This window comes from Neolamprologus multifasciatus, chromosome 5 (genome assembly GCF_963576455.1).
Source record: "Neolamprologus multifasciatus chromosome 5, fNeoMul1.2, whole genome shotgun sequence".
Taxonomy (NCBI): domain Eukaryota; kingdom Metazoa; phylum Chordata; class Actinopteri; order Cichliformes; family Cichlidae; genus Neolamprologus; species Neolamprologus multifasciatus.
In genome coordinates this window covers 18,705,357-18,814,621 of record NC_140443.1, presented here as the reverse complement: position 1 = coordinate 18,814,621, position 109,265 = coordinate 18,705,357, and the positions used below count along the sequence as shown (strand labels likewise).

Here is a 109,265-nt window from a genome sequence, read left to right as displayed (position 1 = left end):
TTAAATGCTCTGCAAGGTTTTTTTGGACTTCATAACATGCTCTGTGTTCTGAAAACTGGCTTTAAGTGACTATAATTGTAGCTGTAACACAGCAAAGTATACAAGTGACACTGTCACGATCCTGGGTCTTTTAACCCAGCGTTTTGAGTTTTAGTTTATTTTGATGTTTATGGTTTGTTTAAGTTCATTATCTAAGTTCATTTGTTTATTCAGATTCCCTTTGTTTTTTCTACCCCTGTATTTAAGTTCCCCTCACTATTTATGTGTTTCATGCTGCGTGTCTTTTGTTGTCAAGTTCATGTTGTCATGTCGGCGTCCCATTATGTTTCCTGCTTTATTTTGAAGAGGTCTTGTGTTTCTATGTTCAATGTGTTTAGTTTTACACTTCCCCTGTGACTTCGTTGTGTTCATGTATGTCAGCTGTTTCCCCATGTGTTCCCACTTCCCTCCTTAGCCTCTTGTGTGTATTTAGTCCGTGTGTTTTCAGTCATTCCTTGTGAGGTCGACTGCTAGTCCACATTGTGTCGCCGGGTATCCACACCAGTTCTCCATGTTTAAGGGTTTTTCATGTTTCATTTCAGTTCACCCAGTTTAGGTTATTATTTAGTTCACCCATGCCCTTTGTTTGTATTTATTTTGCCAGCGATAATAAACTGCTCGTTTTCTGTTAATCCACGTCATGTTTCACATTGTGTTTCAGTCTGCATTTATGTCCTTTTTCACAACATATACAGTGTGCCTCAGCCAGACTGTGACAGATACAAAGTTACTGTACAGGCTATACGCTGTGAAAGTGGGTTTAACAAGAATGGCAGGTGGTCGTTTTTTGTAGTAATTTTTTTCTATGGAAAATAAAAGCAAAGAAGCAAAATTACCCCCAAAATTATTTTATTACACAAATTTAAAGTCACATGTTGAATAAAAACCCTTAATTAGTACAAAAATACTTTAGAAAAAAGGAAAACTCTGAATTAAAGTGTTAAAAAAAATTGTGTTACAGATTCAAGCAAGTCCTAATACCTTTGTGGAGGATATACATATTTGGTGTATTATATTTAATAAAAATACATGAATTAGACCCTGAATAAATGTTAGCCACAGAAATTCACCTGTCATGCTGTCATGGTGCACATAGCCAGTGACCCAAACACTGCTGAGGGAGTAGATTTGTTTGGTTTTTGGGTATTTGAAACCTACAAATATTACTGCTCAGTACAACATGTTATACATCCAGTCTCTTTAAGGATTTCAGATGTGCTTCTTTTGGACATATAAATGCCACAGACAGATCTCCTAAAACAAACTCTGATAAATTTATCCCAACCCATTATGTTTATAGCTGTTCTAGAGTTCTTAATAGAAATGTAAATCCATGCGTAAATACAGAAGTAAAATAAAAAAGCTCTTAATACTCTCTCTTAATGCTCTTCTTTAATCCAAGAAAATACTTACCCCTAAAATATAACAAAGTAAAACTAGCTTATAAGATGTAGAATTATTGTATAAATTCAAGCAGGAAGCATCTTTACGCCTATGACAACTGTAAAAGAGGTACTGTATATTCATTTAGATTTATATGTAGTAAAAAAAATGCTATTTTTTCCTCCCAGTGAAAAACACAAATGAGAATTTGGAATGCCGATAATATGATGATAATCTTTATGGATAAAAGTACTTCACCACCTACACATTACACTTACAGGAAAGCCATGCCACGTAGCTCCTAGGACACAGCTTTTGTGCTGATGTTAATGCCAGAGGAACTGTCGTTCTGTACCACTTTGTCCTTTTAGCTTAGAGTTGAATATAGCAATGATGGCAGTGAATTTCAGTGAATTTCAACACAATTTAATAAAAAAAAACAACAAAGAAGCTTATTTTAGATCTTTGATCTGTCAAGCTGGTCTTTTTGTGTTAAAACAATTTGCTGTACTAAAAATGACCCACCATATGAAAACCATGCAGTAAACAAGCTACTCTACATATTTTTGAAATTAAAAAAAATTTAAGTTGCTCTTAAAGTTTGGATTTTTTAAAAATATGGTCATTTGCTCCATTATCGTGGACATGCAGTGAAGCTCGCCCTTTCTTTTGCTGTCACCTCTGCCATCACTGGAAGATCATCTGCTGGGCGGGAGCTGGTCTTAAGACGCTGGAAAAAGGCATTAAAATTGTCAATGAATATCACCAGGGGCATAATTTTCAGGGGGGTTAGGGGGGTTATTACCCTCCAATAATCAGACCCGACCAATATAACCTCTCCAATACAATTATGAATTACCTTGCATAGATAGGCTGTTGATTTTCTTTACTCATTTCAGGTATTACCAGCAAAATAGTTGCATGTTTAATCATCTGGAAATTTACCCAGATTTATTTATTTATTTAGAGAGAGATCTTGACCCCTCCAATGTCCAGAACAAAGTTACGCCGATGAACATCACAGTTAGTTATTCAAATACAAAGCTGCCACTAGTAACATCACTGACCTGCCAGAGAGTCCCTCTACCTTTGGCCAGTTTGTAGATCATAGTGACTGGGATCATAGAAAGAGACGACATGGCGAGGAACCAGCCAATCCAGTAAGCCCACCAAGGATACACGTAGGTGTTGTTGAATTTCAGTGGTGTGTAACTTATCAGCAAAAACACAAGGGTTCCCTTTAAAGGAAATCATCGTCAATAATAAACAGTGAAAGATGGAAATTATACAATATCGATAAACTATTTAGTCAGACTGCTTCAGATGCTTACACTGCAAATAAGAGGAGTGGCATACAGCCAGCAGTACTTGATTAGTGACAAAGGTTTGTAACCAATCATGTCCTCAATGTTGTCACAGAAGCGTTGAGCACCTAGGACAGAAGTATTTATTTAATTATTGTAAACAAAAAAGAAGCTAGGGCGATTTTTACCTGGGTTAGCATGCTCACAGTTGCTGCTAATTTCCAATTTGCAGCAACTATAAGCGCATATGTTGCAACAAAGCGTACTCTTTCCCGTACAAGGATCTTGCTGTTGCTGCCTCCTCCACTTACATGTCTTTCCATGTCTGCACATTGAAGGGTGTGAACCTCCGTTTCTCTTTGGTTTCCATATATATATAAACAATTGTACCACTGACATTTATAACATACCATAGATCCATCCAATAATCACTGACTGGAAAATTGCCATCAGTAGAAGAGTGGGCCCACTGCATACATAGTGATCAAAGATCTGCAGAATGTATGCACCAGCCTAAAATGAAAGCAGCAAATACAGTGGATTTGATTTATTTAAAAAAAAGTATTACTGCAAACAACTCAAAATCCTGTTGATTTAATGGAAACAAAAACACATTTTAGGAGTGTACCTACTGTGTATTTTGTGTCAATTGACCATGCCGCAAAAAGATTTTACACAGTAAACTGATTACTTTTGACCAACAATAAATGTGCTTCTGACAGCTCACCTCTGACACTAATAACAGGCCAAACATATAGCAGAGCGCACAGATCAGCATCAGATAAAGCTCTCTGCGGTATCCTTTTCGTATCTGGGCTGGGTACACATCTGTTAACGAGGTCATGATGCTCTCGAGACCTGCAAACTGCAGAGCAACACAAAGACAGGTTAGTGTCAAGATAAGTTAAGCAAGAGAAAAACAATAACACTGCATTACATTTTTTTTTTACAAGACATAAGAAAGACTGAAGCTGACCTGGCCATCTATTCCCAGTAAGATGATCATGGTGAAAAAGCACACAGACCAGACCTGAGGCCATGGCAGCAGGGTCACAGCTTGTGGGTAAACTATGAAGACAAGTCCTGGACCTACAGAGTGAAACCAAGAACAAGTGTCACGGATTCAAATATTGGGGATGGATACAAGAGGAAAAACCAAAATAACAACACTGGTCCGGCCGGGTTGAGTCAAACGATGATTTTAATGATCACACGCGTGGGAGATGGACGCCGTACGCAGACAGCATCAGATCTCAATATGGTGGAGCACTGATCAAACTCTTATAGCCTCTAGTGGCCCCCACCTAATCATAAAAGCCTAAACATTCGCATTCTTTCTCTCACACGGCGCCTAAGCTACGACCATGGCTCCCTGTTTATCTGCTCCTGCTGAGATGGGGCAGAAAACCTCTCCGGTATGTTCTGTTCTCTTCTAATCAGACAAATAAGGCGATGACTTTCTGCGAACAGTATTTCTTATAACTCAGCAGTATAATGCATCATAAAACAATATCATTCATTCACAATAAATCAGCAGTCTAATGTAATGCAAATCAGTTTAACAAATGTAATAGTTATCACCTTCTTCTAATTCAGGAGAATAATGCAAACTAAAACTACATAATAATTCACAATCTTTAATTAGGGGTCTAACATGGCATAAAATAATATTATAATACCACACAAGTAAATCATGTCAGAGTGCCACAGTGTCTTTAGTTTACGGAAAAATGTTTAATGCATTTTAAAATTTAGAAGGTTCCAGGCTTAATAATTGTCATGAGGAAAAAGATTATTTCTCAATTTACAATCCGTAACTTTAGAGAAAAAAAAACAAAACACATGCCAGTCTGAAATCTAACCAAGCAGGTGTGCAGCCTCACCTGATTCAGCAACTGTAGCAATGTCCATACCCTGTTTTTGTGACATGTAGCCCAAAACTGAGAATATCGCAAAGCCCGATACGAAGCTGGTCCCACTGTTCAACAAGCAAAGATAGAAGGAGTCTCTGCAAATCAGAAACAAAGCTTGCTGTCTTTATTTGTGAATCGGTAACGTACAACAAGGATTGACACTGTGACAACAAGAAATTACTAAAACTTCTAAATATGTCTGTGTGTGTGTGTGTCTGTGTGTCTTCTGTTCTTCACCTATCCTGATGCACACTTAAGTTTGGGTTTTTTTGTGTGTGTGTGTTTGGGGTGTGTGTCATATTTATGGAAGTTGTGCTGATGTGAATTTAATTCTTCTTCGTGCTGTATCTCACATTTTGTGTTGTTCCTGCATTATCATAACAGTGTTGGTCAGTGCTATTAAATTCTTTTGTTTGGGTGCAGGCTAAAGTTACATTGACTCATAGTAAGGGTTCAACACTTGTAATGAAAAAATTTAATTAAGATTTTGAATCTTTTACACCAGTCTTATTAACTGATAATTCTTTAGCATTAGGAATTAGCAGCTATAGTAGGAAATAATTGCAAATTGTGATTTAAACCATCAAATTAGATCTTCATCAGGTAGTCACCTATAACAGTTATTGTTGTACTTGTTGTAGCTTCCAAGTGTAGTCAGGCATCCCAAACATATGGCATAAGAATAAAATATTTGTGTTCCAGCATCCATCCAGACCTGTAAACCAACAAAAGATTATTTTTCCAAAAATGCTGCTACTAAATGCTGTTATCGTGGCACAAACATCAAAAGAAAATAGACTAAATCATACCTGTGGGTCTGCAAGCCGTGCCGGATTGGGATACAAGTAGTATTTGATCCCATGGAAAGCTCCGGGAAGAGTTATTCCTCTGACAAACAGCACAGCTAATGTGATGAAGGGGAATGTGGCTGTGAAATATGTAGCCTGTAAAAAAATAAAACGGGAAATACAAAAAGTACACCATAACTGACAATAGAGGGCATGGTAACATTTGCAAGGGGATATGTTGTGACAATGCTGTGATTTTTTTTTAAATTTCACCAATCCATCAATGTTACTTAATAAGACAATCTTTATTTATTGTTTTTTACAATCTTGAATTTTCTAACCACAATTTCTTGTCACAAACACAAACTGTATCACTTCAGGAAAAAAGGCACCAGTGGATTAATTCAATTAACTCCAGTGATTTAGGAAGAAAAGAAGTTACTACACGCTACAGTAGGTAATTATATGGCAGAGGCAGCTGGGATCTATTGCACACGTCTCTCCCACAGAGAGATTTCGCAGTCAGCACTTCCAATTCACTTTCTCACAAATCACAAGCCTCACATGAGTCATGCCTATCCACTGAACGAGGCACACGAGAGTCTTAGTGTGTTTCGTAACGTTTCGTCAAACTGTTGCTTTCTATATGAAATTAAACTCGCAACCGTATTTGACATTAGCTTGCTCGTGGCTGCTTTAAGTTTATGTTTGAAAGATTCAAATTGTTCAGTTACTTTTTTTATCGGTCTAGACAAAAAAACCCTTTGGGTTATATAGACTGAATATGTTACATCACAACATGTGGTTTATCTATCTATCTATCTATCTATCTATCTATCTGTCTGTCTGTCTGTCTGTCTAACTATCTATCTAACTATATGAACATATAAGAAGAGATGACGGAAATACAATCTTAAGATTGCTTAGGTCTATTAAAAATGTCACTGTGTAAAATTTCTAATTTTGTAACCCTCATGTGCAGTACCGTAGGCTGTTATGTGTTGTGGTCTGCTTTGAAAGCTAAGCACACGTAACACTGAACTATTGGCTTGGCAGCAGCCCAAGAAAAAAAAACTGTGGCTGTCTGGGAGTTCTGGTCTGTTTTTTTCCATGCCACACCTTAGTCACTCAACCATTCTCAGTGAGGAAAAGTTGTTGTGGGTGATTTTAGAACAGGAGGGAAAGTGTTTCAGATTATTTATGACCCCTTCATCATCAAGTAACCACTGATTATAACGTTTTGTGAACTAGACATCCTGTACTATGTCCGTCATTGAATTTAAGTGCCAAACATTAAAAAGGATCTCCTTTGTTATCTTCTTTGTTAAGCATGCGGTGTGTGCTAAGTGGAACACAAGTCTCCTAAAGGGGTTTTTAGTACTCAGCTGTAAAAGGCTGATGGGGTTTTTTCATCACCCTGCCGCGTGGGCTGGTAAGCGGGTGGGCTGGTAGGCAGGTGGGCGGGCATTGTGGTCACCCAAGTTTCTGAATGCAATAACTCAATAATAAAGCGACGTAGGAGCTTCAAATTGACAATACTGGTGTATCTACTACAAATCTCGGACACACATTTGTCATTTTAGTGTTACCTTTCCTGTGGATTTAACTCCCTTCCAGACACAAAAGTAGCAGATGACCCAGGCTAGAAGAAGACACAGAGAAAGTTCCCACTGAATGTTTCCCAAGGCCTCTATGCCAGAAGATATGTTCAACACCCGACGCCTGAAAGATGATGCAGTGTTAGTTAGATGAATGGCCTTTTAAAGCAGTATGTGTTGTTGTGTAAAACTTCATCTTTGGACTACAGTTACTAGTTAAGATTTTAAAAAAAAAATTACTGTCATTACCTACACATATGTGTGAGTTTGGAGAGGGCTACAAAAATGGGCAACATGTGAGCATGCGTGAGTTTGCATGTTGAAAATCCAATACCCAGGAACATTTATATCAGAAAGGAATGTGTTAAAAAAATATTATTAGTTACATATTTGATTGACAAGTCACTGGGGCCAACATGAAAGACCTGATGAAGTTGAAGTTCATTAAACTATTCAGAATGATACATGCTTGAATGTGCAATTAAAATCACTTCACACCTTTAGTACACAGGTGTTTTCAATTATTCTGGTTGATTGATCCCATCTCAGTGCTGAGGGGGAGCTATGCTGACAGATGTTACAGCATATGCTGTTACACGTGAACTGTCTTGCTCAGGAAATATGAGTTTCTCAGATAAAGCAGAAGATCTGAATAAAACTTCATAATAGTGCAGATTAGGTAATTTCTTTGTTTTCACGTTGTGTTTGAAGGTGTTTTCAGTTAGGAGCAATCAGACATCTGTGTGGCGCTAAAGGGACTCACCAAACTACCTGATAAAACTGGCAAATTTGTCATAGCACATGCAAAGAAACACACGAAAGCAGTGTGGAAAAACAAAGAGCTGATGTGGCTGTGGCATCGAAATGCAGAGCTTTTATCTTTAGTATAGTCAGTGTTGGGAAGGTTACTTTTAAAATGTATTCCATTACAGAATACAGAATACATGTCGCAAAATGTATTCCGTTACGTTACTCGATGAGAGTAACATATTCTGAATACTTTGGATTACTTAATATATTATCATGCTGTTTACAACTACATGAATGTACTATTGCTGTGATTTATTACTGCTACGAAGGTCCGCGGCCCCGAAGTAAAGGGACCTCTGGCTAATACGGCGGGTTCTGTGTCGGGCTCCTAGCCGAAAAATAGCTTTACTTTGTTGTCTGGGTCAACTTTGCTACGAGAGACAGAGAGAGGCATTGAAAGGCTGCTCCAACGGAACTTATTGTTTCGGAGGAAAACACGAACACAGCGTACAGTCGAGTCTTAATAGCTTACTTACAACTGGGCTCGTCAGGCACTCTTCTTGGCTGCAGTGGTTATTATTATATTTGCATGCTTCCAGCTCCCGTTTTTGCTCATGACAGCTCGTACTTTTCCTTTTTCTCCCTCCCTCGCTCACAGACACATAACGTGTATGGCAGTCCATTCTCCCTGCAGCACGGACTACACAGCCTATGATGCTACATTCTTTAGAGCTATACCAGTAGCATTCTGCCTATTAGCTTAGCACAACAACAACAAAAAGGCCTCTCTCACCCAGGAAACACAGAGAGAGAGAGCGTCACCCTGTAACCATGGCAACCGTAGCGCTGCCACCTGGAACAACAGAACGTAGCTGTCAAACAAAACCCTATGAATCCTGACCCGCCACAATATGAAACAGGGAAGTACCGCTGTGTAATCCATTTATTTCAACAAAGTAACTGTATTCTAAATACCACCTTTTTAAACGGTAACTGTAACGGAATACAGTTACTCATATTTTGTATTTTAAATACGTAACGGCGGTACATGTATTCCGTTACTCCCCAACACTGAGTATAGTATACCTATAGCTGAGCTTTCAAATGAAGTTTTATTTAAAAAAAATCATGATAACTCACTGCCAAAATTCTACAACAGAAGATGATGAATTTACAGGTAATGTCCAGTTGAGGGTGGCATTGTAGTTGTTTATTACCACACAACGATCTGAAATAGATTAAAACACAGTCAAATATGACAAATCTTCAAATGCTTGAATTTTATTTATGTCAGTTAAATTGCTTAAGCGAGATGTCACATTTAGAAACACAATGAAGTGACATTAACATTATGCATACTATTTTAAGACCACTGATTTTTTGGTGTATGCAAAGGCAGAGAAAAGTATAATAGCAACATGTGTATTTACTTGTATTCCAGGTGTTATTACAGGTGGCCCATGGCAACTCTCCAGAGAAGGAAGAGAACAAGTAGAGAAAAGCCCAGGCTAAAATCACAATATAGCTGATGCTTCCGTAGAAAATTATCATTTGGCTTGCATATCCCATGCCTGGAAACAACAACTGTTAGCATTGTATTCCCTCAGTTTTTCTTCATTGATCTGCTTCACCACAATTCCAGTGGTTAGCTCACCTTCAAACAAGGGGCAGACCTTCCTCCAGCACATGATTCCTCCCTGACTAGTGTACTGGCCCAGTGCCGTCTCCAGCACAAATAGAGGTATGCCACATGTGAGAAGGAATAGGATGTAAGGGATGAAGAATGCGCCTGCAGGTGACAACAAACTACATTAGCACATGACTGGTATACTATATAGCAAAAATATTCATGTTCATCTTTCAAGACAATAAGTACTTACTTGGGCAATGCTAGGATATACTTTTGAATCATGAGAGAAAAATCTAGCTGCAGAAACATGTCATATCTGTAGTTAGTAGACTATAAAGGTATTATGAGTGGACTGAAAAGAACTGGGCCCAGGAGGGAACCTTGGGGTACACCACAAATGGTTTGTTTTTTGTTAATGGAATTAGACTTTTCTGATTGGCTAGAATGGATGTCTCACTAGTATCTGCAGTGACACACAGTTACACACAAGTGAATATTACTGGAACTATCTCTGACTGAATTTTCACACAAAGGACACAGTTGAAGGCAATTTGTCTGAATATAAATATATTTTATAGTCTATGTACTTTAGGAAAGGTTCAAAGCCTAAGGTGTAAAATACGGTGGTGCAGCGGCCCAGCTTTAAGCCGGACCTGCTGCCCTTGGCTTCATGTCTTCCCTTTCTCTCTCCTCATTTTGTTATCTATCTTCATTGTTTTATTAAATAAAGTCCAAAAGGCCCCCAAAACAATCTTTTTTTAAAAAAGAAATTTGCATCTAGTTAATTAAAACACCTAGAGGATCTATCTTGAGATATCTTTTTGCAATGCACTTTTAATGAGATGACTATAAATTATATGTTTTTTTCTGCACAATCTGACATCATTTTGTGTTGCTTTTATGCAAAGTATTTACATTTCCAATCTTCTTACATTGAGCAATGTTACAGTAAACAATATGACTAAATCAGTAGTGGTGCTTAACTTAACTATCAAAAGCTATACCCAGCCACTTACAGTGTCCTGTCCATGACACATCAAGATAAAGGAACTGTTCATGTGGATTAGGAACACTGACAAATGACTGAAGCCAGCAGAATGTAAAAGAATATACACGGTTACAGAATCTGCTGCAGCATCAGTCTTTACATTATTATTTCTGAGATTCCGATTTTTTATAACTGCAGGGAGATGTTTATAAGTACAACAGTAGAAACCAGGTCAGGTTTCAGGATGATGCTGTTATAGTATGTAATAGTGTGTGGTCTAAAATAGGATGATTTAGAAAAAGACAGAAACCTTTGAGATATCTCTGTTAGCTGATAGTTTAGATACATTCATATTTACATAATTCAATTGTTCAGCTATTTTTTATGAGGTAAGCTAATAAAGCCACAAGTATTTTTTATTGCTGTTGCCAAGCAGGATGCAGGATGATTCTTTCTGGGGCAGTTCACTTTCTTCCATTGTCAAATAAGTGCTACCTTGAGCGACTGTGTGTGATTCTTCTGTGACACATGGCTTTTCTCAGTAAGAAAAAAAAAAAGGATGGGAAATAAGAACCCTGAATTTATCACTTGTTATGGGGACACTTGATCAAATTGAAACAACGGCTGATAACGTCTATGAGCAGATTGTCAATTTCTCAAGGATAAAAGCTAGAACATTTATATAATGTCATCATTTTGCTATGGCTGAAAATAGTCGTAAGGCCTGAAGTTTATTTGTTTGAAATGCCTCTGACATATCTGTCCTCATTTAAGGTCAAAGAAGGGGCAAATCACCAACTTTCAAATGAACATTTCCATCCCTAAGAGGTAAGTCAATAATATTTCATCTGTCTTTTGTTCGTTTGATTTCATTCATTCATTTTTGGAACGTTATCATCAAAATCTGCCACGTGAAATGTTTACGATGTCCAGTTTGTTTCCAGTTTAGCACCATCACAGCTGGATATTTTTTCATTCAAGTGGAGCAATGCTGAACTTAAAGGGCTTCAGCAAAGAATCTGATTGTGTTTTTTGGCATGGACCCAGACTGAATGTTATTTTTTATAGCCTTTGTAACCTGTCAAATCCTTAATCAACAGGCAGACAGAGACACAGATGGATAGCAGATACACTTCACATTGGACAGTTTTAATCATTTGCAGCTTTTAACAAAACTTTGAATGAAAGTATTTGGCAGTGAAAATAAATATCTAATTAAAGCCCATAATTGTGCTTTGGTGAATAATAAAAACATATCTTCTCAATTCCTTAAGAGAAAAAAAACACTGTGATCAACCATAATACTACACTTTTAATAATTAAGGATAATGAATAGAAATACTTACCTCCACCATTCTTGTAGCAAAGATATGGAAATCTCCACACATTGCCTAGTCCAATAATAGCACCGGCCACAGACAGGATGAACTCCTTTTTGCTGCCCCACTTGCCACGCTCTTCAACAGTTTTTGAAGTGCTCTTTGTGGGGAGATGAAACAGCCTGCACAGAGAGTCTGTCATACTGCTGAGCAAGTGGTCTGATGGTAGTACTGGCAAAGACTCTTGAGTGTCTGGATTGACTGGCTGGGGACTGTCTGGGGACTGTCTGATTTGTATTGGGTTACCCAATGCTTATCTAATTGATGACCTGCACGGCCACAAGGGGGACCTCTAGATTTATACCCAAAAGTAATTTCCCAGCATATAGCCGACAAACAGGAGAGAGAAGCACGTGTGACTAATCTCTTTTTGAGCATGGTATTGAAGGCTTAGAAAGCAGGGTTCACTGTCTCAAACCACCTATAATGACTAACAACTACAGTAAGAGTGATAGTTTAACCAAGTTAAAAACAGAGATTAGTCTCATCTCAGTCTTCTTGCATTCATGTATATTGTTATACATTATTACAGTTTTGTGTAATAAAACATACAAGGATCATGCAGGAAATTTCCAATACTTAATACTGAAGCCCCCAAGAGAGTCTTTGCCAGGAGGCCAGGAATTTCTAAAGCCTCATTAGATGCCATTTTCTGTGTGCTGTGTACATTTTGTTCCATCAGAAGAAGTTCAGCTAAACACCTTAGCACCATGTTGCCTTCTTAATAATGAAGACTTATAGATATTTTGTTTATTTTTAGAGGGAAAATTTGGGACTCTTCTACTGTGAAGCTATACTGTAGTGTACACACTGCAGCGTGCGGTTTAGCATTGTCTTAAAGAAATATGCAAGGCCTACTTCAAAAAAGATTGTTGAGGGCAGCATATGTTGCTCTAAATAATGTACAGACCTTTCAGCTCTGTGCCTTTCCAGATGTGCAGTTTGTAATTAAGTAATTTGCATCTTATTTCCTGTGCAAGCAGTAAAGACACACTCGCTTTTTCACAGGGCTACATAAAGTCTGGTGAAAACTTTATTTTCACGTGACCATATGTGACAAAAGCTTTGAAGATGGTAACCACCTTCCTTGCAAGTGGGTAGAAGCAACCTTAGTGGGATTCAGTTTCACACTGGTCATGTCATGTAAAAGATTTTTTTTTTAAAGCAGGCCTCAGGTTTTCCCCACTAAATGACCCACAATGCCCTTTAAGATGAAGTTTCTATAGTCTCAGTGTAGTCTTTATTATCTGAATCTGGAGAGAGTTGCTTTAGCCTCATCTGGATAGATGAGCTGACATAGAAACAGAAATATGTCCAGTAAGAAAATTAACTTCAAAACTAGGTAGCAGAGCATCTTTACACAGTCATTCAGAGTTGTTCTCAGGGTTCTCCTGGCTGCCTGAAACATTTCTGCTCATTCTTGATAAAGTGAACCTTGAGCTCACATTATTTATAAACACTCTAAACATCACTCTCACATCAGAATATGTGCCCATAATTATGTGCTAGAAAAGTTTCCAGTGCACAGTTGAATCCAAATGGTACACAGGTGTGTAGAAAGTTGTGGGGAACATAAGTTCGTGTTCTATCTAGAGAAATCAATCTTTAGTAAGGATTTGTAGAAGTAATATAGGTTGGTGAACTTTAACCTCCTAAGACCCGAACTCTTCCACAGCATGCATTTTTAATTTCTCTTTGATATTTGGGCATATTGGGGACCGGTGAATGTAAAAACAAAGGATTACCAGATATTTTTTTAACCTTATTTTTGTTTTTATGAAAAATAAGAGCCACATATGAGGATATTCGTCTAAAATTTCGATAGAACAGTATCCCACTCCATTATACTCGTAAGTATCCACTTACGAGTATAATGTCCTCGTAAGTGGATATCAGGCCCTTGTAGAGCAAAATTGAGTATGTGATGTCCACATATGTGGACGCCAGGTCCTAGGAGGTTAATGGTGTAGCTGTTATTCCTCACAGTGTGTTTGTGCTCAGGATGCACAACACTTTTTGCATTTGGCTCTATTTTGATGATGTCCTTTTGCAGTTTCTGCAACAGGTAGCAGACCTCTTTAACAGGACTGGTTTTCTCAGTTTCAGATTAATTGATGGATATGTATTCTATTGTGATAATCAAGTTAAACTCAACCATTTGTCACCATATCTGCAGGAGTAGGGATGGGTATCGTTTAGGTTTTATCCGATACCGGTGCCAAACCGGTACTTTTGAAACGGTGCCGGTGCTTAAACGGTGCCCAAACCGGTGCTTAAAGAATGGAAAACACAAAATTGGTCCAAAAACCTCTCATGTTCAGCTGTTTTTTTGTAAAATGATAACAATGTTAGTCTTTTCTGCAGGTATAGGGCATATATGGTATCACTCTGGGCTGGAAGCAGTGCTTAAACAATGGAAAAAACACAAACTTTGTCCAAAAACCTCTCATGTTTAGCTGTTTTCCACTTTTTCTTCGGTCATTTTAGCCTTTTTGGCCAGGGTGAAGGGGGTATCTGACATCAAACAAGAAGACAGCCGCATGTAGCTATGATGGTGTTTGCTAGTTCACGTTACATGCATTAATTTAATAACGCGGTTAGCTTACTCAACGTAAATTACACACGAACAACATTAAGCTACTCACGCAGAGAAGAACGGCTGCTGCTGCCATCATCATTTCTGCTACACTGGCAGGGCTAGGTTCATCGGATTTAAAGTGTGACCTCCTTTGACAGTATCAGCTTAAAGCACTTGTTGCAGGCTGCTGAGTTTGCATCTTTTGCTGTGAAGTACAGCCAGACTTTTGACCGCTTTGCCTTGGACATTTTAATCTGTAGCTCTGCTCTAAAAGAACTTACGTACCTGGACCCGCCTACTATCCTCGAAACGTAAAATGATTGGCTAGAATCTAAAGTGTATCATTCCATACCAGTTGGTGGCGGTAATGCACCTTTCAGTTGTTTGCCAACCGCCAATAGAAATGTAAGGAAGAAGAAAGTGTATCACAGCTCAGGAAAAAAAAGCACCGAAATAAAGCACCGAAATGCGCGCTGCTTTTCGGTCTGGTTACTACCGTTTATGTCAGAACCGGTGCCATGATGGCACCGGATACCGGTACCCATCCCTATGCAGGAGTTGATTTTGATGAGGTTAATGTTAAAAAGTTCCTGTTCTTCTTACTGTGACACATGCTGAGCAAACACAACAAAAATAAAAAACTTTTTATTTACTTTTAACTTTCTGGATAAACTAAATTGTCTATGTTTAGGAAACTAAATATATGACTTTGATTTTTCAGCTGTTAATGTTTTCTATTTCATGTATCACTTTATATCTATGTTTTCTTCTACTTCCCTTATAACTTGTCCTAGTATTATGTTGCCTCCAAGTATCTAGTAACTAAATTACTCGTATTCATTTCCATCATTTCTTCTCATCAAGGACTATTTATGAGCATCTCACTATTTCAAAGTCACAGCAGGGGGCACCTCAGGATCTTTGATACCGCTCTCTGAGTGGAGACTGATACTTTCCTCCTTTGCTGCCAGTGTTGGCATTCACACAAGTGCTTTGCTCCTTTTGGCAAATTCTCTTTGATTAAGCAGTGAAACAACTATTCAGAAAATAAAATTAAGTTTTGATACCACAAAGTTAAAATATTCCTTTACAAATAAAAATCCTGCATGCATAATTTAAATTCAGTTCAATTCAATTGTATTTATATAGCGCTAAATCAAAACAACAGTCACCTCAAGGTGACTGTTGTATCGATTTGATGCTTAGTTAATGCTTAGTTAACCAAAAGAACAATTAGAACTCTTAATATTAACAATATCAAATAGAAATCAAAAAAATAGTATGTATCATATGAAAAACAAGTACAGTGTGGTGCAAAAGTCTTGAGCTGCTCCTCATCTCTTTATGTTTTGCTAGGGAATTGGTAATAGGTGTAGCAGTTAATTTAAAACATGCAAACATGTGAGGCAAAAACAGGGTTTGAGCTGAAAATCAATATTTTCAGCTTCATTCTTCAACACGGGTCTGAATTCTCTTAGGCAGACCTTCTTATAATTTCTTTAAGTAGTCTTTAGGAATAGTTCTCCGGGCTTCTAAAAGACATTCAAGCTCTTCTTGAATGTTGGCTGCCTTTTGTTCTGTTATCTGTCAACATGATCCCATACTGCTTCAATATTGTTGAAGTCCAAGCTCTGGGAGGTCAACGTGTGATTCGTCACTCCAGAGATCACATCTCCACTGCTCTAGAGTGCAGAGACATTCCTTCTTGTCCCACTTTGTTATAATACCACTAACAGCTGACTGTAGAATATTTAGTAATGAGGAACTTTCACGACTGGACTTGTTGAATTTTGCTTTCTACCAGAAAATCTTGAAAGAGAATGTCTATCAATTCATCCCCTGAAACTCAAGTGCAGTTTGGCTATGCAAGCCCACATGTGAATTCCTTACAAAAATGAATATTTTGGAGTGTCTTAGTCAAATTCTTTACTTAATTCAGGGTGAGATGCATCATCTGAACCTTAAACGGGACTGTTCATGCTGATGAATTAATACAACTCAGCTCACTCAAAAGGAGAAGAGTGGGTCAATATTCCTTTGCAGTCATGTAAAAGCTTGATTGGAGTTCTTGATGCCAAACCTTTAAAATAAACCTTTTCTGTACATATTTGTGGATAGATGTGTTCACATATCTGGGTCGATTCCAAAAGTTAATCTTTCTGATTAATTGAAACTCGGGTAAAAATTTTATTCCAAATCTGTCCATAATGTTTTTCAGCAATCTTTTGTAACTAACAAACCAAGAAACAAGCAAGCAGTCAAAGTGAACCAATCACATGACTACTTCAGTGGAGGTAATACGTTTGAGAGCTAATAGATATTTGTGACCACTGACAAAAACTAGCATAAATTGAAGGAGCCTATAGCATTAACACTGAAGGATGTTGTGGGTCCAAAGACGTCCAGTTGTGAGAAACTGTTTTCTTTGGAGAGACTTTAAAGATGGGAAGGAGAAGACACACAGGGAACAATGGCCAGACATGAGAAGCAAACACAAGATGCACTGAGAGTATTTTTAAGTAAAGTGAGCCAGTTGACTGGAGGAAGTAAAGGAGTGGAGCTTACTCCTTTATAAGGGTTTCACTGACTCCAAGGGTGATGTTTGACAGTTGTGCACAGGCCTTGACTTGGTCAGTAAGGCCTTTTACTACTGAAAAAAGGCTATGTGAAGGTGTACTGAAGTGCCAGGATAACACCCTATAATATACTTGACATATTCATACCAGAAATAATTGTTTCTGAACTGGAGACAAATATTTTCCTGTATTGGATATCGGTACATTGATAATAAGTTTACCTCTTTTCATCAGTCCCACATTAGATACCACTTTCCTTTGCCCCATTTTCTTTACTTCCTTCAAGTCAGTATATCCTACCTGTCACCATTTACTTCTGGAGAGGTTTTATAGCCCTGGCGACCTCTAAAGCAGGAGACACAGAGAATGTGCTGTGGATGTTTCACAGGCAAAGGGAATATCTTTGAATGACACTGTTGTAGAGCGGTTAGATATGTAAACCAGACTGGACATGTTCTCTGATTTACAAGAAGCACATCGAGATAAAGGGTAAGTCACATGGAAAACAAAGCTAGCTACACTAGAGAGCCTGAACGATACTCCAATTGACAAAAGATCTGATGGAGAGCAAGTAAAAGAGAGATCCTTAAATAGTCCAAGTGAGTGAACAGTGGGTTACAATCAGATGTGCCAGCCAGGGAACCAGGGGAAACCTGCAGGTAGTGACACCTCTAGGGAACACAGGAAATTAATGAGAGATAGAGGAGGCAGAGAGAGAGCCTTGGAAGGGGGGAAACAGATGGAAAAGATGGGCAAGCAGATACCATGACAACTTCTCTCACAGCCACATTCGAAGTATTTGATCTCTTGCTCTTTAGCACTGCTTTTATGGTGCCAGTAAATACCAGTCATCACAGAGAGGCTTGGGTGGAAGAACTGAGCAGTCCAGTATCAAATGAACGGTGGGAAGAAGGTCTGGAGCGTGGATAAGGCTTCTCTATCAGTTCTAGGTGTGGATTAATACTATTTGAAGTCTTACATTCTCTTATATGAAATCAAAATCAGCAAGATTGTAATTTAATATTTCTTTCTGACAGGGCCTTTACTTCCCAACAATGAAGCTGTTTGAAACCAAACCACGATTCATGAATTATGGTGCTATGTTGACATTTTTTTCTGTGCAAGTAGTAACTTTTCTCCCTTTGTTTGTGTTCTTGACCTTCCTGGCAGAGCGGGCAGCCTAACTTTTATGATTATTTTGTATTTTCTCCTGTTGAGGAGCAGTTTTAGACAGGGTCAACAAGGGGTGCTAGAATCACCCAGTGACCATCATCAACAAGCCTGGGATGAATGGGAGAGTAAACTCAAAGCTGGTTAAGGAAGACCTTCAATACATGTCCTGCTTTGACATCATGAACCAGAACATGTATTACAATGCTTTTAAGAATACTTCCAGAAATAAAAATGCACTGAAGGACATAAGATGTTGATTCAGAGGCAGAGATTTCTTCAGAAAAGAGGCAGGACAGACTGTCCACACGTCTGTCCATGTGTCTGTCCTCTCACCTCCATAAAGCTTAAAAGCTTAAACAGGAGAGATGATGGCATCAAATCTGAGTTTAAAAGACAACATTTTATTAAAGTGAAACAAGTCATAACTACAAACGCAGAGTAATGTCAGTATAATTTTTGGACAATGATGTAATTTGGTAATTTTTATCTATCAAGACATTTAAGTTAAATTAATATGACATATACGACAAATAAAATCTTTTCAGCTTCAACTAAAGTCATTAAACAAAAATCTGGTATTCATATGTAAGCAGCTTATGCTGTGGCTAAACAGTGTAGACTTGCTGTAGACATGCTGTGCTGTCACGTCTGTCTAGCACCTGCAGCTCACTTCTCATGTTGCCACTACATTTTCCAGCTGCTTATTTAGCATTACGAGCTGTAAGCTGCAAACTAGGAGAGTGGGTCCAGCAGATTCCAGGCGCAACATCAGAGGTCTCTGTCCAGTTAAGATACTACGTAGCAATACTCCAAGCAGAGCAATGGACACACACATCACACATACCCACTCCCCCAGTTTTTAAATGATGTCTTTGTTCTTTTCCCTTTTCAGGCTCGGTTGGATCAGCCCCCCCTGAGGCTGGCTCTGTGTCTCTTCTTACAATCTTACCAGGGAGCCTTCAGATGCATAAGATACGTGTGTTACTGCACCTTGGAAGCACTTTATTAGTAATGACATAAACTACTGCTGCTATTATTACTACTACTGGCAATGATAATGATATGAATTTCTTTTGTTAAATGTATTTACTATATCATACATATTTAGAAATCTCTTTAACTACATTATCAAGACAAAATGTATTTCCAGATAACCAAACTTTAAGACAGGGTCCTTTTTCTTTCTTACAAAGTAAAGCCTAAATGACAATGAAATGTGGTTTGTAATGTAGTTTTTCAGTTTATTCTTAGTAACAACACTGTTAAAAAGTCGTCTGTTAATCTGAACTTCTGAGAAGCTGATGCTGGTAAAGAATGCTAAACGTAAGCAACACAATAAAAAAGGGGGGTTTCATGTTAGTTCGTCCAGCAGATGGCAGCCTTTCTCCAACATTCAAAGGAAATGCTCGGCAAACCACAGAAGAAGAAACTCATTTTGAAATGTGTTGAATGAATTCGCTGGGCTAAGAAATTCCTGGCTACTTATTAGAACTTAAGTTTAACTAAACATTTTTTCACAACTGTTGTAGCTTACGGTTTGAGGTGATAATGTCGGGGATTCCTCCGGACACATGGCAGCCTCCCACAGTGGCTTTGGAGACGACGTAAGTCCCCAATGAAACACTGGATGCTAACTCAGCTAGCTTTGAGGAACCTGAAGTGTTGGTGTCTGTTGCGTTAATAAATTTTGCATATTTTATTTTTTCACAATCTTTTTAACAAACCGCATGAAGCATAGCACGTTTCTGCTAAAAACTAGTTGAAGAGACAGCCTTTGTTATTCAGAGCCGCTAAAGACATGCTAACTGGCCGTGCGTTGCAGGATGGGGACTGTTGTGGTGGAGCTGTACTGGAACCATGCACCAAAGACATGCAAGAACTTCGCAGAGCTGTCCAGAAGAGGCTACTACAACAACACCAAGTTTCACCGGATCATCAAAGACTTCATGGTGCAGGGAGGAGACCCCACAGGAACAGGTGGGTTCGTCACAGATAAGTGTTTGAATACCACTGTCCACATGTTAGGTAACAGGTTCATGATTTGAGTAGGCTAAATGCTACTTAAGGGTGTCTAGATTACTAAACATGTCAGTCACTTTAACATGAAGCTAAGTAAATGTAGATGTCTTTCGTATTGTTCCAATTTACAATGTATTGTGTTTTTTTCCCCCTCCCCTAATACACTGACATGACTGTTTTATGACTGTGCACAAAGCAAACTCTGTAAATGAAGTTTTGGTGTTGATGCTGCCCAATATTACATTCCCGCTCATTTGGCTGTAAACCAGCCAGGTTCCAAAATTCTTATATGGAATCATGAGGGCTGTTGAAGCAGCATATTAATGCTCGTAGTTTTATAATCAGTCAGAACTCTTAATATAGATCCAGTGTTCAGGTGATTAACATTACTTTTAACCAGATGCTTTGTTTGTTAATACAGAACTTCATTAAACGGTGTGTTTGCATATGCAAATAATATTTACAGATGCTTATAATACTGTATATTATACAGTTGCTCTTTTTCTTTGCCATCAAAAGCATGTCTGTATTTTTCCCAGAAAAATATGTAATTTTCTTAATATTGAATCCTCTTTTATACATACTAATCAGCCACTTTATTAGGTACACCTTGCTAATATTGGTTGGAGCCCCTTTTGCCTAAAGAACTACCTTAATTCTTCATGGCACACCTTGAACAAGGTGTTGGAAACATTCAGCTTTGTCCGCTGGACATCTCCTATTTAATCTCAACTTTCATCAAAGATGCTCTATTGCAGGGGTCTCAAACTTGAATGAGCTGTGGGCCACTGTCATCTCATGTGAGGGCCACTTTAGTGTTGAAGTAGTACAAAAAAACAAACAAGAAAAACCCACAAATATTTCTGAAAATATAGTGGGTTTTTTTTTGTTTGTTATGTTAATTTCAAATATTGTATAACAAGGTGCTGTATTTGAGTACAGCAATCTCGTTGTAATGTAAATCAAACCAATTTCAGGCTATCTGAGTTTTGTGATAAGGTGCATTATCCTACTGGAAGCAGCCATCAGAATATGGGTAACACTGTGGCTATAAAGCGATGGGCATGGTCAGCAATAATAATCAGGCAGGCTTTGACTTTTGAAAGATGTTCACCTGGTACTAAGGGGCCCAACGTGTGCCAAGAAAATATCTCCCACACCATTAACACCAGCTGTGTGAATTGTAGCCTCAGTTTCATGTTTTTAACTAACAGGAGTGGCACGCAGTGTGATCTGCTGTATCCCGTCTGCTTCATGCTTCAATACGCTGTGTTCTGCATACCTTGGTTGTTGTTATTTGAATTACTGTTGGCTTCATATCACTTAAAGAGGTCTGTCCATCCTTATCTGACCTCTGGCATCAACGAGGCATTTTTGCCCAGAGAATTTTCTCTTTTACAGACTGTAAACCCTGGAGATGGTTGTGTGATCAGCAATTTTGAAGTACTCCTGCTAAGTTCAAAGTCACTTAAATCACCTTTCTTCTGCATTCTGATGCTCAGTTTAAACTTTATTGTCGTCTTGAACACGTCTACATGCAGAGTTACTGCTATGTGATTAGGTTTTTAGATTAATGAGTAGTTATATGTATATCTAATAAAGTGGCCCTGTCACTACTGTCTGATTAATTTCACATGTTCATGGTCTTCAGAAAACTCATCCAATGCGCCACTTGTAATGTTTGTTTTCCAAACAGGTCGAGGTGGTGCCTCCATTTTTGGCAAACAGTTTGAGGATGAACTACACCCAGAACTAAAATTCACAGGTAATGCACGTAGAAGAACAACACTGGAATAGATGTGCAGGTGAAAGGCTTTTATAGGCTTATAAAGACAGGCTCTGGAGCAAATCCTTCAAATCATTTGTGTGTCAGTACTGATGTCTTAATCTGGTATTTGTATGCACATGTTCACATATGGAGGCTTTATTTTTAGATTCAAATCTTCAGTAGAGTTCATGTATACCAATAATTTGTAAAGATTTCTGGTGTTTTTGAAACATTTCTTTAGTTCACAGCTGAATAAACTGAGTCCAGTGATCCTGATAAATACCTGTGTGATAATTGATAGTGAGGACATTCATAATTTCTCATTATGTCTCTGTGCCTGTTAGGTGCCGGTATTCTAGCGATGGCCAACGCGGGGCCGGACACCAATGGCAGTCAGTTCTTCCTCACCCTCGCACCCACTCAGTGGTTAGATGGAAAGCACAGTATTTTTGGAAGAGTGTGTCAGGGGATGGGAGTGCTGAACCGGATTGGGATGGTGGAGACGAACAGCCAAGATCGTCCAGCTGATGATATCAAAATTCTCAGAGCAAATGTATCCAGTTAAATGAAACTTTTGTTTGTTTGTTTGCTTTTTTTTAAATAAATATCTTTTTAATGTAAGTAAAATGTGTTTTCTTCAGCTGTGCAAATAACCTGTAGACAATATTAACCCACTGAACTGTTAGACATTCCTACTTAGTTATCACTATCAAAACAAATTACGTTTTAACGCCAAATTGATTATTACAATGTGTATTGGTTATAAGTTTTAACTCCGCAAGGAACAGAAATAAAACCATGAGAGCAATTAAATGACGAGCAGCATCAATCAAATATTGATTACTGCATATCTGTAAAATGAAAGCTCCGGAGAGACACAACGAGTGTCTACAAACATCTGTAAAACACGTTGGAGGAGCTGAATTTCAGCCAGTTGTTTGGGATTTTTTCAAATTAATGTAATTATGAACAGAGAAAAGTGCCATCAGATTGTCATCCACCATGCAATGCCATCTGGAAAGCATGTGATTGGCAACAGTTTTATTTTCTAGGATGACAACAAGCCCAAACAAACTGTCAATGCTCCAAAGACAATAGAAACTGATCCGTCATGGATTGGCCCGCACCATAGAGTCTGTATCTGTCACACTCTCTCAACATATTCACTTAAATTACAGAAAAGCTTTCAAAGTGAAAGTGAAAGTATTTTATTATACAAATTCAAGGTCAAATATCAAGACATATTTAAAAAGTCTTGTAACCAATACAGTAATCCAAGAAAATACAATGCACCTTAAAGTAAAAGTAATGTTTAAGGCATCGGAGTTCAGTTATAAATGTAAGGAGCAAACAACCACTTTTTGGCAGACTTGAGCAGTATTTATTTGGTTTATTATACATGTTAATTAAAAAAAAAGAATATCATGAAATATACTCTGAATGCCTAAAATACATAGGGATCGTTAGGCCTAGTGTTTCCTGATATGTGTGTGTAGCACAAGCAACATGAAATACATACCAGAAAACGTCAAGGAGAAATCTTTCCATAGGACACAAGTTACTCCTCGGTTCCAGGTAATTAAAAAAGGAGGGGGCACTAAAGGAGTCTGAAGTAAAAAACAAAACTGACCTCTGTTGCTTACATTCAGTGCCAAAAAACTATAGGAATATAAACATAAAAAAGGTTCAGAACACTGAAAACTTGATGTGCGATCCTTGACATTACTTAGCATGTCAGCATGTAGCAATGTTCCTTGACCTTTGTTCTATAAAATGTAAGTTTTTATTTTTCATGCGTATGTTATAAAGCATTTTGTATCTTGTATGTTGTAGCTGTAACCAAAATAAAGCTACAGACTTAGTGAAGCTAATCTTTTTCATTTTAAATGTTATGAAGGTGTTTCTACACATGTTATTTAAGTATTTAGAACTTGTGAGAATGGAAAAAAATGTTTTAAGAATATTTAGATTTCATAAAAAAATAGATATAATTTTTAAAACAGGTTCTGACTGAGAGAGGAACAGAAAAACAGCCTTTTACTTTTCAATTTGTATGAATATATAAAAATGTTGTATTAAAATAACCCAGATTTCCATGAAACATCACAAAAACACAGTTGATGTAATGTTGGAAATCATTAAAAAAGTAAATACTTTCATCATAAAAACTTGTTAAACTGTGAATATGTGTTTTCAGCTCAATACTTTTAAACACTAAAAGACCTCGCTTTTATGTTTCTAAAAAATAAAAAAAAACTTGTTTATGCTGTAATGGTGCAAGGGGCTGCACGGCGCGTTGACGCCATGCAGCATGAGGCGATCCGCGTTAACGGAAATTTGCCGCGTTAATGCGGTTATGGCGTTAAAGTCATTTTAACGAGATTTAACGCTGACGGCACTAGTTTTAAAATCTCTATTCACTGTGTTGGTCTATAAATAATAATTGTAAGTTTCTTTTCAATCTCAACGTCTGTGTGTTTGTAGCAGAGATGGGCAGTAACGCGTTACTTGTAAAGCATTACTGTAATCCGATTACTTTTTTCAAGTAACGAGTAAAGTAAGGGATTACTATTGCAAAAACGGTAATTAGATTACCGTTACTTTCCCGTAGGAACGCTGCGTTACTGCGTTACTAAAGTGATTTTTTGCAAGAATGTCTCATGACAGTGACGTTTGTGACAACAGCTGTGTGCAGATCAACAATGGATCATATATCGAGTGCAGAGAGAGTATGAGCGTGCAGCGTTTAAAGCGTGGAAGTACTGACCTTACTTTAAGTTTGATTCCATAAAAAGTGACAAAAACATTAGTGTCCGCTGTGAAAACTTCTTTTTACAGCGAAAAAAAACCCCTAAACTTCCAAGCAAGCACCGAGTGCGCTACCACGTAATGGGAAACTCACAGAGAAACTGCCGACCAGTGCGGCACACCTGCACCAGGGTAAACCTCCGCCTACCTACTCCTGCTTTACAGGTGAAAATAGAGCAACAGCACCGCTAGTCTTTGACTTGAGTGAGTGTAAACACAAATATATATATATATACATACACACACACACACACACACACACACATATATATATATATATATATATATATATATATATATATATATATATATATATATATATATTCATGTGCTGGAATGTGCAGAAAATAGGTTTAAATATTAAACAAATTTCTTCCAGTCAGAGAATGTTGCATATAATTAAATTTTTGCTTGATGCATAAAGTTAAAAGATTAAAACTAATAAAGCAAGTTTTAAAAAGGGTCTTTTACATTTGATTACATTTTGTATGATGAATTATGCAGAAAAAGTAGAATTGGGCTGAAAGATCTATCGCTTTATCACCTATTCAGGTTGTAAATTGTGTTTTTAAAAAGTAACTAAGTAACTAAGTAATTAATTACTTTTGAAAATAAGTAATCAGTAAAGTAACGGGATTACTTTTTGGGGGAAGTAATCAGTAATTAGTTACTGATTACTATTTTCAAGTAACTTGACCAACACTGGTTTGTAGTGAGTTCAAAGTAAAAAGTCAAGTAGAAATGTTACTGTTGTTAGGGTTTGAGGTATTTGAAATGCAAATTAAAGTCATATCAGAGGCTCCATATCAGTGTAGTATTTTATACATTCAACCTCTAACAGATAGACCCTTTCACCTTATAAAAAAATATTAACACCAGCCACCATATATGTGCATAATAGAGGACCCACACCTTAAGTATTATTTAAAACTCAAATTAAAAGGTACGTTTAAAGATTTGCATTTCAGTGAATATGGCTGAACAGTTATTTTGGGGCACGTAGTGAATCATGGACATTTATCATTTCCTTTTCCATTCCTCGAAGATCACTTGCAGGCTGGGAGCTGGTCTTCAGACGCTTGGTAAAGGAATTAATATTGTCAGTTATTATCAGTTATTATCACTAACAGCCGACAGTAACAACATCACTGACCTGCCAGAGACTCCCTCTTCCTTTGGCCAGTTTGTAGATCATAGTGACTGGGATCATAGAAAGCGACGACAGCGCGAGGAACCAGCCAATGCAGTAAGCCCACCAAGGATACACGTAGGTGTTGTTGAACTTCAGTGGGGTGTACCTCAGGAGCAAAAATATAAGTGTTCCCTTTAAAGGAAAACATAAATAATAAACATTATGGGATGAATTTCCCATGTGTGGGACTAATAAAGCTTATCTTATCTTATCTTATCTTATCTTATCTTATCTTATGAGAATAGAGCATATTGATAAACTGTTTACAGAAGCTGCTTTAGAAACTTACACTGCAAATGAGAGGGGTGGCATAGAGCCAGCAGTACTTGATCAGTGGCAGAGGTCTGTATCCAATCATGTCCTCAATGTTGGTGTAGAAGCGATCGGCACCTAGAACAGAGACAGTTTACTAGAAAGAAACTTGTGTTTAACTTTTAATATTTCCCCACAACAAAATTATATTTTTAACGTTTTTACAATGAACACTTTTTCAAATGACAGTTATACAGTGAATATGGGCTTTCATTTAAGGAGGAGGCCTTTGTCAATTGTTCAGGTTCCTCAAATAATTTTAAGGACACGCTGCATACCATGCTAATATATGCCAAGTTTTCAGCTAATAGTTCTTTGAGAATCATCTTCTTGGTACAAAAATACTATTTTATGCCATTTTTTCATAAAATCAACCAAAGAAAAGGGAATAAATTATGTTTTTGCCTAAAGATACAATATAAAATCAGTTATTTGCTTGTATTTTATTTGTAGACACAACACTAGTTCATCCCTTGAATTATGTGTTTAACAAACAAAATAAAACATTTCTCTGAAAATGGGCCGGTACAAGAACTGGACTGACAATAAGTGAAAACAGCCAACGTCCAAAGAAAAACCTTGAAATACCTTCAGAAAGCCTGGAGTATTATTCAAGACAACTTAAAAAATATAATAAGATAATCTGACTCCTTGAAAGCTAAATATAAGAAAAAAAGATACAGGGCTGGGTGTGGGGGGCTTGGGGACTCACACCATTCAGCTATCCACTCGTGCTGATTATGCGAAAAAGTAACATCTTGTAAATACCTTCCAAATAACACTGAATCCGATAAGATGCAATAAGTTCAATAGCAAAAAACCCTGCATCCCCATCTTTCAGTTGATACTGTGCCTCTTTAGCAGGTCCTGACAGTTGCTTTTTAATGACAAAAAAGGCTTTGTGCTGTAAATCCAGCCCTACATGTGCATGTATATACAGCATGTATAGAGAATTACAAGATATATTTTAGTAATAATAGTGGACAGTTATTAGGACGTCACTATAAAAAGACATAAAAACCAAAGACTTTTATAACAATAATAATTTTGTCTTACCGTAAATCCATCCAATCGTAACTGACTGGAAAATTGCCATCAGCAGCAGAGTAGGACCGCTGCAAACATAGTGATCGAAGATCTGCAGAATGTATGCACCAGCCTAAAATTAAAAGATTCATCATGTTAATCTTGAAGCTATTCACACTTATTATCTAGTATATCCCTTTTTTCAACAACTTTGATATCCTACAAATTTAGAAAGCAAAGTGAACTCTATATTATACTAAAAGAAGCATTAGGACAAAATCTCATCAACAAATTTCATAAATCTCCAGACAGGGGCATGTTTACCAATAAATTAGGTTAATTGGGTTAATATGCTCTTTGTGAACTGAAGAAACCATTTGCTGCAGTTTTGAAAGACAGCCGCTTCTCCACTCAGGTCTGGGTTGATGAGATTCCCACACCCCATCACTCTGTTGTGTCCTGCCTGGGCCAACCTTCCTAACCCTTCTAAAAACACCTTGCCTACAAATTGACCAAACTGCTCTGTAACTGTAAGCCTAAGTCCCAGATGCCCTTCAAAGTTCATCCATTTTTGCTAATTATTTCCAATCTTGTCCTTTTGACCACAACCCATAGCTCGTGGTTATAAGTGAGGCTATGAACATCCCTGTCACTGTTCCTACCACTCTTCTCACTCAAGACCCTGAGGTACTTGAACTTTTCTACATGTGGCAGCAATGCCAACCAACTTGGAGCGGGCATTCCAATCTTTTCAAGTTATGAAACATGGCTTCAGACTTCAAGGTGGTAATTCTCATCATTGCTGCTTCCCATTTGCCAGCAAACTGCCACTTGATGAAGCCTGAAGGACCACATCATACACAAAAAGCAAGGTTGTGATCATGAGTCCATCATGTCCCACACAAATGTATCAATAAGAATTTTGAACAGAATCAGAAACAAAGGGAATTCAACACCCACCAAACCTGACATTGCTATTAATTCAAAGCGTGGTCTCACTATTGTTGTGAAGGAACTAAAAGTCCACAGCAACAGGCCCAGTACCACATACACCTGAAGTGTCCTCACAGGACACCCATACTCCCCTGAGCACATGCAGACATGTGATTTTTGTGCTTCCCTTGTTTTGATTTCCATTTTGTTATACCCATGATACCAAGCCCACCAAGCCTGGGGCATTTACAAAAACACTGAACAAGATCCATATAAAAAGCAGGTGCCATTAAATATTCTGATTTACACAACCATCATTTTTTGTAGCACTACATTTTTCCGGTCTTGCATTGCCACTTTTCCAACTTTTATGAAATTAATTTCGGGCATGAAAGTTATAATAATTATGTTGTTTTTAAACATCTCACCTGTGACACCAATAACAAGCCAAACAGATAGCAAAGCACACAGATCAGCATCAGATAAAGCTCTCTGTGATATCCTTTCCTTAAATGGGAGGGGAAGACATCTGTCAAAGAGGTCATGATGCTTTCAAGACCTGCAAACTTGAGAATTACACAAAGACAGGTTAGTGTCGAGGTAAGTTAACCAGAAGAAAAACAATAACAATACTGCATTACATTTTGTTAGGAGATATAAAAAAACTGCAACTCACCTGACCATCTATTCCTAACAAGATGATCATGGCGAAGAAGCACACAGACCAGACCTGAGGCCAAGGCAGCAGGGTCACAGCTTGTGGGTAGACTATGAAAACAAGGCCTGGACCTACAAAGTGAAACAGATGCCAAAGTGTCTCTAAATGACAACTTTATGATCATTACAGAGTTGTACAATTGTTAAGGAAATGCAGATTGGATCAAATAAATCTGAAACATGTTAAACGGTAGGAATAGAAAATGAATTACCAGTAAGGTGCTGATTTCTTATATATATTTAAATAGGCCTAAATTCAAGCTGGAATTAAGAGGTCAGAAATTCTGTGGGGCTACCTTAAGAGAGCTGCGAATAAATGAATGTCCGTAAACCTCAGTGAAGAGAAGCTATGTTTTAAGAAGCAGAGAGCACTACGATTCCTCCAGAATGATGCGAGAAACCGATAACGTAATGCAGAAAACAACTGCTTCAGTTATTCCTGCTAAAGATGGTTCCACAAGCTAATAAAACATTCAGTCCACTTAGTTTTTCATACACTGCTTCTGCATTTTTAAAATTTACTGAAATGTAAAACCTTGAAAGACGGTGTACTTTCTGTAGATAGAAAAGGCATGCATAGTACCTTGAGGGATGCAATATGCCTCCAGAAAGCAGGTTGTAGTTAATGGAAAACAACATTTTCCATAATAGTAATATTGTTTTGTACATAGTAGTTCAAAACAACAGCCGGGAAAGATAGATGCATTAGGTTTATGTTTCCAACAGTCTCCTTAAGGCACTTTATATTTTAAAGTAAAGACTCAACAATAAAACAGAAAAAAGAAAAAAACGAGCAAGCACTTTGGCAACAGTGGGAAGGAAAAACGTCCTTTTTATGATAAGAAACTTTCGGCAGAAGCAGACTCAGGGGAGGGGCGGCTATCTGCTGTGACCAGTTGGGTGTGAGGGAAGAAATATTAACAATAACTAATTATTGCTACTGCTAAATAGAACAGCCTGATGGCCAAAAATACAAATATTGCTCTATGATATTGACTGACAGACCATCTGATAATAAAATGTGTGCTGCATTCATGTGTTGGGGTTGTTATTGACTACAGAAACCCTGAGTGGCATTCTTACTCAATTTTGGTTGGCAGTAGTTGAGCACACACTACACAGCATGGAGTACACAAGTTTCAGCATTACAAGCATAAGCTGCTCCAAGTCTTGGGAAATAAGGGACAATCATTCCATGCTTGTGAAAATTCCCCAGCATCATGCCTTATGGTGTCAAAAGTCAGTAGTGCCAAAGCTGATCCTGTGTGCTTGTGGATAATTTTAAAATTTAAACTAAAACTCCTAACTATAAAAATGAAAAATAAGAGCAGTTTGGGCTCATACACCTCAACCAAGGCTGAAAACTGCTTCCATGAACTGAGCTGCTGGATCCAGCTGGGTTCATGATATTATCTTGAGAACATCTAGATGACATTTTCCTCTTATTTCAATGTGATGCATGTGTTGTGTGAAAGAACTAATCTGCTTGCAGTGTTAAAGAAGCTCTTTTAAAAATTCTTGTGTCCAGAGTTGTACTTGGATCAACTTTGAAACTAAATCACAAGCTTTCATGTTAATCTGTCTTTAGTTTTTGCACAATGGATGAGGTAAAAAAAAAGCCAAACTGAAATACTTTTCAGACTGACATCCATACCTGACTCAGCGACTGTAGCAATGTCGACGCCCTGCTTTTGCGACATGTAACCCAGAACTGAGAAAATGGCAAAGCCTGACATGAAGCTGGTTGCACTGTTCAACAAACAAAGATAAAAGGAGTCTCTGCAAATCAGAAAGAAAGCATAATGTCACTATTTTTTTTATGACAACAAAAAGATAATGGGCTGTGGGAAACACTTTCATTGTTACCCACTGGTTAATATTCTGTTTGTGGTAGTGCTTGAGGTGCTAATTCAGTTTACAAGGTGCTTCTCAGCTCAGATTGCTTTTCTTTGCAGCCTTAGTGAGTTCAGTGCAGATGTATATAAACCAGTTCTACAGCTGCTACAGATTCTCAGGGATCTCCTTGAGAGCAAAAAACAAGGACTGCGGTCGCCAGTAATCCAGTATGGTTTTACTGGAGTCTGCCCATAGAATACATAAATAAAAGTGCTTTTAGAGGTTAGTAAGAAAGAAAAGTGCTTTGTACGGTGACTGAATGTCTACCTGTGCTTAAAGGTTAATAAAAATAGAAGGGGTAATGGATGCAAGTGCTGTAATCAAAATCATTTTCAAGTATGTGTTTTCTTGATGTGTTATTTACTTAAACCAGTGCTAAAGCCTTTCAGAAAGTAAGAAAGCTGCTGTAAACACATTTAGTGGCAAAGTATTTGGAGACAGCCACTGACATACAAACTAAAATGTTTGTCACATCTTCGTGAGGAGCTCACCTGTAACAGTTATTGTTGTACTTGTTGTAGCTCCCAAGTGTAGTCAGGCATCCCAAACATATGGCATAAGAATAAAATATTTGTGTTCCAGCATCCATCCAGACCTGTAAATCAAGTTATTAGTTCATAAACACCGCTGCAGAAATGTCTGACACAATTAAGAAATGAGGCTGAATCATACCAGTGGGTCAGCGAGCCGTTCAGGATTGGGATACAAGTAGTACTTGATACCATGGAAGGCTCCAGGAAGGGTCATTCCTCTGACAAACAGCATGATTAACAGGACAAAGGGGAACGTGGCTGTGAAATATGTAGCCTGTATATTTAAAAATAATAATAATTAGGTTTTAAATTAAGGATTACTTGTTTATGATCACACGCTATGATGAGGCCATGCTGTTAATGTCAACATCAAGATATTATTCAACAAGTCACACAACTGTGAACAATATTCACAGTTGTGTGAATATTTGCATTTGGTCTTTGGAGGTAACACCAAATGCATAATACCATTCTTATTTAACTGTGACTTCCATGACCAGAATTTAAATCATGTGCGACACATTGGATCAAGAAATAACATAAAGAAGTACAAGAATATAATATTGCTATATTTTCTTTTGTTTATTAAAAAGATGCTGTATATTCCATAACAGTTGCAAAACTTGCTTTCATAACCCTCTTTCGTGCCAACTTCGGCTGTTATGTGTTGTGGTGTGGTTCGAATGCACTGTATGAAAGCCAGGCATGTGCAAATGTGAGACTGAATGACTGCCATGGCGGCAGCCTGAAGGGGGAAAAAAATGCAGTGGACGTCTGGGAGCTCTGATCAGTTCATTTTTCTTCACACCACACCTTAATCACTCTGAGAACAAGTAGTGGCAAGTAAGAAATTTGAGCTCAGTACCGAAACAATTTGGGATTTTTATAACCCTTCTATTATACAGTCACTGATTATCTCACCTCACTACACAACAACTTAACTGCATTTTATGTCAGTAGGTGATGTAATTTCATGCTTAGACAACAAACCGATATACAAAGGTCGTGAAGGGAAATTTAGGAAACAGGTGTGCCTAAAAGTTTACAAATCCAGATTAGAAAGTATGCAAAACATCTGTCTATCTCTAGAAAACTCCAAATAAATGAAAATTAGATTTTCACAATAAAATTGGCAACAGCTACAAAGACACTGTGCAACATGAAAGAAATCTGAATGATTCCCTGAAGAACCTGAAAGCCAGTGACAACTGCTGAAAACTGCTGAGGGTATAAAATGCAACTCAACATTTTTCCTTTTAGTGTTACCTTTCCCGTGGATCTTACTCCCTTCCAAACACAAAAGTAGCAGATGACCCAGGCTAGAAGATGGCACAGAGAAAGGTCCCACTGTATGGTTCCCAAGTTCTCTATGCCGCTGGATATATTCAACACCCGACGCCTGAAAGAAGACGTACTATCAGTGTATGGAACGGTCTTTTAAACCAATGCATGTAGTTGGGTAAAACCTACTCTTTTGTAAAATTTTGAATCTAGTTAATACACAAAGACTTTAAAAATGAAGATTCAGTGAATGTGGCTAGAAAACTGATGTCAGCATACTTACACAGTAGACTACTAAAGTGCTTACATATAGATTGACAAGTCACGGGGTTCGGCATGAAAGGTCTGTTGAAGTTGAAGCTCATGAAACTATTTAGAATGACACAAGCTTCAACATGCAATTAAAAGCCTTCACACCTTCAGTACATGGGTGTTTTCAGTTATTATGGCCAAACTAAGTGTTTAATGCCAGGGGCAACTACGCTCCACCCTAACAGAGCAACATCAAAAAAGTGACTGAGACATCAGTTTAACAGTTTGTAGATCTCTACACACTGACAGCAAAATGTCAAAAGAAGTAACAGGCACTTCAGAAAAACTACTTGTATCTAAAGCATCTTCACACTAAACATTTATCAAAATGTGGAATATTTCTGTAAGATTTTTTATTTAGTTTTGGTGTTCTACACGTTTTAAATGATGGCTGATGGCTGCTTCCAGCAGGATAATGCACCATGTCACAAAGCTCTAATTACCTCAAAATGGTTTCTTGAATATGACATTGAGTACCCCTCTGGCCTCCACAGTACCCAGATCTCAATTCAATATAGCACCTTTGGGATGTGGTGCAAATTTCTGAGAAATGTTTCCAGCACTTTGATCAATCTATGGCATAAAGAATTAAGGGAGTTCTGAAGGCAAAAAAATGGATCTGCCCTTGTACTAACTTGGTCTACTTAATATAGTGAATGTGAAGCCCTCCAAACTACATGATAAATTGCCATTAATTACCATTAATGCCAACAGCCATGTAATGCATGTAATATACGTATCTGAATTTACATAAATTTCAAAACAATATTGAGGATTGTTAACAAATTAGCTCTGATTTGTGACTTACTGCCAAAACTCTAAAACAGAAGATGATGCATTCACAGGTGATGTCCAGTTGGCAGTAGTGTTGTAGTTGTTTATTTCTACACAACGATCTGAAATGTATCACAATCTTGTTAAACACGCTCTGCTGACACATCAACAAGTGAATACTGCATTAAATATTGTGAACATTAGCTTTAGTATTTCATAAATGTACAGTTGTGTGAATATTTGCATATTAACATTTCAGTCCAATCTTTACATACTTCCAATTCATTTACCAATTAAGTCAGTAATTTGTTGATGTATATGTGGGACAGAAAATTGAATTTACTTGTGTTCCAGGTGTTATTACAGGTGGACCATGGCAACTCTCCAGAGAAGGAAGAGAACAAGTAGAGAAAAGCCCAGGCTAAAATCACAATATAGCTGATGCTTCCGTAGAAAATGATCATTTGGCTGGTGTATCCCATGCCTGGAAACAACATAACTGTTAATATTGCATTCCCTCAGTTTTTCTTCATTGATCTGCTTCACCACAATCCCAGTGGTTAGCTCACCTTCAAACAAGGGGCAGACCTTCCTCCAGCACATGATCCCCCCCTGACTGGTGTACTGGCCCAGTGCCGTCTCCAGCACAAATAGAGGTATGCCACAGGTCACAAGGAACAGGACATAAGGAATTAAGAAAGCACCTAGAGGTAGGAAAAAATAAACAGTAAACAACATATGGCTTGGCTCTGCTTTGAGGGCAGCAAATGTTAACAGTTAAAATAACAGGGACGAAATACAGTAACGACATTATATCCTCCTGATAACCAAGCAAAATAGTATCTTTCAGTTTAACTGTTGTGATTTCCTGCCTCTTTGGTGCTAAAATAGGCCACACAAACATATGAGTTATCCTTGATCATTGTCCTCTATTGAGCATATCAGGACTCAGAAGCTCGAATAAGTCAAAAGTCCAAAAACAAATGTCCATTAAATGAATAGACAGGGTCTCTGAGGGATATTTAACGGTGTTGGCGAAACCACCACAAGTCACTTTTGTTGTTGTTTAGCCTATTTATTGTTTATTTCTTTCAAACACTATGTACGAAATGAATCACACAAGGGGATCATTGCTCTTTATCTGATTCAGCTGCTAGCTCAATTCCATTTTCTGTCCAGAGAGACGGATTTATAAAGTCTATCAGCAGAGATACACCAAGACTCACACCTACATGCATGTGCAAGCACACACACATACATGCATACCTACAGATACACATGCTGACAAATGGAAAATTATGCAAAATGTATCAAAGTGATAATCAGACATACAGAAATATACAACAATTAAAATACTGGCGGTGGCTCAGCCTGCTAATAGATGCACCTGTGGTATCACTACATCACTACACTACATTGCCTTCTTCTCAAGTAATCACATTCACAAGGTTTTCAGAAAGCTTGACGTCTAACCTCTAACCTTTAGTTCAAGGTCACTGAGATTCAAACTCATTGGAGATTTTTAGTAGATGCACTTATGGTATCATCTCTCATTTGCTCAGAACAGGGATGGGCAAATCTTTTTAGAGGCTGCAGATAATATATGACGTATATACGTATAAGACGTATATGACATTTGTGAAATGATCTGCCGGTTCAGCATACATGCAGTCATGGAAGTGAGAGAGCATCGTTGAATTCAAGTGTTAGGCTTGATTTCTTAATGTAAGGGTGAAACCTAAGGTAACCTCTAAAAATTTAAACTCTTCAACATTTTTTAGGTATAACAAGTAAACAAAGGTGATACAGCAAGTCAAGCTTGCGGATAGATTTAGAAACAGAGTCGCTCTTGAGATCCTGTTCTAAAGTGTCCAGTTTAACAAATTTGTAACCTGCCAACCTGGCTTTATTTAACATTAAAAAAAGGCAAAGTCAAGACTCCTGGGCTGCAGCTCCTGTTCCTGAGACGGGACAAGCTGGGTTTGATTTAGCTTACATGTTGAAATCTGAAAGTATCATGTATTTCTGGAGGGAAGGCAGCAGAAAGAGCTCTAAGTAATTCACTGAAGTGTCAAAGAACACATTCTTTCACACCTTTCTGGCAGCTGAAGTAAACTTACTGGTAAATGTGGCCTTTAACCCTCTTTGAGATTAATATTTGCAGCTGTCGAGGCACAGAACCTGTTTTTGGTGCCAAATCGCTCCTCTTCTTGTTATAAATCTCATTAAGATTGACATATTGACATGGTTTAGAACATACTGCCAAAGCACTTCATCTTTCATCCTCTGATGACACATTTTGTTTCATTTACCCACATAAATCTCAAACGACTACATTTGGCTTCGTTTATACCGGTTAATCCTACTGCTGATCTTCCACACTTTCACTTTATTAAAATCACACATGTATAACAAACGACACTATAACGAGCAGCTCCACGGTCTGTGCATCCGTGTGGACAGACTGTTTTCTGGTTAGGAGCAGTCAGTAGCGGTTCTTGATACGGGCGACAAGGGCGGTAGCCCGGAGCGGCATCACGGGCATCGGCAAAAAAAAAAGAAAAAAAAAAGAAAATTTGCTCGTGCTCATGCTGCCCCAACATCAGCCAGCGCATATTGGGAATGGCATAGGCACCGATCGGTTTTCTATCGCCCATTTGCTGGGAGTAAGGGCGCCCTCCGTTTGCGAGGTGCGCCTGTTGCGTGCAGCACAGGGAGGAGAGGGCGGGGCGGCGGGGGATTCTCTGACCGGCTGGAGCAGCATCTAATAGCCAACTCGCAAAATAAAACAAAATAAAAACAAAACAACAAACACGAAAACACCAGACATTATGATACAGACTTATCATTTGCACCGATGTTTTTTCGAAATTCTGTACATGAAAAGTGAGCGCGAGAGCCCTCGGTGCGCCTGCTTGCTGCTGAAGTCAAAGTAAACTTTATTGTCATCTCCGCTACATACAGTCCAGTATATAGAGAGACGAGACGACGAGGCTCCAGTTACAGCAATGCAAGTAAACAAGCAATATATATATAAGAAGAGTAAGAAAATAAATATACACTTTAGGACCAGGGGTAAAGGGATCAATAACAATTTAAAATTTATATTTTACAGTTTGATGATTTAAAGTCTCACACACAACCCGTCGAAAGGGGAGGGGGACCTGCTGCTTCCAAATAGAGCACATTTCATTTATAATGTTGTAAATCCAAGCCCGTTATGTATTCATGATTTGAACCTTGGGTTGTGTGAAATCCCAGAAATACACCTTAGACAAAGTGAATCTGTGAACTAAGGTGTAGGTCTATTGGGTTATGTTGTGGTGATCCTCGAGTTGGTGGATTTGTGTTCATACTGGAGTGCAAAATTAAAGCCAATGGAAGATGGACAAGAAAAGTTCAAAGTCATCAGGTCCTCAGCTTAGAAAAAATAGAAAAGAAGAGGAGGAGAAACAAGCAAAAGATAAAGGTAAGCAGATGTGTCATTGGATAATAGCAGGTCATCCTGAAACAATCAGAATCAGAATACTTTATTAATCCCTAAGGAAATTATGTGCGTTACTGTTGCTCCAAGAAGAAATGGTAAAAACAGTAACAGTAGCTAACAGACTAAACTCCAAACAATACATTATGTTACAGATTTTAATATTAATTAATCATTGTCAGTTGTTGATTTGTCCTGTTCTCATTGTATGATGAATTATGATGGCTGTTTGCATACAATGCATACTCTCTCTCTCTTCATGTGTCTGTGTGTGTTTCTCTGGTGAAATTCAGTATGGTTCCTACAACAGTTTTTTGTTAATGTACAATCCTTAATATGTTTTATGTGTGTGTGTGGGAGGGGGTAGGGGGGAAGGGGGGCGCCAGAGGCTAGGACCGCCACTGGGAGGAGTCCTGGGATGTGCGCCAGTAGTGGCGATAATAAGCTCCGTATGCGAAGAGTATGCACTGTGGGACTTTCTGCGCACTGCAGCGGTTCGGTACTGCGTTACGTAACAGGTGTGTAGTCTCTGCTGAGACTGGCTCGTGAAAACCACGCTGACTCCGGCTCTACGCCCTGCGCTTTGACTGAAAGGCGGTTCTTGAGCTTGTTTTCTGGTCCAGCTTCATATACCAGTGGCATTTGTTACGATGGTTTAACCGACGGCTTCTCTTGTAAACATTTACTAATATAATGACTTTTGGGATGTTTTACTTACTTTACTGCTTATTACACTGAGATTATCACATGGCGTTTACTTTGTAACGTGTTCTGATTGGTAAACTTGCTGCCCTCTTCCAAAACACTGTTGCATTGATCCAGCGCACTTTTTGTTGTTTGTTTCTGTCATGCGCCTAAAACTCTGTAGATTAATCAGTAAAAATCAAATTAGGCTAGAAAAAAGGCGAAAGGAACTTTCTTTGTAATAAAAAAAAAAACAGAATAAATCTGGCAATGTATTTTTTTCAATAACCTGTGGGACAGAAGGAAACGGGGATGAAAACTAAGCTGCTTATCAACCATTTAATACGTTTTTCGTCCTCTAATTAGACCCTCCCCCAACCAAGAAAAACTCATCAGCGATTAATAAAACAATAGTCTACTGGTCATAGTCCGTTTCTTCTCTCTCTCTCTCGCTCTCTCTCTCTCTCTCTCTCTCTCTCTCTCTGTTTTTTATTATGGGAACAAAGAGTTTCGGAGGTTCAGACGTCGGACTGCACTTTGGTTAAGTAAGGGGGAGAATAACAGAAATACTCACCCCCACCATTCTTGTAGCAAAGATATGGAAATCTCCACACGTTGCCAAGTCCAATAATAGCACCGGCCACAGACAGGATGAACTCCTTTTTGCTGCCCCACTTGCCACGCTCTTCAACAGTTTTTGAAGTGGTCTTTGTGGAGGAATGGAAGAGCCTGCACAGAGAGTCTGCCATGCTGCTGTGCAGAGATCTTACCTAATGGTAACTGGCACAAGTCCCCGAGTTTCTGGAGTGACGAGCTGGGGACCGTGTCATGCAGATGTGCACGAGCTTACCTAAATGTTACCCAATTGTTACCTAACCGTCCAACTATGAGGCCACAAACCGAACTTTGTAAGACTGTCGGGCCAGCAGCCGACTACTCAGTGAAGTCCAGCTTCCTCCTTAAATGTTTTTTGTTTTGTTTTGTTTTTTGATCTGATAGAATTCTTTCAAAATGTAGCAATTCACTGTGCGTGCAGATGTCATAACATGACCAACAGCCTCCTCCTCTGACGGTGAAGAAACGTGCTTACCTGTCAAAATCCGTTACGCCCACAGGTGTTTCGTGATATATATATATATATATATATATATATATATATATATATATATATATATATATATATATATATATATATATATATATATATATATATATATATATATATATATATATATATACTATGTGTGTGTGTATGTATGGATGATCATTTAAGAAAGAAAACGAAATGTGGAGATTACTGTTTGGCAGCTTTAAACAACAACTGTAATCTCCACATTACAGCGGAATAGTGTTTTTAACTCAGTGTCACAAAGATCTGTTACACATTCATGAGCGCAAATTCAAGTTTATAAAATCTTTTTTTTTTTTTTTACATTATCTGATGAAGTAATTGCAACGTTTTTTACGAAGAGGAAAAAACGTAATGATTTAATATGATTATATTTTTTAATAAAGTTCAGTCTCTGGCATTAGTTCTGTATAACTTTCAAATAAATATTTATCCTGATTTTCTTCCTGTTTTGCTTGAAGTTTATAATTTATTTTCTTTTCAGCTGTACTTTTGCATATTTAATTTGTTATGGAAGTAGTGCTGAATGCAGCATCTCTCTCTTTCTCTCTCTCTCTCACACACACACACACACACACACACACACACACACACACACACACACACACACACACACACACACACTTACCAGTATAGTTAAGCCAGACTGAATAACTTATGCTGAAAGTGTCAAAAATAAAACGTGATAAAAAAAATTCTGAGCACTCAGTAATATGTGGGGTTAATAATCTTTTGCAGACTGTGTGGCTTAAAATACACAAGAAGACTGTTACCTTTACAATCAGGGTGGCAAATTTATTTTAAATATGCAATGAGTCCACCAAAATCGTTTTTCTCACAATCAGTGTTCCAGAACAGCAGGACAGGAAGCTACTATATCAAACTAGCTCGCTACTCCAAAAGTTTACTTATTTATTATTATTACTATTATTAATTTTTGTTTTTGCAAAGCCCTGTAAAAACCTCTGTGCCATGTTAGAAAGGTATTGATATTAAGTACATAATGCATGCAATTAAAAGGCTTCAAAAGATGTTTCCATCAAATAAACTACACGGTGATTGTACATATCCCACAAATACAGAGAGTGTTGTGGGAACAAGCTGATACACCAAACCAAAATGTAGAAGTAATTTGTTGCTTAGAAGTTCACTTAGACTTATGTAATAACAAATTAATAACAAATTACAGGTAATAAAAAATAACAATCCAGCAATAACCTGTATCAACAAATTACAGGTTAGTATAAAAACAAATGTGCATAAATAATGTAAATAATCTAAAAAAAATATGATGTGGATTGCCATTAAAGACAGATAATAAAAATCATTTTTACAGTTAGATGCAAATATTTTTGGACACTGACATAATTTGATGTTATTTAAGTTTATTATTAAATCATATTAAAGACAATACTATGATGAACCTAGACTTACAGATTTGTAACTTTAATTTAAGGGGATGGACAAAAACACAGCATTAACTGCTGATAAAGAGCCATTTTCATGCATAGTCCACTTTTATCAAGAAATGAAATCTAAATGAAGACAATAATAAAATGCTTATTTTGTATACTTCATTGAGAATTCTTGCAGTAAATGGTTACCTGAACCCATTGATATCACCACTGATTTCCTCCGTTGTGATGCTTCAATGCAGCTGTCTTGATTTGTGACTTTTTTGTTGGTCTTTATGCTCAGCATGGTGAAGACTTATGCAAAACCCCTGTGATTGCTCCAGGTTATTGTCCACCAGCTTTGCTGCATTTCACTGAACCTGTGCAGAAAGTATAGCTTTGCACCTTGTTTTTCAGGTATTGTTATTTTCTTCTGATCATGAGTTTTCCATCGTTTTTATACCTGTCCTTCTGGTAAGGTAGGAGCTCAGTTTTATCTGTTGATAGTTTTTGGCAAAATCTAATCTAAACTTTCTTTTCTTGAGGCTAAGCAATGTGTTTTAACCAGCTTTTATCTTCTTTTTTATGTCAGAAGAATAAGAAGAAACTACTTTTGGCTACTCCATTGTGACAAGGGTTCACCACAGCAAGATCCTCAGCATGTTTGATGTGGGAAAGTTTCACGCCAGACAAACCCTGAAGGGATTTGTGTCTCTGGCTGGATTCAAACCAGGAACCTTTCAATCATCAAGTGAATGTGTAAACCACTGCACTTTGCAGCCACTTATCTTTATGATAGACTTGGACAATCACATGCCCAGCTCTTCTTCAGCCATAGAAACCATCCGCTTCCATGGATGTGTAGGTCTATCTTGCAGACCTCACCACTGTTTTCTCTCTTTTCTCTGAATTTGACCTTCTAATGTTCTCACTGTCTCTTTAATGACTTTCTAATGTTTTAACAATGTAAAAATCACTCATTCATTTTCACTGGTAGCATCTTTGACTGCATGTTGTAGATTTTCAGCAGCAGCTTAAAATGCAAATGCCACCTTCTGAACACCCAATCAAACATTTACCTGCTTGATGTATGAAGAATTAATAGAATTAAAAGAAAGAAAAGAAAAAGCACACACATATCAATGAAATGGCTTTAGTGCAATTATAATTGAGCCCCTCAAGATGACAGACAACATATAATTATTGCAAGAATTTGTAAATGATTAAAGCAATATTTTTGTCCAAACCCCAAATTAAATCACTAAATCCACGTCTACATCAAATTCATAACTGTACGTAACATAAAATCTTCCTACCCACACAGCTAAAATAACAGAAACCGTGTCAGTGTATAAAATATATGTTGAGCTCACTGTATCCAAATCATTCTTCATTGAATGAACACATCAGCTGCAGCTTGATTTTTTTGTTTGTGTTTTTTTCAGATTGTGTAATAATCTGAGGTCACAGTGGATGGCGATAATTTGCATCTTCTGATCCTTGAACAAGGTGACAGGCTGTAATCCTTTATCCTTTACTGAAAAAAGCGTTGGCAAACTTCACAAACCTTGTTATCTCAAAAGTGTGTTATTGCTCTATGCCTCACAGTGACACATTATTGCTAATTGTGCATGTTGCAGAGACCTGAGGGCTGTACTACAAAGTAGTTTAACTAATTTTCCCAGTGGTCATTTAAAAAAACCAAACAAACCCAAACTCATCTTGAGTGGTGTTTGTGGTATATGACACCATGAAGGCAACTGAGATGTTGGCGAATCAACTCAGTGTTGAGTTGCCTTCATATCGAATGGGAACTTTTGGCACAAGAATATTATATTAATATATTTCTTTCAAAGGGAGCAAGTAACACTTTCAACAACAACAACAATAAAAAAGGCCATTAAAAATTCACACTGCCAAGTCAAAAAAACAAGTAGCAGACTCAAATGTTTTATTAGAATTGCTTCAAATTTTGATGACAACGCAAATTCCCATGGTATCGTTCCATAATCTTAGGCAAGAATTGCACAAATGTTTCACTAAGATCTTGTATTGTGTCAGCTGATTCCTGTGTGAAAATGTTGTCTTGTGTTCCACAAACAACTCTTTGCAATATTTTTTCTTATATTTGACTGTGCAATAATCACTGTGCAATATACTCACTCAAATGTGCAATCCACTGATTTTCCTATTTATCCATATTATATATTCTGTATTTATATATGTGTATATGTGTATATATGGTATATTTATGCTTATATCCTTACTCTCATTCCCCTTTATTGTATCTGTAACATGCAACTTCTGTCGGTGCTGCGCTACTGGAAATTGAATTTCCCAGAGGAACCCACCCGAGGGATTAATATAGTTTCATCTAATCTAATCTTTCAGAGTTGCTGAATCCTCGATTTGTCTTCTCAGAATCATGAAAGAAAAAAAAACACATTAATGGCAATTCAGTACATCAGCGGTAGTCAGCTGACCACTGATAAGTAGTTTTCCTAAAGCTACACAACTTGTACTGTCTTAACAATGTGGAAATGCTGTTAGCTTCATAAAACTTTTTTTCCCAAGATGAAAAAATTTCATCCTTTTTCCCAAGATGATGGTTCACCATCATCCTCTTACCAGCTTGCTTATTTAAATACGGGTGGTTGCTTTTCTTTTTTTCTTTTTTTTTTGACCAGGCAGTGTAAGACAGATTCAGCATAGATGCAGAAGAAAATTTAGAAAACTTTTTTTTCCAGCTGCCTACATTAATAGGCTTATCAATATTATTGCCACATTATTAAAAGTACATCTCAACACAGTTACAATTATGAATTTTATCAATCAGCTGAAATTGTGGCAGTGTTTGTGGCAATCTAATGTGAAAGTCACCTACAAGGCTCAAGTGCTTTTGTTTGAGGATTGTGGTGCTAAATAAGAGCCAACCAAACACTGGAATGATTTGAAACTGTTTGCTGCTAGCAAGACAAAAAATGTAGCGGGGAATAAAGTTACCTCGCTAGTCACTAGTCTATCTCTCAAAACTCGACCTGCCTCTGAAACCTGCCAGAAGTCTTCGGAATTAATGATCTTATCAGTATTTCCTTTACAAAACCTTGAGTTTAAACTAAAATAAAAACATCACATCTGACAAATTTGTAAAAATGTTATGGTTTTCAGACTTGCATCTCCATCTCAGCTCCACCTCTTCCCTTGTATTCATTGGCAACAGGAGTAAGAGTAATGTCTGGGTTTAAAGGGCACTGCTCGGGCTGCTTTGCTTTTCTGTGCGTCAAGCTCTGCGGGACGCAAAGCTCCCTGAGGTTCTGTGGAAAGATGATCAGTTCAGTCCATTTGCAATAAATCATAACTTTTCAAAATGTGCAGAAATGACCAAACACCTATAAAAGCTTCCCCAGTGTCCCTCACTATTGATTAGATTACTGCTAATTTGTTTGTTCTATGAATTTTGAAAATTAACATGTTTACAGTTTAACAGACAGGATGATGCCCTGGAGTCTTCTACTTGATCTGCTGACTGTTCCTCTAACACCAGAATGAACTCAGGACTTCTAATGGAAATGTTTTAATAACTATTAGATGGATTGTGATGGGATTTAGTACAGATATGAATGCCCCCACACAGGATGTAGGGGAATAACTTTACTGAGCCCCTGATTCTTCATTATTCTTACATGTTTCCAGATGGATATCTTATCTGAACCACACTGGAGCATTTTTTTTTAATTCAATGACCTTTCAGCCAGTCCAATCTAATGACAGGCTTTTGGCTTTTCTGGCAGCAAAAGCATATTAAAGTTTAGGGTTATCCATCAGGAAGTATTTTGTTGTCTGGTGCCCAGCTTTGCTAATGTTTTTGGCCTAAGATGAGTTGCTGAACTGTCTGTGTTAATAACTTGTGTCAAAGAGGCTGCAACTTTAAGGACACTGATGTGAAAAGCTTTTACTTTAAACTACAGAATTGTAAGGTTTAATGCTCTTGAATGTGTTGGACTGTTAGTTAAAGAAAAGAACATTCTGATGTGTTGGCAGATTAAAAAGTTCATATAGTTTTAGATTTTTAAAATATTTTGTTTGACACCAGTAACAAGAGGAGACATGCACACCGCACTGTTGAATCCAAGCATGGACACTGTTTTGATCCATCCGCCACACTACCTTATCCTGACTGCACTTGTCATGGTGGAAAAACATTTAACACTAAACTGAACTGAATTAGTAACAAGATCACCTGGGAGCTTAATGGTGTTTCGGTGGTGCTCCTGTTTTCTTTAGAGTGCATACCTGCCAAATTGTCCCTTTCATTGTAGTAACTTTAAAGATGATCCACAGAGGAACCAGAAGAACACAGAACAGTCCAAGAAACCAGCCCAAAGCGTACGCCCAGGTCGGATAGACGTAGGTTTTGTTGAACTTGAGAGGCTTATATTTCACAATTGAAAAGACAAAAGTACCCTGACAGAAACAAAAACAACACAACAATGAAGTTTTGAAATTTTAAAAAAAATTCAGTTTTAGAAAAATCTTTATCATCACCAGTGAAAGTACAATGAGTATAGGTTGCTAATAATAGGTTATCTAAGTACAGTTACTCTAAATGTATATGGATACTTTTGATTTGTGTTCTCTTCATCTGGGAATATTTTCCGTGGATTCATTGTTCCTTCATTGTCAGCAAATCTAAAATAAGTTATTAAAGAATTTGATTTTTGGTCCTGAAACATCTTGCTTGCAGATGCTGGTGTAGGCTCCCACTGTTGTAGGTCCTCTCATGAAGCACTAAGCACTTTCCCTCCAAACCCCTGTTTTCACTGCTGACATATTTATCTGACACGATGCTGCACATCATTAACATTTGTCTACAAGTCCTTTAGTTTCTGCTTTGCCTTGCTGGCTGTTCATAGTGTGATAATGTAGGGTCCTTGCATTATGCAATAAAACACATCTTGAAATGACTTTTTTTGTGAACTGTCTCTAAAAAATTATCCTGAAATAAATGAAAACAAACATACACAATAATTAATAATGAAATAAACTGTAGTAGATTTTTTCTTTTTTTCCCCACTTTTCCTATCTCTCGCCACCATATTTGTATAACTGTCTCATACTAGTTTTAGTGTATCACCAGCAGGGTGCACCCTGCACAGTTTATCACAGAGTCATATGCCACAATCACACTGGAAGTTTATGGTTCCTCTGTTACTGCATCACACGGCCACTTTTTTCTCTTCTTTATTCACTTGCATCTCTTGTTCATTCCTCACCTCAAACTATTTCCTGAACTAGAAGAGGAAGTTTTAGCTTTCAATTGTTGTTTGGTGCTTTATCACAAAAAGAGTCCACAACTTTTCATGAATAAATTAGACTACTTGTGTTCTTAGGAACTCTGTTTCACTCACTAGACACACAGCAGGGGTAACGTAAAGCCAACAATGCTTCATTAGAGGCCAGGGACGATAACCTATCATGTCTTCAATGTTGTCATAAAGACGATCAGCACCTGAGCAAAACATGAGAAGTTAATAACAAGGTTAGAATTATCACTATACATTTTACCAGGACTGATAAAATAATAATAAAATCATAAGAGTTATTAATGAATAGAATCATAAAATGCTTTCTACAAAGTCAACCAAAACAGTGAAAGTCATTCCTAAACAGTGTTGGGCAAGTTACTTTGAAAAAAAAAGTAACTGAGTTAGTAACTGAGTTACAATATTCTAAAAGTAATTAATTACTTGAAAAGTAACCATTGCATTACTTTAAAAAAACATTTAACCCTCTGGGGTCCAGGGTATAATTGGCCATTTTTAACTACTTTTAATTTTCCCTCCACATTTTACCTTTAAAAACTATTTACTTTGCCTTGTTTGGCATCATTCTTTTCAGCACAACCTCATGTGTCTGAATTTACAGTTACGTTTTCATTTTGACATACTGTATTAACACAATTGATCTAAAATCAGACAAACAACATAAAATCAGAGTAGAAAAAGTTATATTTTTTTACTGTAACAACCAAAAACATGTTTAATGAATCATATTTCATAACTTTAAATGCAAATATAAATTGTCAATTTTAAAATCCTATGCACAAGTTTTGCAAACAACAAAGTTATTTGCATCCATTTACCTTTTACCTTGATTTTTTAAATAACCATTTCAAACTATTTACAGAACAATCAGCTGTTCTGCATTCAATAAGATGCCGTACAAATTATTTGTGCCACTCCAAATATTTCTGTCCACTATAAAGGAGAACATCACAGCCTGATACCTGCAGGCCTGACAGCAGGTGTATCACTCCTGTTTCTACCTGGAGACAGCAGTCACCTCATTGTTCTGACACACAACACAAAACTATCCACAACACTACACAAACTACACAAGACAACACATTAACTACACACTCCAAACATGCTAAACGTCACAAATCTCTCACATCTCAAAACTCACACTCTCTCTCTTTTTCTGCTGTCTCTCTCTCTCGCTCTCTCTCTCACCGTCACTCCTAAAACTTCCCCTGTTTGTTTGTTTTGCTCATAAGCAGAGAGTGCTTGCTAGCGCTGTCCTTAGACAGTAAACATGACGAAACTATTGAGAAAAAAACGCTGCGTATATATTGTTTATCATGACTCTGGTTTTATGTGGCCTATCAACACAATTTAAAGACTGGTATATATCACCTTGTTGCTTTGTCTTTAAGTGGTCATGTGATTGGCTTACTACGACTACTTTATTCTTCCTCAGTCAAACAGCAGCACTCATGCGATCGTTTTGCCCCCTTTGTTCCAGGTGTTGTGCAAGACAGTGACCGTGATTACCGTCCGCGGGAGCGCGCGCAGCTGCTTAAAGCTGTAGCATCCAGATTACTTACGTAGTCAGCTATTTCCGTGCAACTGATATAAGATGCGGTAAGCTGAACACAGCTTCAACTGTCTGGTTGTTGAAAAATAGTAACGGAAAGCGTTTTCTTGTTAGTAACTGTAACGGCGTTGTAACGATAGGGAATAGTAATTAGTTAGATTTCTCGTTACTGAAAAAAGTAACGCTGTTAGTAACGCCGTTACTTGTAATGCCGTAGATGACAGTAGATGACAGTTGATTTTTAACAGTCGTGCAATCAATATTTGCCCATTTATCTGACACATTATGATCATTGACACCGTGGTGCCAGTGGTTCGGTCCTAGTTGAGCATCACTGTCTCTCAAAGAGTTTAATAACAATATTTACACTTAGATATGAATGAAGATATCAGCTGACATCACCGCTTCACACACCAAATGTTTTTCTCATCCTAACCAGGAAACACTGCGAGGCAGTCCATAAAGCTTTGTTCATGCATTGCAGATGTGTTGTTATAGTTGAATGTTTAGTGTTCTTTAGATCTTTTGCGTTCATTCACATTCAAAGAATCACTACTTTCAGCTGATTTGGATGCCACAAAGTGCACACATAAGGAACACTAAATGCATTTGAAAATGACACATTTAGTTAAAACACAAAGAAAAACAGTAAAATGAAGGTCTGCATATTAATTTTTTTGAACATACAAAATATGACCACATCTTCTCCAGTCTAAATAACCTCAGCACTATCCCGCACATTATCTTTAAGCATCAGTTTCTTCCATCACATGAATAGAAATGTTTCAGGCCATTACTTCTAGTAAATAACGGGCACATTGTACACGTCTTGTACAATTTTAGAGCTAACCAAACCGTGTAAAGGTTTAGGCAAGCTTAGCTTGATCTCTCAGATGATTACCAAAGCTTCAGGTTACAAGTTCCACACTTATCTTAGCAGCCAATCAATCAGCAGCCACTGGCTCATCTAAGTAGCCCCCTAGTACTTTTAAGATCAAGACAAATGATGTAAGGAAAGTAGAAAAAAGCTGTAGGACGGATTTCCAGATATCCTTAGTTTGCAACACTATTAACAAATGGTAGTTAAAAGGAACAGTGAAGTTGATGTGTGAAAGAAAATTGCTTATAGAAAATGAAAGAAAATAAAGCCTCTGTTTAACTATAAAAGACCTCTAGCAACACCTGCCAAACCACAAGACTTTTATTCATAATCAACACTAAATTCAGCGTCAGAGGTTTGCAAGTTTGTATATCTAAATGAGGCTAAACGGAGAAAGTCCTATGGGTACATGAAGTGGCAGTAAATACAAGCAGTTTTTTTCACAAGGCAAATGTCCAAACATTTGCTAAAAAAGCTAAAAATACAAAGAGCAAAGCATCTACAACAACATTTCAATATGAGTACATAAACAAAAGGTGAGAACCCCACCTGTCACTCTATGTTTCACAATTTGAGAACCACTGATTTAACAAATGCTTTAGTTAGCAAGAGGGAGATATATATTACATGAGCCTCTGGAAGAATGCAGTAGTTAGTGGTTATAATTGTAACCTCTAACTAATTTGAGAGCTTTTTTTTTTTAACACTGACTTCACACAATTGTGCTGTTAGACTGGGCCTGAAGGGAAAACTCCACCGCAATAGAAAGTGGTTAAAAAGTGAAGCTGCTGGTAAAGTGGTGCTGAGCCAGTACCCACAAGACACGGCTTATTCTTGTGACCGCAGCTGAGCAAGATTCAGAATAGCTGGAATGAACGCCTATACAGTAAGCCTAAATTTTGGCCATTTAGTAATAAGCGACTCAATAAAAGCAGCCTTAAGTGTATTTTCAATTAATGCGGGATTAGCAGGATTTGAATCAGCTTTCTTAGCCAGATCTGTGCAAACATGCAAGGATTTGACTCTCGGATTTTAATGACTCACCATATATCCATCCAATCGCTATCGACTGACACACAGAAAGAAGGAGAAGATTGTTTCCACTACACACATAATGATCAAAGAGTTGAAGGAAATACAAGCCGCCCTGCAGGAAGACAGAGAGGTTAATTGGTATAGCTAATCAAAGATAAAGACAACAAATGCATGCATACAAATTCAGTTTTGCCTAAAAAGAACTAAGTTAAGAGTAATGAGCACTGGTCCATTTTTATACTCTACTGATGGTAGTGTAAAGACTTGTGGGAAAGTTAATCAGAGCTCTCACCTCGGTGACGAGGAGGAGGCCGAGAAAAAAGCAAACAGAGCAGAGGCAGAGCAGCAACAATTCTCGACGATAAGCTCTTCGAAACACATTGGGGAACATATCCGTCACTGAGGTCATCAAACACTCCAAACTCACAAACTGCAAGAGACACAGACAAATCAAACACATTTACTAAGAACCAAACATGTACAGTGATGAAAAATAAACAGGATTTCTAATGGCTTAATACAAACCTGTGTATCTGCCCCCAACAAGATGACCATGATGAAGAAACATATAGCCCATAATTGAGGTAAAGGCATCATGGCTACCGCGCGCGGATAGGCAATAAATGCCAAGCCAGGTCCTGTTCAGAAATATTTTCAGTCATTGATGGCAACTTAAATATTTTTGGAAAAAACTGCTTACTGCAGCCTTCTCCCAATTTATATTTTAGTTACAGCACTCTAAATGTTTTAAATCTGGACTCACAAATTCTTGCAACATCCTACTGTTAGGCATATTAACCTGATGGCATTCATTTATTTCATTGGAAAGAGTTTAAGGTCAGGAGGATTGTTCAGGATTAAAGACGGGGAATTACTGTATTAGCCGTGCTTAGCTAAGAGAAGCTAATACAGGGATTTTGTCTCCAAAATTAAATTAAAGCCATTTCCATGCCAAGTAAAAACACAGGCCCAGCTTTTCCATTTAGCATTGTTTTGTTTTGCCTTGATTTTGGTTGTTTTTTTGGGGGGGGGGGTTTTGGTGGTGGTGGTGGGGGGGGGGCTATTTTAAAGTGGATTAATAAAACCCACTGACAGTGTAATGACTTAATTAAATATAACAGAGGTTGTGTAATGATGCCCTACCAGAAGCTGCCACTTCTGATATTGGCAGTCCTTGTTCGTAGGACATAAATCCCAGAACAGAAAAGATTGCAAACCCTGCAACAAAACTGGATCCTCCGTTAACCAAACACAGAACAAATGTGTCTCTGTGGAAACAAAAGAAGAAAACACACAGCATTCAACAAAGAGCAAAACAAGAAACACACTTAAAGCAAAAGCAGCTGTTTAAAATGTTGGAATATGAAAAAAAGTACCTTGCTGCCCAAGATATTAAGTAAGAAGAAAAAAGTTGTACAGGATTTGAGCATTATGTAAACTTTTTTATTTACTGTTCCATAATCAAGGGATGTCATACACAGTCTGCATGTTATTAAGAAAGCCTGTGCCGTTTTATGAATGTATCACTTTGGTGCTCCCTGCTGGCTATTCTAAAACTAAGCGGCCAGGGATAAAATAACGTTGAAAACATCTGTTTAGTGCAGTTTTATCTTGTCATGACAATAAGATTACTACAATTTTTGAGCATATATTTTTTTTTAATTTAGGAACATGGGCAGAGGAGCGTACTCACTTGTAACAATCATTGTTATACTTATTGTAACTGCCCAGAGCCGTCAAACTCCCCTGACAAATCCCAAAGGAGAAAAGAACTTGTGCACCCGCGTCCATCCAAACCTGATGCCAACACACAGATATTAGTTTACTCATCACTAAATGACGATATTCATTGTGTAAAATGTAGGTATTTCAGTGTTTAGGCTTCCGTGGGTAGTGTGCAAGCTTGCAGCTTTGCTTGGTATTGACACATTGTTTTGATCTTATTACTTACTTGAGGGTCCACCAACCTTGTGGGGTCAGGATACAGGTAAAAAGCTAAGCCGTTTATGGCTCCTGGTAAAGTGAGTCCACGAGCTAACAGAACCACTAACATCACGTAGGGAAAAGTGGCCGTAAAGTAAACTACCTGTCAACAAGAAGGAAATGCATGGTTCAAAGCAGACATCACAGGGACATTGTAAAGTTTGATGTTCTTTGGTGTAAGAAAACATTTTTTGCCATCTAAACATATTTCAGACAATACATTCATACATACATTTGTGCCATAGTATTGTCTCTCTTTTTTTGCTTGCAAAATGAGACATGACTGCTGTCTGCATTTAGGTGTAACGCCTCTTCCTCCAAATACATCCCTGTGCCTCCTCCCAAAGAGTTCAGATTTAGTTTGATCTGTTCACAGAACATTAAGCAATACTGGAACCATGTGATCTTTGAAACTTAAGAGGGGGTTGCTGTTACCTTAAGTTCTTACTCATCTCTTTTAGAATTGCACAGTAGTGTAATCCACACAGCAAGCCACTCCCAGGGAGAGTACCAACAGTCCTGAACTTTTGCCTTGTTACATCCTGATAAACTCCAGCTTGTATGCATTTCTGTATTGTCCTTCTAAGGTCCTATAAAGGTTCTTTTGATTGAAGTATATGTTCACACCAACAAATTTATATGAGACGATTAAACTTTCAGCAACCAGACCTTAGATGTGACTCTGATCATTTTCTTTTCAGTGACCAATTAAAACAATCCTGGTATTTTCCAAGGGTTCACGAAGTTATTCTTGCAATATTACTTCAAAAGGTACCGTAGATGTGATAGTAGATGTATAAACTGTGTTTACAGAACTTATTTTCTAAATGCACACTAATAAATCATATTTTAAAGATGTTTCTCTACCTTTCCAGTGGACTTCACTCCTTTCCAAACACAGAAGTAACAAATGATCCATGCCAGTAAGAGACACAAGGCCAAATCCCACCTCAGGCTACCAATCTCCTCAATCCCTTGAGATATACCCAGTACTCTTCTCCTGAAAAGAAACCCATATTATTTGTTAAAACGACAGCCATTTGGGCGCAAAAAAAACTTTTTTTCACAACTACTATAAGTGATAACAGAGTTGACACAATGCAAATGTTACAATATTTATTTACAATAAACCAGAAAGTCAATTATATAGTTGCCCATCAGCCAGACACTAACCTCCCTTATTTACCCATATAGATATAAAATGCACATAATTTCAACAAATTCAGTGGATTCAAATCTCATTACCTAAAATATGTTCAAGGTATTTATTTAGAATGCAGTTCTACAGATAGTCTTTTAGTTCTGATACGTCTTCTTTTATCCACTTGTCCAATTCCAACAAAAGTGTATTTTTGTGACAGGCTGCTAGTCACAAAGTGCCTAAAGATATCATTTCAGAGTTAGGTGCTTTTTCTACACCTAAATGATTGATGACAGTGTTTAGTAGTTAGTAACACAGCAACAAAGAAGCAACAAAGAAACACTTCGAAAGACTTTCAGCCGGGAAAACTACTGAGCACTTAAAAAATAATTAAAAAAAAAACAAAAAACAATAAAATCTGGTAACTTGGAAAAATATAAACAATGAGGGGTGTCTCAAGACATTTTCACAATACTGTAAAATCCCAAATACTGGAACCTTGATTTAATCAATTAATGTATCGAATGATACAGTGCAATACTTATACAGTAAAGACCACAGATTAAAAGGAATCAGAAATGATTATACTTTTATTATATTCAGTAAATGACATGTTACTGTCATGGAGTTAAAATGATAAGGTGCTAGGCAACATGATGAATCATAATATGTAAAATAGATAGAACTTTTAGCAGCCAAGTTTGGTTGCATAACTTATGACCATGTAAGAGAGTTTGTGAACAAACTGATACATAGAGATTTGCTGCATTATAATGTGTGAAGTCACTGGTTGGCTGTAACCAGTCATATCAGGGGCAACTTAAACTCATTCAGCACCAAGTGTTTAAGTTCAGGACTGATGTGAGTATATGATCAGTAGTAATCTTGGCCACGAAAGTATCAGCATGCCACTGATCACATTACTGATGTCAGTACATTTATGACATACACGGTGATAAGAAGGCACCAATCATACCTTCCTAATATTGACTCTATCAATAGGACCACTCCTTCCATAATCGTGACCAACAGTATCATGATTAAAAACATCCAACAGCACAAAGGTGGTATGCTGTGTGTGGTACAAAGTGATATTTCACGCAGTTACATAATTTGATATTTGGTGAGTTCGTAATTTTTATCAACACTGAGAATCGAGACTGGGCCAGATGAGCTCACAGCTGTGTACAGCCGCGTGTTATGACTAAACACGATGTGACCTAATCAGTATCTGAATAATCCAACACAAAAATGACTTGATGGTATTATCGCCAATTATCAGCATCCATCCCAAAAAGGATCTTACATCTGTACCAGATTACAAGAACACATCTAAAGCTAAAAAGATGGATGTTCCAGATTAACAATCAGGAAATTGTATTTGGACTGATTATGTAGTGTGGTTACCATGTGTTTACAGATTGCCTACTCTGATAACTATTGAGAAATAATGAGCAGCTATTGGTTAACTAGTATGGAAATGCTGCTTTCCAATAACTCAAATATATGTTGTTGAAATTTAGGGACTGATGGCTTCAGTGTTCGGCAAAAACTCCAGAGGTAAATCCACCTACCGAGGTCAGACACATGTCATTTACACTTACTCCCAGAATTCTGTTGCCGGTGTTGTTGCCGGTGTTGTTGCGTTTGCAGCTGCTGTCCAGTTGGATGACGCATTTGCTTTATCAAATTCAAAACAAGACTCTGACAAAGAAAAAAGCAGAGCCATGTCAACAAAGTTTAATCTATGTTTGATAAAAGAGATATTAGAGACTACACATTTGTCAAGCACAAAATGACCTCACTGTCATGTGAGATTCCCCAAATCATCTAGATCACCATGTCAATAACCCTGAAATAAAGAATGACCACAGTGAAATCTTCCTTCGCTTTGAATAGCTACCTGTATTCCAGGAATTCCTGCAGCTAGCCCATGGAATCTCAGCACTGAAGGATGAAAAGAGGTAGAAGAAAGCCCATGCCTGGATCACAATGTATGAAACAGCAGCATATGCAATCACTACCTGGGTTGCATATCCAATACCTGAGAAGATAAAGCGGAGTCAGTATATATTATAAAAAGGCAATTAAATTATACTGCAACATATGGAGTAAATTTCAATGGCATCCAAAACATTTAATGTACTTTTGTTTTTTTTAAACCTGCGCTGCAAGAGAGTTTCACAGAACTATCTGGAAAGTAGCTGTTGGAAAATATTTTGAAAATAATGGTGCTAACATCAGTCCAAAGTAAGAGGGGCAGAGAGGTGGTGACAGTCTGGGAAAGCTAATTCATTACATAATGCATTGTTGTTTAAAAATGTTTTAGAACCAACCAAGAGAAGGTTTGACTGAATGCCCACTGCATGTAAAAAAAAAAAAGAGCCCACTGTAAAACTAGGACATCTTACTATTATCACAGATTGAAGGAAATAGGAACCACCCTATGTTTCTCTTCAGCGCTGTAGCCAGGCTGACAAAAAGTCAAAGCACTGTTAAGCCAACCATTCCTTTAACGTTAACTAGTAATGACTCATAATCATCTCACAGATGTAACATTATCTACAGCTACCTTCAGTACTCTACTTCTCCAATTGATCTTTCCGAGTTAACTTCAGTAATTACTTACCTCCTAGGTAAGTTATCTGCTCATTACAGTACACACACACTCATAACTGTCCTCGTGAGAAGCATGTAGAAGGAAAAGTGTTATTGTGTGACAGTCTTAAGGCAAAGGAGGGTCGGATTAACAAAGTTTAATAAAAAGCTCACTGGGGACTTCCCCCTTCGAGCCCTTGCATGAAACCTTGTGCGATGCAAAAGCGATGCTTTTGGTCCCTTGCAAGAACAAACGGTCCATTTCTTGACTGTTCCTTATTTTTGTTTAGTTTTATTCTGACAGTTTGGTCCTTCGAGTCAGATCCATCTACCCCACTTGCCTCGGGAACGCGACCGAGACCAAGCACAGGGGTGTCTGGGACTCCTTACAATCAAAGTCCCCCCCCCCCCCCCCCCCAGTGTTGTTAAAAACACAGTTTGAGGACATAGAGGCCGGGAGCAGAGGCAACTAGAAGAGTGACAAGATCCATGAACCAGAGGAGCAACTTGAAATGGGAGCAAGCGGTCTGGGCCACTAACAGGGACCCTCGAGTGGAAAATAAAGTAGGCCTATTACTAGGTTCAGGCACTTGAGGGCTTGTGCATGTTAATAATAATAATAATAATAATAATAATAATAATAATAATAATAATAATAATAATAATAATAATAATAATAATAAATAACCATAAAATAAAAATAAATTGGAAAAAAGACTAGCTATTTAAAATGGTTTGTGTGTGACTGACCAGTGTCTCCAGTTGAGACAAAGGGGAAAATCTCACAGTGACAACAAAATCCACCGGACCACGGAGCAGTTGCTCAGGTGAACTCTGTATTAACTAGGTTAATGGGACGAAGGTGGATAGGATGAACAAAAATGGTACAGATACATTTGTACATTTCTCAGCAAAAACACCCAGGTACTGGTATAGTTTGGACATAGTACCAAGTCGCCCCGGTAGTGTGACACCACAGTTGCATGACATGACACAACGCAGAGCAGGACCTTACACAGACATTCAAAACACAATAGGCATACACTGCACCATGTCTTACAAAGACAACCCGGGCTCAGATGCAGCTTATGAGCAGAAACTTCTTCAAACCCAAAGTGCCCCTTTATTCCTCACAGCTTTATATTGGGAGGGAGCATAGTGGTGGCCTGTAAATTAGGCCCTGAAGAAAAAGGCCAGTACAGAGGATTTGAAGCTCCTAATGTGTCATTAGCGAAAAGGAAAACTGAGAGGTAGCAGGATTTAGAAGCCTTTGTAACAAGATTTGAGGAAACAAGGGTTTGGGCTGAAGAAAAGAGACACCCAGGCATGCAGTACTCTCCGTTTTTGAAAGCAGAAGGAGAGTACTACCAGTACCAGGTTAAACTGGAGCACAAAAATAAGAAAAGAAATACATCTAGATGATCGGGGATAGTGACAGGTATTCTTACAACAGAAGAGGAGAAATCACACAAAGACATTCCAGACACATTGTGGTCAAAGGGGTCCACGGATGTTGGACATATCAAAAGAATAGAACCAGTAAAAATACCCCCTAAATCATTTTATAGGTCTCACCAAAGACAGTACCCAGTAAAAAAAAGAAGCAGAAGATTTAAATCAAAGATTTAAAGAAGGCAGGGGTAAAAGAGTGCCCAGATTCCATGTGTAATACACACTGTTAGCCTTAGCAGTAATTTCCATAGCTTAGTACTGCAAAATCAACAGTAAAAAACTCTAATGGATGTTAGCAGTGTGGTACAGTAATTTGCATGTAATTGTGGGAAAATTCCATGAGATTACATTATTTTTACGGTAACTCACCATACTCATGGAAACAGCTGTAAAATACAGCAAATGTAACAATTGGCGATGTTACTGAGATTATACTATTACACCATCCAGATTTCTGTTGTTTTCTACTGTAGATCTAAGAGTAATTACTTAAATCCTCATTCAGAGTGTATTACTATAAAATGCAATTCACTGTGAAAGTAGTATAACATATAAACTACAATATACAGCATACTTTTCAACTTAAGGAGTAAGTTGCAGCCACACTAAAATTTAATTCCTTGAACTGAATGGAACCTCATATATTAATAAATGTATTTGTTTATTCAAACAATGTGAAACATTATTAATACTATTAATTAATAGTATACTTGTAAGGTTAGTATTGTGATAGAGTCGAGTATATTTTAATTATACTCTTGTAGACATTATGCTAGTACAATTATGGTGAACAAAAAGTACACCTAAAAGTTAATTTCAAGAATACTGTTATGTACTAAAACGGGGGCCAATATAGTCCCAAGAAGCATTATTAGTATACGTACTAGGTAAGGTATACTTGGGAAATATAATTGAAGTATACTTATTTGTTGAATGGCCAGCAACAAAAACTAATGGCTACATTTAGAGTAATGTTTAAAAATGACTTCATTTAGCAGGGTGTTCCTTTTTTCTCTTTTTATTCTTTCTTATACTGGACCTTCATTTGTTTTGTATAAGGTGGTACTTTTTAAGACACCTCTGCCTAACTACAGTGAACAAACCTAATAATATGCTCTGGTCGTCATTTTACACAAGTTAAGGTGTCACATCCATGAAACCTACACCACTAACCAGCTTCAGTCCTACAACTTCACTCTCAAAATTAATAAATTCTGGTATAAGCAGAAACTGTATTTTTAGCGGTGCATTATGTTGCAGGCCAGACTGCTATTAAATGCACTCTCCTAAAGAAATAATTCCTTTGTAGCACCACTTCGTCTTGGTTCAGAAGAGATGTCCTGGATATACGTGATAATGTAACACAACAATGTTTATGTTTGTTCATGTTTAGCGGGTTGGGTTGTGTTTTTAAAGCGATTGTTACGTTTTTAAAGCTTTTTAATGCGACAGGTGCGATAGCCGACACCACACCTTCACCTGACGTACAACGTGACGTATGACGCACACGTCGGGTATTCTCTTTCAAAACAACAATGGGGATAGAAAATATTGCTCGAGGTTGTTAATGCTCCTTTCGCTGGTTGCCAACCACCATTAAATAACAACAAGAAGAAAATATTGATCTGCTTCTCTTAGTTTTGCACGTTTAAGCCGCAAGTCAGACTCAAACAAAGCTGCAAAGCAGGAGAACAACATGGCCATCAACTATTCTGTGCCACAGATCCAGTTCGCTGCAGCACAGAGTGATGATGAGACCGTTAACATGTGCAACTTAGAAGTAGTCAGAGGTAACTGGATGTTCAATCGGGTTAAATGCAAGGTTGATTGGATTATATCTGAAGATCATATGCTATTCGTGATAACTCTGCTAGACTCCAAATTGCTCATCCATGCGGGAGTATTTCAAAATTAAATGAAACCACTTAACACTTTTTCCCTAAAACGGACTGACATGGGACACATTAAAGTTGGATCGGAACCAGCTAACCAGTCTGAAGGTAAGTGTTTTTTCACTTATTCGAGAGAAGTCCGAAATGCGTTCTTATTACTGTTTGTTTTGACTTTTAAGCTACCCTACCAGGAAATTTTCATTCAAATGCTAAGACAAAATGTCAATATCTATGAATGTGGAGACTCAAAAGACTAGTTCGGTAATAGTTGCCGATGGATTTATGAGACTTGATAGAAACTTGGACGTTTGCAACAGGTGAATCGGTGAGCTACCGAGGTTGCGCCCAAATGCTTAAAGCTGTTAGCTGGTCAGTGTTTTCAGGTGTGCTTGTACTACCTGTACGGTGCAGAGTGCTGACTAAGTCACGTTAAACCCATTAAAGCGTCAAGCTCAAATATCTTTTCATTTTTGTGCACTGTTCTCTTGTCGGCACACATTTTCTGTTTATTGAAGCCTTTTGTGAATCATTTTGATCATGTAAAAACTGGGAATTGGTCCCTATTGACAATACTCTTATTTTTTGCATTGCATATGTCATTTAGGAAAGGTAATTGGTCACTGAACTTTTTGCAACTATGTGTATTTCTAAATTTTATGGCTTCAGTGCACGCAAATTTATATTGTTCAGTTTGCATGTTAAAAGCCTGCCAAGCACCCCAAGGCTGATTATGCTTGGTAAGAAGTCATTTATGAAATAGGGCTGATTAGACCATATTACAATTTCTGTTTGGCACAGGAGCTTTTCGTGGACACAGGTATCCAGTCTCTGTTTTGTTAGCTCAAATTTCTGTAATTTCCTTTATAAACCAAGGTTGTTGGACATGTGTCTCAGTGAATCCAGCAAAGTAACAATATCAAATTTCACATTACATATTACTGATCAACATAGTAGTCTAGCTACATTAACAGCAGAAATACTGAAGTCAATACTTTAAAGTTTAACAGCAGCACAAACTATAAACTCCAAAATAAGCATACAATTGATTCATCTCCGGTAATTTAATTGGGCTGACTCTTTGTTAGGTGTGTTTAATGTGCAGAATAATTCCCAACTATGTACAATTATAATATGTTAAGACGGACTTGTGTACATAAGGCCATTAATAATTAACTGTACGTAGCTATTTGCTTTATGACTATCTAGACAGTGTGAAGAAGTGAAGTATTGAAATTATTTTATGTTGCATAATGACAACATGTTGCCCCTATACATTTAAGGGCAAAGTTCAATGACCACCACCTGCTGGATGGTGAGTGCAGAGGGGCGTGTAATTGTTGAGCTGGACAAAGAGAACACCTTTGCTGATGCAATGTCAGTCTTCTTTGGTTCATTCTATGTATTGAACCTGGAATACCAGGAGTCAGCGTGTGCAACATTGGAACTAATTCAGAGGTATGTTTGAACAGTTAGCTAATAGTGATAGATGATGAATAAATTATCCCTAAGTAACTCATTATTTCAAATCACAACTCAATGTTACTGTATGTTACTATTTATTATGGCATGTTTTAAGGTTTTTTTGTAAGGATAAACCCTGAAGAGGGAACAAAATGTACCTCCAAGGTTGGGACAAGCAGAAAGACTGGGACCACTGTGAAGCGATTAACCCTCATGTCACAACTTTCCTCCAGCGCCTTACTGAATTTGAGTGGAGAACATCAAATTAGGTAACTGTTTTTGCCATTTTTAGTGAATTTCTTGTATAATTTAAGTGAACAATGTGTTGTTACCTGTGTCTCCACAGATAATCCATGGCCCATGCTTTCTGGACATTTACACAAGACGAACAACAATGAAGACAAGCTCTCTTGCCATCTTGCAAGACGCTGTCTCTGTCCAATAGGTTTTTTTGAGTGCAACAGTTTTGATTTTTTTTTCCTTCTTTTACCCGTTTGTTAAAAATTATTTCAGCTACTTACACTTTAATTGTCACATGCATTGGCTCACCCTACAAATCAATGAACTCAGTCCACAAAGCAAGATCAGGGTTCAGTGCAGGTCAGTCAAGTTCCTTCACACCACACACGCTCATCCATGTCCTTGTGGACCCTGTTTTGTGCATTGATTTGGTGGTGTGAGCCAGTATTTTGGACAAAGTGTATATAAAGGCAGACGTGTGGGGCTTGATATTATATTCATTACAATTCAGTTTATATGTATGGTGCCAACAAAATGAATGCCAAGGCACTTCACATAGTAGGTTTAAGACCCTACAAAATATAACTAAGAAAACCCAACACTTGAGCATATGTTGTCTGCCATGATATGGATATGACATAATATCGTTATTGTTTGTACAACCATCTGAGAAAGTAATGGATTACAGGGTTTAGTAAAAACAAATGCTTCCTCAATGAAAATATGTTTTCAGTTCTTTTCAGTTTTTGATTTTGGAAATGTGTATTTCTGCAGAGGAAAATCAGAACTGAAATAAAGTGGTGTAAAGCACATGAATTATATTTTGTGTGTGTGTGTCTGTCTATCTATCTATCTATCTATCCATCCAATTTTTTTGGAACCCTCCAGTCTCTTACAGTATGTTACTGTTAACTGAAATTACGGTCAATTACGACCTGTTAAACAGTAAATGACCGCCTGTTGGGACACGGTGTCCTCTAGCAGAGATGAATATTTTTGGTACTGATGATGCGTGATAACGGTAAGTTACTGGTTAATATATTGCAGTTTATTACCTTGCAGCGGGCTTACAGTGACATACCGTGAATAAACGGTAGTATACCAATTTCTTAATCACAGTATGTTGTTACTTTGTTGACGTAATTTACGACATATCTCACTGGCGACAGTGAGATACCGTAAAAAAGGCTACGGTGCGTTACCATAATTTGTCCAAGAGTATTATACCACACCAGCAAAAAACGGTATCATCCTGCAGAACGGTAAGCTACCGTAACACGGCGTCACGGTATGATGCTGGCACTCACACTCACCACTATCTGTTTCCTGCAGGTCCCTCGTGATGTAGAACCATATCCCGGAAACTACACCTGCTTCACAAGGGCTAATGGAAGCTGGAACTTGGGTTACTGACACTGATGCATGTGAAGTGCACTGGTTTTTAAACCATACTGTTGGTAAAGCAGATGTTTGGTGGCTGTTTGGGGATAAGAAGCTAATATATTGAAATATATTAATGAAATAATGAAATATTCTCCTCTAACAAATTCACATGAATCCTTGTGGAACATGCCAGTTGTTAAAGCAATAAACTATACTGACTCTACTGGGGTCATCTCTATGAACTTCAGATTAAAGGAATGCTTCTTGCAGTCTCTTATGAGCAATTAGCAATAGTTCATTGTCCCCTAGCTTCCATCACAGGTTCACTGCTTATAAGATTAAGTGACTTAAATATAAATTATATTAGAATATGTCAGTTGAAAGCAAGTGTAAGTGCAGAGAAGCTCAGCCGAAAGATCAGGTGTCATTTGTTTCCACAAACATATTCCATATACCAGAGATACAAAGAAAAATGTCCCAGGGCTTTGACTTGAATCCCATGACACACTTCCAAATAGGCAACTGCAAACTTTGCTGGTGGAAAAATAGCAAGCCAAATACTTATTTTGGACTATATATTATTTTGTCATATAAAACAAATTTCACTGTTTTGACTAATAATTTATATGTTTTCTTAAAATACAGCAGCAGACATTTTTGCTTTGACATTTTGTCATCCAATGCAATTAACCTAATGCGCTTGCACACTTTTACATAACAAGAAGTTACTCTAATATGCCTTGGCTTTTTTCGAGTTGAAATACATCGTAGAACCTTTAGCCCTACTTATGGAAGTATTTAAATGATAGTGTAGAAATATATTTGTGTCTGCATGCATACTTTTAACCTTGTGTAGATTACAGAAAATTCTAAGTAAATTCAAACTTGTTTACCCAATTCTTCTTTTTAAGGCCATTAAAGATGTACAGTGGGTACGGAAAGTATTCAGGCCCACTTAAGTTCTTCACTCTTTGTTTTATTGCAGACATGTGCTAAAATAATTTAAGTTAATTTTTTCCTCAATAATGTACACACAGAACCCCATACTGACAGAAAAATACAGAGTTGTTGACATTTTTGCAGATTTATTAAAAAAGAAAAACTGAAATATCACATGGTCCAAAGTATTCAGACCCTTTGCTGTGACACTTATTCATTTAACTCATGTGTGTCCATTTTGTCTGATCGTCCTTGAGATGGTTCTACACCTTCATTTGATTGATTATACTGATTGAACTTAGGAAAGCCACACACCTGTCTATCAGCTCATAATGCATATTAGAGCAAATGAGAATCATGAGGTCAAAGGAACTGCCCGAAGAGCTTAGAGACAGAATTGTGGCACAGAGCTGCCGAAGGTTACAAAAAGATTCTGCTGCACTTAAGGTTCCTAAGACTATAGGGGCCTCCATAATCTTTAAACAGAAGATGTCTGTGAAGGTTCTCAGTCATCCAGGTCATCGTAGTCAAAGGAGCTTGCAAAGAAAAGTGTCTGGACTTCTTTAAGTTGCTTGAAGACATTTCACCTCTAATCCGAGAAGCTTCTTCAGTTCTAAACAGAAGATGTTTGGAATGACCAGAACCCTTTATAGAGCTGGCCGTCCGGCCAAACTGAGCTATCGGGGAACAAGAGCCTTGGTGAGAGAGGTAAAAAAGAACCCAAAGATCACCGTGGCTGAGTTCCAGAGATGCCGTTGGGAGATGGGAGAAAGTTGTAAAAAGTCAACCATCGCTGCAGCCCTACACCAGTCGGGGCTGTATGGCAGAGTGGCCCGCTGGAAGCCTCTTCTCAGTGCAAGACACATGAAAGCCAGCATGGAGTTTGCTAAAAAAAAAAAAAAAAAAAAAGCTGCAGGGACAGGACGACTGAAAGATGAATGCTGCTAAGTACAGGAATATCCTGGACAAAAACCTTCTCCTGAGTGCTCAGGACCTCAGACTGGGCCCAAGGTTTACCTTCTAACCAGTCAATGACTCTAAGCACACAGCTAAAAAACGAAGGAGTGGCTTCACAACAACTCTGTGACTATTCTTGAATGGCCCAGCCAGAGCCCCGACTTGAATCCAATTGAGCATCTCTGGAGAGACCTAAAAATGGCTGTTCACCAACATTTACCATCCAACCTGACAGAACTGGAGAGGATCTGCAAGGGGGAATGGCAGAGGATCCCCAAATCCAGGCGTGAGAAACTTGTTGCATCTTTCCCAAAAAGACTCATGTCTGTATTAGATCAAAAGGGTGCTTCTACTAAATACTGAGCAAAGGGTCTGAATACTCAATATTCAGTTCACACCATGTTTTGGTGTTGTAAAATGCAAAGATATAACGGCTGGTGCAGCTGTTCTTTAGCAAGCAGATTGGGTTAGTGAGGAATTGATCATTTATATTCAAACACTAAACAAAGGTCTATCTGACACAGTTATATAATGGACATACTGCAAAGGGTGTAGTAAAAGTAATGCTTACACATTTAACCTTTTGATCATGATCAAAATGGTAAAAATTGATTCAGTTATGTAACAAGGGAAACGTCTGTTTAATCATGGTTTTGATTTGATTAGATGCATCTAGTGATATTCTGTACTTCCTTGGATATTTTAGAAAACCAAAATCAATTACTTGACTACTGTAAAATAAAACATTGCTAAAAGCTGTACTGTGCATCTGTTTAAAAAATATAGCACTACATTATTTTAATTGGGTTGACACCTGGGCTGTTGCAACATCTTGTTTTAAACCATTCCATTGTTGCCCTGGCTTTATGTTTAGGGTCGTTGTCCTGCTGGAAGGTGAACCTCCACCCCAGTCTCAAGTCTTTTGCAGACTCCAAGAGGTTTTCTTCCTAGGTGGACGGCCTTGTCTTGGTAGGTTTACAGTTGTGCCATACTCCTTCCATTTCTGAATGATCGCTTGAACAGTGCTCTGTGGGATGCTCTGCACTCAGATCAAAGGGGGCTGAATAATTACGCACACCCCACTTTGCAGTTATTTATTTGTAAAAAATGTTTGGAATCATGTATGATTGTTGTTCCACTTCTCACGTGTACACCACTTTGTATTGGTCTTTCACGTGGAATTCCAATGAAATCGATTCATGTTTGTGGCTGTAATTTGACAAAATGTGGGAAAGTTCAAGGGGGCCGAATACTTTTGCACTGTATGTGCTGGGGACAGACAAGAGAAGCTTTTCTTTTTGGCAGTGAACATAACTGATTTCTTTTTTCTTAAGTCAACAAGTTATTTTGCAATTCTCTGAATCTCTGAATAATCTTGACCTTGATGTTTTTTTCTCAAGGAAATGTTCTGTGTCAGTCAGATATGCCAGATCTGTCAAAGAACACACATGAACCAGTGCAGTAGGTGAGACAGCACGACAGTCTCGACGCTGTAAGATACAACACATTACTCACACTTGTGCTCTGAACAAAGTTAAGTAAAGCTACAAAACTTTTTTGTGCTCAGAGGACTTACTTCATGGTTTCATACATAACCATACATCACTCCAAAAAATAAAACCTATTATTTGAGTTATTGTTTTTCACGTAAATTTATTTAACATGTAATTCCCAAAAAGTAATGTGCATTTTTTTATGTGAAACTAAAAGACAATTCAACTGTTGGTAAAGAGGGCATGTTTTCACACAGTATCAACTCTCACTTACATATTTCAGCTTTTTTTATACACTGACCTTCAAACAAGGGGCAGAAGTGCCTCCAGCAGGTAATACATCCCTGAGATGTGAACTGTCCCATGGCTGTTTCCAGGAGGAACATTGGGATGCCACAAGCAAGCAGAAACAGGACGTAGGGAATCAGAAATGCACCTGAGAGTAGAAACACGAGGATCATTACACAAATATGCCACAAGATTTTGCTTGGGGTCAAGCATTACCCTTCATGTTCACATATCAACAATTTTGAGAGAATGACGGAAAAGCAGAGGGGATATATATATATATATATATATATATATAACAATATTTATGTGTGAAGGTTAACTTTTTTCTCTCACTGATAATAAATGTTTGATCCGCATACCTCCCCCATTTTTGTAGCACAAGTAGGGAAACCTCCAAAGGTTTCCCAGGCCAACCAATGTTCCTGCTACAGCCAGTAAAAACTCCAACTTGCTCGCCCACTGGCCGCGGTCGAGCAACTGAGTCTTCTTCATGAGACCTTTTTCTTGCCCGGGTACGTCCAGGCTGCTTCCTTTAAGAAATTCCCTCGGCATGCTGAGAAAATCAGTAGCAAATTAAGTTGTATTGGTTTTGTTTGTTTGTTCGTTTTTCTTGTTTTTTTGTTTAAAAAAAAAAAACAATACAAAAACCCTCACCCCAATGTCCTTCCACTTCCTCCACACTTATAGGACAACTGCTGTCAAACCTCTCAAGCTCTCATTCACACTGACAGAGAGCTCTGGGGGTTTTATTGCACACATTCAGAACTTCTCAGCTGATTATTTGGCATTGCTTATAAGCTTAATTTATTCATTCGTTGAACTTAAGCTCGTAGGATAATCGGGAATTGAACTGGCAACAGAGTGCTGCCGCATTTTTTGGCGTTAAAGCGTAAAGCGCAAAAGAAAAACGAGGTGAACACCTACCTCTCCATAATCAAACTCCCGCCCCCAAGAGCCCCTTTCCAGCCCCAGAAAACTGATCAGTATTCCTCTCAGCCGCTTACACTGCAAGAGCTCTACACAGCAAACATGTCATGAAAAGAGCCAAAGTGAGAAACAAAGTAACCGTGGTTTGCTTTAACTCCTCTGACCCAATTATTGCCAGACCTGCACGTTACGCATTAGAAGAAAAAAAGAAAGAGGTTTGGCTATGACAAAGATCCGATCTAATGCCACTTCCCTGCTGTATTTTTCCACTCAGACAGGAAGACCTTGAGTGTATAAGATTAGCACTTTGGCTAATAACTAAAGCAAAGCAGCTGAGCCGTCTCTGTTAATGTCATGTGCTGTAAAGAGACCTCACTGAGCTGCCAGCTGGAGGATTTGTAGCAGTGGTTCATACATCACATGAAAGCAATATAAACATTTCTGTATGCAAACAGGCATGCGGTGGGAATGACTGAACGTATAGTGTGCACCTTGTGTTATTGCATGGCGTCTATAATTAGATGCAGGTTCTGCTTCACATCTGTACATGTGCAGCTGCTTTAATTTCCTTTCTGAATGTGTTTCTCTGAGCTCTGATTGCTGAATGTTTTCTGTGAATAATTTACTACATTGATTTTGCTACTGATAAATATTTGTTTTTGTTTTTGGCCCTGAGAGGCCAAACGGACTGCAACTTCAGAAAACACTTGCAAAAAGAAAAATGCTGCAAAAAGAAAAACGCTGCAAAAGCACACACAACACAACGGAAATGTTTCTGGGGAGACAATAACCGGACGGACCAGTTGCACGAACCAAAACATGCTAACAAGTGCACTGGGACTGGGAGACACTTCAAAGAAGTGGAAGCGGAGCAGCCAAAGAGTAAACTTTCAAAAGTAAGTTCTGAATATTATGTCACTTATTTATGTGCAAATGTTTAATAATGAAGAACATTAAAACATTACTGTTGGCCACATGCCGGCAAAGTTATGTGGCATTAGCGATGTTTGTACTTTCAGCGTTTACTTTGTTTTAAAGCCTTTACTTTAAAATATACGCTGTTCGATAGTCGACCTTAATCTTACAGAGAATGTGATGATGTTGTGGATAATTAAAGTCAGTCATATATCCACAAACACAACAAGCTGAAAGTCAGTGATGCTGCTCGGTTTGCAGTCCTGAATATCACAGCACAAGCAGGATTCACTGCACTGTTAATGTTAGCTATGTTATATTGCTGCCTCTGTTCGGTGGTGTCGAGCCAAACAGACTTTAACGTGTGTTTGAACGAGCTGACGGTTCACTCGTTAAGCTGAAAGAAAGATGCTTTAATCACAGCAGTCGCACATGTGTCCACTGTACCATCTGGGAACTCTTCTTGTTTAGCACTCGTAATAACACAAACACTAAATCCTCCTTCTCTTGTGCTGTTTTGTAGCAGTGTCTACACCTGAGACTGTCACCTGTCTGTCTGTCCTGCACTCTCTCTCTTTTTCTTTCTCTCTGATTGTGGAATAAAAGTATGAATATGTATTTATAAGTTACACTTGTGTTTGAATCCTGTAGCTTATCACACATTTGATTTCCATGTGTCACAACTGCAAGTGTCTAGAGTTATTATTGTGGTAACGAGCACGGTAACTAGTTATTATGCCAAAATCAGGAACGCGTTAGTCGTTACTGGGATTTAGATAGGGTCGTTACTCGTTACTTCGTGTGGTGGCTATCACGGAGCTTCCACAGATTCAGTAACATTAGCAAGTGGTGGAGGCCAGCAGGTGGAGGAGGGAAAGGGGAGGCAGGAGGAGCAGAGAACGAGGCGGCGAGTGTGAACTGAACTTCAGGTAAGAAGTTATGACCTGCAGTCTATCTGGGTCAGATATAAACCAAGTTTAGGTGGAGTTTATTTTCGTTATTCTGACTTTTTCCGTACTGCGTACTAGCTAGCATGACGGAGTTTCTATACAGCTGGGTGGGTGCTATGAAGTTAATGATGTTGAACTTTATTTTGTTCATAAGTTATTAGAGTTGCCAACCGTCCCGTCTGGTATTCAGAGAAAATATTGCGCGTCTCTTATTGAAGTGAAAAGGAACCGTTTGTCCCGTAATTCAGCTACAATGAAAAAGACACAAAGCTGAAGTTATTCTGTGTCTTTGCTGCACAGCTGCCTCTTCTTCTTTCATTCTCCCCCCTCCCTCTCCCTTTCTACTTCAATCATGAAAACTGATCAGTGATCAGCTGATCGGCTCTCTTGTTTGTTTATCGCCCACTTTGCGCCAGAAAAGGGAAACCAGCCGATGTCGCGTTAAACAACAGCAGCACGTTTAAGCTTGATCAGCTGTTGTTAGAATTTATTTAATATCAATTTCTAGTATCAGCTGATGTTTGCTGGAGCCACAGCTGCTGGTCATGATATCGGTTTGGTTATCTGGTGAGAGGGAAACATGAAGATGAAACCAGGAGATGTCCTTACTGAATCATCAGAGCTGAACAGGTGATGGAGAAACAGGTTTACCTTTTGGGTGACATGAATGAGTTGAAGGGAAGTTATGAACTGTTTCTGAGAGACAAATAACACCAGGATCCTTTTTTTTAGGTAGCTGACAGCTGGTAACTGTGCAGGTGCGGATCTAGCAAAGTTTTGCCAGGGGGGCAGGTAGGGCATTAACAGGGAGAGGTGGGCACAAGGAAATACTTTTCTTTCTTATTCTCATTTAAAATGTCTAGCTTTTAATAAATAATTATCTGAATCTTACAACAAACGATTGATAGATTGATGCATATATACCATCAAGACAGTGAACATCACTGTCACAACAGCGTTTGTTTTCATTCAAAGGCTCTATGATTTTTCCTATAATGGCGGGCCGGTCTCTAGTCAAAATGCCCGGGCCAATTTTTTGTCCCAGTCCAGCCCTGTATGCAGCTCATCTGCAGTCTGGTGTTACCTACATCTTCCTATTCAGAAGGCAGAATTTCAGAGTCCTGAGTACAATCAAAGCACCACGACTGCAGTTTTTGTGTTGGATGTAAAAAGCGCACATGACGCTGTGACGTAGGCTAGAATCATGGCAGCAGTCAATGACGGTCCAGGCTTGGGATTTCTCTCGTGGAAATATGCACATTATATTTTCCTTTCTATTGGTAGGTGGCACAGTGCACTTGTGGCAAGTAAGCAAGCTAGAAGACTGGCAAAGTTATGGAAGCAACACATTAACAAGAGAATTCTGAGTAAAACCAAAGTTACTTTCCCTAGTAACTAGTTACTTTGAAAGTAACGAGTAACTTGAAGTAACTGAGTTACTTTTGATAGAAGTAACTAGTAATGTAACTAAGTTACTAATTTAAAGTAACTTACCCAACACTGCTTGTATGTGAGGAGCAGGATTTTGAATTCAATTCTGGATTTAACAGGGAGCCAATGAAGGGAAGCCAAAACAGGAGAAATATGCTCGCTCTTTCTAGTCCCTGTCAGGACTCTTGCTGCAGCATTTTGGATTAGCTGAAGGCTTTTCAGCCAGTTTTTAGGACATCCTGATAATAATGAATTACAGTAGTCCAGCCTGGAAGTAATGAATGCATGAACTAGTTTTTCAGCATCACTCTGAGACAGGATATTTCTAACTTTAGAGATGTTGCGCAAATGGAAGAAAGCAGTCTTACATATTTGTTTACTATGTGCGTTGAAGGACATATCCTGGTCAAAAATCACACCAAGGTTCCTCACAGCGTTACTGGAGGCCAAGGAAATGCCATCCAGAGTAAGAATCTGGTTAGAGACCTGCATTTACGGACTTCCAAAAATCCACAAGGAAGCTGTCCCACTCAGACCCATAGTGAGTAGCATAAACTCAGCCACTTATAACATTGCAAAACACCTTGCTACCATCCTTGCTCCTCTCGTGGGGAACACCCCACACCACATCAAGAACTCCACCGACTTCACTGACAAGGTCCAGAAATTTACCCTGGATCCAGATGAAACAATAGTGTCCTTTGATGTAGTCTCTCTCTTCACTTGCATACCCACCACGGAGGCAGTGGAGACTGTCAGAAAACGACTACAAGAAGACAGCTCCTTGGAGGACAGGACCAACTTCACACCCGATCAGATTTGCACACTGTTAGACCTCTGCCTCACCACCACATATTTCAAATACAACGAAGGCTATTACAGACAAAAACATGGCTGTGCCATGGGCTCCCCCGTGTCACCTATTGTAGCCAACCTTTACATGGAGGAAGTGGAAAGGAAGGCTCTTGGCTCTTTCAAAGGAAGAGTACCCAGCCACTGGTACAGATATGTAGACGACACCTGGGTCAAAATCAAGACACAAGAAGTGGAATCCTTCACTGCGCACATCAACGCTGTGGATAAAAACATCAAGTTCACCAGGGAAGACACGAAGGATGACTGTTTGCCTTTCCTGGACTGCGCTGTGCACATTGAAGAGAACGGCAACCTCAACATCGAAGTTTACCGGAAGCCCACACACACGGACCAGTACCTCCTGTTTGACTCCCATCACCCTCTGGAACACAAACTTGGAGTAATTAGGACCCTACACCACCGGGCAGAACATGTTCCCTCTAAGCCTGAAGGGAAAAAGAAGGAACACACACATGTAAAGGAAGCACTCAAAACGTGCGGCTATCCTAAATGGGCGTTTTTAAAGTCAGCAAAGAGGCACAGAAAAGAAGATCAGACACCAGTGAGGGAGGATAAGAAGGACAGGCGCAACAACATTGTCATCCCCCTATGTAGCCGGTGTATCAGAGAAACTCAGGAGGGTTTTCTCCAAGCATGACATCCCGGTGTACTTCAGACCCAGCAACACACTCAGACAAAAACTGGTTCACCCGAAAGACAAAACGCCAAAACACAGACTTAACAATGTGGTGTATGCCGTACAGTGCAGCAAGGAATGCCCAGACCTCTACATTGGAGAGACCAAACAGCCACTTCACAAGCGCATGGCACAACACAGAAGAGCGACCTCCACAGGACAAGATTCAGCTGTCCATCTGCATCTTAAGGATAAAGGACACTCTTTCGAGGATGCCAATGTTCACATTTTGGACAGAGAGGACAGATGGTTTGAAAGAGGAGTGAAAGAAGCCATCTATGTCCACTGTGAGCGACCATCTTTGAACAGAGGCGGTGGTTTACGACACCAACTCTCTGCCATCTATAATCCAGTTTTGAGATCCCTTCCCAGACGCCTTAACGCCCACTCACACCCTGGGCCATCTGACCTCAGGAATTCGCATGATAAGGTGGGGCCAGGTTTCACAATGAACTCACCCGAAACTCTGGCTGATTGGGACCCACACCCAGTTCCACACCTTGGCTCAGGCGATTAGAGGATCATCAGGGGGTCCTTTTGTCCCTCTGTGGGGGGACACTCCCACTAGGGTTATATCTGGGACTCTCCACCATTTGACCTTAGAACTGAAGAAGCCTCTCGGATGAGAGGTGAAACGTCTTCAAGTAACTTAAAGAAGTCCAGACGCTTTTCTTTGCAAGCTCCTTTGACTACGATGACCTGGATGACTGAGAACCTTCACAGACGGTTAGAGACCTTATTTCTAAGATTTTCAGGGCCGAGTACAATAACCTCAGTTTTATCTGAATTAAGAAGCAGAAAGTTAGCGGCCATCCAGGTCTTTATTTCTTTAAGACATTCCTGCAGTTTAACTAATTGGTGTGTGTTATCTGGCTTCATGGATAGATAGAGCTGCGTGTCATCTGCATAGCAGTGAAAATGTATGCTATGTCTTCTAATGATACTGCCTAAGGGAAGCATGTATAATGTAAACAGAATTGGTCCTAGCAGTGAACCCTGTGGAACTCCATAATTGACCTTAGTGTGTGAAGAGGACTCTCCATTTACATGTACAAATTAGAGTCTGTTAGATAGATATGATAGAAACCACTGCAGTCCAGTACCTGTAATACCTACAGCATGTTCTAATCGCTCTAATAGGATATTATGGTCAACAGTATCGAACGCAGCACTAAGGTCATTCCACTTAGTTCTCACTTTTGAAGTTGTCCATGCTTTTAGTTAGTTACTTTTGAGTGTTCCTAATTTTATTTAGTTATTAAATTGTACAGCAGAGGTTTGGTAATGATTCCACGTCGCTTCTTATCTCGGTTCACAACAACACATCAAACGCAGAAAAGAGAAAACATCCTTGGCTTTATTTTTCTTTAAGCCAAAAAGAAATTGTGAGCAGGCTTACATGACTTTGCGCTCACGCTAACAAAGAGGCGCTGAGAGTACATCAGGTACCAGTTGTAAATGCTGGTCTCAGGTCGTCACAGGATCTGACACTATGCAGAGTAGCTAAACTGTCTGTGCACCTATACGAGTAGACATTGGATCAGCCTTAATCATTCACGCTGACAGAGAGCGAAAGAGCAAATTACACACATGAAAAAGACAGACTACTTAACTTTGACATGAGTCCTCAGGTACAGGTGTAAAGGTGAACAAGAATAATGCGTGCAGCATCACTCTTCATTAACCTCAAAATGCATACACGCAATGAAAAGGGTGTCTCTAGACTTTACACAGTTATGTGAACAAGAAAGTTTTCACAAGACTATGTAGTCCTGTGAAAAACTCAGTGCATCCTTAATGCTTCCATAGGAATTACAAGTGTAATAAGCAGCCAGGTGCTGCTAATCAAATCCAGTTGATTAACTGATCATCATCAAGAGTGATCACCTCTATAAAAGCAGAAGCTCTGGCAGTTTGTTGGCCTGGAGGATTCAGGTGTGTGTTAACACAATCCCAAGGAGGAAAGACATCAACAATAATCTTAGAGAAACAATTGCTGCTGCCCACCAATCTGGTTAGACGTATAAGGCCATTTCCAAAAATGTGAAGTCCATCATTCTACAGTGAAAACAACAGGGAAACATGTGAGAGAGCTGCCAGTCTTCCCTGGGACAGATGTTCCAAGCAAATTTTACTCAGGGGTCAGACCATGCAAACATCACAGAAGTAGCTGAAACAAGAACTGCAACTTAGTACAGTCCATCACATTAGAAAAAGACAGAACAAGTATAGCCATAAAGCACAGCACCGTGTTAAGTGAAAAACCAAACACCATATCAGCACAGACAAACCAGCTGTCAAGCACGGTGGTGGAGGGATGTGCTGCTGTAGTCCAGATAACAGTAGGCCTTTACGTGAGCTGTGAATAAATGCATGGCCTCCAGTCTCAATGAACTGCAGCTATGCTCTAAAAACAACTAGCCAAAATTCCTCCCCAATGATATGAAAGACTGATGAAGTCATACAGAAAATTACTTCAAGTTATTGCTGCTAACAGTGGTTCTTCAAGCAACTGAATGAAAGGACTGAATGAAATGTTTTTGATGACTGTATTATTTCTATAGGAAATGGTAACCCCTTTTAAGCCCTAAGGCTTTAAACAAGAAGGAAGCAGCTCTTATCTCATAAACACAGGTTAGTTATTTTACATCAAAAGAGTCATCTACACTTCTTATATATGTTTAACTTTCTTCATAGTAAATCATTTACTCCAGATATGGGGAAGTTGGGGATTATAAATGTTAAATGAGGAATTCAGCTGTATTTACAGCACAAATATGTCACATTTTTAATATACTAGATACAGGTTTATATTCACATTATTGCTTTTACTGAGAATGCAATGTCCATTTATGGTCTACATAACCATACGTTTCTTGCAGCTGAAATACCAGTAACAGTGCTGTAATTGGTGCAGTTTTTAGCTACTTATAGTTAGTCTGTCAACAGATCATTTACAATTTGCCCTTTACATTGCTGTAGTTGATGACATGCTTAAAGACAGTTTATAAAATTGAGGTCAGTTTAAGCACATTTTGCTTATCTTTCTGTCATTCAACAGTCAGTTAATTTGTTCCATTGTTTTCTGGCACAACTGACAGGAATAGAAGGAGCAAGTCATAGCAAAAGCTACCACAGGAGTGATGGATACCCATGAATCTACTGCAAAAGTGGGCTAACTAGTTGCATGCTGAGATGCACGTGAAGATGAAGGCTGAAAGTTTTTTGGGTTTTTTTGCCTGTCCAAACAGGACAGTTTAGCCATCAGAATTGTTGTCTGAAGGCCAAGAAAGATGCCAAGCAGATTTACTTTACCAACTGGATCATCATGGCCTTGCCATATTGGTCCATTTGATTGACCTTTATTATAATTATGTATTTATTTGATTTGATTTTCGGTTGTTACAGACGGGACAGACATGACTGGGGGATAGGACAGGGAGAAAGAATGAAAGAAAGAGAGGGAGAGAAAGAAAAATAGAGGGGAGAAGAGATGGTGAGAAAGGGGGAAGAAAAAAAAGAAAAACAAACAAAAAAGAGCAACATAATAAATACAACACCATCACAATAAACTAGCTAACAGGAGAGATAAAAGTAGATCCTAATATTTCATGTTACTGTGCAGTATGCAAGATCGACAGGGCACAATCTGCTTTGAGGTAGCAGCCAAGAAAGCTGTAGTTTGTGTCTGTGAACACCCGTGTGTACACCTGTGTGGATCAGCACGCTTGTATTCAAAAGGTTTCTCCATGTAATGATCTGCTAGGGAGTGTGGGGAGCCATAGCCCCATCCCCCAGGGCATGAAGCAGGTATGGAGGAGATCCAGGTCCCAGACATCCAGAGGGCCCAGAGTACGAGGACCTAAGGAGGACCACCAGGGGGGCAAAAAGTGTTGTTTTAATCCAACTAGTGCGGGGCTCATTTACTATGGCAAATAATAAATCGTCACCAGAGCACTGCATTTAGGATTTGAGTGGGGGATTGTGACTGTTATTTTCATACAACGGAAGACAGGTGCACACTGTGAGGTGTGAAATTCCCCTGCTGCTAAAAATGAGTGTGTGTATGGCTGGTATGCAGTAACTCATTTATAAATCCACCAAACTTTGTGTCTTCAACCTTTAAACGCACAGTTGCTGCTTGCAGGTTAGAATGCATGTGAAACAATCCCTCTGGCTGTTGCTCAATGACGAGCTCAAGTGTTTCTAGTGAAATCACAGACAGCCAATTACATTTCTGGTATCTCAGCTTCTATGCTCACATAGAAATCAGACACCCAAGCAACAAACAGCAGCACGACTTTTCAAGACACAGTGAAAGGCCATTGTACATCTACTGATGTTCTCTTATTAATCACTTTAGCTAAAGCCACCGAGCCTCCCAGTAAAGTGGTGCTTTGTTACTTTCTGATAGAATAACCAGACAATTATATGACCACAAGGCTTCTCCCATTTAAGGAATATATTTACATTTTGGTGTAAATCAAATGCTCACATGAACCACGTTCTCTGTACATATAATTACCATCACAGAGAGACGTGCTTAAAAGATGTTAATATTGAGCTGCAAAAATAAATCTGGAATAAAAATCTCTATTTCATTGTTGGTTAATCCACAATTTGAAGAGTAAATAAATCCTCTTGTGCAGGACATTGAGCTACTTGTTGTGCTTGAGATGGCCTTCATACATTTAACATCACTCATCTCCATTGAGTAAAGGCATTCCTGTCAGTTCACCTCTTAGCTTAGAGGATGAATGATCTTCAATGCAACGCTTTGGGTATTGTATTACCGGCATTTCATAAGGACAGTTTCACATGCTTGTGGAACAAAGCTTTTCTCTTCTTAAAGTTATCAGGTTTCTTATGACGTTAATCACATCTTCCCCCCTTTTCTTTTCTTTAATTCTTAAACTCTGATTGTAAAAAAAAAAATCCAGTAAATGCCATAATGTAAGAACAACGAGGCACGTGATCCCGGAGGGGAATAAGCTTTGTTATTGATATGTCGACATGAAGAAAAAACTGACACCATTTAGTGCACAGCGGAGGTTTTTTTGTTTTGTTTTTTCCATAGCTTCATTTTATTATTAGAATTACATTTACTTTTACATTTTGGACAAATCCACACTCTATATTTGATAAAATTCAGGGTAAAATTCACCAGATGTCAGGCTCACCTTGTTTTTGGGATGAAGAGGAGTTTAGATAACATACAACGCATCTCTGTGTGGAATGATTTAAGAATGAAAATGACCCAAAATGACTTTGACAGTTCAACAAATGAAGCTCTTTATAGTCACCTCTAATGGCAGCATGATAAGACCATCACTGCATACTCATTAATAAGCCATGATTGGACACAGAAACGTACAACAAATATCTGAAGGTTTTTCAAACTGAGACCAAAACAAAGAAGTCCCCCCCCCCCCCCCCCCCCCATTTTCGTAAAAAATATTAAGCATGACTAAACCTTCAGCTGTGCATTCAAAACTCCAGGAGAGTCTACAACAGCAGTGAGTCACTCAGGCATCACTCTGATGAGTCAGAGTGCCTGCAGCTCCTTGCAGGTCCCAGATTTTGTCATGCTCAAGCATATTTGGCACTCATTCAATTCATAAATTCATATAATAGTCACAAAGTTAGCCCAAACTGTATGTAAATACACAAATCAGTCACAAAAAAGATGTACAGCTCCGACCCGTACATGTACATCACCCCCAGTGGCAATTACACCCGGACAAAAACAAACCAGATTTAAAAATAAAAAATACACAATAATAAGAATAATATGATATTACAGTTTTCTGATGCTTTTCAGTATTTTGACAAAGATCTTGTAGCATGAACGAGAAGTTGAGGTTTTACAATATGCCATTTTTATGATTATTTATGGTGATGGAAAGCACTGATGAAGACGATGTGATGTATAACTGCTGGCCTTTCTGTTCCCACTGTATTCTTTAAACCCGACACATGATTCATATACAACCCCCCCCCAAAGAAACAAAAACAAACAAACAACAAAAAAGATGTTTTATTTCCTCATTCAGCTATACCTACAGAAGCTGCAGGTGATGGGAAATCAGACGCTGACGTTAGCGTCACCTGACGGTTAGATGACAAAGACAATAATCTTTACTTATAATCGACAATGCATGCTGCACAACACACTAGTCATGATTCACACCTTTCCAGTCATACTGAGTTTGGCTTTTTCATTGCTCAGACTTTTACAAATCACTGTCCGTCTCAAGTTGGCTCAAATAAAAACTCTGAAATATTCAGATTTGATTTCAACAACTTAAAAGAATGGTCCCACATTTTTAGGAAAAATGCTTTATCTGCCTTCAAGAGTTGGATGAGAACACCACCAATCTTATGTCTTTACAGTAAATATAAAGCTGCCGCTTGCAGACTGCTAGTTCAGTGTGAAGATTGTCAACTACTTGAAGCAGCTGCCCTGTTTAAGTCTAAAGGTAGTGGAATCTGCCAAGCAACACCTCTGAGCCTCTGCAATTTTTATTTTAACTACAGTGCTTAACAAATAAAATAATCAATCAAATTTTAAAAAAAAACTTTAGAAACAATGCTGTTAATAATGTGAATTCACATTTTAATACCCAAACTGGATTTCTCCAAGAAGTCTCAGAGAAATTAATCAAGCGTAACATTCAACCACTAACACAAATAGGTCTCTTTTCTTCAACTATTCTATGACACCTTCAGAAAATATTAGAAATAGACATTTTATCCACCTGTTTCAAACTTAAACACTTTGTCAGACAGAAACGATTCATAATACTACTACAGTATACTTCTTATGTACAGTAGTCATTCTAGATAGCTTAACTTCACTGACAGTTTTCAGTACTCCTCTTTGCTCCTGAACGTCCATTTTTATATTCATTTGGCTTTAAAAAACACAAAATCAGCTGAGCAGGACTTTGACAAGCAGAGCGCCTGCAAATAAAGATAGGATGCTTTTCAGTCTCTAAGTCAAGTTGAGCTAAGCTAGGTGGGAGCATGATAAACTTTATAGTTTTAACACATATAAAGCTGCTGAACTGCCAAGTCATTCAGTATAAATAAGCATTTTTAAACCGTGTAAATTAAAAAATTAATTAATTTATCACTTCATAACAACTCTAAAGTGGTGAGTTATGAATATTTTTATAACAGCATTTTAAAAGGTAGTTAGCCTACAAACACAAGTGGCTGCCAGCATTAGCTGTCTACTAGCCTTCCCCTTTACTGTTTAATTATTTGAAATAGCAAAATAGTATTTAAAAAAAAAAAAAAAAAACTAACTAAAAAACTAAATGAAATTCTATTTTTAAAGAATTTTCTTTCAGTATTTTAGTGTTATGTTACTTAACACCAATGTGCTCTCCAAGTTACCCAAGATTGCCAGTGTTAGCTGATAAATTAGCATGCCACCCTCTGTTCAAAATGTGCCAAATTAAAAAAAATAAAAAATCAAAAAAATCAAAAAAAAAAAATCATGGCAGCAGATAACATGCTAAAATTGAGGCTTCAAACCAGGGCTTCACAAATCTATGTCTACATCTTTCATATCACATGAGTGTCTGCGGCATCAATCTAACTCTTAGTAAGAAAGCAAATATTCATTTTTCCAAAAATGCCAAACTTCTCTTTTAACAAACTTCATTTCAGAAAAATAAAGAGGGGAAAAAAACAAAACAGTGATTGACCATCAGGATTGACTACAAAGTACAACACAAAAGACTAAAAGGCTATTTTGCTTTCAGTCTCCAAACCTTCAAGAGGTGCTGACTTTCTTTTCTCCATCAGGATGCTGCAATCAATGGCAGTAAAGATATTTCTTCAGCTTGAAAATGCAAGGCACAACAAGATTTTTTTTTTTTTTTTTTAAATGGATAAGGTATGCAATTACGCTTTCACAGTAAACACAAAGAATATATATTATTTTTATTTTGCCTTTTATTTTAAAACAACCCCTTCAAATAAATGCTGTTTTGGGGAACCTAATGGGAGGACTCGTTGCCACTTGCCCTGCAGATTGCACAAGCAGAAACAACCACACCACACTGACAACCTCATAGACACCTGTGTGAACCATGCCTTAGGCATAAATACTAAAGTTTATGAAAAGTAAATGCTTGAGATAGCATCGGCACCAGGCCAATCACAGTGAGTAATGAGGTGGGTGCCGTTATTTTATGGCCCCCGAGTTCGTTTGACCTCAGCAGCGATGAGATAAGATCAGTACTTTGAAGCTGAATGATTTGAAAAACAATTACTTAAACGTCATTGATTATTAATCAATAAACAGTGGCAATCACAGTAATGGTGCAGAATTTTATAACACCTATAAAACCACACGTAACATTATTCTGAGAAAATGGATGATTGACTTACAGAGTAGTTTATGATACATCACCACAGCTTTGAAAAATGTAATGCAATAAACTCTGAAGTATTGGCAATGGTAACATAATATATGGCACTGTTCATGTTGAGCTAACTGACAGTCAAGAAAACATTTTTCTTTTTAAAGTTAAATTCTGAGGCTGACAAATGAACATTGTATCTCAAATAATAAGATTCATAGACAAACATGATTAAATACATTAAGACCACACTTCTTTAGACTATACATTTCAATAATCTTCAAATATTGGTCCAATTTGGATTGGCAAAACAACGAATTACATATTATTGCAAAAAATGTAAACATCCCTCTGATGTATCGCAACAATGTCCTCACAAATCTGGCAAAAATGGCAGCTACAAGTTGGTCTTTTTTTTTTTTTTTTTTAATGAATAGGAGAGTTAATGTGTTTTTTTTGTCAAAGAACAAAATCAAAAACAACAAGCAACTTTTAAGTACAGTTAGCAAGCTAAGTTACACTTATTTTACTACAATGAAAGCTGATTAACTGCTTTGTCAATCATTTGAGAGTTTCACAGTTTCAAGTTTGTTTGTAGTTTTAAATGGATTGTTAAAAAATGATAGATAACATTTGTTGTTGTAAAATCCTTTTGATCACTTAAAATAAAACAGTAGCAGATTTTTTATATTGGTAGCCATCTTTTTTTACTAATTATCTGAAGATTTTAATAATTAGGGCAAAAATATTTTTATAAAAAAAATTTGCTGGTTACATATTATCAAATTTTAGAAAATCAGAACATTTACTACTTTGTCTTGAAAGTAACAGTAGTACAACAATATTTGAGCAATAATTCAAAATTTTACATCTATAATGGTACACACAAACTCTTATTTCTGTTTTGTTTTTCTATTTGAGGAAAATATCTGAAGTGGGAATTGAAATATGATAATATATAGTTTCAGGGAACAGAAGAATTTAGGTTTTATCTTCACGCAAGCACATAAGAGTCCTTACAAATTTTTAAGATAATATCCAATACTGCGATATAAACATTTGTTTTCTCTCTTTCAGGCACATTAACCAAAAAGAATTACCCAGCATTTTTTTTTTTTTTATTTCTTGTTATTTTTTTATGACTTTACACTCTGGCCAACTCTTGGATCAGCTGGTTGTTTTGTTGCTGTAGAGTGCCCTCTGTTGGACAAACCATGCAACATCAACAACATGGTTGAAGGGTGGTTTTTTTTGTCTCTTCTCTACTTTTTTAATTTTTTATTTATCGAAAATTATAAACCCTAACACTAATATATCAGCAAACGGCTAATGTCGTCCGATAACATCTGCACACCAATAAATTGGTTGGGTTCTGTTTATTCTTAACACATTTAAAAAGTTGTATCCACTCAGCTTGAATACTTCAATTCATGCACAGATGTTAAAAAATACATTTTTGTCTCATTTAACCGAAATGCTTAGAAAAATGCGTGAAAAAAAAAAAAAAAAAAAAAGACCAACTTCAGCTTAATGCCACAATACATCTGCATCTGAAGGCCCGCACATGTGTAAACATAGAACATCTGGCCTTCCTTTATAGGCTGAAAACGTCACCCTTTTTTTAATAAAAAAAAAAAAAAAAAAAAAAGAACAACAAAGAAAGAGAGTGTGATCCGTGTGCTTCCATTAACTCTCCCCATACCAGACAGTTAGTTAATCAGAAAACAATCTCGATTACATGAAATATTGGTCAAATAAAACATTCAATTAAATGGTACGTGACATTTCTACAGCTCTGAGAAAACAAAAAAATCTCAGGAGAACACAACAATGCTACTTCTATCAACGATATGATAAGGATCTGACATCACATTTTTTTTCATGTAGCTTACATGGGCTACTGTCAGTATGTACAAGTAGCAGCATAAAAACCACCCTAACAGTGATTATCAGACCACAAGATTACCATTCTTATATGCCCCTTCCAAATGGCTGTCGATGTGGATGAGGTGGAATGTGCAGATTTTATTATTTTAGCTTGTGTTATCCTTAAAAAGCAGGATTTTCTTTTTGTCTTCTGACTGTTCTCCTCTTATGCCTTTCTGTCCTATAGATTTCTACCAACCCAAATGGCACATTTGATTTTCTTCATCGTACAGTTTGCAATTAAGTTTTGGCACTTAAAATATAAATACAGTCTTTTTGTTTAAAATATAAATAAGCACAGTTATAACAGTAATACATCAGTGTCCAGTGGTAATCTGAGGTGAAACTTTGGTCTCCATATTACCAACTGGACTACAAAACGCTGGTCGTCACGTGGAAAACAAAACAAGAGAGAGAATAAATTAAAGTGAAATAAATAAATAAATATCTGATAATTGGTTGATAATTTCTCTCACAAAAATCTTCAGTGGATGATTTTGCGACAACCCTTTTTCAAACAGAACATCCGTACCTGATAACTGACAACATTTTGTGTGAGGTTATAGCTTAATGCCACGATTTGAGGTTATCAGCGTCTCTGTCAAGAACATTTAAATAAACTATCTACATTATTATCTCCGGGAAATATTTGAACCCCTGTTTTTGGTAAAAGGACACAACCTGTGGCTCCAGTGGCGCGGGAGTGGTGACAAAGAGCGTTTCAGCGGCCCAGGGTCAAAAGTGCAACGTGACAAGCGTGAACCTCCTGCAGGTTTGAGATGATAAGCAGGAGGTGTGATCAAAGTTGATATGCTACTTTTTCAATTGCTGCATGTTGACAGGTGGGCTACTTTTACCATCATTTAGTTTAGTATATTTCTTCAAATATCACATTCTCTTCGATTTGTTTAAGCCATTTCTTTTTTTAAGCTAGGACTGAACTAAATAACTCCTTAAAAAAGGAAAAAAAAAAGATGAAATACAATTCCATAGGATTGTGTGCAAAATGCTCTATAGGCATACAGTAACAAATAATGGTCTCTTCTACTAGCCACAACATTAGATTTAAGTGCTTTTGATGAGGTATGAACATTGACCAGTATCTGGGAGGAACCATTACCATCCTTCATGCTAACAACATAATTTCGGAGATGAGGTTCATAACTCTGACACTCAAAGTGTTTGGCAAACTATATGATAGGAGCAACAACATTTATGAGTGTAGATGGTTTTAAAAAATTTGCACTAAAACATTATGGCAACGACTGCTTCTACGTATAACTCTCTGCTAAACTCTCGGCCAAACTAAGCCAAAAGTCATATATACATATATTTTACATACACATATGTGACTTTATGGTTAGATATAATAATATTCAAATATCCAGCAATCATCTGCAACAAAAAAAATGCAGATTTCTCCAGAGAGCTTTACACCAAATATCTGACAACACAAAATAAAATGGCAAATTCTCCTCAGAGATTTCTCTTTTGCTTGTATATGCACAGTTAGGTTTCAGTAAGTTTCTAATTAGGTACCTGTACTGTACTGATCAGCCCGACAGTTGAATGGATGGATGACAGTGAAGGGTCCAGTGTGCTAAGATGAGGATAAGCCTTCATCTGTCTTCATTACTCCTTTTCAGTTCGAACACCATTTACAGAGGCAGGTCTGTGCTGTTGTGGCGAGTCTTTCTGGAAGTCCCATCATCCCTGGGCAGAGCTTTCTGCAGGTTGGACATGGCAGCGGTCTTCTTTAGGTCAATGACTGCGTAGCATTCGCTGCGCCGGGGTGCCTGTGGACCACATTTTTTGGGTGGTAGGCGCTGGTGCTGTGGCTGGGTCTGGGCACCCCCGCTGCTGAGGGCTTGGCAGGGAGGCTCTCCTTCCAGGTCCACCTGGATGTAATTCAGCTGCCGCGAAGGAGGCATGTGGCTGTGCTCACAACCTCCAACCCCTAACCTCGATCGTCTGCGGAAATCAAAGCTAAATATTCGCCCCCCTCTGTCTGGGTGACACGGCCGTGGATGCGGGGGGCAGGCGTGTCGAAGCCGGGGAGGCTGGACCTGCTCTGTGTTGACATAGTTCTGCAGGGCGTCTCTGTGTATGCCCCGGCCGTCTTGATGGTAACCATTGGGTGTCCCAGGGCCTTCTGAGAATTCGTACTCATCAAAATCTTCCTCTTCTTCTTCATATTCCTCATCATCCTGGTCATCGTCTTCCTCTTCCTGCTCATCATCCCGCTGGAGAGCGCTGTACTCCCACACCGGCGGCAGAGAGGGTAAGTTCTCGTAGTTAAGCAGAGCTGTCCGACGATGAGCTCCACCCATGCCCCTCTCACAGGAGTACCCCTGCGGGGGTAGGGATGTCGGCCCGTGACCGTGTAAGAGGGAGTGAGAATGACTGTCCCCGGTGCTGCTACTGCTGCTTGAACCTACGGATTGCGACACGCTGCTGGGACTCAGACGCTGCTTACGGCCGCTTCGCAGGCCATTGATATTCTCGTACGTGAGCTCACGTGAGCTCTGGCAGCCCTCCTGGTGCTCATGGCCCAGGTGCCGGTGCATGTGATGATGGAAATGGTGGTAGGAGTGAGAGTTGCACAGGTGCATAGAGGGCTCGTCTCCTTCTGTCTCTGAGCTTGCTGCGCCCTCTACTGGCTGAAGGTTGTGAGGATTGTGCCCGTGCCTCTCCCTCTCCAGTAGATGCCGTTGCGCTGGAGTGGGACCAAGCATGAATTTGACCTCCTGCGAGGACGTCTGTAGGAACACCTGAGGATCTTTATGCTCCTCAAGGGGACAGCACCGCAGGTTGGACTGCGGATTTCCTTGGCCCCCTACAGGCATGGCTCCCCGTGTTGTTTCAGGAAAAGTGCTAGGCCGTACCTCAGGTAGAGAGTGCACACAATGACGCATGGAAAGATCCCCCTCCATGCTCACAGTATTTACATAGGTGTGGGTCTGTAAGAGAAAATAAAGACTTTGTCTCATTGGGAAACAGCACAGCTAAAGTCCAGTTAAAAGCGCACTGAGAGGTCTCACCTGGTCTTCCAAACCCATGAGGCTATGTCCATGATCATCAGCAATCGATGGTTGAGAGGAATCTCCTCTGATTGGATAACCAGGGTATCCATTGGGAAAAGCCTGGATAGGAAATGCTGGAGCTGGTACAGGCAAAGAAAAAAAAAAAAAAAAATCAGGTGAGGCTGTCACGTAAGGTATTTAATGTTAAAGTGTTATTTAAAATCCTTTTTGCAGTAAATCAGTGGATACATTAAAAAAAAAAAAAAAACATTAAAAAGGGATTATATCAACAAGAATAATAAATCACCAAAGAAGAAGGAACTTTACCTCCACCAAAGCAAACCTTTTAAGACCAGCAGCACTTTCACAATCAAAAATAAAACATGACAATGTTTTGATTTTTCATGTTTCTTTTTTTTTGTTTCATCCTCCAGCCAAAGAGGATAACAGTGATATCCATTTTTAGCACCATTTGAAGTGCTTGAAGGAATGCTTGAAGTGCATTTACAGAGGTTCAGTTAGCTGACATGGTAGTGTCTTTTCCTGATACAGTAATGTAAATGTAATAATGAAAGCAAGTCTTTCTGGCTGTGTTACGCTTCAAAGTGTTAAATGAGATGAGATGTCACTACTCATTTGTTGGTTAAACCTGAAAAAATTGATGTTGTCACCACTTGGGGGCAGTAGAAACAATTTTACCTTCAAATAGTGAACCTGTTGCCAAACTGTTGTCTTCTTTAACACATGCAACCGTTAATGAGCAACATGACTGCTCAACGCTGACTCTCTTCTAGCTCTATTTTGGTGTTCACTGATTTTGAATGGAAATCTTGGGCTCTTTAACCTAAAGGCTCCTCAGTAAGCGTTCCACTTTGCTATTAGGTCCTGGACAGGCTCCCTGCCTCTCACTAAAGTAGCAGAGACTGGAAACAAATATGATAAAACTGGGGCAAACTTCATAACCTGAAAAGCTTCTCATAAAACTCCTAATGGGGAAAAAAAAGCTAATTTGTTTTTCTCCAGAAACTGCCAACTTTTCTTCAATTATGAGTTCAAGATTAAGCATTTCAAGCATGAAAAGGTCTAATATGTCATTTAGAAGAACGTGACATGGAAACCTCCATTTCTCACACACTGATTAGGCATTTAACTTATCAAGCAGCTGTATCATCTCATTTTGATGCCAGGAACTGTTTAAACAGTGGCACCCAAAGACTCAAAGAAACCGTTTAATAGGTTAACTGGCAACAGCTCGGTAGCATGACTGGGTATAAAAAGAGTTTCCTAAAGAGGCTGAGTCATTCAGAAGTAAAGATGGTGATAGACTCATCACTCTGAGAAAGTGTGTGGGAAAATAGTTCATCAGCTTAAGAAAAACACTCCAAAATAAAGTTGCAAAGCCTTTTTTGTACAAGTTCTGCTAAATTTAGCGACGCATTGCTGCATCTAACATCTGCAATTAGTCTCAAAGCGCATCCTTTTGTTTGTGTGCATTTGGTGTTGTGTGACTCACTGTTAGGTGTCTGTGGTGTGCGAGACATGTCCATCTCTGGTGTGTGACCGCTGCGACTCATCATCATCGACTCTTCCACCACGTTGATGCTGTTGCACTGCATCAGCTCCTGGAGCAGATTAAAGATCTCTTCTGCCCGAGAACACTTGAATGCAAAGATTCCTATTTTAAAAAAAAAAACAAAAAACAAAAAAAAAACAGAGCACAATGACAACACTTTTAGGACGTACAAAGATCTCTTCTTCTTCCTTGAAAGAGACATCGGCCATATTACAGAGGTGGTCACTTCCTTTTTTCTCAATCACTGAGAGAAGTCTGGTTTGTTTTGGGGCTTGAACAACTGCATTGAAGTCAGGTTCAGTGCCTCAGGTGGAAATGGCCACAGAGAGGTTCTGTATATGGATTTGTTTAACTTTCTCACTGAGAATGTTTGTTCACATATGAAGGTAGATCCAAAGAGAGCCAACATCTTCTGAGCATGTTTCATCATGTGGGTAAACTTCTCCTCTTTGAGAGGAGAATAAAAAAAAATCCAGCAGGGACTTGAAGTGCTCGGCCAGCAGTGAAGCCAAAGTCCGACCAAGTTAATTATTTTAGTTACATCAACTACAGTTAATTTTTAGCACCGACTTACATGACACCACATGATTTGTGGTGCAATGCAAAAATACCAGTTTCACTTCTGGATTAATTTTGGTCACTTCATCTATCACTTGCTTCAAAAGACTGACATTTTTTCCTGTCGGGTGGATATCGACGGATAGCCGTCGGTTAACAGTTTATATCCCATTTCAGTTCCTGTGTCGCAGATCATCACAGCTCTTATCCAGAGCCGAGGAGAAAAAGTCAAAACTGCCCGCTTTGTTTTTCACCCGAAGCTCAAACTATAATTCTTGAACACAGTAATCTGCTCTCCACAAATGTAAGCACACAGCTTCACCTCTGACTGCCTTTAAAATAAAAGTAAAAGTTGTATTTCATTTCACAACACCCCCCCCCCCTCCTCCCGCCACCACACACACACGAACACACCAAGTCATCCTTTGATGAGTGTTGAATGAATGAATTGGAGCAGACTGCATGACTTACATTTGAATCCTTTCAAATTACCCAAAGTGGCCCACACCTAACGATACCACAAGGGCAACCTAGGTTAGTACAAAAAGACGTACAAAACAACAACAACTCCCACAGCGACTCTACAGGCGTGCAACCAAAGCAGAAAATCAGAAAATGTTACTGACCCTGCCCGGTCTGACAGCGGCGGCCGCTCTCAAAAGAAAACAGGTTGGAGTCATAGCCGTAGCGTCGCAGGCAGAGATATGGCCACCGGATGGCGTCCCTCTTACGTGTGTGAAGAATGAGCTCAGTTTGGGTGAGCTCCATGATCCCAGAGCCCAGCTCGTTGCCCTCATCGTCTACATTGGTGACCTAGCAGAGGCGGAAACAGCATGACGTGAAGTGAAGGGGAAGGCACATCAGTTTACTACAGCTTAAATGGACACAAATGGACAGCCGTTATGTAAGGAGGGGAAAAAAAAACATATACAAGATTTTTGGGGGATTCCTGACCTTAAATTTGGTGAGATGGTTGTCTCGGATGGGGTCTCTGTATAGACAGCTCCAACAGCTCCCCATAGCTTCAGCAGGCCAGCTGAAACCTGTCACGGATGAAGCAAACACTATCACACACAGCGCTCATATAAAAATAAATAAATAAACACTGAATGTTTGTTCTTACTCAGTCCAGGCCATCAGTGTAAAGGGATCCGCGTCTCAGTCCCAGGATCTTCTGCTGGGCATCGGCATCACAAGCCAATTAGTCTGCTGGATTGACATCTTCCAAAGAGGATTAATGTTCTTCCCCCTGAAACCATGAGGGACGGAGGAGTAGAAGAGTTGGAAATCATTGCAGGAACCTTGTCTTCAACCATATGGAAAGCATGAGTTTGGTCATTGTGAACATCCCAGAGTTTTAAAACTCTGAACCTGTTGCATGTCATCTCCTCCTCCACACGTTTCCCATCACCTTTCAACTGCATGCTGACAAATTTAATTACAAAAAGCAACAAATTCAGAACTTCATGTAGCTATTTTATAATCTTTGAGGACCAAAAACTGTAGTAAGACTATTTATTCTTAAGGTTATTAAAAAAAAAAACATGACTGTTTAGAGATGAAGGTGTAATGGCTGGATGTCAGTAGTGTTTCTAGATATATAATGGAGTAAATACCCTAATTAGTCAAATTATAGCCTAAGAATGCAACACAGTATCTTGCAGTTATATTTCTACTCATCATGCCATCTTTCTAGTACCAAAGCATCCAATCAAATGCAGAGTTTAATTGAGGAAATAGACAGCTCCGGATATGCCAGTGTGGAAGTTTGGGATTTACAGAAAAAAAAAGGGGGGGGGGGGGCGTTTAAAGGAAGTAAGTACACCAATGAATCGTTGCAATAATCCAAACAAAACCCACAGAACACTTAAGAATACTACAGTCAGTCAAAAAAGTACAGGGAGTTCCTTGCACTGAAGTACATCCCAGATCACAAGCGAATAACGAGACCTCCTGCATGATCCCCTGCATCCCCGTGCACGCATCTGCATCAGCTTTGTGGTTCCAGCTCAGTTTGTGCTCCTCAGAGGGACCACAAACACATTTCACATCAACACCGCCGCATTATGTGCGCTCTAACCTGGGCCTCCGCATCTGACTGGAAACACCAGGCTGGTTTTGCCTCCACACCAAATCCACGGCTACCTTGGAAGGGGGGGGAAATGAGTGCAAGCGGGCTAAAGAGCTAATAGCTACATCACACACACTTATCACACGGCCACTGAATGAATGGGTCTCCCTCCCACTGAGCTATTTACAGCCGAAAAATCACAGCCTCGTTGCTCAATTAGCCAAGCCGACGCAGAGCCCAAAACAAGCTGCCAGCGAGGCTGCCGTCTGCCCCGCAAACGCGATCGTGCAGCCACGAAAACAGCACAGTGACACCAAAAGCACAACGACACAGTTCAATGACCATCTGTTCTCGTTGGTGTGAGGATACAATAGCGAGAGCGCACAGCAGTCAACGGGTAAGTGGAGAGCGACAAGCGATGGTTTGCTACTCACATGTCTGGCACGGATTTTTTTCTTTTCTTTCCTTTTCTTTTTTTTTAAATATCAGTCCTAATGCGAGGTGAGCATTTAGACTGCGGTTAGTTATCGGCGGCTGCTGCTGCTGCTGGTGTTGGTAGCGGGGATGTGGCACTTGCACCTCAGAGACGCGAATAAAAAAAGATGCAGTGAGAGCAGTGAAAATGTTATTTTTTCCTCCTATTACGCCCCCCTACTGCAGCACGGGCCTCTGCCTGTATGACATTTCCCAAGCAGCTGGGGTGAGAGTTCACAGCCAGACAACGAGGCTCAAAGCAGCGACAAGAAGGTAAGAAACGCTGGAGGACCACGGAGGGAAAGGTGTGCCTGCTTTGGCCGAAGGAGAGGAGGGGCAAGGGAAAAAGAGGGAGAAAAAAAAACCTTTTAAATGAGGGCCACGTAAGAAAAAAAACATAATTTAGTGTATCAAAGTTTTATTGTCATATGCAGAGTAAAGATATTTGTTTCCCTGTGCAATGACATTCTTCCTTTGCTGTGAAAAAAATCCACTTAAAATGCAGAAATAGGATAAATGATTATTTAAAAGCAATAGAAACAACTATAAAGAACTACAATGGGTACAATAGAAGAAATACAATAGAGATATAAGATGTTCAAAATATCTACAGATGAAATAGAAAGAATGTAAGCAGCAGAAGGCTGTGTACATACGTATACAATTTACAAATATATGTGTACTTAAAATTGTTGAAAAGGAGAGTCACACCTGTTTCTTCAAGTTGTTTTATTTAAGCATTTACAATCACAAAGAATGAAGTGCTGAAGTCTGCTTTAATTAAAAAATAGACAGGACGTTTAAGCGAAATGACAAAAAGGTAAAGACACTACAAAGCACCACAGCGCAGAAGAATTTAGCAGCCTGGATGAATGTGAGAAGAAAGCATGTTTTCAAGGCATGACTGTTTCAGCTGCATGTGGGGAAAACTTTAATTTCTTTATAATCATCCATCAGACTTTTAAGACAATATACGAGGGAAAGTTGAAATATAAAACAATGAGACTGCAGCTATCAAAAATCATCAATGTGCAACTGTGCCTCCATTTATTGCTGATTTTGAGAATAAAGTCATAATTACGAGATTTAACTCTAAATTATTTTGACGATAAAGTTGAAACATGGAGATTGAAGTTGTCAGTTCAAGTCAGCTCCCATGGCTGCGATACAAAATGTGTTGTGTAGATGAGTTAGTGAAACAACTCGATCAGCTGGCTTTTTGTATCTTGTAATACAACATCCTCTTTACTGCACAAGGTTGTAAACATCGATAACCTTGCATCTGTCCATTGGCAGCTATACTATATGGCAGGGGTCTCAAACTCCAGTCCTCGAGGGCCGCTGTCCTGCAACTTTTCCATGTGTCCCTGTTGCAACACTCCTAGTAGGTCATTAGCAAGACTATACAACATGGGTCCCCAAACCCAGTCCATGAGGGCCGGTGTCCCTGCAGGTTTTAGATCTCACCCTGGGTCAACACACCTGAATCACATGATTAGTTCATTACCAAGCCTCTGGAGAATTTCAAGACATGTTCGCTGTGTCCCAATTCAGGGTCTGCACGCTTGAAGTACGCATTTTAAGTGTGATTACATCACCGCCACGCGACGACGGCTGTCCCAATTCAAAGTGTACTTCAAATGCATACTCCAAATGCGCCGTCGATTTCCCCAAATATCAAGCGTGGTCCGGTGCACGCTTCGTGGTCCCATATATCCCACAATTCATAGCGCGGGGGTGGGTGTGGATAATTTTGCCGCAAAATATGGCAGAAGGGAGCGGCCGAACTGTCAAAGGTAAGTACTGAATATGACGTCACTTATTTACGTGCGAATGTTTAATAACGAAGAACATTAAAACATTACTGTTGGCCACATGTCGGCAAAGTTATGTGACATTAGTGATGTTCGTACTTTCAGCGTTAACTTGGTTGTATATAAAAACACCCAGCACGCCCCTGCGGGCGGTTTATCCTTCAAGCTCGGGTCCTCTACCAGAGGCCTGGGAGCTTGAGGGTCCTGCGCAGTATCTCAGCTGTTCCCAGGACTGCGCTCTTCTGGACAGAGATCTCCGATGTTATTCCCGGGATCTGCTGGAGCCACTCGCCTAGCTTGGGAGTCACCGCACCTAGTGCTCCGATTACCACGGGGACCACCGATACCTTCACCCTCCACATCCTCTCGAGCTCTTCTCTGAGCCCTTGGTATTTCTCCAGCTTCTCGTGTTCCTTCTTCCTGATATTGCTGTCATTCGGAACCGCTACATCGATCACTACAGCTGTCTTCTTCGGTTTGTCTACTACCACTATGTCCGGTTGGTTAGCCACCACCATTTTGTCCGTCTGTATCTGGAAGTCCCACAGGATCTTAGCTTAGCTATATATATATATATATATATATATATATCATAATAATCTGACAATACTATAATATTGGCCATATTATATTTACACTACCACAGTGAGATGATTTTAGTCTCATGAACAACATTAGCTAATTGTTATTTACTAACTAATCTTGAAATGACTGTTCAGTGCAGAAATGAAGCCCAACAATCATGTTTTACAGTCCTGTGGTCTCAGCCTCAGATACTCAACTAATCACAGTGGTGTCATGACAAAAATGAATGACCAACAAAACATTTTTCTCCTTCATTTCTGTCAAACAAAGCTGTATGTAACGTTTCTCGCGGTAAGTATCATGGTTGCTAGGCAACCTGAACAGTGCGATGAAGGCTAGAATGTCCCATTTCACAAGCCTCTCTCTTCCGCACTTCTCGTACTTATAGTACGCACCCTACGTAATACGCGTAGTGCGCGTACTTCAAGCGTGCGGTCTCTTAATTGGGACACAGCCCTCTAGAAGGTAATTTATCCATTTAAATCAGCTGTGATGGATCAAGGACACATCTAAAACCTGCAGGGACACCGGCCCTCATGGACTGGGATTGGGGACCCCTGCTTTAAGTGGACAGAAACCAGATTTGGATCTGTGGGTTTTTATTTCTTCTTCTATACCTAAAATGTTGAGGGAGAATTTTCTATCCCTATTAGAAAACCTTGGGAAAGACTGTGACCATTGGACTTCACTACCATTGTCAGTGGCAGGAAGAGTTAATCTAATAAAGATGAATGTCCTCCCCAAATTCTTGTATCTTTTTCAACATGTCCCTATTCTTCTTACTAAAGCATTCTTCGATAAGTTAGAAAAGATTCTGTCACATTTCATATGGGGTGGGAAACAAGCTAGAGTTTGTAAATCTATTCAATGACGGTGGTCTTCGTCTGCCCAATTTTAGACACTACTATTGGGCAGCTAACATACAAAAACTCTTACATTGGGTTCACAATGACCTCCCCGTACCGGCCTGGGTACAAATGGAAACAGCATCTATCTAGCTGTTACTTACTATCATCAATACTCAGCTCCAGTGTTGGGCAAGTTACTTTAAAAAAGTAATGAATTATAGTTACTAGTTACTTCTTCAAAAAAGACACTGAGTTAGTAACTGAGTTACAAGATTCTAAAAGTAATTAATTACTTGAAAAGTAACTATTGCGTTACTTAAAAAAAAAAACATTTAACCCTCTGGGGTCCAGGGTATAATTGGCCATTTTTAACTACTTTTGATTTTCCCTCCACATTTTAACTTTAAAAACTATTTACTTTGCCTTGTTTGGTATCATTCTTTTCAGCACAACCTCACCTGTCTGAATTTACAGATACGTTTTCATTTTGACATACCGTATTAACACAATTGATCTAAAATCAGACAAAAAACATAAAATCAGAGTAGAAGTTATATTTTTTACTGTAACAACCACAAACATGTTTAATGAATCATATTTCATAACTTTAAATGCAAATATAAATTGTCAATTTTAAAATCCTATGCACAAGTTTTGCAAACAAAGTTATTTGCATCCATTTACCTTTTACCTTGATTTTTTAAATAACCATTTCAAACTATTTACAGAACAATCAGCTGTTCTGCATTCAATAAGATGCCACACAAATTATTTGTGCCACTCCAAAACAATAATTTCTGTCCACTATAAAGGAGAACATCACAGCCTGATACCTGCAGGCCTGACAGCAGGTGTATCACTCCTGTTTCTACCTGGAGACAGCAGTTGCCTCATTGTTCTGACACTTGACACAAAACTATCCACAACACTACACACTAACTCAGTGGCGGTCCTAGCCTGTTTGGCGCCCTGGGCGAACACTCCCTCTGGAGCCCCCCCCCACACCCACACCCACCCACACACACAAAACATATTAAGGATTGTACATTAACATAAAACTGTTGTACACACACACACACACACATATGAAGAGAGAGAGAGTATGCAAACAGCTACCAAACAGCCATCATAATTCGTCATACAATGAGAACAGGACAAATCAACAATTGACAATGACTAATTAATATTAAAATCTGTAACATAATGTATTGTTTGGAGTTTAGTCTGTTACTGTTACTATTTTTACCATTTCTTCTTGTTTTTTTTTTTTTGTTTTTTTTGTTGCCTGTCCCATTTGGTTCTTTAGCCATCAGAATTGTTGTCTGAAGACCAACAAGGATACCCAATGGATTTATTTTGCCAAATGGATCATCATGGCATTGCCGTATTGGTCCATTTGATCGACCTTTGTTTTTATTATTTATTTTATTTTATTTTCAGTTGTTACAGACGGGACAGACATGAGTGAGGGATAGGAAAGGGAGAAAGAAAGAGGAAGGAAAAGAAAAACAGAAGGGGAGAGGGACAGTGAGAAAGGGGGGGGGGGGGGGGGAATATCTCCGGGATCACCTGTTGAGAGAAAAAGAATAGGAAACAAGCAAAAAAAACAAAACAAAGCAACATACTAAACAACACCATCGCATTAATTTAGCTAAGTGTAAACAGCAGTAAATACTAAATATTGAATGTTGTTGTTCAGCACGCAGGACAGACAGCGCACAATGTGCTTTGAAGTAGCAGCCAAGAAAGGTGTGATTTAAGTCTACGAACAGTGAACACCCGTGTGCACACCTGTGTGGATCGGCGCGCATGTATTCAAATGGTTTCCCCATGTAATGGTCTGCAAGAGGATGTAGAGAGCCATAGCCCTGTCCCCCAGGGCATGAAGCAGGCATGGAGGAGATCCAGGCCCCAGACATCCAGAGGCCCCAGAGTGCAAGAGCTCAAGGAGGACCACCGGAGGGGCATCCGTGCCACCTTCATGGGAAGGGCTGAGGATCCCCAGACGAGGGGTCACCCAGTAGCCACCGGGCAGAAGCTAGAGGGGGCTGCACCGGCGTGCCCGCCGGCTCCGCCGGCAGCCAGCTGTGCCAGAGTGAACCGAGCCGCAGGCACAGAGGCCGGAGGCCCGAGGGCCCTCCGCGCCCTGTAAGAGGCCTGACCGAGCAACAGGCGCCAGGCCCCGCCAAGTAGCCACCGGGAGTGAGCTGGTACATACCTGAGCGCCCAGCCCCGGACACCAAGAACCAACAATGCACCGACCCCTGAGGACATCAGTCACCAGCAGGGAGTGTGGTGAGGGGAGATAGGCCTCCACACTTGGAGGCCCTGGGAGTTCCCAGAGAGGTGGAGTCTAAGACCCGACCTGACATATAGACACAGACAAACAGGCACACACAGACACAGACATGCATTCCCACCCTCATGCACACATATACAAACACTCAGCACTCACCCAACGTAGGAATAAACGTAAATGGACATGTACACACAATCACACTCCTCAAACATACTCTATACCCCGGGTCCAGGTATCCTCGCCCCCAGAGGGGGAAACGGCACCCAGACCCAAGAGATGTTACCCTTCCCTCCGGGGTGGAGGCAAGCAGACCGCCCCAGGCTCCGCAGCAGCAGGGAGGCCAATCGGAGAGCCAGCATCTCTTCCCAGCCCCCCCGCCCCGATGGCTAGCAGAGAACGGGGGGGTGTTAAGACCCCATACCTCCCTCCTCCCGCTCAAGTGTAGTGTTGCTGCGTGTTGCTCTAAAGTGCATTTAAAACAAGGGAGAGCATGGTGCTGCTGCCAGAGAGCAGCAGGTGTTAGCACGGCCCCTCCCAAGAACCCTCAATGTCTACATGGATTTAAAATTGAGAGGTGGGCACCGGCGCCAGAGGTAGGTTTGAATACACAGACCGTCTACTGGACGCCGTTAACGTGCCCACCTTCAAGGCCCTATATATATATATGTGTGTGGTATGAGAGTGTAAGTAATGTGGATGTCGATGAAGTTGTGAGATAAAATTGAGGCACAGGTGGCCAGAAGAGGACGGGGGAGGGGGGGGGTGGGGGGGGGGGGGGGGAGGGAATGTCTCCCCTGCACCCTGGTGACACACCCGCACCCCAAGGCCCTACCTGTGTGGGTGGGTGTGGTGGAGCGGGAAGAGGGAGGTAGCCGGGGATGGGGAGGAAAAGAAGGGAGGGGAGGATGCCCCTCCCTAGGGCCAGCTCCCCCGCTGACCCCAGTAGGCACCCCCGTCCTCTGGTATCCACCAGGGCAAGGGAGCCCAGGCCCATCCAGACCGGGGCCTATGGCAGCAGCACCGCCAAGCCCCACAGGACCCGGGGCAGCCCACCCTACCCCACCACAGAGGAAACTGTACCCACCCCAACATTCAATCATCTCCCAGACTACACAAGACAACAGACACCCAGGTTAAGTTTATTCTCCACCTCTCCTATGTCTCTCCCCCACCTGCAGAGTGGACCCCTGCAAGGATGGAACAACCTCCCTGCCAGTTGAAGAGCCCCCCGGTTGGGCCGATGCACAAGAGGCCCCCTGCGCCAGGGCTGAGCCCCCGTGCACCCACCCGCCCACAACCTCGGTGACACACCGACGAGGACCGAAGCCCCCAAGGCCCAGCCAGAGCCCCAGTACGGAGGCGAAGCACCCCCAAACCCCAAACCCCCACGCCTGCCCCGGATCCACTCAGGGGCAGCCAGGCCACCAGGCCAGTAACCTACGTCCGCCAGCACAGACCATCCTCCAGCCCCGCTGCACGCAGCCACGAGGAGAACAACCTCTAAGAGCGACCAGAGCCACTAACCAGGTTATGAACACAACCCCCGGGTTAGGCCCTCCAGGGATAACGTCTCTAGGGGTCCTCCAGGTGCCCTAAGCCCGTCCCAACCTCCACATCAACCACAATAGCCAAGGCGGGACCAAACCACGACCCCCTACCCCCGCTAGGTGATGGAGCCGATTACAGGAGCCCAGAGGGATTGATCTAATGTGGTGGCAGAGGCTATATCGAGACTAATGTGATCTATTAGATAGTTTCTATATTGGCTAGAATTAAGATTATTTTTATTTTTCCAGTTCATGAGGACCGTTTTCTTGGCGATGCATAGGGCAGTAAAAACCATGTGGACTGTATTAGTTTCTGTAGTGACATCATCCAAATTTCCCAACAAGCATACTAAAGGGGAGGTTGGAATTTTACATTTCAGACACTTTGATAAGTCTTCACATATCTCGTGCCAAAACTTCTGCACTGGTGGACAGAACCAAAGAGCGTGGATGTAATCGTCTGGTGTATTGCCTTAACAGTGTGAGCAGTTGTTGGCGGATGTAAAGCCCATTTTGAACATTCGATGACCTGTATAGTGCACTCTATGTAGTATTTTGTATTGTATTAATTGCAGACTGGGATTTTTAATCAATTTAAAGGTTTTTAAGCAAATCTGAGACCAGACGTTTTGGTCTAAGCTGACTGATAAATCTGCTTCCCACTTTGCAATAGGAAGGGATATTGATTCATCTATTTTAGAAAGTGTTCTGTATATTTTAGATAATAATTTGGGGGATTTAAGAGTAAGAAAATGTACCGCACTTGGTGGTGTTTGTAATTCAACTTGACTGAGGTTAAATTTCTTTTTTACTATGGATTTAATTTGTTGATATTCTAAAAATCTTTTCTTGTTGATCCCATATTGTGTAACTAGTCTGTCAAATGGAATAAATTCTGTTCCCTCTAATATATGTTCTAAGTATTTAATTCCTTTACAACTCCATTCTGGGAAATTAATCATATTATTGTTTTGTAATATGTCAGGGTTATTCCAGATAGGTGTACGTTTGCATGGGATTAATGAAGACTCCGTTATTTTTAGAAGCTCCCACCATGCTGTCAGAGAAAAGCTGATGTTGATTTTAAAGCATTCATGTCTTTTGATGTTTGAGCTAATAAATGGTAGGTCTGAAATCTCTAGATCATTGCATAGTGCCTGTTCAACATCTAGCCAGGGCTCATCTAAGAGGGTACATTTTAACCATTCTGAGATGAACTGAAGCCTGTTGGCTAAGAAGTATTGGTGAAAATTAGGCAGATCTAATCCTCCTCTATCCTTGGTTCTTTGTAGCGTTTTTAAGCTGATGCGCGGGGGTTTATCTTTCCAAAGGAATTTAGAAATATGTGAATCCAGAGATCTGAACCAATCTTGTGATGGTTTGTTAGGGATCATTAAAAATAAGTAATTTATTTTTGGCAAGATCATCATTTTTATAGTGGCGACCCTTCCCATGAGTGATATGGGTAGAGATTTCCATCTAGTCAGATGGTCAAAGGAGCTTGCAAAGAAAAGCGTCTGGACTTCTTTAAGTTACTTGAAGACGTTTCACCTCTCATCCGAGAAGCTTCTTCAGTTCTAAGGTCAAATGGTGGAGAGTCCCAGATATAAACCTAGTGGGAGTGTCCCCCCACAGAGGGACAAAAGGACCCCCTGATGATCCTCTAATCGCCTGAGCCAAGGTGTGGAACTGGGTGTGGGTCCCAATCAGCCAGAGTTTCAGGTGAGTTCATTGTGAAACCTGGCCCCACCTTATCATGCGAATTCCTGAGGTCAGATGGCCCAGGGTGTGAGTGGGCGTTAAGGCGTCTGGGAAGGGATCTCAAAACTGGATTATAGATGGCAGAGAGTTGGTGTCGTAAACCACCGCCTCTGTTCAAAGATGGCCGCTCACAGTGGACATAGATGGCTTCTTTCACTCCTCTTTCAAACCATCTGTCCTCTCTGTCCAAAATGTGAACATTGGCATCCTCGAAAGAGTGTCCTTTATCCTTAAGATGCAGATGGACAGCTGAGTCTTGTCCTGTCGAGGTGGCTCTTCTGTGTTGTGCCATGCGCTTGTGAAGTGGCTGTTTGGTCTCTCCAATGTAGAGGTCTGGGCATTCCTCGCTGCACTGTACGGCATACACCACATTGTTAAGTCTGTGTTTTGGCGTTTTGTCTTTCGGGTGAAAAGACAAAACGTCATCTTTGGACAGAGAGGACAGATGGTTTGAAAGAGGAGTGAAAGAAGCCATCTATGTCCACTGTGAGCGGCCATCTTTGAACAGAGGCGGTGGTTTACGACACCAACTCTCTGCCATCTATAATCCAGTTTTGAGATCCCTTCCCAGACGCCTTAACGCCCACTCACACCCTGGGCCATCTGACCTGAGGAATTCGCATGATAAGGTGGGGCCAGGTTTCACAATGAACTCACCTGAAACTCTGGCTGATTGGGACCCACACCCAGTTCCACACCTTGGCTCAGGCGATTAGAGGATCATCAGGGGGTCCTTTTGTCCCTCTGTGGGGGGACACTCCCACTAGGTTTATATCTGGGACTCTCCACCATTTGACCTTAGAACTGAAGAAGCTTCTCGGATGAGAGGTGAAACGTCTTCAAGTAACTTAAAGAAGTCCAGACGCTTTTCTTTGCAAGCTCCTTTGACTACGATGACCTGGATGACTGAGAACCTTCACAGACATCTAGTCAGATCGCCTTCTACTTTCTTTAGAAGTGGGATGTGGTTTAATTTAGTTAAGTCTGAAAGCTTAGGAGAAACATTAATACCTAAATATTTAATATTTCCAGATTGTAGTGGGGCAGAAGAAGAATTATGGAAGGAGCAGTTAATGGGAAGAACTGTAGATTTTGGCCAGTAAATTGAATAATCTGAAACTCTTGAAAACCAGTTTATTAGAGTAATTACCTCAGAGAGGTTGATTTGTGAGTTTTGCAGAAAAAGCAACACATCATCCGCATAGAGACTTTGATTTTATGTTCTACGTTCTTACATTTTATGCCCTTAATTGTTGTAGCCTGTCTAAATGCTGCTGCTAGTGGTTCAATAAAAATTGCAAAAAGTGAAGGGGAGAGTGGGCATCCCTGTCTGGTGCCCCTCAGGAGACAAAAGCTGGAGGATGTCTGGTCATTTGTTCTGATACGAGCTGTTGGGGAATTGTATAATATTCTTATCCAGTTTATGAAAGAGTTTCCAAAACCAAATTTGTGTAAAGTTGCAAATAAAAATTTCCAATTAACTCTGTCAAATGCTTTTTCTGCATCTAGAGATAATATTATGGTTTCAATGTTTTTATTGTATGAGTAGTCTGTTAAATTAAGTAATCTACGAGTGTTTGTTGAGGAGTGCCGACCTTTTATGAAACCAGTTTGGTCAGGATGAATTAGGAGGGAGGTTAATTTCTCTAATCTCTTTGAGAGAGCTTTGCAGATTATTTTAAGGTCTACATTTATAAGGGATATTGGACGATAACTTGAGGGAAATAAAGGGTCTTTTCCTGGTTTTAGCAGGAGACTAATGTTGGCAGAATTCATATTTGATGGTAGTCTGCCATTTTTCTCGATTTCCTGCAACATTCCATGGAATACTGGTGCCAAAATTGTCCAGAATTCTTTGTAGAATTCTGCAGGAAAGCCGTCTGGACCTGGAGCCTTATTATTGGGCATACTTATCAGGGCTTCCTGGAGTTCACCTGGCGTCAGTGGCGAATCCAGTGCCATTGCTTGACTGTCTAGTAATTTTGGAAGCGTTATGTTGTCAAGAAACAAATCAATTTCATTTTTAGACGGGTTTATTTGTGGTGAATATAAAGTTTCATAGAAATCCCTAAAAATGTTGTTTATTCTTCCAGGGTCATATGTTGTGTTCCCCGATAAATCTTTAGTAGCACATATAGTTGTTTTTTCTTTCTTTATTTTTAACTGGTTTGCTAGAAATCGACCTGATTTGTTACTGTGTTCAAAATTCTGCAAGCGAAGTCTTTGTACGAGGAATTGTGTTTTTCTATTAATAATTTCATTTAATTCTAGTTTTGTTTTGCATATTTTGTTCATTATTTCTTGATCTTGGTGGAACGTGTAGGCTTCTTCTAAGGATTTGATGTTTTTTTCTAATTCCTGAATATTTTTGTTTTCTTCTTTCTTTTTGTGTGATGAGAAAGAAATTATTTTACCTCTCATCACAGCTTTTCCTGCTTCCCATAGAACAGAAACAGATGTTCCGGGAGTGTCATTAAAGTCTAAGTATGAAATCCATTCCTTTTTAAAATATTTAATAAAGTCTTCATCTTTAAGTAGTGATGTGTTAAATCTCCAGTTTTTACTTGGCGTAGTATTATTCTTGTGCATTAGTGTTAAAGATACAGGAGCGTGATCGCTGACAGCTATAGGGTGAATCTCAGTGTCTGAAATGTCACTCAGCAGTGAACTGCTGACCAAAAAATAATCCAGACGAGAGTAGGAGTGATGAACATGTGAGAAGAAAGAATATTCCTTACTGTTGGGGTGAAGGGAGCGCCATGCATCGCAAAGGCCATAGTCGCTCATATACTGTTTGATTATATTTGTGGATTGCCAATTGCGCTGAGTTCCTGTTGTGTTGAGCCTATCCATTTCTTCATTTAGTCCAAGGTTGAGGTCGCCTCCAAGAATGAGTGTGCAATCAAGGTGTTCAGAGAGTGCACTAAAAAGTCCGTGGAAGAATGAGGGTTCATCAACATTTGGACCATATATACTTACAATACATAGTTTTTTGTTCAATATTGATAGTTTAATAATTAGAAATCTACCCACTGGATCTATAACTGTATCGAGTACTGTAAAATTAACATTTTTATGTATTAAAATTGCTACTCCTCTTTGTCTAGAATTATAACAAGCTGCAAACACATTAGGAAACTCAGGTGTTTTAAGTTCGTTTAAACCTGTAACAGGTCTGTGAGTTTCTTGTAATAAAACAACATCTGCCTGTAGTTTTTTAAGCTGGTTAAATATCTTTAACCTCTTTCCTCTGGTGCCAGCCCCATTTACATTCCATGTGACAAACCTCAGCGTGCCCATAATTGTGTGTGTATGTCTAATGATGTAAGCTGGGTGTTTCGTTTAGACGGGTGGAGAGAATGTGGAAACATCACTTGTTTATAAATAGAAAGAGAAAAAAGTGTGGTGATAGGCTCCATAAGTCTGACTATGTGTGTGAATATTCACTAATATGAACAAGCGTGGCTTGCGTATGTGTCCTGTAAGTCTGTGCTTGCTGTGAGGCTGTCATAAATGTGCTGCCGTTGAGCGCATGTGTTTGTGTGTTCGTGGTGTGAAAATATGGAGAAATAGAGGGTGTTGTTTGTAGGTGAGTGGGGAAGTAGGTGATCACAGCAGTGAAAGACAAGAGAAAGAAAGAAACCACATAAACTGTGAGCGACAACAAAAAAAAAGAAAAGAAACGGAAACATTCCAATTAAAGTAATGACGGAGGGTGACGGTGTTATATCTGCTATGACATCATACTGATATTACTAGGTTAAACCCATGTTAAAGGAGAAAGTGTGAATGAATAAGAAAAGAGTGTAGCGGGTTCTTATCTGGAGTGTAGTCAATATAACCACGGTGTGGTTGTTGAAAATCTCCCAATTCTTTGAATCTTTGGGCTGAAGGAAGGACAATACTCGTTTGTCCTTTATTTCCATACAATTTTCACACAATGAGCATAAACAACCATCCGGATGGGGAGAGATGCATGAGAGGGACACAGCAAGTCTCAAAATGGTGGTGTGTTACACAGCTTTTTATACTTTCTACTGGCCCCCACCTGGTCGTTAACCTAAACATTCACAGTCCCTTATCTGTCATGGCGCCTAAGTTATGACCTCGGGCTCCCTGTCTTTCTACTCCCTACAAGAGTGAGGGCACAGAATGTTGTTTGCTCTTGCTATTACCGGCCCCAAGGTCCTTCGCACGCAACCTTCTCAGAAAATGATTTAAGCAGTCTGACATGACAAGAAAACAGTGTAAAACATTCACATCAGATAAATGGTGGCGCCCACCTGTCTTAACAGAACCCAAAGATGGTCACATTCTTTTAATCCCCACAGATATACTGGAACATTTGTCTAACCTACTACCAAAATATACTGGAACATTTGTCTAACATACTACAAGAATATACTGCGAAGGGGGTCATGTTCTTTAACCTAAAATTATAAGGAAAACTAAGTTACATACTTTGCACATAACCTAGACTAAGGAATATATTTATGTTCTACAGCTGTTTAACATACTTCATCTACCTTGACTATGGGTATAAGATAACCTAGTTTAAAATACTGATCTCACATGGTGCCGGGGTCGCGGTAGAGCTGTCCGTCCACGTAGAGCCGGTCCACGGCGATGACAGCACGGGAGCCTTTCTAGATGAAGCTACGTCGAACTGGGAACAGGACCTTGCCTCGTTCCAGGATCTCTTTGGGGAACTGGTCGTTCACGCTGAAGTCCGTTCCTTTCAGTTCCCTGCCGCGACTCTTCACCTGTTCCTTCTGTTTGAATTGACCAAATTTGGCCACAATAGGACGTGGTCTCCCGGTCCGCAACCTCACGCCCCCCAAGCGATGCACTCTATCGAAGGCGATGTTCTTTACAGTGTCCTCCGGCAGCTTCAGGTGGATTTTAATGAAGCTTTTCACCGTTGCCTCCGTGTCCTCTCCGGTAGATTCTGGAATACCAGAAAAAACAAGATTATCTCTCATGCTACGGGCTTGTAGATCGATAACGGACTCTTTTATTTTTTTATTTTCAGTGTTTAGCTGGGTCACGTTATCGGTGAGAGATTTGACCGACTTCCGTAGCGTGGCATTTTCAGCGGCAAGCGTTTCCACCTGCTGCTGGCTGAATTCCAGGGATTCTCTCAGAGATTTAAATTCCCGGTGTAAAATCTCCACCAGGGACAGCCTCGCATCGAAACTGGACAATCGCTTGTCGATTGACTCCAGGATATCTGCGATGTCTTTGCCGGCAGGCGATGTTGTGCCGGGGGAGTCTGCCGGGCGACATCTCTTCGATGACGGCGTCTCAGTTTTGGCCGGGGAGATGCACTCTGGGCCTTCTTCATTACTAAATCTTGGAAGCAGCGGTCGATGTATTCTTGGAGAGCGTCTAAACTCTCCCCGTTGTCCTCCAGGGTGTTAGAGATGATAAGACAGATGTTGTTAGTTATATGACAGTTGGTTAGTTTATTTGGCAATACTGAAGCTTAAGGGAACTTTGTTAAACTCTAAGCTACCATTCGCTTTTTTTTCCCCCGCCAAATCTCCGGCGTCTGACATCACCTACAACATGGGTCGCTTACCTTACCCGTCACTTCCGTCACTTACCGCTCCTCCCTCACTTACCGCTCCTCCCTCCTTTACCATTTCTTCTTGGAGCAACTGTAACCCACATAATTTCCATAGGGATTAATAAAGTATTTTGATTCTGATTGTTTCAGGATGACCTGCCATTATCCAATCACACATCTGCTTACCTGTATCTTTTGCTTGTTTCTCCTCTTCTTTTCTCTTTTTTCTAAACTGAGCACCTGATGGCTTTGAACTTTTCTTGTCCATCTTGGTTTTAATTTTGCACTCCAGTATGAACACCCATCTCAACCCAAGGATCACCACGACATGATCTAACACACCTACACCTTAGTTCACAGATTCACTTTGTCTAAGGTGTATTTCTCGGAATTCAAACAACCCAGGATTCAAATCATGAATACATAATGGGCTTGGATTTACAACATTATGAATGAAATGTGCTCTATCTGGAAGCAGCCGGCCCCCCTCCCCTTTTGTCGGGTTGTGTGAGACTTTAAATCACCAAACTCTAAATTTTAAATTTTAAATTGTTATTGATCCCTTTACCCCGAGTCCTAAAGTGTATATTTATTTTCTTACTCTTCTTATATTTATAGTTTGTTTACTTGCACTGCTGTAACTGGAGCCTCGTCGTCTCATCTCTCTATATACTGGACTGTATGTAGCGGAGATGACAATAAAGTTTACTTTGACTTCAACAGCGAGCAGGCGCACCGAGGGCTCTCGCGCTCACTTTTCACATATAGAATTTTGAAAAAACATTGGTGCAAATTATAAGTCTGTATCATGATGTCTGGTGTTTTTGTGTTTGTTGGTTTGTTTTTATTTTGTTTTATTTTGCGAGTTGGTTATTAGATGCTGCTCCAGCCAGAGAATCCCCCGCCGCCCCGCCCTCTCCTCCCTGCGCCGCAAGCAGCAGGCGCACTTCGCAAACGGAGGGCACCCTTACTCCCAGCAAATGGGCGATAGAAGTGCCTGTACCATTCCCAATATGCGCTGTCTGACGTCGGGGCAGCATGAGTACGAGCATTTTTTATTTTTTTTGCCGATGCCCGTGATGCCGCCCCCCACCACGATGGCAGGCAACAGCCCGTGTCGCCCGTATCAAAAACCGCTACTGCACTAACTACACTGGACAACACATTAACTACACACTCCAAACATGCTAAACATCACAAATCTCTCACATTTCAGAACTCGCTCTCTCTCTTTTTCTGCTCTCTCTCTCTCTCTCCTAAAACTTCCCGTTTTTTTGTTTGTTTGTTTGTTTGTTTGGGTTTTTTTTGCTCATAAGCAGAGTGCTTGCTAGCGCTGTCCTTAGACAGTAAACGTGACGAAACTATTGAGGAAAAAATGCTGCGTATATATTGTTTATCATGACTCTGGTTTTATGTGGCCTATCAACACAATTTAAAAACTGGTATATATCATATCACCTTGTTGCTTTGTCTTTAAGTGGTCATGTGATTGGCTTACCATGACTACTTTATTCTTCCTCAGTCAAACAGCAGCACTCATGATTGTTTTGCCCCCTTAGTTCCAGGTGTTGTACTAGACAGTGATCGTGATTACCGTCAGCGGGAGCGCGCGCAGCTGCTTAAAGCTGTAGCATCCAGATTACTTACGTAGTCAGCTATTTCCGTGCAACTGATGTAAGATGCGGTAAGCTGAACACAGCTTCAACCGTCTGTTTGTTGAAAAATAGTAACGGACCGCGTTTTCTTGTTAGTAACTGTAACGACGCTGTAACGATAGGAATAGGAATAAAATTAAAATGCATTAAAGATAAATCATGAGACCATTAAAAAAAAAAGTTAGATTACTCGTTACTGAAAAAAGTAACGCCGTTATTCCCATCACTGCTCAGCTCACCACTCCCCTTCTCTCCAACCCTTGTTGGGGAGAATCCAATAGCTAAGGAAACGTAACTATTGGCAACAGTTCACTAAAATACTTTGGGCTGCCTGGGCCATCTTTGCTAACATCTTTACTAAAGAATTGCAATTTTGTACCTTCAAACACTGACGTGGCCTTTAGAATAGGGAAAGATAAAGGACTTAGGACTGTTAAGGACTTGTACAGTCATGACACCTTTCTATCCTTTTCTGACTTATCATCTAAATACGACCTGCCTAATTCCAATTTTTTCGTTATCCTCAGGCTAGAGATTTTGTAAAAAAGCAGTTCCCTGATTTTCCCAATCGGCCTCCAGAAAAAAAATCTGGATATCATCCTGCAGACGAACCCTCATGAAAACAGACTTATATCAACCTTGTATAAAATACTAGATACATTTGTTTCCAAATCTATTTTTCCTACTAAGCTGAGATGGGAGGAAGAATTACAGACAACCCTGCCAGAACAGCAGTGGGATTCTGCTTTAAAATTGATTCACTCGTCCTCAATTTGTGCCCATCATGCTTTGATTCAATGCAAGGTGTTCTATAAAGTACATTATACAAACGCAAAATTATCTAAAATCTATGGAACCATTAGTGATGCCTGTAACAGACGTGGACTATCACCTGCAAACCATGTCCACGTTTTGGTCTTGTTCTAAACTAAGTGCATTTTGGAGGGATATATTCGACACACTTAGTCAAGCATATGGCCGGACTGTCCCTCCTAACCCACTCTCTGCAATTTTTGGCATTCCCCCCAATTTAAACTTATCCGGCCCCATCAAACAGGCCTTAGCCTTTACCACTCTACTAGCTCGGAGGCTTATTCTGTTGAAGTGGAAGCTTCACCACCCCCCAACTGATGACCATTGGGTGAGGGAAGTACTCTTTAACTTAAAGTTAGAAAAACTTAGATTCTCTTTTTTTTTTTTTTCTTTTTTTTTTTTTTTTTTTTTTTTCGCCTGTCCCATTTGGTTCTTTAGCCGTCAGAATTGTTGTCTGAAGACCAACAAGGATACCCAATGGATTTATTTTGCCAAATGGATCATCATGGCATTGCCGTATTGGTCCATTTGATCGACCTTTGTTTTTATTATTTATTTTATTTTCAGTTGTTACAGACGGGACAGACATGAGTGAGGGATAGGAAAGGGAGAAAGAAAGAGGAAGGAAAAGAAAAACAGAAGGGGAGAGGGACAGTGAGAAAGGGGGGAAGAAAAAATATCTCCGGGATCACCTGTTGAGAGAAAAAGAATAGAAAACAAGCAAAAAAAAAACCAAAACAATGCAACATACTATACACAACACCATCGCATTAATCTAGCTAAGTGTAAACAGCAGTAAATACTAAATATTGAATGTTGTTGTGCAGCACGCAGGACAGACAGCGCACAATGTGCTTTGAAGTAGCAGCCAAGAAAGGTGTGATTTAAGTCTACGAATAGTGAACACCCATGTGCACACCTGTGTGGATCGGCGCGCTTGTATTCAAATGGTTTCCCCATGTAATGGTCTGCTAGAGGATGTAGAGAGCCATAGCCCCGTCCCCCAGGGCATGAAGCAGGCATGGAGGAGATCTAGGCCCCAGACATCCAGAGGCCCCAGAGTGCAAGAGCCCAAGGAGGACCACCGGAGGGGCATCCGTGCCACCTTCATGGGAAGGGCTGAGGATCCCCAGATGAGGGGTCACCCAGTAGCCACCGGGCAGAAGCTAGAGGGGGCTGCACCGGCGTGCCTGCCGGCTCTGCCGGCAGCCAGCTGTGCCAGAGTGAACCGAGCCGCAGGCACAGAGGCCGGAGGCCCGAGGGCCCCCCGCGCCCTGGAAGAGGCCTGACCGAGCAGCAGGCGCCAGGCCCCGCCAAGTAGTCACCGGGAGTGAGCTGGTACATACCTGAGCGCCCAGCCCCGGACACCAAGAACCACCAACGCACCGACCCCTGAGGGCATCAGTCACCGGCAGGGAGTGTGGTGAGGGGAGATAGGCCTCCACACTTTGGAGGGCCTTGGAGTTCCCAGAGAGGTGAAGTCTAAGACCCGACCTGACATATAGACACAGACAAACAGGCACACACAGACACAGACATGCATTCCCACCCTCATGCACACATATTCAAACACTCAGCACTCACCCAACGCAGGAATAAACGTAAATGGACATGTACACACAATCACACTCCCCAAACATACTCTATATCCCGGGTCCAGGTATCCTCACCCCCAGAGATGGAAACGGCACCCAGACCCAAGAGATGTTACCCTTCCCTCCGGGGTGGAGGCAAGCAGACCGCCCCAGGCTCCGCAGCAGCAGGGAGGCCAATCGGACAGCCAGCATCTCTTCCCAGCCCCCCCGCCCCGATGGCTAGCAGAGAACAGGGGTGTGTTAAGACCCCATACCTCCCTCCTCCCGCTCAAGTGTAGTGTTGCTGCGTGTTGCTCTAAAGTGTATTTAAAACAAGGGAGAGCATGGTGCTGCTGCCAGAGAGCAGCAGGTGTTAGCACGGCCCCTCCCGAGAACCCTCAATGTCTACATGGATTTAAAATTGAGAGGTGGGCACCGGCGCCAGAGGCAGGTTTGAATACACAGACCGTCTACTGGACGCCGTTAACGTGCCCACCCTCAAGGCCCTATATATATATATATGTGTGTGTGTTATGAGAGTGTAAGTAATGTGGATGTCTAAGTTGTGAGATAAAATTGAGGCACAGGTGGCCAGAAGAGGACAGAGGGGGGGGGAATGTCTCCCCTGCACCCTGGTGACACACCCGCACCCCAAAGCCCTACCTGTGTGGGTGGGTGTGGTGGAGCGTGAAGAGGGAGGCAGCCGGGGATGGGGAGGAAAAGAAGGGAGGGGAGGGTGTCCCTCCCTAGGGCCAGCTCCCCCGCTGACCCCAATATGCACCCCCGTCCTCTGGTATCCACCAAGGCAAGGGAGCCCAGGCCCATCCAGACCGGGGCCTACGGCAGCAACACCGCCAAGCCCCACAGGACCCGGGGCAGCCCACTCCACCCCACCGCAGAGGAAACTGTACCCACCCCAACATTCAATCATCTCCCAGACTACACAAGACACAGACACCCAGGTTAAGTTTATTCTCCACCTCTCCTATGTCTCTCCCCCACCTGCAGAGTGGACTCCTGCAAAGATGGAACAACCTCCCTGCCAGTTCAAGAGCCCCCCGGTTAGGCCGATGCACAAGAGGCCCCCTGCGCCAGGGCTGAGCCCCCGTGCACCCACCCGCCCACAACCTCGGCGACACATCGACGAGGACCGAAGCCCCCAAGGCCCAGCCAGAGCCCCAGCACGGAGGCGAAGCACCCCCGAACCCCAAACCCCCACGCCCGCCCCGGATCCACTCAGGGGCAGCCAGGCCACCAGGCCAGTAACCTACGTCCGCCAGCACAGACCATCCTCCAGCCCCGCTGCACGCGGCCACGAGGAGAACAACCTCTGAGAGCGACCAGAGCCACTAACCAGGTTATGAACACAACCCCCGGGTTAGGCCCTCCAGGGATAACGTCTCTAGGGGTCCTCCAGGTGCCCTAAGCCCATCCCAACCTCCACATCAACCACAATAGCCAAGGCGGGACCAAACCACGACCCCCCACCCCCGCTAGGTGATGGAGCCGATCAAAGGAGCCCAGAGGGATTGATCTAATGTGGTGGCAGAGGCTATATTGAGACTAATGTGATCTATTAGATAGTTTCTGTATTGGCTAGAATTAAGATTATTTTTATTTTTCCAGTTCATGAGGACCGTTTTCTTGGCGATGCATAGGGCAATAAAAACCATGTGGACTGTATTAATTTCTGTAGTGACATCATCCAAATTTCCCAACAAGCATACTAAAGGGGAGGTTGGAATTTTACATTTCAGACACTTTGATAAGTCCTCACATATCTCGTGCCAAAACTTCTGCACTGGTGGACAGAACCAAAGAGCGTGGATGTAACTGTCTGGTGTATTGCCTTGACAGTGTGAGCAGTTGTTGGCGGATGTAAAGCCCATCTTAAACATTCGATGACCTGTATAGTGCACTCTATGCAGTATTTTGTATTGTATTAATTGCAGATTGGGATTTTTAATAAATTTAAAGGTTTTTAAGCAAATCTGAGACCAGACGTTTTGGTCTAAGCTGACTGATAAATCTGCTTCCCACTTT

At 39.7% G+C, this 109,265-nt stretch overlaps 5 protein-coding genes and 2 long non-coding RNA genes across 10 annotated transcripts; 3 read left to right on the top strand and 4 right to left on the bottom strand.

The window, feature by feature from the left end:
• Positions 1–1,020: 1,020 nt before the first annotated feature.
• LOC146518414 (sodium- and chloride-dependent GABA transporter 2-like) lies at positions 1,021–11,914 on the bottom strand. The gene is made up of 14 exons (XM_085158574.1): positions 11,740–11,914; positions 9,430–9,564; positions 9,206–9,346; positions 8,916–9,003; positions 7,017–7,149; positions 5,449–5,583; positions 5,251–5,354; positions 4,610–4,734; positions 3,703–3,815; positions 3,454–3,591; positions 3,137–3,239; positions 2,754–2,854; positions 2,490–2,660; positions 1,021–2,152 (listed from the first exon to the last, which is right to left on the bottom strand). Exons 1-14 carry the CDS (start codon positions 11,912–11,914, stop codon positions 2,057–2,059), a joined length of 1,758 nt encoding a protein of 585 aa, XP_085014700.1. The 3' UTR covers positions 1,021–2,056.
• On the top strand, positions 7,138–11,751 carry LOC146518415 (uncharacterized). The gene is made up of 3 exons (XR_014873967.1): positions 7,138–8,952; positions 9,217–9,570; positions 11,168–11,751. It is a non-coding gene; the product is annotated as an uncharacterized LOC146518415 (long non-coding RNA).
• A 7,548-nt stretch (positions 11,915–19,462) lies between the features above and the next one.
• On the top strand, positions 19,463–22,513 carry ppil1 (peptidylprolyl isomerase (cyclophilin)-like 1). The gene is made up of 4 exons (XM_085158593.1): positions 19,463–19,703; positions 19,922–20,076; positions 21,815–21,883; positions 22,231–22,513. Exons 1-4 carry the CDS (start codon positions 19,648–19,650, stop codon positions 22,449–22,451), a joined length of 501 nt encoding a protein of 166 aa, XP_085014719.1. The 5' UTR covers positions 19,463–19,647; the 3' UTR covers positions 22,452–22,513.
• Positions 22,514–25,403: 2,890 nt separating this feature from the next.
• On the bottom strand, positions 25,404–38,924 carry LOC146518412 (sodium- and chloride-dependent GABA transporter 2-like). The gene is made up of 14 exons (XM_085158575.1): positions 38,413–38,924; positions 34,240–34,374; positions 34,014–34,154; positions 33,705–33,792; positions 32,570–32,702; positions 31,443–31,577; positions 31,262–31,365; positions 30,529–30,653; positions 28,834–28,946; positions 28,586–28,723; positions 27,255–27,357; positions 26,176–26,276; positions 25,848–26,018; positions 25,404–25,772 (listed from the first exon to the last, which is right to left on the bottom strand). The coding sequence occupies exons 1-14, from the start codon at positions 38,585–38,587 to the stop codon at positions 25,680–25,682; spliced, it is 1,755 nt and encodes a 584-aa protein (XP_085014701.1). The 5' UTR covers positions 38,588–38,924; the 3' UTR covers positions 25,404–25,679.
• Positions 38,925–41,500: 2,576 nt separating this feature from the next.
• LOC146518410 (sodium- and chloride-dependent GABA transporter 2-like) lies at positions 41,501–66,233 on the bottom strand. 3 transcript variants are annotated; one of them, XM_085158571.1, is made up of 16 exons: positions 65,907–66,233; positions 65,637–65,719; positions 65,342–65,535; positions 64,993–65,127; positions 54,180–54,320; positions 53,881–53,980; positions 52,003–52,135; positions 51,104–51,238; positions 50,846–50,949; positions 50,296–50,420; positions 49,678–49,790; positions 49,445–49,582; positions 49,162–49,264; positions 45,770–45,870; positions 44,655–44,825; positions 41,501–43,675 (listed from the first exon to the last, which is right to left on the bottom strand). In XM_085158571.1, exons 3-16 carry the CDS (start codon positions 65,532–65,534, stop codon positions 43,526–43,528), a joined length of 1,842 nt encoding a protein of 613 aa, XP_085014697.1. In that variant the 5' UTR covers position 65,535; positions 65,637–65,719; positions 65,907–66,233; the 3' UTR covers positions 41,501–43,525. The 3 variants fall into 3 exon arrangements, with proteins under 3 accessions (XP_085014697.1, XP_085014695.1, XP_085014696.1); XM_085158569.1 differs by lacking the exon at positions 65,637–65,719 and having other exon boundaries at positions 65,907–66,224; XM_085158570.1 differs by lacking the exon at positions 65,907–66,233 and having other exon boundaries at positions 65,637–65,900.
• LOC146518411 (uncharacterized) lies at positions 57,520–60,217 on the top strand. The gene is made up of 2 exons (XR_014873966.1): positions 57,520–59,673; positions 59,795–60,217. It is a non-coding gene; the product is annotated as an uncharacterized LOC146518411 (long non-coding RNA).
• A 14,543-nt stretch (positions 66,234–80,776) lies between the features above and the next one.
• frs3 (fibroblast growth factor receptor substrate 3) lies at positions 80,777–89,258 on the bottom strand. Of its 2 annotated transcripts, none has more exons than XM_085158572.1 (7): positions 88,718–89,258; positions 87,336–87,461; positions 87,167–87,255; positions 86,839–87,025; positions 85,595–85,756; positions 84,100–84,221; positions 80,777–84,018 (listed from the first exon to the last, which is right to left on the bottom strand). In XM_085158572.1, the coding sequence occupies exons 3-7, from the start codon at positions 87,230–87,232 to the stop codon at positions 82,717–82,719; spliced, it is 1,839 nt and encodes a 612-aa protein (XP_085014698.1). In that variant the 5' UTR covers positions 87,233–87,255; positions 87,336–87,461; positions 88,718–89,258; the 3' UTR covers positions 80,777–82,716. The 2 variants fall into 2 exon arrangements, with proteins under 2 accessions (XP_085014698.1, XP_085014699.1); XM_085158573.1 differs by lacking the exon at positions 88,718–89,258 and adding an exon at positions 88,293–88,708.
• Positions 89,259–109,265: the final 20,007 nt, after the last annotated feature.

Excerpts from the sequence above, each read along its gene's own strand:
- LOC146518410 (XM_085158569.1), bottom strand. Across the intron at positions 65,128-65,341 it reads GTGCTACAAAAATGGGGGAG|GTGCATTTCTGATTCCCTAC; the intron begins GTATGCGGATCA and ends TTCTACTCTCAG. Across the intron at positions 43,676-44,654 it reads TGAAAGGGACAATTTGGCAG|AACCTCAGGGAGCTTTGCGT; the intron begins GTATGCACTCTA and ends ATCTTTCCACAG.
- ppil1 (XM_085158593.1), top strand. The coding sequence starts at position 19,648 with ATGTCGGGGATTCCTCCGGACACATGGCAGCCTCCCACAGTGGCTTTG. Across the intron at positions 19,704-19,921 it reads ACAGTGGCTTTGGAGACGAC|GATGGGGACTGTTGTGGTGG; the intron begins GTAAGTCCCCAA and ends CGTGCGTTGCAG. Across the intron at positions 20,077-21,814 it reads AGGAGACCCCACAGGAACAG|GTCGAGGTGGTGCCTCCATT; the intron begins GTGGGTTCGTCA and ends TTTTCCAAACAG.
- frs3 (XM_085158572.1), bottom strand. The coding sequence starts at position 87,232 with ATGGGGAGCTGTTGGAGCTGTCTATACAGAGACCCCATCCGAGACAAC. Across the intron at positions 85,757-86,838 it reads CCGCTGTCAGACCGGGCAGG|GAATCTTTGCATTCAAGTGT; the intron begins GTCAGTAACATT and ends TTTTTAAAATAG. Across the intron at positions 84,019-84,099 it reads TCATGGGTTTGGAAGACCAG|ACCCACACCTATGTAAATAC; the intron begins GTGAGACCTCTC and ends TTTCTCTTACAG.
- LOC146518414 (XM_085158574.1), bottom strand. The coding sequence starts at position 11,914 with ATGACAGACTCTCTGTGCAGGCTGTTTCATCTCCCCACAAAGAGCACT. Across the intron at positions 3,816-4,609 it reads TGCTACAGTTGCTGAATCAG|GTCCAGGACTTGTCTTCATA; the intron begins GTGAGGCTGCAC and ends TTCACTCTGTAG. Across the intron at positions 2,153-2,489 it reads GTAGAGGGACTCTCTGGCAG|CGTCTTAAGACCAGCTCCCG; the intron begins GTCAGTGATGTT and ends GCCTTTTTCCAG.
- LOC146518412 (XM_085158575.1), bottom strand. The coding sequence starts at position 38,587 with ATGGCAGACTCTCTGTGCAGGCTCTTCCATTCCTCCACAAAGACCACT. Across the intron at positions 31,578-32,569 it reads GAGTAAGATCCACGGGAAAG|GCTACATATTTCACAGCCAC; the intron begins GTAACACTAAAA and ends TTAAATATACAG. Across the intron at positions 27,358-28,585 it reads GCTTGTTATTGGTGTCACAG|GCTGGTGCATACATTCTGCA; the intron begins GTGAGATGTTTA and ends TTTTAATTTTAG.